The sequence below is a fragment of the Oncorhynchus mykiss genome, chromosome 2 (assembly GCF_057628025.1).
Source record: "Oncorhynchus mykiss isolate SJ-2025 chromosome 2, ASM5762802v1, whole genome shotgun sequence".
Lineage (NCBI taxonomy): Eukaryota > Metazoa > Chordata > Actinopteri > Salmoniformes > Salmonidae > Oncorhynchus > Oncorhynchus mykiss.
Window position 1 is genome coordinate 54,043,443 of NC_143023.1, and position 125,950 is coordinate 54,169,392.

Genomic DNA, 125,950 nt, shown 5'->3' on the forward strand with positions numbered 1-125,950 from the left:
TATTCAGACCCTTTGACCTTTTCACCATTTTGTTAAGTTACAGCCATATTCTAAAATGGATAAATTCATTTTTTTCTTCATCAATCTGCACACAATACTCCATAATGACAAAACAGATTTTTAGAAATGATTAAAACACAATAACAGAAATACCTTAGGTCGAAAGGAATTGTCTGTAGAGCCCAGAGACATGATTGTGTTGAGGCACAGATCTGGGGAAGGGTAACCAAAACATTTCTGCACAATTGAAGATCCCCAAGAACACAGTGGCCTCCATCATTCTTAAATGGAAGAAGTTTGGAACCACTCTTCATAGAGCTGGCTGCCCTGCCAAACTGAGCAATCCGGGGGAGAAGGGCCTTGGTCAGGGGAGTGAACAAGAACCCGATGGTCAGTCTAACAGAACTCCAGAGTTCCTCTGTGGAGATGGGAGAACCATCCAGAATGAAAACCATCTCTGCAGCACTCCACCAATCAGGCGTTTATGGTGGTGAGACGGAAGCCACTCATCAGTAAAAGGCACGACAGCCCGCTTGGAGTTTGCCAAAAGGCACCTAAGAGTCTCAGACCATGAGAAACAAGATTCTCTGGTCTGATGAAACCAAGATTGAACTCTTTGGCCGGAATGCCAAGCGTCACGTCTGAAGGAAACCTGGCACCATCCCTATGGTGAAGCATGGTGGTGGCAGCATCATGCTCTGGGGATGTTTTTCAGCGGCAGGGACTGGGAGACCAGTCAGGATCAAAGGAAAGATTAATGGAGCAAAGTACAGAGAGACCCTTGATGAAAACTTGCTCCAGGGTGCTCATGACCTCAGACTGGGGCGAAGGTTCACCTTCCAACAGGACAACGACCCTTAGCACACAGCCAAGACAACGCAGGAGTGGCTTCGGGACAAGTCTCTGAATGTCCTTGAGTGGCCCAGCCAGAGCCCGGACTTGAACCTGATCAAACATCTCTGGAGAGACCTGAAAATAGATGTGCAGCAACGCTCCTCATCCAACCTGACAGAGCTTGAGAGGATCTGCAGAGAAGAATGGGAGAAACTCCCCAAATACAGGTGTGCCAAGCTTGTAGTGTCATACCCAAGAACACTCAATGCTGTAATTACTGCCAAAGTACTCTAAGCGCCCAAGTGGACTTATCTATGCAGCAGAATACCACACTTAGGCACCACCTGGAGGAACTCCAGAACAGTCACGCGGTACAGCATGACTACTCAGCAAAGCAATCAAGCTCACAACCAGAGCTTGGTACACAAAGAAGTGAAGACGACAGAAGGTTTCAGACTTTACCTCTCTCAGGTGCCCCTTCAGTCTTTTCCTTTTGGCCATTAGGCACCAAATACTATGGCGTCTCCTCGCCAACAAAGCCAAAGCTTGGCTTCGACTCTTGGCCTTTCGGCCCAAAATTCAAAACAGGATGAAGACAACTCTCTCCGCGCACTTGACGAGGAACACCTTGAGGGGGGTTGAGGCTACGTGCAACACTGTACGAGGCTGCCCGATCAGGAGACAAATCAAGTTGTAAACTTCCCCACAAGAAAAGAGAGGTGCGTGCGGACAAGCCCCTCGAAGGGTATAACCTTAGAATACACCTTGAGATATCACTGAGGTGTCACTGAGATTTCAACACATGGAAGGGAATCTCCAAAACACTCTTCTGATGGTTAACACACATGCTGCTAATAAATAGAATCCTCCATTCAGGAGGAAAGTTATTAGAAGTCATGAACCATGATCACACCGCATACGACTGGTTCAGTGCTTATAGAGTACTTCCGTCGTGAGGTTAGCTCCTCCGTGGATAGCATAGCTATGAAATAGACTCCTATTGCCACTACAGTGGTGTAAGACACATTGACTAGTAGTAAAACCACTACAGGTCCCCTTGGCATAAGGCTTGAGGTCGGCACCGATTCTTACTGACACACAGTCATTGACATGGAAATGATCTGATGACGTCAGACTCATTCTGCCCAGGTTGCAGCCTTCCAGGATACTTGGTTTTCTTGCCCTTGACATGTGCGCTTGTGCAAGCATAAACACACATGCCCAATGTAACATTTAATGAGGATTTATACTAGGATCACTTAAAGGTCTGAGCAAAATAACGGTTTTGGTAGTTGATAATAGACCCTGAAGCCCTTTGACTACAGCTATATTAATCGCCAGTTTCTCCCCAGAGGTCCATAGGTCATCCTTGTAGACTGTACGAAGCTAGTGCATTACAGCTGTAGACTTATCATGTAGTTATCAACTTAGGATAGTGCCCTAAGCAACACACCGCTAATTAGGATCGCCCTAGATATACAAAATGCCATGATAGAGTCATTCAGCCAAGACTGTGGACGTATATAGAAGAGATGATTAAGGTGTAGTAACTATATTTTGTATACATTTTTTTTGTTCTTTTTTTTTTTTACACTTAGGAAGTGATAAGACCACCAGTTAGTGCCACAATGCTGCTCATTTGAGGGGGAATGTAGTGATGTATTGCATGAGTGTTGTGCATTATTAACGTCTGTCTAAGTTACTGCCTAGATCCACCAACCTGGACAACCGGATGACGGATCCAGAACGATGATCCACAACCAGGACATCCCATGGCCATTCTTGTGGGGGTCTACAGCTTGCAGAAATCCTACCAGGTTAAACCATCAGAGGGGGACTCTCATGATGATCCACAAACCAGGACACCCTGTGGTCATTCTTGTGGTGGGTTGCAACTTGCAGAATCCTTCCAAGATTGAATCCACCAGAGGGGGACTGTCGTGACTGTCCTGTGAGGCTCCAAATAGGTCAGATCAGCGTTGCAATAAATAACTTAAACCAGACCCCCCCGCCTCACCCCACAGAGGGTGGAGGAGGGAACTGGTGGGGGTTAACACCTCACACCCTGTTGTAAATCAAGGACAGAATACTCAGACATCCCTCTTCAAATTCTCCCAAGGAATGTGCTTAGTTTTAAAGACAGAATAACACAATACAAAATGTACAAGGGCTACTTATATGCAGGCAAAGGTGTTTGGGTGTAATCATGTTGGCCATATTGGATTCAGAATAAAATGTGTTTACACTAACAGTCTCTATAGTGTGTTTTACACACTACTGAAAATATTTCTCATTTACACAATTAATATTTACAGGTGATTTAACCTTCACAAATGTTATTATGGCAGCCATATTGGATTTTGGATGCCAGCAAACTTGATTTGAAAGTTTTGGAAAGTCTATTGAACACTCATCATGAATATTCATAGTTGATATTTGCACCTATTGTATCTGTTTACAGGTCTATATTTCAAATAGACATGAAGATTTCCTAATGCTGTCTGTGTATCTAGATCTGACAACTGACTACTTGCATTCCAAATTTGAGCAATATCAGATGTTGCATGTAGAGTGACCACGTCCCGGATTGTCCGGGACAGTCCCAGATTTTGGCCCTTTATGCCTGCAACCAAATAATCATGTCCCGCATTTTATCAACAAATTCAAACACCACCAATTTAGAAAAAAAGGTTTGTCCCTTGTTTCAGTCAGACATTCCAACCTGTCTCTTGCATTCATGTTGCACTTATGAAAACACATATATCATAAAGATGCGGTACTGGTGATGTTAAACACTTCTCAAATCGTTGTTGAGATCTGATATTAAGTGCAACGCAAGATGAGAAGTAAGCCAATGTCATAGGCCTGTTACCAACCAATTTTTTTCTTATACTTTCAGGCTAAATTCCAAGCTACACTTGGGGAGGACAGTTAGGCCTCCTGACAACGTACAAAAAGCATGGTTCTGATCAAGAGCTACACTGAAAGATATGTTAATTTCGTCAAACTTGTGAGGCTCTCCATGCTCATTAGTTGTTCATTAAACATATTTGCTGCTACGAATTCTCTCAATCCCATTTTAAAAGGCTCCCATCCTAACTGTTTGACATTCCCTGAGACCAAATAGAAATGTTGATCAAATATTCCCATATTTTGCCAAATATTCCCATGTTTTCATAAAACAGGCACACATGTGGTCTCTTGTTTCTGCATCACCAAAACATGTGCAAGGAAGGCATGAGAGCCAATTTGGGGCGGCAGGGTAGCCTAGTGGTTAGAGCGTTGGACTAGTAACCGGAAGGTTGCAAGTTCAAACCCCCGAGCTGACAAGGTACACATCTGTCATTCTGCCCCTGAACAGGCAGTTAACCCACTAGGCCGTCATTGAAAATAAGAATTTGTTCTTAACTGACTTGCCTAGTTAAATAAAGGTAAAAAAAAAAATATTATGCTTGATGCAAAAAATGTGGTCATTGACGCCGTATTTATACTTTCTTTTGATACTTAAGTATATTTAAAACGAAATACTTTTCGATTTTTACTCAAGCAATACTTTACTGGGTGACTTTCACTTTTACTTGAGTCATTTTCCATTAAGGTATCTTTACTTTTACTTTTATGACAATTGGGTCATTTTTCCACCATTACTAATTTCTTATGAGATTTTATGTTGGTTAGCTGAATAGTCCCAAAAAAATGATCATGCTGCCAAAACTCAACAGCGTGGCACTAGGCAGAATGCGCTTGAATTTAAACAAAATACAGGAATTCTATATTGCTTTGTTAACACCATCTGCTCTAATTTGCTCACAAAACAGTAATGCAAGAAAATCTAAATGCATATGCAAATGCTGCCAAATATTTGTATTAATGTAGACTACACTGTCCTGCGAATGTCCTGCAAAATCATCCCGTTGTCCCGCATTTGGATATTTTGAATGTGGTCACCCTAGTTACATGAACTTATGTGGTCCACCCCCCCTCCAGCCTGGTCCACCCCCCCCCCCCCCTCCAGCCAGATGCGTACAAAGCTCTCCCTCGCCCTCCATTTGGTAAATCCGACCACAACTCTATTCTCCTGATTCCTGCTTACATTCAAAAATTAAAGCAGGAAGCACCCGTGACTCGATGTATAAAAAAGTGGTCAGATGAAGCAGATGCTAAACTACAGGACTGTTTTGCTATCACAGACTGGAACATGTTCCGGGATTCTTCCGATGACATTGAGGAATACACCACATCAGTCACTGGCTTTATCAATAAGTGCATCGAGGACGTCGTCCCCACAGTGACTGTATGTACATACCCCAACCAGAAGCCATGGATTACAGGCAACATTCGCACTGAGCTAAAGGGTAGAGCTTCTTCTTTCAAGGTGCGGGACTCTAACCTGGAAGCTTACAAGAAATCCCGCTATGCCCTGTGACGAACCATCAAACAGGCAAAGCGTCAATACAGGGCTAAGATTGAATCATACTTCACCGGCTCTGACGCTTGTTGGATGTGGCAGGGCTTGCAAACTATTACAGACTACAAAGGGAATCACAGCCGCGAGCTGCCCAGTGACACAAGCCTACCAGATGAGCTAAATCACTTTTATGTGACTGTGTGATCACGCTCTCCGTAGCCGACGTGAGTAAGACCTTTAAACAGGTCAACATACACAAGGCGGCAGGGCCAGATGGATTACCAGGACGTGTGCTCCGGGCATTAGCTGACCAACTGGCAGGTGTCTTCACTGGCATTTTCAACATGTCCCTGATTGAGTCTGTAATACCAACATGTTTCAAGCAGACCACCATAGTCTCTGTGCCCAAGAACACAAAGGCAACCTGCCTAAATGACTACAGACCCGTAGCACTCACGTCCGTAGCCATGAAGTGCTTTGAAAGGCTGGTAATGGCTCACATCAACACCATTATCCCAGAAACCCTAGACCCACTCCAATTTGCATACCGCCCACAGTTGATGCAATCTCTATTGCACTCCACACTGCTCTTTCCCACCTGGATAAAAGGAACACCTATGTGAGAATGCTTTCATTAACTACAGCTCAGCGTTCAACACCATTGTACCCTCAAAGCTCATCACTAAGCTAAGGAACCTGGGAATAAACACCTCCCTCTGCAAGGAGCACCGAGCACACCCCCATTCTCATCGACGGGGCTGTAGTGGAGCAGGTTGAGAGCTTCAAGTTCCTTGGTGTCCACATCACCAACAAACTAGAATGGTCCAAACACACCAAGATAGTCACGAAGAGGGCACGACAAAGCCTATTCCCCCTCAGGCACTTCAGAGGGTAGTGCGTACGGCCCAGTACACCACTGGGGCAAAGCTGCATGCCATCCAGGACCTCTACACCAGGTGGTGTCAGAGGAAGGCCCTAAAAATTGTCAAAGACCCCAGCCACTCCGGTCATAGACCGTTCTCTCTACTACCATGGCAAGCGGTACCAGAGTGCCAAGTCTAGGACAAAAAGGCTTCTCAACAGTTTTTACCCCCAAGCCATAAGACTCCTGAACAGGTAACCCGGACTATTTGCATTGTGTGCCTCCGCCACAACCCCTCTTTTACACTGCTGCTACTCTCTGTTTATCTTATATGCATAGTCACTTTAACTATACAGTCATGAACATACTACCTCAATTGGCCCGACCAACCAGTGCTCCCGCACATTGGTTCACCGTGCTATATGCATTGTGTCCCACCACCCGCCAACCCCTCTTTTTACACTACTGCTACTCTCTATTCATCATATATGCATAGTCACTTTAACCATACCTACATGTAGTGTCCATTATTAAGTCTTTGAATGAAGAGATGGAGATAAAACTGTCCAGTTTGAGTGTTTGTTGCAGCTCGTTCCAGTCACTAGCTGCAGCGAACTGAAAAGAGGAGCGACCCAGTGGTGTGTGTGCTGGCAGAACGGGTGTTGTATGTGGAGGATGATGGCTGCAGTAGATATCTCAGATAGGGGGGAGTGAGGCCTAAGAGGGTTTTATAAATAAGCATCAACCAGTGGGTCTTGCAATGGGTATACAGAGATGACCAGTTTACAGAGGTGTATAGAGTGCAGTGATGTGTCCTATAAGGAGCATTGGTGGCAAATCTGATGGCCGAATGGTAAAGAACGTCTAGCCACTCGAGAGCACCCTTACCTGCCGATCTATAAATGATGTCTCCGTAATCTAGCATGGGTAGGATGGTCATCTGAGTCAGGGTTAGTTTGGCAGCTGGGGTGAAAGAGGAGCGATTTAGATAGAGGAAACTAAGTCTTGATTTAATTTTAGCCTGCAGCTTTGATATGTGCTGAGAGAAGGACAGTGCACAGTCTAGCCATACTCCCAAGTACTTGTATGAGGTGACTACCTCAAGCTCTAAACCCTCAGAGGTAGTAATAACACCTATGGGAAGAGGGGCATTCTTCTTACCAAACCACATCACCTTTGTTGTGGAGGTGTTCAGAACAATGTTAAGGGTGGAGAAAGCATGTTGGACACTAAGAAAGCTTTGTTGTAGAGCATTTAGCACAAAATCTGGGGAGGGGCCAGCTGAGTCTAAGACTGCATAATTTGCATATAAATGAATGAGAGTTTCCTACTGCCTGAGCTATGTTGTTGATGTAAATTGATAAGAGCGTGGGGCCTAGGATTGAGCCTTGGGGTACTCCCTTGATGACAGGCAGTGGTTGAGAAAGCAGATTTTCTGACTTTATACACTGCACACTTTGAGAGAGGTAGTTAACAAAACAGACCAAAGATCCCTCAGAGACACCAATACTCCTTATTGTAAGAGACCATATTTGTTGCACCCGTGAGTAAGAATGCCCACAGAATACGGTAATGTACTGTATTTTAGGAATTCTACAAAACTTGTCCTGAAACTCTACAGCAACCTACTGGCAACTAGCTGCCAGTAATTTACTGTAATTCAGAATACAGTACCATACCGCATTTTGGAGTGCCAAAAACCTCTTGAACACTAGTGTGTGCATGGTATTGTTGTTTCTCACTCATTAACATATTTTGAGGCATGTCTTGTAAGAGGCTATATTTGTTGCATCCGTTAGTGAGATTGCTTTATGAACTTAAGTGAACTTAACTTTAGTGGTTCCCTAACATTTACATTTGCAGTTGAAGTTGGAAGTTTACATACACCTCAGCCAAATACATTTAAACTCAGTTTTTCACAATTCCTGACATTTAATCCTAGTAAAAATTCCCTGTCTTAGGTCAGTTAGGATCACCACTTTATTTTAACAATGTGAAATTTCAGAATAATAGAAGAGAGTGATTTATTTCAGCTTTTATTACTTTCATCACATTCCCAGTGGGTCAGAAGTTTACATACACTCAATTAGTATTTGGTAGCATTGCATAACTTGTGTCAAACGTTTTGGGTAGCCTTCCACAAGCTTCCCACAATACGTTGGGTAAATTTTGGCCCATTCCTCTTGAGAGAGAGCTGGTGTAAGTCTGCTGGAGTCAGGTTTGTAGGCCTCCTTGCTCGCACACGCTTTTTCAGTTCTACCCACACATTTTCTATAAGATTGAGGTCAGGGCTTTGTGATGGCCACTCCAATACATTGACTTTGTTGTCCTTAAGCCATTTTGCCACAATTTCGGAAGTATGGTTGGAGTCATTGTCCATTTGGAAGACCCATTTGCGACCAAGTTTTAACTTCCTGACGGATGTCATGAGATGTTGCTTCAATATATTCACATAATTGTCCTTCCTCATCATGCCATCTATTTAGTGAAGTGCACCAGTCCCTCCTGCAGCAAAGCACCCCCCACAACATGATGCTGCCACACCCGTGCTTCACGGTTGGGATGGTATTCTTCGGCTTACAAGCCTCCCCCTTTTTCCTCCAAACATAATGATGGTCATTATGGTCAAACAGTTCTATTTTTGTTTCATCAGACCAGAGGACATTTCTCCAAGAAATATGATATTTTTTCCCCATGTGCAGTTGCAAACCGTAGTCTGGCTTTTTTATGGCGGTTGTGGAGCAGTGGCTACTTTCTTGCTGAGCGGCCTATCAGGTTATGTCGATATAGGACTCGTTTTACTGTGGATATAGATACTTTTGTACCTGTTTCCTCCAGCATCTTCACAAGGTCCTTTGCTGTTGTTCTGGGATTGATTTGCAGTTTTCGCACCAAAGTACATTAATCTCTAGGAGACAGAATGCGTCTCCTTCCTGAGCTGTATGACGGCTGCGTGGTCCCATGGTGTTTATACTTGCGTACTATTGTTTGTACAGATGAACGTGGTACCTTCAGGCGTTTGGATATTGCTCCCAAGGATGAACCAGACTTGTGGAGGTCTACAATTTATTTTCTGAAGTCTTGACCGATTTCTGTTGATTTTCCCATGATGTCAAGCAAAGAGGCACTGCGTTTGAAGGTAGGCCTTGAAATACATCCACAGGTACACCTCCAATTGTCTCAAATTATGTTAATTAGCCTATCAGAAGCTTCTAAAGCCATGACATAATTTTCTGGAATTTGCCAAGCTGTTTAAAGGCACTGTCAACTTAGTGTATGCACACTTCTGACCCACTAGACTTGTGATAGAGTAAATTATAAGTGAAATAGTCTGTCTGCAAACAATTGTTGGCAAAATGACTTGTGTCATGCAAAAAGTAGATGTCCTAAACGACTTGCAAAAACTATAGTTTGTTAACAAGAAATTTGTGGAGTGGTTGAAAAACGAGTTTTAATGACTCCAACGTAAGTGTATGTAATCTTCTGACTTCAACTTTAAATAGAGAACAGATCAAACATTTAATGGTTGAGTGGCTAGCCATGTCCTTTTTTTTATCTGTTTTGCAGTGTAGTGAAGTAAATTTAGAAGTCTTTGTTAGGTGATATGTGGTAGTAGTTTCCTATTAGATCAGAGTGGTAAGCGGGTCTTAAACCTTTTCATGTCCATTTGATCTGTTTTGCCCTGTAATCACCAGAGGTGCAAGTGATATAAAACACCTAGTATTCCTTAATATGATATAATATGCAAATGTCTACAGCCAGCCTGCTTGCTCTAATCCCTTGTAACTACAGTAAAATACTGTAGAAATAATTTTCTTACAGTTTAATAGTAACTTTTACTCTTTTGTACTGTTTCATTGCTCTGGTATCAAGTTACAATGAATATCTCAGTATTGTATTGACAATATCCAGTGATAGTCAGAGGTATATCATAAGGATATATTGTTGTAATTACAATTATTTTGTAATACACTGGACATTTGATCACAGTAAAATATGTGGTACTGTAAAATTGATTACCGTAAAATTTATTAGTAGCTGTACTGTAAAATAAAAAGCTAAAGAAATCGCTAATTGTTTACAAAAATGTACTTGTAAATAATTGTTCATAAAATGTTGCTTTCAATTTCCTTGAATCACAATATCCAATCAATTAATTTAACCTCAACCTGCAAACTGCATTAAATGCATTGGGGTCAGTCGTCCACTCAGGTTACATTTGACATTCTGCAACAGCGCCAGTACAATGGACTGGGGACATACGTAGCTCTAAAATCATCTGGGTTATTTTGTTCAATTTATTTTCCAAAAGACTCACTGCCACTTATATCGAGGTAAGATATGTGCTTATCATATTGTGAAACCATAGGTGTGAAACTCAGTGAATGTAATAATTACAAATGCTACATTCTCATCATCGTCACCACCCTGACTACAGATGTTTACGTCGTCCGCACGAGCCAGTCACTTTCCTAAATCTTGTGCACCTGCTTCTTGTACAGTGCACGCGGCTAGATGACATGTGTTGTTAATATTATACACTCGCTTGGCGACCAAATTGTTCAAATTCTAGCTTTTTATATAAGCTTGCTAGTAAGCAAGTCTTTCAAAAATAGATGCTTCGTTGTTCGTTCCATTTGCATTCATGGCTGAAGTGGCTAAACTAGCTAGCTGGCTAGACTAGCTAGCTAGCATAGCCTGATAAATAATATTATGGCGAATGTCGTTTAATTGTTCAGCTACCTTCAAAGGTACATCTGCATTTGCATATCCAATGACTGCGATAAACCTATGCTAGTGTAGACTATTTTTGAAACGTTATAAGCTTAAAAATGAATGACTCATGATATTATGTCATGACTACTGTATGTAATGATTTGGCATCAGGATGCTGTCTTTGCATTAATTGGCCCTAATAGATATCCATCTGGAAAAATGTTTCATATGATGTATTCAATTGACATATTTTGTTTTCACAGATTTTAATCAAATAAAATGTGCTCTTTCCAGTGAAATACATAATTTTTCCTCACCAGCAATATGCTGGCCCGGAAGGGCCCACTACTACCGGATGGGTTCTTTCTGACCCGACTGGCAGAGAATGCCAAGCAGCCCAACCAGTTCAAAACCAATTCCCAACGGGCCAGGTTTATAACCAAGAATGGATCCTGTAATGTGGCCCACAAGAACATTCGCGAGCAGGTCAGAAACATTTTGAAAATGTCTACTTTTCTTGGCCAAAAATCAAGTGTCTCAGAGTAGGAGTAGCTAATCTAGGATCAGGCCCCCCCGTCCATGTAATCTTATTCGTTGTGATCTAAAAGGCAAAACTGATCCTTAATGAGCACAACTATTCTGAGACGCTTGACACATATGGATCCCAGATCTCCATTCCACTACAATACTAACCATCTCTAGAATGCAGGCGGAGGAAGCTGGCAGTTGAACATCATCTAACAAACCCTGTTTGATTTACATTTGATTAACAGTGGAGTTGTACTTGTAATATGGATACTTATTTTCATCTCTTGGCCACCATAGGGCAGATTCCTTCAGGATGTCTTCACGACTATGGTGGACCTAAAATGGCATTACTCCCTCCTCATCTTCACCTCGGCCTTCCTCTGCTCATGGATGCTCTTTGCCATGATGTGGTGGCTCATGGCCTTTGCCCACGGTGACTTGGAACCCCGTGACCCAAACGGGGAGCCCGGGCCCGTGCCCTGTGTCACTGCCATTAACTCCTTTACCTCTGCCTTCCTCTTCTCCATCGAAGTGCAGGTAAGCATCCACTTACCAAACCTTTTGACATTGGTTTTGTAAAACAATGTTGCAGATAGTTTTGTACAAACATATCAAACTACACTTAATGGGACCGTTAGAAAAATGTGATAATTTGCTTTTGTCTCACATTAATTAAATTGTCTTTGCTGGTGCACTGTACAATACAGTATAGTGTACACAGTATGTAGTCATTATCTGATTTTACATGTCCATCTGTCCTCCAGGTGACGATAGGTTTCGGGGGGCGAATGGTGACAGAGGAGTGTCCGCTGGCCATCATGGTGCTGATCGTCCAGAACATTCTCGGGCTGATTGTCAATGCTGTGATGCTTGGCTGTGTCTTCATGAAGACTGCTCAGGCTAACAGGCGAGCAGAGACCCTCATCTTCTCCCGGAACGCAGTGATCGCACCACGCCAAGGCCGGCCCACGTTCATGTTCCGCTTGGGTGACCTGCGGAAGAGCATGATCATCTCGGCCACTATTCAACTACAGGTTATGCTCAGGGCCCAGTTTTTCAAAAGTTATCTGGATTTTGCCTATCGGATAGGATTAAATGCATAGAAACAGAATGAATAGAACAAAGTCCCCATTCAAGTCATCCATTCTATTCATATGCATTTAATCCTATCTGATACTGGGCCCAGGATATACAGTAATTGGTAGGACTGGGAATGGCCAGGGACCTCAAGATATTATCACGACACTTAGGTGCTGATATGATGTGTATTGTGATTCTCACAATTGTGCCTTCAGAAAGTATTCACACATCTTGACTTTTTCAACATTTTGATGTGTTACAGCCTGAATTTAAAATGGATTACATTTAGATTTCTTGTCTCTGGCATACACACAATACCCCATAATGTCAAAGTGGAATTATCTTTTGAGAAATGTTTACAAATTAAGACAAAATGTAAAGCTGAAATGTCTTGAGTCAATAAGTATTCAACCCCTTTGTTATGGCAAGCCTAGATAAGTTCAGGAGTAAAAACAAGCCACATAATAAGTTGCATGATCTCTCTGTGTGCAATAATAGTGTTTAACATGAGTTTTGAAAGACTACCTCATCTCTGTACCCCACATTTAAAATTATCTGTAAGGTCCCTCAGTTGAGCAGTGAATTTCAAACACAGATTCAACCACAAAGACCAGGGAGGTTTTCCAATGCCTCGCAAAGAAGGGCACCTATTTGTAGATGGGTAAAACATTAAATATCCCTTTGAGCATGGTGATGCTATTAATTACACTTTGGATGGGATACAAAGCTTTATGTTTGGGGCACATCCAACACATCACTGAGTACCAATCTTAATATTTTCAAGCATGGTGCTGGCTGCATCATGTTATAGGTATGCTTGTTATCGGCAAGGACTACAGAGTTTTTTGGGGATTGAAAGAAATAGAATAGAGCTAAGCACAGGCAAAATCCTAGGGGCAAACCTGGTTCAGTCTTCTTTCCAAAAGACGCTGGGAAACAAATTCACCTTTCAGCAGGACAATAACCTAAAACACAAGGCCAAATATACACTGGAGTTGCTTACCAAGATGGCATTGAATGTTCCTAAATGGCCTCGTTACAGTTTTGACTTAAATTGGCATGAAAATCTATGGTAAGACTTGAAAATGGCTGTCTAGCAATGATCAACAACCAACTTGACAGAGCTTGAAGAATTTAATAAATAATAATGTGCAAATATTGTACACTCCAGGTGTGTAAAGCTCTTGAGAGACTTAACCAGATATACTCACTGCTGTAATCACTGTCAAACAGGGGGTTGAATACTTATCTAATGAAGATATATTAGTGTTATATTTTTCATGCATTTTTGACATATGTTAGAACTTTTCTTACACTTTGACAATAGAGTATTTTGTGTAGATCATTGACAAAAAAAATATAATTAAATTAGTTTTAATCCCACTGTACCACAAATAAACGTTGCGTTTCAATACTGATATGATGTGATTCGATGTTCCAAACATTGCTCACCATATGTCTGCCGCAGAGGGACAAGAGAGCCATGAGAAAACGAGTTTTCATCAGTCATGGAAATAAGTACTGAAAACAAATTGGCTTCCCATTTAAAAAGAAGATGGAGAACAATCTTTGAAGGGACATTTTTTTTTTGGTGTAGGTATAGCCAACTAGCGCAAAAATAATACTGCGATATTGTCAAACCGATACGATATATTGTCAAAAATAATATTTGACCCTGCTGGTCATCTATGAACGTTTAAACATCTTGAAGAACAATCTGGCCTTAAATGGCCATGTACTCTTATAATCTCCACCCGGCACAGCCAGAAGAGGACTGGCCACCCCTCAGAGCATGGTTCCTTTCTCGGTTTCATCCTAGGTTCTGGCCTTTCTATGGAGTTTTTCTAGTCACTGTGCTTTTACATCTGCATTGCTTGCTGTTTGGGGTTTTAGGCTGGGTTTCTGTACAGCACTTTGTGACATATTCTGATGTAAGAAGGGCTTTATAAATACATTTGATTGATTGATTGATTCCGATATGTAACTATTATTTTTTTCCCCCGATCGCTAGTAATTGGGACCATCAGCGTAAATGTGAGGTGCTAGTTTTGGGTTCAAATGCAGTATATTCACACTGTTATTACTGTGCAATAACCTCTTTAATCACAAAATGTACATTTATGGGTTATGTATGGTTATGAAAGTATTTACAATAAGTGCTCAGTTAGGTAGCTGATTATGGTTTTAACAGATGACCGATATGTGAAACCATTGACGGTTCTTGAGCTGTAGTGAGTGATGAGGAGCTCTCTAATATGTCCCCTCTCTCTGTCTGCCGGTGGCAGGTGATCCGCCGGACGGTCACCACTGAGGGTGAGGTGATCCCTGTCTGCCAGCTGGATATCCAGGTGGAGAATCCCCTTAGGAGCAACGGCATCTTCCTGGTGTCCCCTCTCATCATTAGTCACACCATAGAACGTGGCAGCCCACTCTATGAGGTCTCCGCCCACTCCCTGGCCACAGAGGACATGGAGATCATTGTGATTCTTGAAGGTAGGATGGGAGATGATGATGTGTTGTTCATAGGGATGGAACGATTCACCGATACGCATCGGTCCCCGGTTCAAATATTTAAGAGCTAGTGCATCGGGAGCCCAAACCGATTCAACTGCAGCATGATTCGGACAGAAAATCGTTTCAAACGTTGCGAACTGCCGGTTCACTAATGTTTATTACTCAGAAAATAACCCTAATCTTTAGTGACTGAATTGATGCGTCCTCTCCTTCAGTAGCCTGTCAAACTATTCAGAACACAGAGCGCAGCTGCTCGGGCCAAGGAAAGCCTATCCTTGATCTAAAATGTGTATATCTGTGCAGCACCTTCAGCATTCAATTGCATGTGAAATGGCTTTTGTAATGTCAAATCATTGTTGGGTGATGCTACCAAATGCGCTGTAGAAAAATGTTTTTTCCTGGCAGAGTTGTGTAGACTGGAGTGGACACAACTCACATCTTGCTTATTGCACATCTTACCGCTGATTTGGGCTTTTCGATTGCCATGTTCACTATAACTAATTGTTTTGGTAGTTTTGTGTTAACCCATTACATTCGTGGGAATTGGCCTACAGTGCATTCAGAAGCAATTCAGACCCCTTCCATTTTTCCACATTTTGTTACATTACAGAATAATTATAAAATGGATTAAATTAATTATATACACACAATAATGACAAAGCGAAAACAGGTTTTGACAAACATTTGCTAATTTATTACAAATAAAAACAGAAATACCTTATTTACATAAGTATTCAGACCCTTTGCTATGAGACTTGAAATTGAGCTCAGGTGCATCCTGTTTCCATTGATCATCCTTGATGTTTCTACAACTTGATTGTCCGTAGATCTCCGAGACAGGAATGTGTCGAGGCACAGATCTGGGGAAGGGTACCCCAAAAAATGTCTGCAGCGTTGAAGGTCCCCAAGAACACAGTGGCCTCCATCATACTTAAAAGGAAGAAGTTTGGAACCACCAAGACTCTTCCCAGAGCTGGCCACCCAGCCAAACTGAGCAATCGGGGGAGAAGGGACATAGTCAGGGAGGTGACCAAGAACCCAATGGTCACTCTGACAGAGCTCCAGAGTTCCTCTGTGGAGATGGGAGAAACTTCCAGAAGGACAACCATCTCTACAGCACTCTATCAACCAGGCCTTTATGGTAGAGTGGCCAGACGGAAGCCACTCCTCGGTAAAAGGCACATGACAGCCCACTTAGAGTTTGTCAAAGGGCACCTAAAGGATTCTTAGACCATGAGAACCAAGATTGAACTCATTGGCCTGAAAATGCCAAGTGTCACGTCTGGAGGAAACCAGGCACCGCTCATCACCTGGCCAATACCATCCCTACGGTGAAGCATGGTGGTAGCAGCATCATGCTGTGGGGATGTTTTTCAGCGGCAGGGACTGGGATCGAGGGAAAGATGGGCATAGCAAAGTACAGAGAGATCCTTGATGAAAACCTGCTCCAGAGCGCTCAGGACCTCAGACTGGGGCGAAGGTTCACCTTCCAACAGGACAACAACCCTAATCACATAGCCAAGACAACGCAGAAGTGGCTTCGGGAGAAGTCTCTGAATGTCCTTGAGTGGCCCAGCTTGAACCCGATCAAACATCTCTGGAGAGGCCTGAAAATAGCTATGCAGTGATGCTCCCCATCCAACCTGACAGAGCTTGAGAGGATCTGCAGAGAAGAATGCGAGAAACTCCCCAAGTACAGGTGTGCCAAGCTTGTAGTGTCATACCCAAAAAGACACGAGGCTGTAATCGCTGCCAAAAGGGTCTTCAATAAAGTACTGAGTAAAGGGTCTGAATAATTATGTAAATAAAAAAAATAAAAAACTGTTTTTGTTTTGTCATGATGAGTTATTGTGTGTAGATTTAATTTAATCAATTTTAGAATGAGACTGAAGTCACAAAATGTGGAAAAAGTCAAGGGGTCTGAATACTTTCCGAATGCACTGTATATGGACAGAGCTAAATTGAAATGTTTCTTACAGAATAAATATGAAAAGCATATTGCAAAACCACGGTAGCAATTGAAAGGGAACAGTTTGGAGATGATGGGGAAATTATTAGATCAAAATTGAGGACACAACCTGACACGACTGAATCCAAACATTACACTGTTGATTTTATGTGGATTTTACATTTACTGTACTTTGCTGCATTCATTGATAACGAAATCAGAAAATACTCTGGATACATTCAGTAACACGATAAGAATATTCCTGGGAAATGTGGGGTAGGTGCAACATAAGACAAACAAATGACAAGGGTTTGCGTGCGAGGACTCACTGGTGTGTCCAAGTGACCACACACTTCTCCAAAGTGTGCACGGCTCCTTAGTAATTTTAATGCACTTTTATGACTCAAATAAGAGTCTTCAACTATAACCACGATTCCATCCACAGTTGTTATGCGTGTAAAGTCATACCCTATAAATAAAAAAATATGAAAGCTGTGATGGAAACATGTAGTTTCGGTACAATTTTATAAATGCCGACAGATCATTTGTTCATTCGCCATGGTGGGGATCTTTTTGTGTCGGTAAAATTCATTATGCGAGAAATGATGGTGGAAATGCCATTATGTGCAAATATTGATGTAATAACCATCATGACTTGGAGTCACTCGATGACATGGTGTGAGGTCCTCCCACTACGACTCTGGAAACCATGCAGTCTATTAGGCTACAGATTAAGTAAGTAGTGATTGCAAGAGGCGTCACTACAGTCCCTGGTTCGAATCCAGACTGTATCACATCCAGCCGTGATTGGGAGTCCCATAGGGCAGAGCACAATTGGCCCAGTGTCGTCCAGGCCATCATTGTAAATAAGAATTTGTTCTTAACTGACCCGCCTAGTTAAATAAAGGTTACACACACACACCACTGACCAAAAATGTATTTTGTTGGCATTTACATAAGAGCCCATTACCAGTAAACCATAATCAAATCCTATTTCTTTCACTTACTTGCTGTGCTGTTTCGTTGTTAATTTGTAAAGTCGTTTCATTCTCAACCAAGATTTCTATGGAACGTCATTTGGGTCTTTGCGTGTCAAAAAAGATACACGTCAAATAATACAACATAATCTGTTTCAGTAGCTATAGTTAGCTAGCTAACTATATAGCTAGGTGTCATTATCTAAAATTACCCTAATTTATAAGACAGTTCTGATTTGATTAATGGTGGTCGCTAGCCACAATAAGGATTAGCTACAATAGTGGACTTTGCTGTTAGCCTTCAAAATAAAAGTATGGCATAATTCTACTATTTGTATTAATTTGCATCACAGTCAATGACATACTTTTATTTTGAAGGCTAACCGCAAAGTCCACTATTGTGCCTAATCCTCATTGTGGACCTCAGAGTGAAGGAAAATCAGCCAACAAGTGCTCAGCATATGTGGGAATTCCTTCAAGACTGTTGAAAAAGCATTCCAGGTGAAGCTGGTTTAGAGACTTCCAAGAGTGTGCAAAGCTGTCATCAAGGCAAAGGGTGGCTACTTTAAAGAATCTCAAATCTAAAATATATTTGGATTTAACACTTTTTTTAGTTACTACATGATTCCATAAGTGTTATTACATAGTTTTGATGTCTTCTTTAATTAGAATAATTTGAATTATAAACTGTCTTTTTAGGCCTTATCAATAGCCCAGTGAATTTAATTTTGCTTATTGATTATGTTTGGCATGTCCATGTCCAGACTGCAATTTACAGTAGGTTTTGCTCCTATATCAGTGTGAATGCTTTAGCCTATGTTTAACAATGTATTTCCATATTGAAGCAATGCAATGAGAACAATTGGGGACTACAAACATGTTCAACATATTTAGAAAATATGGGGCAAACTAGGCTATAACGGACTAACATAATTAGAGTTTATGACTACGTAATACATAAGACTGTAAATACACAACTTGAAGCAACCACATATTTAGCCATGGAGCACGTTCTGAGTGAGGGGCCAAGCCTCGACACACACACAACTTGTTTATTCATCAAAACCCAGCCCTTTTGCGCCTATAATTCCGGTTGTGAAAATAACTAAAATATTCCTGATGCCAGCACTAACATTTACCATTGTGTTAGGTTTGTTAAAATAGAGCCTACAGCCTTGAAGTGATAGTTCACTCCAAAATCAAAGTTTGTCAGATGTTTTCAGACCTCAAGTGGTCTACTGTAGCCCTTCAAATTATAGTTTTTTTTCTATACTCTTTAATGTCTACAATATCACAAACAAATAAATTAATTTTGAATTTCATTCTAAGTAATCAACCATTTGTGGTATTCTGATTCGTCAAAAACAAATTACTGATTTATTGTCTTTGTGGATTGACAGGTGTGGTGGAGACCACAGGTATCACCATGCAGGCGCGTACTTCCTACACCCCCGAGGAGATTCTGTGGGGCCGGCGTTTCGTTTCCATCATGACAGAGGAGGATGGCCGCTACTCAGTGGACTACTCGAAGTTCGGGAACACGGTCCCTGTGCGCATGCCCGCCCTCAGCGCCAAGGAGCTGGACCAGATACGAGGAGTGCAGGAGGGGGACGTGCCTGAAGGCCAGCTACAGGGCTGGGGATTGGTCAGGGCTGGCAGGGGAGGGTTCCGAAGAGGGGGACGGACTTGTGATAGCAGCTCAGCCTCCCGGCCCTGGTATGCAGCACAGCCAGAGAAAGAGGAGCATGTGAAAGCAAAGGAGAAGAATGGGCAGAAGAAAACAGTTCAGCTGGAAGAGATTGGTCGAAAGATTGAGGTGGAAGGTCTGGGAGACTTTAGTGACAGAGAATAGTAAAATTGATGCCAGAAAATAAGGTTCATGTATTGATATAATGCTCTAGTGAAATGATTACCTTTGTTTTCATTTTTATTTGTGTAAATAGTTGTTGACTTAGGACTTTATTCAGTCCACACCACGGAAGTTTAGTTTTACAGCTGATTGAAATTTAAAGATAATGTTCCTGCATAAGCGGAGACTGCATTCATGGTAAACGATGAATATGTTGGCTCAATCAGAAATTACCTTTACATTTATATTGTGGGATCTGTAACGCCTCAGCTTTACAGATTGAATAGAGCCCTTAGTCAACAGTATTGTCATCGTTATTTTACCTTAACATAAATGAAGTTAAATTGTAAGAAAGCAAAGTGTAGACTCAAGTAGCTTATTATAATGGAGAGGGTTCCCAGAATCCTTTTTAGATCCCACTGCATCCCACATAATGCCACGGGATGTTTTTAATATATGTATTTATTTGTATTTATTGATAACCAATTTTTTGATGTGAACATTAAATTATATTCCAAATGTTATGCAAACAACTAGTGTAATTTAATTTCGGGCACATTATTGGCTGGTCAACCATTCGCAGTGCTCCGGTGCATAGCAACTTTCCCTACCCACATCCGTCCCGGCAAACTCATAAAATAACAAATTGAAACAATTCCAGAAAAAATACTGTTTAAATAGTTAAATAATTAAAAGCTGCACTTGGCCGTACTTTCAAAAGTGTGTCTTAAATTGCAGTGTGTTGATGGAGAATCCAATACTATTGTTGTTTTTTGTTGTTGTTGCTAGCTGCTAGTTGAACATTGTTTTAAGGAAGCTTAACAGTCCATTTATGGCAGCTACAGGCTACTGTGGATAACCTCCTTGCTATTATAAACAGGGTTAAAAAGAAATGGGAAACAGTCTCTTTCAAATACCGGTAGGTCATTTTATTGGTTTGGGTGAGTCTTCTAAAAGTGAGAATAAAACTGATTGACAATTTTCACAACCTTTAACATGGTTTTAAATGTTATTGAAACATATTTCTTATCACAACTTAAAACACTGGGGAAATATATGTTCAGCTTACATTTTTTCCCGTCTTGACTTGGGTGAGTAGGTGCCTAGGTGGGTGAATAGACTACTAGCATATCCCATCCCATCTGTGCAACCTATCTTCACGACTAGTCTGCGTTCCTAGTGAAATGGATTAATCATCATGGTATAATGAGGCTGTAGTAAGTGTACATAAAGTGGGAGGAAACCCTCCTGCAGACAACAGTATGGATAGCATGTACAATGTTCCCGGTTATTCATTATTGGATGAACGAGGTTGTCTTAGCCTGATGCTTCTAAAGCGAATGGCCTAACCCAAATATGCACATAACTGTCAAGTATCAATTTACAACAACCAAAATCAATAAACATGTAGATTTCTATTTCGAGTGTTCCTCTAGGTTAGTTCACTGGGGGGAAAAAAAGCATTTGAGAAAACAGAAAAGACTGCAGCTAAGTCGGACATTGTTCATCCACAATTTAAACAACACATGTAACTATCAACAACAACATAAAATCATATTACTGACTGCAATCTCCAGCTCCATTGAGGGCTCTGCGTCAGCTGTGCATGGCAGTTGGAGCTCACAGTGAGGACCACCAGAAGACCAATAGTGACCCCATCAAAGCGAAAACTGGCCCTCTCGTGGCAATAGTGGTACTACTATTACACTGGTTGCTGCTGCAACACCGGTACGTGAACCCGGAGACGGCAGGGAACATCTGGGAAAGTCGAGAATTGTCACAGTCTGTGTATCTGATACACTGTCGAATTGTCTTCCCACCTATAAAGAATAAAACTGTTACTCAATTACAATCAAATGCCTTAGACCTCAAATAGGAATATACAAAATGTTTCAGCCAACGTCCTAGATATGGTGTAATCAGATTTAAATGTACATTTTACCCAGCTAAAAGCCTATAGCAAACTTATATTTACATGACATTTTAGTCATATAAGACAATCTTATCCAAAGTTACTTAATAACGCACCTCTTTCACTCAGAGATAAACAGGAATCTTCATAAGTGCAGTCTTGAACATTTTCGCAGCGCCCTGTGTAATCGGAGCACTTGAAGCAACGAAGTGCACAGCCTAAAAATATATATTTTTTAATGAGTAGGTTATTTGAAGTCAGAGATATTTTTCAAACATCAACTTATAAATGTAGTTTGCATCACTCTGAGAGTACAATTGGCTCCGAGGCAACAAAACGTTTTCGGTGATCTTAAGAATTAACATACAAACTGCAATTGTTTTCATGCAACATATTAAACATATCACAAACATATCATATATAACATGCCAGAAAATGAAGCTATTCTTACAATGAATGAGTTGTGTTTAGTATTCCTCATCTTTCACCAAAAGGCGTGATATAGCACTCGTCAAACCTCAAACAGCAATTTAAAAGCGCACTACAGCCAAAGTGCACTTACCCAAATCGAGTATCCCAAAACAGACCACCAAGCAAAGTCCAAGGGAGCGCTTCATTTTTGCTGCCTTGTAATGTCCCCTAAATATAAGACCGTATTCTTTAGGAAAATGTCAAATCTGCAGACAAACTAGATCAAACACATGAATCATCAAGCTGTATCCTTCTTGTAGCAGTCAGTATGTAAAGTTTTAACCATTCCCAGATACCCTTCAAGAATACAAAGGGACCTACTCTATTGATTAGCGTTATGCCTCCTCCAAGTTCAGCATGAAATGACCGGCAGCAGTCAGGCTGATCTATCTAATATGAAGACTTCTTTGTCCAGTACAAAGGCTCTCTGTCAATCACAGCTCCTCCCCAGTCCCCAGAGGAACTGTTCAATTGTGTCTTACTGGTTTTGGCAATCTTTCTATGGATAACATTACAACAAAACGTGCACCCAGAATACAAATATAATTGTATGTGCATTTTATTAAATGTCATATTAAGATGTATTTTACTTTCCTTACTCTAGTTTTCAGGCCAACCTATGAAAGGGTACCCATGGTCACTGTGCTGTACCTCAGCTGGAAAACAAACCGACCTGTCAAAATTTAAAAAATGTACTCCATTAGTTCAAGTACCTTGTGTTATTACAAATGTGTGTTGCTCCCTATGAACATTATCCCTCCAACAGCAATGTAGCAAAGTCTAGGGCAACAGAGTACCCTGTACTATTAAGTAACTGGTCTGGAAGGTAGCCTACAAGCGACTGTCAACATTTCATACACATTTGCTGGAATATGGAGTGTTTCATATGATCAGCAACATCCTTATATACCTACAATCTTTTTAGAAATGGCAATGGTTTGTGTATTGGCGTGGCCTGCCTAAAGTTGGATAGGGAACTACCAGTCACCGGGGATGACACACTGATTATTCAGACATCTTTTCAGTACGCCCAGCTGGTGTTTACAAAAGGCATACTGTATGTCAGTGTCCATCTGTGTTCTGTATACAGATATCTATAAGTCCAATTCATGACCTCTCTATGGGTCTCGTGTGTAAGCATTTGAATGTGATTGATATCAGTTTGTGCTTTTGACAATATTGCATTGAGAACACTTTCTTCCAAGGGAACTGAAGTAATTGTATTCAATTTATGCAATTAATGTAACAAATGGTTAGTCTTGCAGAATAGAATAACTCATGCAAGAAAGCCATGCCATCTGCACTCTTTCGAGACAAAGTGGACGTTATGACGACAAAATAATTGGCCCAGCCACTTATCACTATTGATGGGCCTCAACAAAGACTACTTGATTGGCCTCTTGCTTGAAGGCATGTATACTATTCTACACGATGCTGGGTTTATGTAGGACAAGAGCATTATTTTGTACAATGAAATCGCTATAAAAAAATAAGTTATAAAATGACTTAAGAAATAAATCATTACTTCAGCTTAGTTACCGCTTGATTTGTGAACCTCACAATTTAAATTAAACTATCCAGACAAAAGCTTTGCTTTGAGTGCAATAGTTTCTTCATGATGAACAAATAGTTAAAATACCATGGAAAATATTTTATTAAACAATTATTTGCGCCATATAGATATTCTTACAATGTCAATTACAGGGGGTCTATACATTTTCATATTTTCATGTATACATGTCATATGAAAATATATGGATATATGTACACGTTATATTCATGTTCACAGACAGGTTTATATGTTTCCAGTGTAAAATGCATCCAAACAGGTACCACTGAACCTTTTAGATGAATTAGTAACATTTTACATTTAAGTACCCTTTAATGGGAGTTGCGCACTGTAATCAACTACTATGGTTATTAATAATGGTATAGCGGCAACATGCACCTCAAACATCTAAGAGGGCACAAAGTATGTGAGGATGGCTGGGGGAGTGGTCCATAGGGGGGCTAGGCCCCCCCCGTCTGTAAATTGAAGAACTTTGACTTTTTCAAACACCGGAAACACTCTTTCTCCTGCAATCTAGAGCCATAATCATTATGTTTAAGTCTACGTAATTAAAAAAAAATAAGCATATATCTTGAACAGTCTGTATGCATCTGACTGATGTCTTTAAAAAAAATATATATATATGCTTCTCTGCAAAGATGGAAAGGAATGCAAGTCTTATTCAGTACATTTAGTAAATATTTGCTTTTCCAAAGTCTACCGACCTTGCCAGCAGGCATGCAAGCTAAGATAGTTAGACAAGCTAGCTACTCGAACTTCACTGATAGCCTGAAATGTCTTCTTGGTAGCTAGTTATGAGGTTGGGAATCTATCTTGGCTAACTAAAGCCAATTTCATAATATTGCTAGGTGGCTAGAAGTTTTACAGAGAAACAACAAAAAAAAAGTATCTTTTTGTATTTATTTTTCAAAAGGACAAATCTGAGAGGGCACGTGCCCCTGTGCTCACTATGGAAATGGCGGCATAATCACACTATTTAACAAAATTACTATTCCAATCTGGATGTCTTATACACTATGTTTCTGATTTAAAATGTTAATCAATGATTTATGAACTACATGTTAATTAATAATGAATTGTTTTTAAACTATACTAAACAAAAATATAAAACGCAACATGCGACAATTAATGATTTTACTGAGTTACAGTTCAGAAAAGGAAATCAGTCCATTTAAATAAATTCATTAGGCCCTAATCTATGGATTTCACATGACTGGGAAGGGGTGCAGCCATGGGTGGGACTGGGAGGTCATAGGCCCACCCACTGGGGAGCCATGGGTCCACTCACTGGGGAGCCAGTCCCTGGGCTGGCGTGGAGTTCCTGGGCTGGCGTGGTTACACGTGGTCTGCGGTTGTGATGCAGATTGGACGTACTGCCAAATTCTTTAAAACAACATAGGAGGCGGCTTACGGTAGAGAAATTAACATTAAATTCTCTGGCAGCAGCTCTGGTGGACATTCCTGCAGTCAGCATGCCAATTGCACGTTCCCTCAAAACTTGAGACATCTGTGGCATTGTGTTGTGTGACAAAACTTCACATTTCAGAGTGGCCTTTTAAGGTGTCCAGCACAAGGTACACCTGTGTAATGATCACACTGTTTCATCAGCTTCTTGATATGCCACACCTGTCAGGTGGATGGATTACCTTGGCAAAAGAGAAATGCTCACTAACAGCGATGGAAACAAATGTGTGCACAACATTTGAGAGAAATCACATTTTGGGTGTATGGAAAATTTCTGGGATCTTTTATTTCAGCTCATAAAACATGGGACCAACACTTCACATGTTGTGTTTATATTTTTGTTCATTATACGTATAAACACTTTATAACTCCCTTAAAGGGTACCTAAATGTGAAGTGTTACCGATTAAAGGTAAATGTTTGTATTGTTAATTTATCCCTTTTCAAAAACAGAGTGATATAAGAGTGCAGACATTTCAACCATTCAAAGGAATCGTTGCAATTTCCCCCCTCAAAAATATATAATACACTAATACCACAGTATAACTGATTGACTTTCATTTGGCTGCATACAATATTGTGCATACATACATTTGTTAAAGTTACATGGTGTATATTACAATATATCAAATGGTAGGCTAAATGTAGATCTAGAATTTGAATTTTGGTACAAGCTCAGTTTGGAAAATCTGAAATAGATGACAGTATAAATCTAGAAGCACTAGGATCAAGAACTCATTTTTCTTGGTCTTGGCTCATGAATTAACATGCACATTTGCTGTGGACATACTCACAATCATTAACAAAGTACACAGAAATATAAACATATAAGGTGCAAAACAATCATTTATAGAATAAGCAAAGAAAACTACATACCTCGACCTAAGCTAAGTAAAAAGATGATTGGCCAAGATAACACAAAAAAAAGCATTCCTCTGAATATTTGCATTGGGGTGGGAAATATTTTTGGTGCTGTGATTCCAGTTGTGAAGAAGTGATTGTTGACAAAATGTCTCTCTCAACGCCCTGTCTCATGAATTACACAGCTGCCTATCGTTAAGAGTCCATACATGAAGTAAACAGCAATGAAAGCAAAATTGTTAGCATACCTCATTGAGGTAATAAGTCTATACATCCACCTAAAACACATACCATATATGAAGAATGCATGTTATTTAAATTGGCATGTAATAATTTGAAGATTACAATCATGGTGCATATACAGTACAACAACCATGCAAACAAGCAAGTGTGCGTACCTCTTAAAATTACTACAGTAATTAATTTAAAGGTGAAATCACGGCTTAAAGCAGTCTGGCTCAGACTGGTATGCTAGGCCGTCATTGTAAATAAGAATTTGTTCTTAATTATTTCGCCTGGATAAAGGTTAAATAGAATTTTGAATTTTTTAAATATGCCTTTCAGTAATTTAATTGTTGACAATTTAAAACAATATTTTGAAACCAACCAAAAGGTTCAATATAATATCCAAAATTAAGTTCAAATAACTCACTTTCAATATACAAGCAAAAAGATTCTTTGCCTATTAATGCATGGCCACTTATTAATTTTATATAGTGAATATAAAAGTATTACATTTCGAACAGTAAAGTCAAAAAGTCTTAGTCATGAACCAACATGAGAAATGATCCCATCAACCTTAGTTAACAGTTACTCATACAGTTCATACAACACAAGTGCAAATGTAGTGGTTTCTAGGATTTTCAATGCATTTCACTCCACCTAAATGATCTGAGTTTCAGATAACTGATGAAGTATACTATCTCAAAAGTGTTTTCAAAAAGCAAAGCAAAGAAAGTTGTCATGTCAACACATTCCAGTTTACAAACCCTTCTGAAATCTAAACTTTGGCATGTATGACAACTGTAGCAGCCACAAATAATATGCCAAATGCATTTTAGCAAAAATTTCTGTCCACTACTTAATTTGGCAATGTCATTAAGTAAATTATATAATAAGATGGGGATAACTTTTTCCCCTCTAAATGGTTGTTGAGTTTGGCCATAAGTCATAATACATATTGCACTCGTTGTGAATAAATTCAAGTGACATACATTGCATTCAGAAAGTATTCAGATCCGTACCCTTTTCCACATCTTGCTTTTTTGCAAATGTATTAAAAATTAAAACAGAATTACCTTATATACATAAGTATTCAGACCCTTTACTATGAGACTCGAAATTGAGCTCAGGTGCATCCTGTTTCCATTGATCATCCTTGAGATGTTTCTACAACTTGATTGGCCCTGACCTGTGGTAAATTTGATTGGACATGATTTGGAAAGGCACACACACCTGTCTATATGAGGTCCCACAGTTGACAGTGCATGTCAGAGCAAAACACCAAGCCATGAGGTCGAAGGAATTGTCTGTAGAGCTACGAGACAGGATTGTGTCGAGGCACAAGGGTACTAAAACATTTCTGCAGCATTGAAGAACCGAGTAGCCTCCATCATTCTTAACTGGAAGAAGTTTTGAATCACCAAGACTTCCTAGAGCTGGCTGCCCGGCCAAACTGAGCAATTGGAGGAGAAGGGCCTTGGTCAGGGAGGTGACCAAGAACCCGATGGTCACTCTGACAGAGCTCCAGAGTTCCGCTGTGGAGATGGGAGAACCTTCCAAAAGGACAACCATCTCTGCAGAACTCCACCAATCAAGCCTTTATGGTAGAGTGGCCAGAGGGAAGGCACTCCTCAGTAAAAGGCACATGACAGCCCGCTTGGAGATCGCCAAAAGGCACCTAGAGGACTCAGACCATGAGAAACAAGATTCTCTAGTCTGATGAAACCAAGATTTAACTCTTTGGCCTGAATGCCAAGCGTTAAGTCTGGAGAAAACGTGGCACCATCCCTACGGTGAAGCATATGGTGGCAGCATCATGCTGTGGGGATGTTTTTCAACAGCAGGGACTGGGAGACTAGTCAGGATCGAGGGAAAGAATAACGGAGCGAAGTACAGAAAGATCCTTGACAAAAACCAGCTCCTGAGCATTCAGGACCTCAGACTAGGGTGAAGGTTCACTTTCCAACAGGACAACGACCCTAAGCATACAGCCAAGACAATGCAGGAGTGGCTTCAGGACAAGTCTCTGAATGTCCTTGAGTGTCCCAGCCAGAGCCTGGACTTGAAACTGACCGAACATCTCTGGAGAGACTGAAAATAGCTACGCAGCGACGCTCCCCATCCAACCGGATAAAGCTTGAAATGATCTGCAGAGAAGATCCCCAAATACAGGTGTGCCAAGCTTATAGCGTCATACCCATAATAATCAAGGCTGTAATCGCTGGCAAAGGTGCAACAAAGTACTAAGTAAAGGGTCTGAATACTTATGTAAATGTGGTATTTCAGTTTCTTATATTTAATACATTTGCAAAAAAAACTAACAAAAGAACAACAGTTTTTGCTTTGTCATTATGGGGTATTGTGTGTAGATTGATGAGAAAAAACAACACTGAATACTTTTCGAATGCACTCTGTCTTGCATACATGATTTGGCAGAAGTATTACTAAACAAATACTTAAGAATAAATGCAAGAATAAACGCTGCAAGAAATGTAAAGTATAAACAATATATTGAAAACTTTTGGCTAATTTATGGCTATATAAGCTTCACCTTGCAGAACGAATATTATACTTTAATATTAAGCAATAAGGTCAGAGGTGTGTTGTATGGTCAATATACCACATACCCAAGGTGCCTTAATACTATTATAAACTTGTTACCAATATAATTAGAACAGTAAACAAGTAATTTTGCATCATACCCGTGGTATAGTTAAGCAATAAGGCCAGAGGGGGTGTGGTATATGACCAATATACCACGGCTAAGGTCTGTTCTTATGCACGACACAACGAGGAGTGCCTGGACACAGACCTTAGCCGTGGTATATTTTGGCGAGATACCACAAACCCCAGAGGTGCCTTATTGCTATTATAAACTGGCTACCAACGTAATTAGAGCAGTAAAAATAAATGATTTGTCATACCCGTGGTCTACGGTCTGATATACCACAGCTGTCAGCCAATCAGCATTCAGGGCTCGAACCTCCCAGTTTAAATGTCTGATATACCACGCCTTTCATCCAATCAGCATCCAAACTACCTGCTTCATAATGAATAATTGACCTACATTTGTTTAGGCAATTAAAAAAAAAATACATTCCCCCCGATGGAATCTTTTAAGACCTATAAAAGCCACAAAAGAAATATCAATCACCACAGCAGTATATACCTGTACAAAAAAAAAACACTTAAACAAACCATATAATCTCTTGTGACGATGTGTGGCATAGCACCTTGGTTATTTGTGAACTTTCACTTTATCAAGACTTTATCACCTTGCAATATGCTGTTATGGCACGATCTCATACAAATGTCATTTGAACCAAACATTTACTACTTTTAAAATAAACCGTAAATGTATAGAAATCAAAGACTTGTCTGAAAGAAAAATAATTTGCATTGTTACAAAAAACGTATACTTGAGCTATTAACCTATGGCATTTTCCAAATAATGGTGTTGACTGCAGATTTTAAAAGCCCCACTAAATGATAATGGCCATTTCTAACAGAGTTGATACCAGTGATCATCAGCACATGCTCTACATAAGTGCTATATGTTACACATACTTAAATTCAACACTCATACAAACTGATTGTTTTCACTAAGTCAGGTTTCCTGTCTTGCCTTTTAAGACCAACTTTGCCTCCTGAGCTTGACATAAATGTGTGCTCAACAGATTCTACTAGCTAGGTTTCCATTTTCTAAAGTGATGCTGATCAGGCCATTTTAGCAGCAGGGCCATTGCACACTTGTATGGCCAATCACATTATAGCCCAGATCACCCCTCCCCCGGGATGGCTTTTGGAATAAAGTGAAGTAAAGCCATGGCTCTCATCAGTCAAATATCAGGGTAGAACTCTGTGTTCACATCCATGCTGTGCAGAACATACTTTTGTTCATTAGCCGACATTCTATTCAGCATTTCGGCTGAGAGTGAATAGCTGTTGCCAGACTTCTCCTCAAACCAGCTGTCCAATGGTCGCTTGCCATCGAAGTTTGCTATTGGCGGCCCGTTGACTGCAAGGGTCAGTAAGTCATTCATCTGGTCCAGCGTCAGCCTTGAGCGGTTGTTCTTGCGCACTTTCTGCAGGGACCCACGGCCCTTGTCACAGCAGGTGGTGGAAGTGGGCAAGACCCTGACAACTTGGAGTATGCGGTTAAGCAGAGGGAAGCGTTGCTTGTGCCTGGAGATTTGACTGACCACCTCCTTGAAGCCATTCATGCTGTAGTAGTCGGCTTTGAGGTCCCTCCACTCCACCAGCAGGCTGCCCCGAGCGTCAGTTCTGTCCCGCGACGTCTCCCGGACAGCCGAGGGGATCGCTTCAAGGTGGTCAAAAATGAGCAGGATCTCTTCCTCCCCAAAGGCTCGTAGGTCATCCCTGTTGCGTGGCCAGGTGGTGAGGTCAAGCACACGGCACGCCTTGACCACCGTGCGGCTGTGCATGTCAAGTCGCTGGGACAAGATTCCCTGGCTCTTCTGGCAGATCTTTTCGCGGATGGATTGGAACTTGGACTCGGCGACGCGCAAGTTATTCAGGTCTACGCCATTGAAGCTTTCGCGGAAGTTCTCCTCAAACTCCTGCAGATACTCCCCGGGGCAGTCCACCAGCTGACCGATCTCATGGATGGCCTCTTCGATCTTGGCATCTACCTGAGACACCAGCAGGTATTCCCCCTGAAAGATGAAGGCCAGACGCGAAAGAACAGCGATGACATCCAGGAGAAAATATATTAGCTTGACAGACTGGTAATCCATGAGGAATTGAAGCAGGGTCAAGGCGATGGCAGCTGCATCTGCCCTCTGCGTTTGGCCGCTGATGTCCTTGAGGTGCGCCACCACCTCCAGGTAATCTTTGATAAGGGCATTCAGGACGTTTGGCTCTCCTATAATCCAGCTGACGGCTCGTATATCTCCCAGGAACTCTGTCTCCTCAGACAGCGTGGGGGCGGTAGACCTGAGCTCGGCCATCATGCGAGGGGAGTACCGATAGAAGCTCAGCAGCTGCTTCAGGTTGTTTTCAAGGTCCTCCAGGCAGGACAGCTCCTTCCCACTGATGGCATCCAGCACCTCCAGGTGAGGACGATGGATCATGACCGGCAAGCAGAGGATCCAGGGGAGCTTCTTCCGTACCGCAATGTACAGATTTGCTCTCAAACTGGAGGAGATGTTGGAGCCATCGACCCCCAGACCGGCCACCAGCATGTCCTGAAGCTTCAGACCAAGCACAGCAAAGGCCCGATCAATGGCCTGGAGGTAGCCATCCACACTGCCAACACTTAGCCTCTGTAGGGAGAGGAACTCTGTGGCAGGGGGTCCTTCGCTGGTGGTGAACTGCACATAGACGGCAACGGTGTCTGACAGCAAGTCATCGTTTTGCCCGTCCATGATGACACTGAGGAAGGGCGACAGGCGTATCCTCTCCGCCAGGTCTTCCTTAAGCGCCCTGGCGATATGGTGGATGAGGATCTGGCAGTCACCTTCGTTCATGTACTGGTCGACCACCTTGAGCTCGCACTTCTTGAGCAACTCAGCCAGCGCTCGCAGGTCTGAGAAGGGTCGGCCCTCCAGTGCCAGGTGGTAAGCAGCATTGAACAGCAGCATCATGTTACGACACATCTCCTCTGTCTTCTCCGGGTGCATCCGAAGCTTGTATAGCTGCAGGCACTTTTTGTGCAGGTTGCTTTGGCTGTGCAGCTTGATAGTGTGGATCTTGAACTGCTTGGAGCCGATGATGAAGGCGGAGGTGCGTGAGGACTGGACGGTATACTGGCGGCAGACATGACACCACATCTCGTTGAGTGTTGGCGAGTAGCGCAGGAACCAGAACTTCTTGAGCCATTCCTGCTTGAAGCGGCGTATACGTCGGCCAGGCCCAGCCAACAGCTTGGAGGAGTCTTCAGCAGCCACCATGAGGTCAGCAGTGATGGACTCATCTGCAGAGTCCACATCCTGATCATCCTCATCCAGCACCACGGGAATAGGGGTCATGGCCTCAGCTGCTGAAAAGAATAGGATATAACATTTATATCATAAAAGACAACCTCAGCAATGCCATCTATACTGTATCTGAGTAGACCAATGTCTTTTCATTCAACACCTAAGGAAAATAATGAAGCTTTTCATCCTATTAAGGGAATTTGATCAAATTAATATTACACCAAATCCACAGTATATCAAAACATTTCCAAAATGTGTCTAGAAATGAATCATTTGTTTTAAAACTATAAAATACCAATGACGCATGGTAATGCTAACCACGGAAATGAACACATCAGTTTTTAATTCATTTCATGTGATTTTAATTTGAGACAAAGTAAAAAGACAAAACGTGCAAACAGATTTTTATTTGAAATCCAATGGAATATACAGAAACATTCAACCACTGCAAAATCAAAAGCAGGAAATCACTGACATATTTCACACACTTAGTTTCTCATAAACGCTGTTGTGTGGTAATTCAATGTTAATTGAACTATTTGGGGGGTTTTAAATCCCATTTTAGTCTAACCAAAATAATAAAACATGCTTTTCTACTGATAATGATGAAGATTGTGATATGGGGAACTCAAATCTTAACTGAAGGTGAATATTAAATGTGAAGAAAATGTCACATCTGAAATTCTGTGCTACAAAGCAGAGGAATAATCTCACCAAATAACCCTCGCCACACTGCTCGGTTTCTCTCTGTGACCTACCTTGGAGCTCATCTATTGGTGCCAGCTCAGGGTGGGGTGGTACCTCCACCTGGTTTCCTCCCCTCAGACGAATCACCTCTGCCTCCAGCTCCCGAATCCTCCTCTTCAGCTTCACACAGTTGGGGCAGAACGAGGTAGAAGGCTCCTCATGAATCTGACCAGGGTCGTCTTCGGAATCCTCCATCTTCAGACACCGAACATTAAAGCCCCCCTCTAGGTGCTCTGATGGGTGGAGACCCAGACCAGTCACTTTGCATTCCTCCTGGGCCAGATAGGACTCCCCTCTCTGGGAAGTGAGCGTGACGCGCTGAGCTCTGGTCCGCCTCATGGAGAAGGTGCTGTTCAGGGGGTTTTCCTGGCTCTTGGAGGCCTCCAGAGAGGCTTCCAGGACATCTTTAAAGATGAGGTCGATCTTTTTCTTCTTGGCCTGTGGTTGGCCGTCCCCCTCCTCGCTGGTGTGCTTGCTGAGGCTGCACCTGCCATGCAGAGCCGACCTGAGCACAGGTCCTTTGGTCTCCTCCCGGGCCTCGGATTTCCCAACAGTCAACAGGCCTGGAACACAACAGTGCAGAGTTAGCTGTGTAGAAGTACACCGGTGTATAATATTGCCAACTACTAGTACTATGACAATGGATGTGATAACATACAAAATACCAAGCAGAATGAAAAGAAAAGTAACCTCAGATAAAGACAATGACTAATTCTCTATCCTATAAATAAACGTAACAGCATAAGAAAACGAGAACCTACTTTGCTTACCTGCAGAACCTATGCAGGTAAACGATCCGGAACGTTTTTCCTCTTGGAGAGTATTGTTGCTGGTTAAAAATGGCAACGGTTTAAACAACAGAATGGAAGTTTCAGCCCTATAGAGATTGTTTTGAAATGCCGAAGGTCAAAGGAGATATGAATAAAACGTCAACTGAAATGATCCCGATGACGTCGCTTTTCATTTCATCAGACATACACTACATTATTTTGCCACGTTTTTGCTATCCCAGGCAAATTTTCATAATCAGATTAAAATACTAAGACCATAGGCTTGGATCTGGATATAGGACGTAGCTACTCATATAGCATAAGTGGGTCAACGGTGCACCAACTGGCTAGAGTAGACCTAATCCCCAATGCCAGATTATCAGAGACCGGTTTTGTCAAATAGCAGACGCTTTCCCAATGGAGATAGTGTTTACTCATTGGTGATTTTTTTGTTGTTGCTCTAATCCATTCTTTTTAAAATACAGGTTGTTGGAGTACAGAAGGAAACCAGTGGTGATTGTTCACATATTGTCATGGATGTAGGGCACACCCCCTCAATTTGAGCTCTGGATGTAAAAGTCTAGCATGCTGACCAAACCGGCCACATAGCATGCACGAGCGTTGCAAAATAAAAGAACACATATACGTTATTCAATAATTTCACCCAAACTGCTCGCGCGCGTCAACCGGTGTCTGTGTAGCCAGGCACTAAACTAGAACTTGGTTCTATTTTAGACGCTTGATGCGTTGCAAGTCCTGTCTCTCCCATCTATTCTTTGGTTGTCTACGAGCATATAGGTCTTTCTATAAACTCGGGTACCAGTGCGCATTTCTTGTAGTGGACAACTGTTTGGAGCTGTTACAGAGTCATGTTTAAACCCTTTCTCATGCTTAGAGTCTTCACAGATTTGGTAGAAATTGTGTGACATAAAACACTACCTTTCTTTCCTTACATTTATGATATTGCTGTTTGTCATTATATCATATGCTAAGCATTTGACAATTGAATTACACGTTGAACTTGATCCTGTAAAAGGTCCTGGATATTGCTGTCGCTCTCTTTTGTATGGCGATCTCAAAAGTGCATGTTACGGTGTGAAAACAGTTTTCGTGGGCACACATCTCCAAAATAATGTATGGATTGCAAAATCAAATGCTTCTAAACAGAAAGAGTAACTTTAACAAGATGAATCAAACCAAAATGTATACGGTCATTAATGGGGTTCTTCAATAATTAAGCATAATAGTTGTTGGGTGTGCATTTGATGTTGTGTGGTGAGTTGTATAGTTATGTGGGGAAATTGTCGCACAACAGCCCATTCAGGAAAGGATTTTCTGAATGACAGTCAAGTGAAAGAACTGGTGTGAAACTGCACGCAATTTAACAGCCAAAGTACAAATATGATTTAATTTCTAAATTTCTGATTATGATTTAGTGTGTAATGACTTAATGAACTGTGGTTGCTGTAAATGGTTAGCTGACTGATACACTACATGACCAAAAGGTATGTGGACACCTGCTCGGCACACATTCCAAAATCATGGCCATTAATATGGAGTTGGTCCCCCCTTTGCTACTATAACAGCCTCCACTCTTCTGGGAAGGCTTTCCACTAGATGTTGGAACATTGCTGTGGGGACAAGAGGTTTAGTGAGGTCGGCAGTGATGTTGGGCGATTAGGCCTGGCTCGCAGTCGGCGTTCCAATTCATTCCAAATGTGTTTGATGGGGTTGAGGTCAGGGCTCCGTGCAGGCAAGTCAAGTTCATCCACACCGCTCTCGACAAACCATTTCTGTATTGGCCTCGCTTTGTGCACGGGGGCATTGTCATGCTAAAACAGGAAAGAGCCTTCCCCAAACTGTTGCCACAAAGTTGGAAGCATAGAATCGTCTAGTGTCATTGTATGCTATAGCGTTAAGATTTCCCTTCACTGGAACTAAGGGGCCTAGCCCGAACTATGAAAAACAGCCCCAGACAATTATTCCTCCTCCACCGAACTTTACAGTTGGCACTATGCATTCGGGCAGGTAGCGTTCTCCTGGCATCCGCCAAACCCAGATTGTCCGTCGGCCAGATGGTGAAGCGTGATTTGTCACCCCAGAGAACGCATTTCTACTGCTCCAGAGTCTAATGGCGGCGAGCTTTACACCACTCCAGCTGACGCTTGGCATTCGCGAGGTGATCTAAGGCTTGTGTTCGGCTGCTTGATCATGGAAACCCATTTTATGAAGCTCCCGACGTACAGTTATTGTGCAGACATTGCTTCCAGAGGCAGTTTGGAACTCGGTAATGAGTGTTGCAAAAGAGGACAGATGCTTTTTACGAGCTTCAGCACTCGGCGGTCCCGTTCTGTGAGCTTCTGTGGCCTACCACTTCGCAGCTGAGCCTAGATGTTTCCACTTCACAGTAACAGCACTGAAGAAATTTGGCTTTGCACCTAAAACCCGCAAAATCTTTTACAGATGCATAATTGAGAAAATCCTGTCGGGCTGTATCATCGCCTGGTACGGAAACTGCACCGCCTGCAACCGCAGGGCTCTCTAGAGGTGCGGTCTGCCCAATGCATCACTGGGGGCAAACTACCTGCCCTCCAGGACATCTACAGCACCCGATGTCACAGGAAGGCCAAAAAAATCATCAAGAACAACAACCACCCGAGCCACAGCCAGTTCACCCGGCTATCTTCCAGAAGTCGAGGTCAGTACAGGTGCATCAAAGATGGGACCGAAAGACTGAAAAACAACTTCTATCTCAAGGCCATCAGACTGTTATATAGCCATCACTAGCACATTAGAGGCTGCTGCCTATATACATATACTTTAAATCACTGGCCACTTTAATAAATGGAATACTAGTCACTTTAATAATGTTTACATATTTTGCATTACTCATCTCATATAGAGTTGAAGTTGGAAGTTAACGGATTTTAAATGTATTTGGCTACGGTGTATGTTTTTCACAATTCCTGACATTTAATCAGAGTAAAAATTCCCTGTTTTAGGTCAGTTAGGATCACCACTTTATTTTAAGAATGTGAAATGTCAAACTAATAGTAGAGAGAAGGATTTATTTCAGCTTGTATTTATTTCATCACATTTCCAGTGGGTCAGAAGTTTACATACACTCAATTAGTATTTGGTAGCATTGCCTTTAAATTGTTTTAACTTGGGTCAAACGTGTCGGGTAGCCTTCCACAAGCTTCCCACAATAAGTTGGGTGAATTTTGTCCCATTCCTCCTGACAGAGCTGGTGTAACTGAGTCAGGTGTGTAGGCATCCTTGCTCGCACACGCCTTTTCAGTTCTGCCCACAAATTTTCTATAGGGTTGAGGTCAGGGCTTTGTGATGGCCACTCCAATACCTTGACTTTGTTGTCCTTGAGCCATTTTGTCACAACTTTGGAAGTATGCATTGTCCATTTGGAAGACCCATTTGCGACCAAGTTTTAACTTCCTGACTGATGTCTTGACATGTTGCTTCAATATATCCACATAATTGTCCTTCCTCATGATGCCATCTATTTTGTTTAGTACAACAGTCCCTCCTGTAGCAAAGCACCCCCACAATATGATGTTGCCACCCCTGTGCTTCACAGTTGGGATGGTGTTCTTCGGCTTGAAAGCCTCCCCCTTTTTCCTCCAACCATAACAATGGTCATTATGGCCAAACAGTTCTATTTTTGTTTCATCAGACCAGAGGACATTTCTCCAAAAAGTACAATATTTGCCCCCATGTGCAGTTGCAAACCGTAGTCTGGCTTTTTTTATGGCGGTTTTGGAGCAGTGGCTTCTTCCTTGCTGAGCGGCCGTTCAGATTATGTCAAAATCCATGTGTGTATAGCAATGGAATGAAACATCCAACCAATGCAGTAGATCCACTGGAGGGTTGTGGGGTCCTGCCAGAAGCAACCCCCTACCCCTAGACACTTGTGGAGATCTGAGGATTGGACAGGTGTAAGGTGGAGCTCTCACCATGTTACCCCCCATCAATCCCTCTCAGATCTCCACAAGTGTCTAGACTACAGCCAGTAGGGGCCTACCACTTCCAGACAGGGTATGGGTATTATGGCAGCGCAGTCAGTCAGCCTGGCACTGTCTAAAATGTTGAAGGGACAACACAATTCAAAAACTTGATGTAGCTTTTTTTACATTTTAATTATATTTCCACACACACACGCTATGCGATAGGGCAGGATGATATCAGTATCACAATATTTTTTTCCATAGCAAAAATGAAAACACAAAGCAGACTAAACACTTTGGTCCTTTAAAAACCTGCTGTATGTAAAATAGCGTGCTATAGCTTGGAAAATAAATGTGACTGAATGACAACATGTTTCCAACATTAAGGCTGTTTTCCTAAAGAAGTTAAATCCACGAAGTGTTTTGTTTCGTTGCCACGATGCTAACGAGTATCGCGAAACTGGTATTGTCCCGGCCCTACTATGAGGTCGAAATAACCCTCCGATTGTAAAAATTATGATAATGCACTTTTTGTGTAAGCGCTGTTTGAAAAAAATGCCAGAAATTTGGAACTTTTGGCCCACATCATGACATCACAATGTGAACTGATTATAATAGACCAATGACTGTTCATCTGGGTAAGGGGGTGGGCTCTAGACAATCCTATCAGCCAATCATGGCTGTGTATGTAAATATATTCACATTTGTTTCCTAACGCCTATACGATCAGACTGGGCATTTCAAGAGCAGGAGGTGGCTCACGAAAATAAATGATTAAAAAAAATATTTAAGTTATTTTCATTAAATAAACAGTGATTTATTAGACATACAGTGATGATTAAATAAATTGACATAGACTTCATGGGGGCTTTAATAGCAGTCAAATACTTGCTTCCTCTGTCCTTTGGTGAATCTCAATTGAAATTCTCCCCTTTGTTTCCCCATTCTTCACCTTCCTCTCAAAATAACATTGTGGGAGAGGAGTGAAGGTTCCTCCACTCAGGCTACCATTCACTTTCAAGGAAAGGCAAGGAGTGGAAGAAACAAGGACAGAGGGAAGCAAGAATTTTATGGCTAGTTTTCAGACACAGACTCACACATGCAATGCCTGAAGAGTTTACTGATTATAATGATTATTTTTATTGTCTATATTGGGTTTTTACAACAAAATAATTTGTATTATATTATTATAACATTGAAAAAGATAAACAGCAGCATTTCTTTCTTCAGGAATGTTTAGCATGGTTATAAAGTGATAGAGACGTTGACTAAAGCACAAAAATAACTGGCAACAAGGCATGACAAAGAAACATGCGGTGTCCATGTTTCTTGTGACATTTTGAATGACATATAGATGTTTTGTTGTTGCTACGTAGTTATGGTCTCATTCTGCCTACCTAGAAATATATTCCTGTAACTACACGTGAAGCTGATAGAAAATCATAATTAAAATGTTTATCTAATCATTTTGAAATGTTTACCCTGATGTCACACATTGGCCCCTTCGTTAATAGAAATATCATAATACACACGTTGGTGATTGAAAGTTGGTGGCGGTAATGCACCTTGGTTGCCAACCACAATATAAAATCCACAGAAGAAGCAAGATGAATGAGAGATTAATCAAAGAAAAAAAGGGGAAACGTAGTTAGTTATCCGTGGATTAACTGTCAGAGTAGAGAACACACAATTGTGTGACTCAAAATGGGTCAAAATTCAACAAAATATATATATATATTTGTTTTTAAAAGGACCATATATATTTGTTTTTAAAAGGACCATTTGAATTTCAGGTAAAATAACAGCCGATCTTCATCTCCCAGGACAAATGAGCAAGCAACAGCAAGCTAGCTACATTTCCATGAATGTTTCATGTGTGTTTTGACCTGTCCCCAAATGTACAGTTGGTTCAGGTATTTCAACCTGCGTGTCATGAAAGAGTCAAAGTAGACAAAGTCAACATGCATACGATGGCAGATGCACGTGTGGAGCCGGTTTGGTCGGCATGAAGGAGTCAATCGCACCATCACGTGGTGAAGTTATTTCATCCCAGGATGCTCAAGGAGTATGGATAATAACTGTCCTTCATTTGAGCTTTGAATTAAATTGAGAGTTTATTCAAGGAAATTTGTGACAAACATTTCATGTTTTGTAGTTTAAGAAAAACTTATTAAATGGCTCGATGAACTTAGCATCGGATAAAATCATTGTACTGACCGAGACAGGTTTTGCGTCCATCCAAGATTCAAAAAGAAATAAAAAAAGTAAAAAAATATTGTGCAGTGTTGTTTGAATTTGAAATCTACCTCGATCCACACTGGCCGCCATAATCGCTCCAAAAGTAGTCAATGGAACACGAATAACACTAGTTTTACTACTGATGGATATTTCTTTCACAAAGTCAGTCATTTTGAGCAGCAATATGAGAAGCAAATTGAAATAAATTTCAGGGGGACGTCTCACCTGTGTCCAGGTTGTGGCCAATACTGTCCTGCGAGACACTGTGTAGCCGCCTCATGTAGTCATCGCTGTACCACACGCGGAGCTTCTCTCCTGCTGACAACTGCCGACACACACGGAAATATATATGCTCTCCATGCTGGAAGGCAGTCATGTTCCTCTCATTCTCATCCGACGAATTACGTATATACCTGGTGGCAACAAAACCCCAGAAATATCATTTAGTTGCATAAGGCATTGATTCAACATAGGTTGCAGCATACAACATGTTTTAAGCAATGTACATACAGTCAAACAGTTCAATTATACCGGATTCTCACAATCCTCAAATACGCTGTCCTCTCACATTCCTTCAATACTCATCACTGATGTCAAAGTATCACAGCTGATTAAGTTCCTCTGTTTCCGTTCAACTCTAATCTCAAAAACTGAGAGGTTTATGTATGATCAACATGTAAATCATACCTCATCCAGTTGGCTTTAGTTTCATCACTGCCATCAATGGATTTGTATGTGTTGTTCTCATCAACGATCTAAGAGAGTAAGGATGAAATGGTGTGGTTGATGCTTTAGAATAGATGAGAGCTCAAGGATGAGATACATTCTCTGGAGAAAGATAAGATCCCTGACATGTTTCAGCCTTTATCACACTGAAAGATGTGGCTACAAAATGTCTAACATGCAAAGTTGGGTTAGGACCACTGGTAACATTTTTATAATAACTTTCATGAATAAACATGAATGAAATGAATAAGCTATTATAAATGCTTAAAAACATTGACAAATAATGAAATACATATTTATTAATAGTTAATTCAAATGCTTATTTTGTGAAAGTTACTGGATGACTTCCAGGAAAAGTCCCTGCACCACATGGAGTGGGGATGTTGCTCGACTCACCATCCAAGAGAAAAACCCTGAGGAATAGTCTTTAGATACCAACTCCCCCTGATACGGGCCAAAGAGCGCCCCCTTGGGGATGCCCGCATCTATGCAGCACACATCCACCTCCTCCTCCTCCCGGACGAGCTCTATTCCCGAGGGCACTGTGAGGGAAGCCCGGTTGGGTACCCCCAGTGCCACTGGTGTGTCTGGCACAAAGACCGGAGGACCATGGTTTGGGCATTCCTCCAAGAAATACTCTTTGCACTCCTCACAGACTGAAAAAAAAGTGGACATTGGGTAAATCCATTTGAATTCAATCACTTTTTGACAGCATTCCTTTTATTTGAAAGACCACATAGAATCAAAACTGGGAACGAAAAGGATCTACCCTGTTCCGGAACAGAACCGTTATTGTAAAAGCATGGGATGCGTTTAATAACGCTCTTTTACATTCCGGTTTCCCAGTCCCACAAAAAAAAACACAAAGCGCCTATGCAAAAGCCCCCTCTGTCAATCAGAAACTTTTTCCAGTGTTTAACTGCCAGCTGAAAATCTTTGTCAGTGTGTGTGTGCAGGCCACCTGCCCCTCCCCCACCAAAGCATACCTGTAGCCTACTGACGTTACAAGCGTAATTCAGAAGATAGGGAGATATTTTTAATTAGAGAAGAATGGACTCACTTGTTCAATGCTAGTTAGGGAAACTATAGTTTTCACATTTCACATTGGATTTATTAACTACAAAAAAGGTAAGATGTGTATTTAAATTTAGTGCTGCTCTGTACAGACAAGCTTGTTAGCTAGTTTCTTTGGCCCAAAGTTAAGCAAACTCTGAAGTTCAAAGACATTCAAAGTTCCATAGAAGCTGCTCCTCCGAAAGGTATAATTCTGTGGACCTAATTCAGATAATGCATGTCATCACAAGATGCGCAGCGTAAGGATATTGCCAGGTTTCCTCCAGACGTGATTCAGGCCAAAGAGGTCAATATTGGTTTCATCAGACTAGAGAATCTTGTTTCTCATGGTCTGAGAGTGTTTAGGTGCCTTTTGGCAAACTCCAAGTGGGCTGTCATGTGCCTTCTACTGAGGAGTGCCTTCCCTCTGGCCACTCTACCATAAAGGCCTGATTGGTGGAGTGCTGCAGAGATGGTTGTCCTTCTGGAAGGATCTCCCATCTCCACACAGGAACTCTGGAGCTCTGTCAGAGTGACCATCGGGTTCTTGGTCACCTCCCTGACCAAGGCGCTTCTCCTCCAATTGCTCAGTTTGGCCGGGCGGCCAGCTCTAGGAAGAGTCTTGGTGGTTCCAAACTTTTTCCATTTAACAATGATGGAGGCCACTGTGTGTGTGTGCCTTTCCAAATAATGTCCAATCAATTGAATTTACCACAGGTGGACTCTAATCAAGTTGTAGAAACATCTCAAGGATGATCAATGGAAACAGGATACACCTGAGCCCAATTTCGAGTCTCATAGCAAAGGGTCTGAATACTTATGTAAATAAGTATATATTTTTTATTATTAATACATTTGCAAAAATTTCTAAAAACCTGTTTTCTCTTTGTCATTATGGGGTATTGTGTGTAAATTGATGAGGAAAAAATGTCACTTAATCCATTTTAGAATAAGGCTGTAATGTAACAAAATGTGAAAAAAGTCAAGGGTTATGAACACTTTCCAAATGCAATGTATATATACATATAAACACTACCGTTCAAAACTTAGAAATGTCCTTGTTTTATAAAGAAAAGCAAAGGTTTTGTCCATTAAATTTGGGGTCACTAAGACATTTTTTTGTCCATTAAAATAACATCAAATTGATCAGAAATACAGTGTTAACGTTGTAAATGATTATTGTAGCTGGAAACGGCAGATTTTTTTATGGAATATCTACATAGGCGTACAGAGGCCCATTATCAGCAACCATCACTCCGGCATTCCAATGGCACGTTGTGTTAGCTAATACAAGTTTATAATTTTAAACGGCTAATTGATCATTAGAAAACCATTTTTAAATTATGTTATCACAGCTGAAAACTGTGTGCTGATTAAAGAAGCAATAAAACTGGCCTTCTTTAGACTATTTGAGTATCTGGAGCATCAGCATTTGGGGGTTTGATTACAAGCTCAAAATGTGAGGAGATTCCTTTTAATTTCAGTGTTACTTTTTATCTCCTGCACTTTCGGGTGTGCGACAGATTCTCTCAATTTTAGCATTTGAAAGTTGACATTTCGATTGTACATTTTTTAATTTATCAATCTCAAGCGTTTATCTTTTCCAGTGATGAAGACATGGATGTCTCATGATATGGTGGGGTATGCAAAACGGGTCAAATTTGAGCGTCTTTATCTCTTGGGTTTTGGCATTCAGGTCCAAAAAGTCACTTTCTGTGAACTTCTGCAATGGGCAAAATATGTATGGAAGGTTTCATTCAAATCAAAAGGGGTGCTGTCAAAAAGTGATTGAATTCAAATGGCTTTATCTCATTACAATTATTACCCTTTGGATCCGTTTTTTATGGGAGTATATACATCAATGTTCAACGTGAGAATTGTTGGAAAAATATGACGACACTTACACCAGAAGTCTACTTTTTGGTGGCTCTCATTGGCACCGTGCTCGTGATCAACCTTGAGTTTCTTGCTTGGTTCTTCGGACTCACACTCGTCTTTGATTAGGCTGTGGTAAGTCACATACAGAACATGATTATTTATGATACACTACAAGGGTTTGAAAAACTTCTCTTCAACATTGCATGCAAAGAACAATGCAACAATGCATAACTGTATACTAGTCAACTTGGTTGCTGCCTAATCCCAAAACCTTTATGAGCAACATGACAAGAAATGGCTGTCAATGTCTGCATGTCAATGGTGCATATTGGGTCATGATTGAAATGTGTCCCAATATCTTTTCCAACTGTCCCGTTATCTGGTTTTAATGACCATTCTAGAATGCCCTTCTAGCCAATCAGAAAGTAGTAGTCAACAATGCTGTGGTATAAGGGCAGTATAATGTAGTTACTCCGTTGATGCTGATGTGAATGTACACTGGAAACAAATAAACAACATGTAAAGTGCTGGTCCCATGTTTCATCAGCTGAAATAAAAGATCCCAGAAATTTTCCAAACGCACAAAAAGCTTATTTCTCTCAAATTGTGCACAGGTTTGTTTACATCCCTCTTAGTGAGCGTTTCTCCTTTACCAAGACAATCCATCCACCTGACAGGTGTTGCATATCAAGAAGCTGATTAAACAGCATGATCATTACGCTTTGTGCTGGGGACAATAAAGGGCCACTCTAAAATGTGCAGTTGTGTCACACAAAACATTGCCCTCAAGTTGAGGGAGTGTGCAATTGGCGTGTTGACTGCAGTAATGTCCACCAGAGCGGTTGCCAGAGAATGTATTCTTAATTTCTCTACCATAAGCCACCTCCCAACATCATTTTAAATAATTTGTCACTACGTCCAACCAGCCTTACAAACGCAGACCACATGTATGGTGTCGTGCTGGCGAGCGGATTGCTGATGTCAACGTTGTGAACAGAGTGCCCCATTGTGGCAGTGGTGTTATGGTATGGGCAGGCATAAGCTACGGACAACGAACCCAATTGCATTTTATCGATGGCAATTTGAATGCACAAAAATACCATGACAAGATCCTGAGGCCCATTTTTTTTGTTTTATGTGTTCAACAGATGCATATCTGCTTTCCCAGTCATGTGAAATGCATAGATTAAGGTATAATGCATTTATTTCAATTGACTGATTTCCTTATACTGTATGAACTGTAACTCAGTAAAATAAATGAAATTGTTGTATTTATATTTTTGTTCAGTATATATAAACAGCTTGTTTGTCTGTGAGGAGCATCACCCTACCTGGTGCTGCTGTTGGGCCCGGCTTCTGAGGACGGCTCGGTTTGATAGGCAGACGACGCTGCCATTGTGGAGGGAAGTGGGCCCACTGAGTGCAAATTCAGTCCCACATAATTCATCTGCAAATAACACAAGGAAAAACAGTGACCTACATACAACCTCATACACGTATACTGTCAGAGCTTACCAGCTTAGTCCAAAAAAACAGAAATGATTTACCTCCACTTCCTTCAGCCATTCTTATGGGCAAAATTAATAGGGTTTTGGAATAAACTCAGAAAATAAGGTGTTAACACAGGTTTATGAGATCTTACCCGTCTTGATCGGAGATAATATCAGTCAGTTCCCAAGTTGCGGACACTCTGTCAATATCACTCGGGCTCCCGAGTGGTGCAGAGGTCTAAGGCACTGCATGTCTGTGCAAGAGGTGTCAGTCCCTGGTTCAAATCCAGGCTGTATCACAACCGGTCGTGATTGGGAGTCCCATAGGGCGGCGCACAATTGGCCCACCGTCGTCCGGGGTAAGCCGTTATTGTAAATAAGAATTTGCTCTTAACTGACTTGCCTAGTTAAGTAACATGACCTTTATGAAGCTGTGCTTTGTAGTTGTTTTACATAAATGCTTCAAAATCTACAAAAAGTGACGTTAGCTGACGAAGATGATCTCATAGAACAAGCCTCACATAGCAAATTAGCAATAACAAACAAAAACATGTGTTGACCAAATTAGATACTCATTACCTCCATACAAAAATTAGCCACTTGGTGGTGTCATTTTCGTGGACCGATTTTTTATTATTTAACTAGGTAAGTCAGTTAAGAACAAATTCTTATTTACAATGACGGCCTGGGAACAGTGGGTTTAACTGCCTACATATCTGATTTAAGACTTCAGAGCGTTTAAGACACTATGAACTCAGGGAAAAAATGAGGTCCGACAAGGTAAAATCGTTTTGAATGGTCATTCAACTCGGAATTCAACTCAGGCCTCTTTCCAGAATTCCGACCACGGGAACTCGGAAATTTCCGAGTTCCCAGTTAGTTGTTTTGAACGTGACATATACCCTCTCGCTTCACCTCTTCCGCTCTGACTCAATGCAATAGGGGAAACTGCAATTTAACACCCAGTCTTTGAAAATATATATATTTTTAAATTAGTAAACAGTTTTTCATAATGCATTCTAAGGCAAAAAAACATTACAGACCAAGCAAATATGGTTACATTGTAAACATCCCATAATGCAAAGTTTGTATTCTGTGAACAACGCAACCGGGGAAATCTGGACATCAAACGTTCGAAGTGTCCGCAAGAAATCCAAGTCCGACCCACACGGTTGTTGATTGTGCACCTTCCGGCACAAATCCCCACAAAATAAATTCGGCAGCGAAATCTAATTGGTCGGAAAGACTGCCGCTCTCAGTAGGCTAGAGTTTAGTGAGTAGAGACACGGAACAAACGGGCAACAATGATACTAAAAATAAAAAAACTTACACCTATCGCCAAAGTTTGCTGTTCCTACACAAATACAAGGAAAAGCACAGCAACATGTATGCTATGTGATAGACTCCAGCTGTGTCTTGCACTGCGCTATTCCCAGATATTTCCTTGGTTCCCGTCTGCAGGCAGTTGGCAATTTGCCTAACGCTTTCGGAAGCCATTTTTCATTGGCCACATTGGCTAGTAAGACACTCACCTTAACACGAAACTGCAGTGCTTCGGACGGTCTGCGATGAACACGTTATCCCCCGACCCCAACTCAAGCCTCTGTAATCCTCGCCGTTGACGGACCGCCACTCTTTGATTTCACTAGTCCAGGGCAATGCAGTGTTTATTAGAAATAATTGCTACGAGTCAACCGCTTCTCTCGGCTTTGACCACCATTTTTTTATTACAGGAAATGACATAGAAAACGGAAGAAACCTACTTGAATTCAGAGATGAAAGGCGCAGCACAAAAATATTTATCTCTGGTGAAAAATTACTCACCTTTTGTGTAGCGCGCATTGCTGGAGCTGCTGTCGGGGCGTGAGAGAAACAACCTTCAGACGGAATGCTCAGCAACTAAACTGGAGAATTGTTCCACGCTAAAAGTTCAAAGTTTTTTTTACAGGGTACATGAAGAAACTGACAATTATTATGTCCTCAAATAGACTGATTTCGGCACTATGGTTGAAATAATTGGAAAATGTACACAATCAAACCAGACCTGAACAGTTAATGGACAATCACACGACGAGATTGAAATGTAAATGTATGTAAAGGAAAGTTGAGTCAAACTAAACTTCTTAGTTAAACGAAATAGTTCAATTGTTGAACAAAACGTTTCATTTTCCAGAAACTATATCGAATATTCCCTCTCCCACAAGCTGCTAGATCTAGCCCCCACAAATCCTAACACACACACACACACACACGGCAGGTTGCTTTTGACAATTTATTAACAAAATGATAAAATAAATAAATACAAATTGATCAAATGCTCCTAATATCAACTTCTTCCCATGTTCCCTACAGTATTTTCTAAACACTGCATACAAATTATTCATCACAGAATTGGCTCAATACAGGAGAGGTAAGAAACCCAACGGACCACTCGATGTCAGGCGAACAAACGAAAAATATCTGTAACAGAAGAGAAGTCAAATACACACTTTTAAAATTATGAAAAAATACAAACAATTTTTTACAAATATTCAGTTGTGTAATTAACAATTTACACATAATTCAGCACACCAGGTGAACCTTTGTTTATTTGTATCGCTACAATGCATCATCTTTCACCAAATGGAAGCTTCTTTTTTTGACACTTTTTTGCACTCTTAAAAAAGAAACTCCTCCAATTGAATTTACAGTGGATGAGGTAAGAAGCTCAAGGTGTTACAACAGGGAAGTCACAACATATGAATGATGAGTATTATGGATGATGAAATGTACCAACAATACTAGAAGGCCACGATCATGACTTGGTATATCATAAGAACAAAAAAATCCAGACTATATTAAAAAAGCCATTGACAGAATATAATGCACTTGTGAGAATGTACAAGTGAGCTACTCTACAGGATCGTTCTGTGAAGTTTCACTCTGGAATGAACGGTAAATGTAATTTTTATGCATAAAAGAAACCCTTTCACTTTTCAACCCTCTAGCCCAACAACGTACATTTCATTTTGTGTGTCTCCGCTGCTAACTACCTTTTCCTTCACATCCGTGAACTTGCACGCTATACTGAAGCAGAAATTAACATAGCCTCACTATGAACTGATATGTATCAAATGCATAATGGCTTCCAAATATAAATGCACATTTGCAATATTCTTTGGGTATATTGGTTTAAGAGTTCAAGTACTTTAACTGAATGTATTTTTTTCGGCTTTTTTTTTTTTTTTTTTTTACACGACAATGCACTCAACAATTTTAGACAATACCATTTTAGACCACTTCAAACTATCCCCACCCCATGTCCCGAACAATAACATTCAGCATGGTGCATTAGCGAAGGCAAACATTTTATAGAAAATGGTCCTTGAGAAGAATGAGCCAAAAGACACTGCACTTTCATTACATCTTATATGATGTTTTTTCCTCAATTACAGACTTCACAGTTCATGGCATTCAAATCCTCTGCCATTGGAGAATTCCAAATATAACACACTATTGCCAGAGATGCCACATCAAATGGTGTTTAAAAAAAACTTCAATTTTCTTATTTTGAGATGCCTACTGTTTACTATAGTTATGGCATGTTGCCAGAATGTAAAATGAAAAGTGACTAATTTCACAACCTTTAGAAAATAAAACAGACGGTTAAATGCATATTAAAAAAGTTTGACAAACATTTGAATAAAAAAAAAAAAAAACTTGCATAAGAAGGCATGCTTTCTGTTGGACTGATTGGAAAGATGGTGCTAAGGGGGTTTAAGAAGTTTATCCAATCAGGGTGCTGTTTTGTTTGAACGCACACAGGCCAAGGCTCAATTCATAATGACCTAATTTGATGAAACTTACTGCACGACAAATACAAAAGAATGGGTGAGAAAAGAAAAAGCTGCACAAGGAGGGAACAAAAAGAGGACAAGTAATGATCACTGGCACTGTACTTACGGAGTTTTAATGCTGACAAGACTAGAATCTCAACAATAGGGAGGTAAATTCAGGGTAAGAAGATATCTGGGTTATTTCTATTTCATATTATATACACATCACATCTTTTGGGGTGGACGGGACCGTAAAAAAATAATACTGGGTGGGAATTCAACCAAAAAGTGCATCACAACAAAACATACCATTCTAACAGTCACACATATTCCATTTCTTATACAAGAGCTTGTAAAGAATCCTCCATAAATATTGTACCAGTGCCTGTGACACTTGAACAAACTACTGAGTGGTGTACATTATGAACAAACCACAGATTTGCCCATGTTTTACCCATTACATATATTTCAAAATGAATTGAATTCACCTGAAGAGATAACAAAAAATAAAATACATTTAAGGCAGCTGCTATACAGACTACTTGTGAGAAAAAAAAACTTAAAGTCCAAAGTTTTATAAAAAATAATAATTCATTATGCAGATTCAAATTGTGCTCTATAATTCAGATGCATATGTTTGCTGAAGATTCAGAGTTTTGTGGGCGGATATGAAATCACATGGGGAGAACATAGGACAAGAGTTGTGTGTTTGTGTGTAGTAAGGTAAAAATACAAGCCACAGTGCAAGTCAAGAGACAAAATATGCTGTTGGAAGAAAGGCACTCGAGGTACCGAAAAAGGGGAAAGGTCAAGTGTCTCTGTAAAATAAGTTCAGGCTTAACAAAGACAAAAACATATGAATGTGAAATGGATGTCTGAATACTTTGTTCTATTCAAGGGACACCGTATGAAAAATGTTTGACACCCAGCCAATTTATGCAGTGTTTCCGTGGTGAAGATATATCCTTACGAGTACTGTGAGACTCAGAAGGCAAAGAACCCTTTTTTATTCATCTATGAGAAAGCACAAGACAAGAAAGTATAGCCATTGCACTTGATTGCATCTCTTGGTCAAACTCTTCCATTCTGATGTGTTTAAAAAACTGCAAAAAAATAGACTTGTATTTGAATTGACTCAGCATTTATACATCTTTTTTTTTTAACATAGCTAAGAAAGAAAAATTGCAATGTTGAGAATTCGGTCCCTTGAAATGTAGAATTTCTGGAATTTAAAGTCCCTGTATTCAACACAGAAAACATTCTCCAAAGACATGTCGATTGGTCATGGATTGACGTCAACATGATATGTATGTTGCCGACTGTGCACTCTGCAATGCGCAACAGTATAGCATAAAAAATAATAAAAAAATTGAGACCTGACACATGCTCTAACAATAAATATCACCAGTCTCCTGAATGGTCCCAACTCCAAAAGTTGCTGAACAATTCAGGAACAACTTGGTCGAAAACAATTGGGGGAAAAAAAACAAACAGGGTACTGGCCCCACAAATTATAAAACATTGGACAGATATGTTGATGGCGCATTAAAAAGCAAATACCAGTGGAAGCACAAATCTATTGAGTATTTAGGGATAGGTTCGTTGGTCAGTTCTGTTATCCAAGCATGTTTCATGGGTAGGAAAGCAAGACAATTTCTGCTGCACAAGGCCTCAGTCTCACCCTCAAAGATAAATTGGGTAATACAAAAATATTGGCAAATTGGGGATAAATTACATGACAACAAACAAAATGCATACTGTTATGTTCTATATGTAACATACAAAAAAAGTTTTTCAGCACACATTTGTTATGCAGAAGCTTGTGCTTTAATCTCAGGATTTGTGTTTTTTTTCCTTACCACCACCAAAGTGGGCTGATGCAACACTCCATTTTCCAGGAAATAAATATATTTGGATGAGATTGTTGAATAAGCACTCATGCTTATTTACCAGGTATTGCCAATTGCTGAGATGGTATTGAATATTCATTTTTTTCCATACAGTTAGTGGACATGTCCCTGCTATATTTGGATACAATAGCATTTTGGCAGTTCAGAATTAAAACAAAAAAACATACATTTCATAATATGCAAAGGTCACCTCTTTTAAAAGATAATTACTTGCATAAACTATGCCAGTTAAACACATTTAATAACAAACAACTGTTTAATGAAACAGAAATGCACTTATTTTTTAAGACTAGGAAGACCTGAATATCTTTTCCTATAAAAAGAAGAAACACACCCCAGATAGATATTTTTGTGTGTTTGTTTTTGACATTGCAACATTATTGCAATTTAACATTTAGTGCTCACAGTTGACACTGACTCACGAAAGAAACTCAAATCACTGCACTGGACCTACACCATTTGAAAACTTTAAGCTACCATGTGTGATCTGACTCCACTGTCTCTTGAGATGACCGTCTTTGTTACCTGGGTCTTCCTCAGCAAGGCCCTGGTCAGCAAGCTCTATAAGCAGTCTGCCTCATACTTCAAAAGCAGGTGGACGTTGCTTTTGTTTTGCCTGAGGTGTTGTGTAAATGGGTCAATAGTTATTGGTCATGTACGGTTGAGAATGGGGAAAAGGGAGGAAGGTATTGGGAAAACTGAAGGCTCTCTTCTTTTACATGTTTGATTTTCAATGACACTCAACTGGCGGCCTCAATGTTTCCCACTTAAATACTGATGCTTTAGAATTTTTCAAAGCCCTGTCCTCAGCTGTTTTGCCAATCTTTTGGTTTGATGTTTCTCTCAGTTAATGCCAGAGAAACACGTTCTCGGTGCAGCAGTCTTTGGACATCTCTAACCTGCCTCCCCAGGAACAAAAGACAACCTAAAAAAAACAACCCCCACGAGAGTTCTGAGGGCAGCTGTTGCAGGCACACAATGGTGTGATGTTATAAATTATCTTACTTTTAGCATTACTACTATTCTTTCTATCCTTAATTGGCATGACACTGGTACACAAACCACCCTTTCACCCATGCTTGGGGTATAATAGCCTACAGCATCCAAGAGCAATCTCAGACTCGGGCTGTAGATTTACTATTGACACAGTCTGACAATACATTGAAAACAAGTAACATTTATATAGATTGGCAACGTCGGGCACCTTTCAAAGCTGAAAGCAAAAGTCATTTTTTAATGTGGGGGTGGGGCCGATCTAAGAGAGCGTTACTCTTTATTGTCCAAACTGTCGAGAAGAGCTGGCAAAGATTTCTGGGAAGGTTCTGAGGTTTTGCTGTTGTTGGTGCTGCTGCCATCATCGTTTGTGTTCTCTTCCTGTTCCTCTTCTACCACCTGCTCTGTGTTGTTAGTGGTGGTGACCTTGTTCTCATGGTTGGTGTTTGTGTTGCTAGTACAGCTCTCGACCTTGTTAGTACAGCTTTCGTCAGTACACACAAGGTCAGTGGTGCCATTGGTCGTGACCCCAGTAGAGTCCTCTGCACTGACCACTGCTGTGGTTTTCGTCTCGGCCTCAGTCACTTCCTCAGCGGTGTTGACCTCAGCTACGGGTTCAACACGGCTGTCCACTGTAGCAACGGTGCTGACCCCGGCAACAGGCTCAGCGCTAACTCCTGCTACTGTCTTGATGGTAACATCAGCTACAACCTCCTCCTTTCTGGCTTCAACATCACTGCTGTCCTGTGCTGTGACCTTGGCCTTCACCCCATACACAGACTGGATATTGACTTCTGCTACAGCCTCTGTGTTGACTGTGTCCACAGCATTTTCAATTGGGACAATTGCATCCCTGGCCCTCGTGATGTTCTTTGTAGCATCTTCTGTGATGTCACCTGTACCCTCGGTCTCCATGGTTTGACTGAAACTGAAAGCCTGAATGAGGCGGACCAGGTGTTTGACCTTCTCCAACGAAACTTGCATTTCTTTCTGTCGAGACAGGATGATGTTTTTGGTCTCCATGCATTTCTATTTAGAGGGGAGGAAACAGGGTTAAATAATAATAAATGAACACACTTAAATGAATCCAATAGTCACTTAGACCATTATTTTACATCACTGCACCTTATCTGGTGTCAAATGGATTCTTCATTTGCTTACAGAAATATTTTGCTGTCAGATTAAGATTCCCCAAAACTAGTCACAGCTGTATCTTTTATCATGTTTGTTCCTGACAGATCCACATTCGCTTGCTAACAAGCTAGCTTAGTCTCCATTGTGGCCAATTACTGAACTGTAACTATATTACTACTAGTGCAGTTATTATAAATGCTACATTTTTTAGAAATCAGCTACAGTATTAGTATAGTTAATTAACTGCAAACTGTAGGACTTTAGTCAATTAGCTAGCATTTCGCTATGTAGCTAGAAAGCTTTGCTAACTGTGTCCAATTTTTTTTTTAATGCAGTTCTATTTAAATGTAATTTAACGTCAGCCATCAGTATCTCTGGGCATTCTTTCTTTTTTTAAGCCAAGAGAGCGTCAGACAGGGATGCAAAACTGGTGAGGGCCAAAAAAAGGTGAAATGTTTTTTCGCATGGAAACAAGTGAAAAATCGGGGTTAACTGCAAGAAAATGTGCCTATTTTTAAAAGTGGGGTTGTCACAATACCAACATTTTACTATCGATTTCATGACAGGTCAAGTATCACGATACCAAGTAGCGATACCAGGACGCATGTTCCCATATTCTATATGTTCTGCACAAAAACCTGTCCCTTTTATTCACATCTCTACTCATTACAACGCATTGAATTTAACTTCACACTTTTTACTCTATAATAGTAAAGGTTACTGCAGAAAATAGATGATTTGCTAATATCTAAAGGCCTACCTGTGATGGACAAAAGGAATGTAGTAAGGAATATAAATTGTGGCACACCTGAAAATGTCCCTATTAATTTATATAGTGGTAATAACCTCTGATATATAGTGCAAATAATCTATTTTCTGTTACAAATCATTTTTATAGATTTTATTTATTTGAACTATTTTCATTGTTCCTTAATCATGAGGATTCATTTGTGTATACCCCTTAAAGAGCATCCTGCGAATCCTCACTTATTCCGGTAAAATAGGTCTTTAGTTTAAAATGGTTTGGGCTAGAGACAACCGGTTTTCTGCATTGTAACCATAGGCACAAAACCATGCTCCGTTAGTTTCTATGGCAGAGGCTGTGGTACAGTTAAAAATAAAATCTGACTCGCCTGTACTAATGGTTCTTACAGGCCAAGTAACATTTTACAAATTACTTCGCTCGTGATGCACGCCCCTAAAATGATACATATAAAACAGTCTGAGCATTCAATGTATTATCTGAGCGCACTGGTGCTCCCAAGTCAAAATTCCATGTGCAGTCCACAGGACACATTTATAGAAGTGTTCCAAAAAAAGTTTTGCGGCACAGTATCTGTTAGCGCCTCGCTTTTATAGCTCAACGGGTGATACACTGCATCTGCGCACTTTTCGTCAGCCCTCTACACGATTCACGTGGAATACCTATTTTGGAGATCAAAACGGCAAATTTTGCCGAAAAGTGACGAGTTTGCATCTCTGATCAGAGCAATAGGGGTAGTTACGTGAAATACCTAGCTGACACTATTATTCAAGATCTGAGCCACTTCCATCTATTCCAGTATGGCCATCTGGAAACAACTCGCTTACAAAGGCGATCTGCTGTTACTATGGAGCTTACCGTTATAGAGTTGCTGAGTTGTTTGACCCCTTGTTCCAACTGCTCCCGCTCCAGTTTCAGCTCAGCACTCCACTTAATTAGCCTTTGTTTCTCCTCTTCTTTAGCTGTTAGGAAACAGAAACAACACACAGACAACAGTGAGATTTAAAAGGCAATTTGGTTGTTTGAGATGCCAGTGACAGAACTGTTCCGTCTACCACCGCTTCAGCTGAATGTAGCCCAAGCACACATTTCATGTTTGTCGAGGCACAAGGTCTTTGGTGTGCTATTCCTACCTTCTTTATAGGCGATGTAGGAATGAACAATAGCCAATGTTCCCGGCCATTGAATTGCATCTTCTTTTTTCAGTATCTGGAGAGAAGAGCACAGCTTTGTTGTATTGTGATTGTGAAGTCACGACATTACCTAGACATGGAAGAGAACATTTCTCTGGCCACCCTCTGGTGATGTCACAATGGACAAACAAACAAAATCAGATGGGAGTGTAAGATGCCATCATCCACTAACAAAATGAATGGGAAAGAATAACATAAAACAATATTGAATCATGTTGAAGCTTGCCGTTCCTTCTTGAACAGCCATATCTTAATGTTGTCGTTTAGGAAAAAGGCCTAGCTGATGACAGCCTAAGGGGAAGATTACATTTCTGGATAACCTGTGGACAATTCTGTGGCAATTGCCCACTTTGAAAAGGCAACCAATTTTTCAGATCTAGACCACTGAACCACTGGACTGCTGGGCAATGCCCCCCCCCTGATCAGTAGGTCGGGTGCTGCGTTTACCTGGTCTTGACATTTGGGACAGATCCACATGCCTTTAGGAATGGTTTTCAGGGGTGGGTCCAGGCAGTCCAGGTGATAGACACGTGAGCATGTGTCACACATGAGCAACTGGCCACTGCGTCTGCACACAGTGCAGAAATCCTCATGGATGTCTCCCTGTCAGGAAGAATTGCACCAATCAGTTTCACTGCCCGTCTAGGCCTGACCAATCAGGTGTGCAGAGGCAGGGCAGAGGGGAGGGGCCATGTTTGTTGATTTGAGGATTATCGAATTATATTAGGGTCTTTGTGGCGTTTAAAGAAGACACTTAAAAAGTGGCTGAAGACGGCTTATGTGGCATGGAGACACGTCAGAATTATTCTAGTATCAAAATGGACTACAAAGTGTTAGATCATTCGTGTCATAAATTTAGTCTCAGAGATTTGCGAGATAATGAGGAAAAAAAGGGTATGTCAAGGAATGAATGGTATGTAACAGTTTTCGTTGGGTTGCGTTTATTTAAATCCTGCCAACATGCCCACAGCATCCAAGTACTCATACATTTGGAGCACAACTGCAAGAGACCAGATCGTAATGCCCAACACGCACTGACCATGCTAAATTTTGGTTTGGATATCCCTATGGTGCTAGTCAGTCAAATTGGACAATCCGAAACATTTCATTAGCTCCAAATTTAAATTAATAAAGAAACCAACTATGAATTGGAGAGCCCAACCGATATATCAGTTGACCGATATTTACCTTTCATGGATTTGTGTCGGCATTTAATCTACAGAAAAGGTCCGATATAAGATGAAGAAAAAAAGCGTCCTTCATAGGAGACTTTTTTGGTGCCTGAACAGGGTGCTCTTTACATGGCTATAAGTCAATCTTGCTTTGGCTGGACACTATCACCCAATGCAACTACACCAGTCGGAGGAGAGAGTGAACCACAGTGAACTAACTAACTGTTACTGCTTCTACGGTGAGTGCCGAGTAGATAGAAGCTTGCCAGCTCAATAAAGTGTCAAATGCGCACTGGTCAAACTGTTACGTGAAGTGTTGGGTGTTGTGACAAACAATGGATGCTATGCCCAAACATAAATACAGTGCCGTGCTAGGAACATTCAACTGTGGTAACGTTAACATTACAGTCCTTTAGTGAAGCCTGCGAAATCTGGTGGGTTATATTTGCTTTTTGCGAAGGGTATTCCTCAAGCTCTGTCAGTAATTATTTTTCAGAGACACAAAAACAAACATAGCAGGTTACAAAGTAATGCTTCGTAGCTAGGTTTTTATGCATGGGTTGTCACATGTCAGGGACCGGTTCATATTCACGTTTCGCCACCCCCAGCTAACTACCTGTGAGAACACTTGACACAATTCACTGAGGGTTAGTGCTATCAGGAAACCTTGGGATGTCCCCACGCTAAATCCCTACCCTAACCCTGAAAGCCAATTTATGCTTTGACACAATTGCGGAGCCTCCGGAGGCCAAACCGAGCTTGGTACGCCGATGCAACGCACCTCCCAAAATGTTTAACAATGTCCAGGGCTCCGCATAGCTCCGCATAGACATGGTTGGTTGACGTAAGTGGGTGTGGTACATCCTGTATAACACACAAACTCACTTCCTTGACAACAAACATGGAGAAGGTTGACGAAAGGCTATTAGAACAAGTTCACAACTAAAAAATATCTTCATGAAACTTTGTGTAGGGATTTCAACACATGAAAATTAGTTTGAACTCCTAGAGAGAGACCGAGAGAGAGCGGTAAACAGGGATAGATGCGGTAAAGAGGTCAATGAAATAGACAGTGGGGGGGAATAGGAGGAAGCTAGATTGGCGCATATTGAACAAATCTGATCTAACAAAGTGGATATTTGTCAAATACGTATGGTAACAGGCTCACAATGTGATTATTAAAATCCAATTTGGATATACAGGAAGTCGGAACTTTACATACACATTAGCCAAATACGTTTAAAATGAGTTTCACAATTCCTGACTTTTAATCCTAGTAAAAATTCCCTGTTTTAGGTCAATTAGGATCACCACTTTATTTTAAGAATATGAAATGTCAGCATAATAGAGAGAATGATTAATTTCAGCTTTTATTTCTTTCATCACATTCCCTGTGGGTCAGAAGTTTACATACACTCAACTAGTATGTGGTAGCATTGCTTTTAAATTGTTTAACTTGGGTCAAACGTTTCGGGTAGCCTTCCACAAGCTTCCCACAATAAGTTGGGTGAATTTTGGCTCATTCCTCCTGGCAGAGCTGGTGTAACTGAGTCAGGTTCGTAGGCCTCCTTGCTCGCACACGCTTTTTCAGTTCTGCCCACAAATTTTCCATGGGATTGAGGTCAGGGCTTTGAGGCTTTGATGGCCACTCCAATACATTGACTTTTTTGTCCTTAAGCCATTTTGCTACAACTTTGGAAGTATGCTTGTGGTCATTGTCCAATTGGAAACCCATTTACGACCAAGCTTTAACTTCTTGACTGATGTCTGGAAATGCTGCTTCAATATATCCACATAATATTACTTCCTCCATGATGCCATCTATTTTGTGAAGTGCACCAGTCCCTCCTGCAGCAAAACACCCCCACAACATGATGCCAAACAGTTCTATTTTGGGTTCATTAGACCAGAGGACATTTCTCCAAAAAGTACAATCTTCATCCCCATGTGCAGTTGCAAACCGTAGTCTGGCTTTTTATTGGCAGTGGCTTCTTCCTTGCTGAGCGGCCTTTCAGGTTATGACGATATACGACTCGTTTTACTGTAGATATAGATACTTTTGTATCGGTTTCCTCCAGCATCTTCACAAGGTCCTTTGCTGTGGTTCTGGGATTGATTTGCACTTTTCGCACCAAAGTATGTTCATCTCTAGGAGACAGAACACTTCTCCTTCCTGAGTGGTATGACGGCTACGTGGTCCCATGGTGTTTATACTTGCTTACTATTGTTTGTACATATATGAACGTGGTAACTTCAGGCGTTTGGAAATTGCTCCCAAGGATAAACCAGACTTGTGGAGGTGTACAATTTTTTTTTCCTGAGGTCTTGGCTGATTTCTTTAGATTTTCTCATAACGTCAAGCAAAGAGGCACTGCGTTTGAAGGTAGGCCTTGAAATGCAGACACAGGTACACCTCAAAATGACTCAAATTATGGCAATTAGCCTATGAGAAGCTTCTAAAGCCATGACATAATTTTCTGGAATTTGCCAAGCTGTTTAAAGGCACTGTCAACTTCGTGTATGTAAACTTCTGACCCACTGGAATTGTGATACAGTGAATTATAATTGAAATAATCTGTCTGTAAACAATTGTTGGAAAAATTACTTGTGTCATGCACAGACTTGCCAAAACTATAGTTTGTTAACAAGAAATTTGTGGCGTGATTGAAAAACGAGTTAATGACTCCAACCTAAGTGTATGTAAACTTCCGACTTCAACTGTATTTGGCTGTTTTTGCTGCATAACATTTAGAAGTCGTCCCTTTTCAGGTTTAGAAAAAGGAACCGCTAAATGCTAACTCCCATTCGTATAAGCTGGTAGCATAGCTAGCATACATAAATTGGTGGTAGTTTAACTGTAATGCAGATGATTGATGACATGAACATGTATTGGGGTTGACATCCATACAAGCATTATTGCTCAGATTTTTTTTTACCTCAACATAGTGTGAAATAGACATTAAACAATAGCCTAAATGTAAGCTAGTTTTGCTGGGGGGCAATGAGGCAGCTCAGTCTTCAGAGCCTAGGCAATATTTTTGCCGGAATCATTGTAGTTTATACTCCTTTCAATAGAGTAACAGTCTTTCCATAAAAAAAACAACTAATCTTTCAGGTGCACATACATTTCATGTGGTGCTTCCAATAATGTTCTTTCATCAAACTTAAGAAATCAGCTTTCTGAGTATCGTTGTAGGGCTGTTTTACATACACATACAGTACAAGTCAAAAGTTTGCACACACCTACTCATTCAAGGGTTTTCTATATTTGTACTATTTTCTACAATGCAGAATAATAGTGAAGACATCAAAACTATGAAATAACACATGGAACAATGCAGGAAACAAAAAAGTGTTAAACAAATAAAAAAAAATTTAAAAAAATTATATATATATATATATATATATATATATATATATATATATATATATATATATATATATATATATATATATATATTTTATATCCTTCAAAGTAGCTACCCTTTGCCTTGATGACGACTTTCCACCCTTCGCATTCACTCAGCCAGCTTCATGAGGTATGCTTTTCCAACAGTCTTGAAGGAGTTCCCACATAGGCTGAGCACTTGTTGGCTGCTTTTTCTTCACTCCGCAGTCCAAATCATCTAAATTTGGTTGAGGTCAGGTGTTTGTGGAGGCCAGGTCATCTGATGCGGCACTCCATCACTCTCCTTGGTCAGATATCCCTTACACAGCCTGGAGGTGTGTTTTGGGTCATTATCCTGTTGAAAAACAAATGATAGCCCCACTAAGCGCAAACCAGATGGTATGGCATATCGCTGCAGAACGCAGTGGTAGCCATGCTGGTTAAGTCTGCTATGAATTCTAATTAAAATCACTGACAGTGTCAAAGCACCCCCACACCACCTCCTCCATGCTCCATGGTGGGACCCACACATGCGGAGGTCATCCATTAACCTACTCTGCGTCTCAAAGACACGGCGGTTGGAACCAAAGGACATTTCCACCGGTCTATTGTCCATTGCTCGTGTTTCTTGGACCAAGCGAGTCTCTTCTTCTTGGTGTCTTTTAGTAGTGTTTTCCTTTGCAGCAATTCAACCATGAAGGCCTGATGATTCACACAGTCTACTCTAAACAGTTGACGTTGAGATGCGTCTGTTACACGAACTCTGAAGCATTTATTTGAGCTGCAATCTGAGGTGCAGTGAACTTATTCTCTGCAGCAGAGGTAACTCTGGGTCTTCCTTTCCTGTGGCGGTCCTCATGAGTCAGTTTCGTCATAACGCTTGATGGTCTTTGTCGAATCTCAAATATAAAATATATTTTGATTTGTTTAACACTTTTTTGGTTACTACATGATATGTGTTATTTAATAGTTGATGTCTTCACTATTATTCTACAAATGTAGAAAATAGTAAAAATTAAGAAAATCCCTTGAATGAGTAGGTGTGTCAACTTTTGACTGGTACTGTGTGTATGTGTGTATATACAGTGCCTTGCGAAAGTATTCGGCCCCCTTGAACTTTGCGACCTTTTGCCACATTTCAGGCTTCAAACAAAGATATAAAACTGTATTTTTTTGTGAAGAATCAACAAGTGGGACACAATCATGAAGTGGAACGACATTTATTGGATATTTCAAACTTTTTTAACAAATCAAAAACTGAAAAATTGGGCATGCAAAATTATTCAGCCCCCTTAAGTTAATACTTTGTAGCGCCACCTTTTGCTGCGATTACAGCTGTAAGTCGCTTGGGGTATGTTTCTATCAGTTATGCACATCGAGAGACTGACATTTTTTCCCATTCCTCCTTGCAAAACAGCTCGAGTTCAGTGAGGTTGGATGGAGAGCATTTGTGAACAGCAGTTTTCAGTTCTTTCCACAGATTCTCGATTGGATTCAGGTCTGGACTTTGACTTGGCCATTCTAACACCTGGATATGTTTATTTTTGAACCATTCCATTGTAGATTTTGCTTTATGTTTTGGATCATTGTCTTGTTGGAAGACAAATCTCCATCCCAGTCTCAGGTCTTTTGCAGACTCCATCAGGTTTTCTTCCAGAATGGTCCTGTATTTGGCTCCATCCATCTTCCCATCAATTTTAACCATCTTCCCTGTCCCTGCTGAAGAAAAGCAGGCCCAAACCATGATGCTGCCACCACCATGTTTGACAGTGGGGATGGTGTGTTCAGCTGTGTTGCTTTTACGCCAAACATAACGTTTTGCATTGTTGCCAAAAAGTTCAATTTTGGTTTCATCTGACCAGAGCACCTTCTTCCACATGTTTGGTGTGTCTCCCAGGTGGCTTGTGGCAAACTTTAAACAACACTTTTTATGGATATCTTTAAGAAATGGCTTTCTTCTTGCCACTCTTCCATAAAGGCCAGATTTGTGCAATATACGACTGATTGTTGTCCTATGGACAGAGTCTCCCACCTCAGCTGTAGATCTCTGCAGTTCATCCAGAGTGATCATGGGCCTCTTGGCTGCATCTCTGATCAGCCTTCTCCTTGTATGAGCTGAAAGTTTAGAGGGACGGCCAGGTCTTGGTAGATTTGCAGTGGTCTGATACTCCTTCCATTTCAATATTATCGCTTGCACAGTGCTCCTTGGGATGTTTAAAGCTTGGGAAATCTTTTTGTATCCAAATCCGGCTTTAAACTTCTTCACAACAGTATGTCGGACCTGCCTGGTGTGTTCCTTGTTCTTCATGATGCTCTCTGCGCTTTTAACGAACCTCTGAGACTATCACAGTGCAGGTGAATTTATACGGAGACTTGATTACACACAGGTGGATTGTATTTATCATCATTAGTCATTTAGGTCAACATTGGATCATTCAGAGATCCTCACCGAACTTCTGGAGAGAGTTTGCTGCACTGAAAGTAAAGGGGCTGAATAATTTTGCACGCCCAATATTTCAGTTTTTGATTTGTTAAAAAAGTTTGAAAGCGTGCAAAAGTGTCCCACTTGTTGTTGATTCTTCACAAAAAAATACAGTTTTATATCTTTATGTTTGAAGCCTGAAATGTGGCAAAAGGCGCAAAGTTCAAGGGGGCCGAATACTTTCGCAAGGCACTGTATATACAAAAAAAACAGGGAACACTAAAATAACACATCCTAGATCTGAATGAATGAAATATTCTTATTAAATACTTTTTTTCTTTACATAGTTGAATGTGCTGACAACAAAATCACAAAAATTATCAATGGAAATCAAATTTATCAACCCATGGAGGTCTGGATTTGGAGTCACACTCAAAACTAAAGTGGAAAACCACACTACAGGCTGATCCAACTGATCCAACAACTGATGTAATGTCCTTAAAACAAGTCAAAATGAGGCTCAGTAGTGTGTGTGGCCTCCACGTGCCTGTATGACCTCCCTACAACGCCTGGGCATGCTCCTGATGAGGTGGTGGATGGTCTCCTGAGGGATCTCCTCCCAGAACTGGACTAAAGCATCCGCCAACTCCTGGACAGTCTGTGATGGAGCGATGGATGGTGGATGGAGCGAGACATGATGTCCCAGATGTGCTCAATTGGATTCAGGTCTGGGGAACGGGCGGGCCAGTCCATAGCATCAATGCCTTCCTCTTGCAGGAACTGCTGACACACTCCAGCCACATGAGGTCTAGCATTGTCTTGCATTAGGAGGAACCCAGGGCCAACCGCACCAGCATATGGTCTCACAAGGGGTCTGAGGATCTCATCTCGGTACCTAATGGCAGTCAGGCTACCTCTGGCGAGCACATGAGGCCCCTAAAGAAATGCCACCCCACACCATGACTGACCCACCGCCAAACCGGTCATGCTGCAGGATGTTGCAGGCAGCAGAACGTTCTCCACGGCGTCTCCAGACTGTCACGTCTGTCACATGTGCTCAGTGTGAACCTGCTTTCATCTGTGAAGAGCACAGGGCGCCAGTGGCGAGTTTGCCAATCTTGGTGTTCTCTGGCAAATGCCAAATGTCCTGCACGGTGTTGGGCTGTAAGCACAACCCCCACATGTGGACGTCGGGCCCTCATATCACCCTCATGGAGTCTGTTTCTGACCGTTTGAGCAGACACATGCACACTTGTGGCCTGCTGGAGGTCATTTTGCAGGGCTCTGGCAGTGCTCCTCCTTGCACAAAGGCGGAGGTAGCGGTCCTGCTGCTGGGTTGTTGCCCTCCTACGGCCTCCTCCACATCTCCTGATGTACTGGCCTGTCTCCTGGGAGCGCCTTCATGCTCTGGACACTACGCTGACAGACACAGCAAACCTTCTTGCCACAGCTCGCATTGATGTGCCATCCTGGATGAGCTGCACTACCTGAGCCACTTGTGTGGGTTGTAGAGTCCGTCTCATGCTACCACTAGAGTGAAAGCACAGCCAGCATTCAAAAGTGACCAAAACATCAGTCATCAGGAAGCATAGGAACTGAGAAGTGGTCTGTGGTCACAAACCGCAGAACCACTCCTCTATTGGGGGTGTCTTGCTAATTGCCTATAATTTCCACCTGTTGTCTATTCCATTTGCACAACAGCATGTGAAATTTATTGTCAATCAGTGTTGCTTCCTAAGTGGACAGTTTCCTTTCACAGAAGTGTGATTGACTTGGAGTTACATTGTGTTGTTTAAGTGTTCCCTTTAATTTTTTGAGCAGTGTATATATATATTTTTAATTTTAATTTTATTGATTTAAATTTCAGTTTTTAATATCATTATTATAATAATCGGCAGATACACTCCATGGCCGAAAGTGTGTGGACACCTACTTGTCAAACGTCTCATTCAAAAATTATGGGCATTATTAATATGGAGTTGGTCCTCCCTTTGCTGCTATAAACAGCCTTCATTCTTCTGGGAAGGCTTTCCACTAGATGTTGGAACATTGCTGCAGGGACTTCTCTTCAGCCATAAGATCATTAGTGAGGTCGGCAGTGATGTATTTGTTTTTTTTATTAGGATCCCCACTAGCTGTTGCAAAAGCAGCAGCTACTCTTCCTAGGGTGATTAGGCCTGGGTCGCAGTCGGCGTTCCAATTCATCCCACAGGTGTTGGATGGGGTTGAGGTCAAGGCTCTGTGCAGGCAAGTCAAGTTCCTCCACACCCATCTCGACAAACCATTTCTGTATGGACCTCGCTTTGTGCACGGGGGATTGTCAATGTCATGCTGAAACAGGAAAACCTTCCCCAAACTGTTGCCACAAAGTAGGAAGCACAGAAACGACTAATATGTCATTGTATGCTGTAGCGTTAAGATTTCCCGTCACTGGAACTAAGGGGGCTAGCCCGAACCATGAAACACAGCCCAAGACCAGTATTCCTCCACCAAAACTTTACAGATGGCACTACGCAGTCGGGCGGGTAGCGTTCTTCTAGCATCCGCCAAACCCAGGTTTGTCCGTCGGACTACCAGATGGTGAAGCGTGCTTCATCACTCCAGAGAATGCCTTTCCACTGCTCCAGAATACAATGGCGACGAGCTTTACACCACTCCAGCTGACGCTTGGCATGGCGCATGGTGATCTTAGGCCTGGCTGCTTGGCCACGGAAACCCATTTCATGAAGCAGTTTGGAACTCGGTAGTGAATGTAGCAACCGGGGACAGACGAGTTTTACACGCTATGCGCTTCTGCACTCGACAGTCCCGTTCTGTGAGCTTCTGTGGCCTAACACTGTGACTGAGCCATAGTTGCTCCCAGATATTTCCACTTCCCAATAACAGCACAGTGGACCGGGGCAGCTGTAGCAGGACAGAAATTTTACGAACTGATTTGTTGAAAAGGTGCCAAAAAAGGTGTCCATGTACTTTTGTATAAATAGTGTATATCAGTTATCTGTGAATATTTCCACTCTAAAATTGGATCCAAAAATCCCTAACAAATTGTAGAACTTCATATACAAATATTCAAAGCATTTCATTAAAAAAATGTACAACATGAATTACAATATAATGTAATATATACTGGCAGTCCCCAACTAACCCCACAGACCGGCTATCCATAGTCAAACCAATTTTGCCACAGTTGCACACAGGCTGGCTGAAGCTAATTGGCTAAAGAAGTTGGCTAGCTTGCTAGCCAGCCTAGGCTAGTTCCAGACAAGACCAGGTTAGATTGTTATAAATTATCTAGAACAGTGAGTGACTAACTGCGTACTGTTTTGGCAGAGTGAATGTACAAATGCTTCCCACACAAGAGACACCCACATCAAAGCACACCGCCAAGACCCAAATCTCATTCTCAGTCGCATTTCCTAATGAGAAAAATTGAAACTGAGGCTAAATAAGTTAGTTAGACACCCTATAAAAAGAGAACACTTAAGTCATGTGTGTAATTCCAACACTGAAATGGGTGAAGGCCATTATAAAAGCCACTGTGCATACCATTCTGCATTTCTTATTTAAAATTATAGTTTAACCTATGTAATAAACTGCAGTATATTTTAATGGCATTTAAAAGAGGATCTAAACAAACTGATCCTACTTAAAACATAAAATTAGTAAATTATAAATTTGACAGGCTATCAATTATTCCTCAGAGTAGGGGGAAAGAGGTACTGGGGCGGTACTAAATTTAAGGAGAGGGGTACTGTTCTCTTTGTAATGCATAAATACAATTAAATAACTAGATCAGGATCAGACAGTAGGGAGTAAATCAATAAACAAGTGTCTGTACTTGTCTAGGTCTTTAGACGTGAAGGAACTGGGAGATTTGAACTCCACTTAAGTATTTGCGTGTGATGGGGAGGTTACAGCCTGTGGATAATACCACCGGTATAAAAAAGGGAGGGGCGACAGTAGGTAAGTAAGTGGGGATAGAGCCCCAGAAAGTCCAGGCTGCTGTTCTGGTCTCTCCAACTGCTACTTACATCCCCAGAGCTGGGGCTGGGCAGGGGGAGAGAGTGGTGGGGGTGGACATGGAAGGGGAAGCTCCCCCCCGTGTTGGGCCGCTCGGGGACCAGGGAAGCAGTGAGACAGCTGGAGGGGGAGGTCGGGGTGTGGCTGCCCAGTTCCGGAACACTGCTGTATTTGGGTGGGCGACCTGGGTGAAATGAGACAGACGGGAAAAAAAAAAAAAAAAAAAAAATGGAGGTGGGAGGGAAACAAACAAACAAACAAACCGTCTGTCCAACATACCTTTGACAGGCGGTCCTCGTTGGCTAGCGTGAAAAAGGGGATGGTGTTGAGTTGAGGGTGGAGGAGGAGAAGCACAGAGCGGAGTTAGTGCACTAAGAGACAGAAGCTACATGCAAGTGGGGTTCAAAAGAAAAAGCAGAGCAAATACGTTGGCAGGGTGGAGGGAAGCTGACAGCTGAAGGGAGTGAGACATCTCTCCCTATTCACTAGGACGTCTACAAATCAACCTCAAAAAGGGACAGTTCAATGTGAATCACAGTTTGTCAGATGCTTTCATACAGCAAAACATGGTGTGTAAGTGTATTTGGATGGTGCCTATCTTTCGCATTCATTTGGGGTTGAGGCCTACCGATTTCCTAGTGCTCGGATCAACAAATTGACTCCGCTCTAGTTGATGCATGGAAACATCTGACACTGTTACACTTTGAGATGAACTATTATCCCTCTAACCAAAACCTTCCGTTTTTCACAAATGACAATTGGAAAAACTCAAGAAATTTCTACAGTTAGGGATAAAGAAAAGGCAGTCAAAACGAAGTCTTCAAGGTCAGAATAGCAGTCTCTTAGTAAGTGTCCCTGCATGGGATTAGGACCAGCAAGCAAAGAGGTGTCAGCAGAAAAGTTGTGTGTGAGACATTCAGAGCATTTCATACCATTTACATTTAAGTAGATTAAAACATACATGCATCAAATATAGGCCAGCTCAGTAATGTATACATCTATATGTCCCCTGGGCATTGGAACAGGTGTATGTGCAGGTGTTTACAGACTCCAGTGTTGACAGCTTGTTGAGTGGATACTGACCTCGCTTTCTGGTTCCCTGGTGGAGCGGAGTGTTTAGGTAGGTCACTGCACTCTTCTTCCTCTGCACGGCGTCGAAAGGAATACATATGTGGGAGAACAAATCCAGCTTTGATTTGACTGCAAAGTCCATGTTGCTCACTCAAAAAGGACACCCGTTTTCTTTTCATATGCTACACAGGGCTAGATTCTAACTCGGAGTCCATGCATTCAGATATTCACATGAATTCAGATATCCACATGCAAGGAAAACGGTGCGTATTATGGTCGCATTTTAAAAAGTATGTGCACTGGCATTCAACCTAATAAGAAACACATTTTGTACAGGGTCGGGTAGTAATGGATTACATGTAATAGAGATTACGTTATCCGATTACAGATATGAAGTATGGAGTTTCTGTATCCCAATTTGCCTATGCTAAAAATACAGATATTTCTGCACATGTGCAGGATATTGTTTTTTACGTAGCCAAGTGCCTACTCCGTTGCCTACGTAGCTGCTGTGCCGAGTGCTCCGCTGCCTCTCTCCCCTCCTTGGTTTCCTTTGTCTGGTCACTAGTGTAGCCTGCAAACTTCATGCTGTATACAAAACTGTTTGAACTACTGCAGTCCATTCCTCAGTTAGAAAAAACATCGTTCTTATGCTATTTACATGTTTTACACGAAAAACATTCATTCAATCGACATGTTCGTACAAAATGTGTTGTCAGTGTTGCAAATACTGCACCCCCCCCCGAATGGTGCAGCAGTCTAAGGCACTGCATCACAGAGCTAAAGGTGTCACTACAGACCCTGGTTCGATCCCGGGATGTATCACAACCGGCCGTGATTGGGAGTCCTATAGGGCTGCGCACAATTGGCCCAGCGTCGTCCGGGTTAGGGGAGGGTTTGGTCGGGGTAGGCGGTCATTGTAAAATAAGAATTTGTTCTTAACTGACTTGCCTAGTTAAATGAAGGTTAAATGAATACAAATAAAATCATAAGCACAACACAAACAGGCAGTCTAGTGACTTAATGTTCTTCTTAGCTGCCGACTTACATGCAGGTATTTCCTCTCGCCACAATATCAACATATGGCATAACTATGGCACTGGGCCATTCAAAAACAAACTTGCCCATTCAGACTCTTTACCGGTCTGGACAAATGCTCGGCTGCCTAGAACATTCGGCTGCCCAGAGGTGGAACGCAGCAAGACACAGACACGCAGTCTAATTAGCGATTCAATGTTATTTTTTTAGTCATCATTGCCAATATTGCCTAAATTGCGCAGGAGACAGACAGGCAGTCAAGTGGCGTTCTTTTCTCAGGAACTACGATATGGCAGCAACTATAAAGATTAGCCTACATCACACAAAACGCTGACTGTTTTGCTCGAAAGTGTAGGGACTGTGTCCTGCTGTGCAACTGCAATATCAGTTACAACAGACAGACAGGTTATAGCCTTGATAATATATACGTTCTACAATGTTCGTTCAAATCGCCGCGGGGTTTTTATTTCAGCTGTTCAGAAATATGAGGCAGAGACATAGGCTACATCATCATGGTTCAGAAGGTGAGTAAATAAGCGAAACTCGAAGGGAGGCGGAGTGTGAGCAGCAGCTTCAAATGTGTGTGTAAAATACCTGTAAAATAACAATGTGATCCTGATATTTAGCATTAAGAAAGAGGTCTCTGGAGGGGCTGGCGGGGGCATGGGCAAAATCTCTGTACCCGTAGCCACGGCTTATGAAGAAACTAATCAGCTTGGATTACTTAAAAAAATAAAAAAATCGATTTTTTTAAAACATCATTGGATTACAGTTACATTCTTAAAAAGAGCTGATTTGTCAGCATTGCTGTCATTTAGCACATATTCAAAACTTCTCACATGCTCTCAAAGATTCTATTGTTGTTCTGCTGATCGCCCATCAAGGGTGGATGGCTTCTTTTGTATTCTTTTAAGGTGAGCGAATAGGCCTTTTCATTCAATTTATTACTGATATCAAATTACATGGCGTCGCCTCCTATCAGTAACCTAAATATTGGGATATATCATTGAGAGTTAGCAATCTAGCTACTACTACCCTGGTGGTGAATTAGCCCGGGCTATTTGACATTAGTGCCCCATGTAGACAAATTAATCTCTATTGAACAAAAAAATTGAAATTCTGGAACCCCATCTTGACAGTCAAATAAACAACAAAAATCCCAACAATCACACCAAAAACATCTGGAATCATGCCTTTCTGGACATTTTAGATTAAACAATTAATTTCTTAAATCATACCATCTTATTCTAGTACACTTCTTAATGAAGCATGTTGAATGACTTTAAAAGATGATTTGGCTATACATTTAGTCTATTGCGTGACCCTGCCACAAATTTTTGGTGCAACCCAATCATGTGCTGAAAACTTTAGTATGGAGCCCTGTGACAATGCCCTCACACATAAAGAACATGTGAATGATAGGAAGCTTCATAATCTCACACATCGCAATTTGGAAATACTAATTTTAGGCTACTAAATAAAATAATGCTATAGTAGGTGCCTGTTTTTAAAACATCTGGGTGTTATAAGTGAAAGTAATCAGCCCAACATTGATTGTGTATCAGTTGTTGTAGTAATGTGTGGTTACACACTCTCTATCTATCTATCTATCTATCTATCTATCTATCTATCTATCTATATATATATATAGAGAGAGAGAGTGTGTAACCACACATTACTACAACAACTGATATATATATATATATATATATTTTTTAAATGTGATAAGTAGAAGAACAGCCATACCTCGGGCTCAAACACAGCTCCACTGTACACCGGGTTCGCCGTTGTTCTTCGCTTACGCTCCTGCCTTCTGCTTTGAATTTCTATAAACAAAGAGCAGCATCTTAATACAAGCATTTCAGTATAAACTTCTAGGGAATGTAGGTGAATGTAGCAACTGGAATTTAATTTAGGCCTAACCGGCCGCACTTACCTTCCATATGGTCATGGGTGACAAGTCCGAGGGCAACCATGAAGGCAAGTTTCTGGGGGAAACAATGAAAGGGTATTAGGACAACCCCCCACAAAAATGGGGCCCTGTGTGAGGAGAATTCCCAAAAAATATATTTAAAACACACACCCTTGACTTTTTCACGTTACATCCTTAGTAAAATTGATTATTATTTCCTCTCTCAATCTACACACAATACCCCAAAATGTCAAAGTGAAAACATTTTTTTTTAAATTTCTTGCCAATTTATAAACATAAACTGAAATACCTTATTTACATAAGTATTTAGACCCTTTGCTATGAGATTCGAAATTGAGCTCAGGTGCATCCTGTTTCCATTGAGCATCCTTGAGATGTTTATACAACTTGATAGGAGTTCACCTGTGGTAAATTCACCTGTGGTAAGTCCACCTTCCTATGAGGTCCCACAGCTGACAGTGCATGTCAGAGCAAAAACTAAGTCATGAGGTCGAAGGAATTGTCCGTAGAGCTCTGAGACAGGATTGTGCCGAGCATAGATCTGGAAAAGGGTACCAAAAAAATCTGCAGCATTGAAAGTCACCAAGAACACAGTGGCCTCCATCATTCTGAGATTGAAGAAGTTTGGAACCACCAAGAATCTTCCTAGAGCTGGCCAACCGGACAAACTGAGAAATCAGGGGAGAAGGGCATTGGTCAGGGAGGTGTTAAAAAAAAAAAAAAGATTCTCTGGTCTGATGAAACCAAGATTGAACGTCTGAAGGAAACCTTAAACCATCCCTACAATGAAGCATGGTAGTGGCAGCATCAGTGGGGATGTTTTGCAGGGACAGAGAGATTCTTGATGAGAACCTGATCCAGGGCGCTCAGTACCTCAGACTGTTCAACAGGACAATAACCCTAAGCACACAGCTAAGACAAGGCAGGAGTGGCTTCAGGACAAGTCTCTGAATGTCCTTGAGTGGCCCAGCCAGAGCCCGGACTTGAACATCTCTGGAGAAACCTGGAAATGCCTGTGCAGCAACACTCCCCAACCAACCTGACAGAGCTTGAGAGGATATGCAGAGAATAAATGGGAGAAACTCCCCAAATACAGGTGTGCCAAGCTTGAAGCATCATACCCAAGAAGACTTGAGGTTGTAATTGCTTTTTTCTTCATATCCAAGACTCAAGGTTGTAATCGCTGCTTCAACAAAGTACTGAGTAAAGGGTCTGAATACTTATTTAAATGTGATATTTCATTTTTAAAGATTATAATAATTTGCAAAAATGTTTTTAAAAAAACGGGTTTTGCCTTGTCATTATGGGTTATTGTGTGTAGATTGACGAGGGGGGGACGATTTAATCAATTTTAGAATAAGGTTGTAAACTCAAAATGTGGAAAAAGTCAAGTGGTCTGAATACTTTCCGAAGGCATTGTATAGCGTGCAATTATCTGGTCCCTCAGTTGAGTAGTGAACTTCAAACACAGCTCCAACCACAAAGACCAATGCCTCGCAAAGGGCACCTATTGGTAGATTGTTAAAAATGGAATAGGCCTATCCCTTTGAGCATGGTGAAGTAATTAATTACATGTGGATAGTGACTTGATGTATCAATACACCCAGTCACTACAAAGATACAGGCGTTCTTCCCAACTCCGTTGCCGGAGAGGAAGGAAACCGCTCAGGGATTTCACAATGAGGCCAATGGTGATTTTAAAACCGTTAAAACAGTTAAAGTTGAATGGCTGTGATAGAACAGTGAGGATGGATCAACAACATTGTAGTTACACCACAATACTAACTTAACTGACAGAGTGAAAAGGAGGAAGCCTGTACAGAATACAAATATTACAAAGCATGCATCCTGTTTGCAATAAGGTACTAAAGTAAAACTGATAAAAATGTGGCAAAGAAATTAACTTAATGTCCTGTATACAAAGTATTATGTTTGGGGCAAATTGAACACAACATCACATAATACTACTCTTCATATTTTCAAGCATGGAAGTGGCTGCATCATGTTATGGGTATGCTTGTCATCGGAAATTAATAGGGAGTTATTTTTATATTAAAAGGAAACGGAATCGAGCTAGGCAAAGGGAAAAAAATCGTGGAGGAAAACCTGGTTCAGTCTGCTTTCCAACAGACACAGAGAAATATTCACCTTCGACCAGGACAATAACCAAAAACACAAGGCCAAATATACACTGGAGTTGCTTACCAAGACATTGTATGTTCCTAAGTGGCCTAGTTTCAGTTGACTTGAAAATGGCTGTATAGCAATGATCAACAACCAAATTGACAGAGCTTGAAGAATTTGTAAATAATAATATTGTACAATCCAGGTGTGCAAAGCTCTTAGAATTACCCCAAAATACTCACAACTGTAATCCCTGCCAAAGATGATTCTAACATGTATTACCTCAAGGAATACTTTTCTAATCAAGATGTGTTTCATTTTTCATATATTTTTACCTCCTGTGTTTTACCTTCTGTGTATTTTGACAGATTTTTTTTTTTTACAAATCCATTTTAATCCCAGTTTGTAACAACAACATGTGGAAAAAGTCAAGGGGTGTGAATACTTTCTGAAGGCACTATCTATAATTTACTTGATATGTTTATACTGTATCTTTGGCAGAGCCTGCCTCATTACAGAATGTTATCTGTGAAGGATTGTCTAATACTGAGGTTCTATCAGTAGGCTGATACTCCCCAAAATGTAAAAGTATGCATTTGATTTGCTGGTTTGATCCCAAGTTTACAATGAAGCATTAGTGCCAACTCCAGTGTACCTGAGGATTGTCCTCTCTCTTCGGTCTGGGTGCTGGAGACAGAGGAGGGGTGCTGCTTGCCAACATTTTCTGCTCCAATCCCCTGTGAGCTTTAACAGCCTGGAAACATGTGAGAGGAAAACAAAGCTCTCAAATCACAAACCAACAAAGTAAGAGTTATAAGTGTAGAATGACTTCAATTCTGAAAAGGAGACAAGTCGCTTTCCCCATCCCCTAACCATGGTACTGACCTTGGTGTCTGAGGAGAGGCTGCTGATCTGCAGTGTCTGCTTGGGGGTGGCGAGGCGTGCCGGGGCCGTGATAACGATGCCTGTCACAGTGCCTGTGTGCTGGCCACTTTTGGCGCCAGAGGAAGCACATGGCTGGCCGTTGACAATGCGAACCTGGTGGATGGGCCCGGCGCTGGAGGTCAGCGAGGAGGAGCTCAACTTGGTGGTCAGCATCACCGGGCCCCGCTGGAGCAACTGGGGCGCCGCCATCATGGCCGGAGGGGGTGCCGGGGCGATTGGCACGTTGTTATTGGGCGTGACGGGCTTCGGACGGACCTGAGTCGGGAGGATAGGGGTCAAAGTTTAGCCAATTAGTCGATAAGGCATTACGTGTCATTTTGGAGCTTAGGGGTCTTCATAAACGTGTGTAAAAGGGACTGACCAGGGACAGGTAATGCCAACGTGGTGCTGAGATATCACTGACTGTAGATGGAGGCATACTACAGTCGCCACTTGACTATGAACACTTAGGTAAGTCAGTTGTAAGTAAAAGTGACACCACAGATGTGAGCAGTCATTCATTTTTAAAAGGAACACAATCAAAACCAGCAAAAATACTGGTAACCTTTGTGGTTTTGCCAATGTTCCTCTTGCCTTTGCTGGTGTTCCTTATCCATATAAGCAGAAATATTTTTGCAGGAGTCGACATGGCCTGTTAGAGTCGCGTTGTTATTTCCTAGGAGTTCAATACACCATAGCCCACCACAATTTAGTTTAACCCCCTGGTTGGATGGACTTACTGTGAGTCGCGCTGGACTGGAATGCCTAAAGCTTGACTAAGAATGAGCCCACTGTTGAGAGATGCTGAGCTCCCAGTGGCATTACACACCTTAATAACAGGGCATTAAATCAAACGTTCACACCCAGGGTTAAAAACAGGTTATGGGCAATTCCACGGTAAATGAGTGATACAGAGACTCAGATTTTTCACTTCAAGATGTGAAACAAAAATCAATAATTGCAAATGTAATCCTTTAGACCTCAATAATAATCTACAGCAACATTCTAGAATTAAGAGATTAAGATAAAACAAATCACATATATTTCAAAACAAGACATAGCACAAAAACAAAGAACAAATTACAATTACAAGATAACTTACACACGAACAAAAGTAAACGTAACAATTTCAAAGATTTTACTGAGTTACAGTTCATATAAGGAAATCAGTCAATTTAAATGAATTCATTAGGCCCTAATCTATGGATTTCCCATGACTGGGCTGTTGATTGTGGCCTGTGGAATGTTGTCCCTCTTCAATGGACGTGCAAAGTTGCTGAATATTGGCAGGAACTAGAATACACTGTTGTACGTGTCGATCCAGAGCATCCCAAACATGCTCTATGGGTGACATGTCTGGTGAGTATGCAGACCATAGAAGTACTGGGACATTTTCAGCATCCAGAAATTGTGTACAGATCCTTGAGACATGGGGCAGTGCATTATCATGCTGAAACATGAGGTGATGGCGACGGATGAATAGCACGACAATGAGCCTCAGGATCTCAACACGTTATCTGTGGCATTGTGTTGTGTGACAAAACCGCACATTTTAGAGTGACCTTTTTATTGTCCCCAGCACAAGCTGCACCTGTCTAATGATTATACTGTTCAATCAGCTTCTTGATATGCCACGTCAGGTGGATGGATTATCTTGGCAAAGGAGAAATGCTCACCAACAGGGATGTAAACAAATGTATGCACAACATTTGAGAGAAATACACTTTTTGTGCGTATAGAACATTTATGGAATCTTTTATTTCAGCTCACGAAATATGAGACCAACACTTAACATGTTGCATTTCTGTTTTTTGTTCAGTGTAGTTTTAAAGAGCACAACCTCCTCTTTAATATGATACCACATTCATGCCTATAGGTATAACATTAATTTTGTCTTCCATTGTGTAAAGACTCTCACTATCAAAAAACGATAAACACACAACATAAAACTTGAGTATTCAAATTGTAGTAAATTTGACTAAGTTACTGACTCAAAATGTACCAAGTATAAAATATTATACGTAGAAATAGTATTTACACATAAATATTTAAAATTATCAAAAAATGTGACGAGGACAATTCGGAATGCATTTCAAAATCCAAACAAAGTAGGCTATTTGACTGCCAATGACTTACTTCTGTAACAATGTAAATAACTATATCAAAATGTAGATAACCTCTCTCAATAAGATTTAGTACCGATCAGGCCTGACACCAAATGCAGAAATAGTAGCTTACTTTGACAACAATTCAGTTAATCTTCATCTAATACTTGTTGCATTGAGAGGAAAAAATCTAAAACGCACCCACACAAAGTAGGCCATCGTATTGACAAAGATTCTTACTACTGTAACAATGTAAAAATGCAAACAACTATTCAGAGTATTTCAAAATGTAGATTACCTCTCTCAGTAAGATTTAGTACAGACTAGGTCTGACAAAAAGTTTAAATAGTAGCCTACTTTGACAACTCCTCAGTAAATTATATGTGGCGACGGACAGGTTGATGTTTAAACACCAGATGTGGGAGAGAAAAAAAAGAAAAGAAAAAAAAGAGGAAAAAAAAGACTCATACCACTTTTAAAAACAACTCCAAAACCCCTTTCACTGTCACTTTAGGACCAAGCTGTGTAGCTCAAGGGTGAACAATGGTGGGACTTGGGGCAGGCGCACTCCATGGAAACATAGGCTCCCTTCTTGGGTATGCTCTCAGTCTGCTTGCTTCCTCCTCTGCACCCTTCTCTCCATGTTCCTCTCCCGCCACTCATCAACTATTGTTTATATAGGATGTTGAAAGAAAAAGATTACAAAGATGACTCTGTGCAATTTAGCCAAACACGTTTAGAATATTACCTCATCTACTTCGATGGGCAGAGTTAGATGTTTGTCTTTGTAGGGAGGGAGTGAGACGATCAAGTGACAGCATTATGAGCGAAGCACAATGTCGCCTTCAACTCGTTTTCTTGCCTGACAGACTAACTACAGAGTTTGCCAGTGTTGACTGATTAGTTACGAAGCTGGGACAGTTTCCAAATGAATTGAATCGGTAGTAACATGACAAAACAAGCAAGTTTTTCGCTGGCAATGTAAACAAATATCAACGCAACGCAATATCATATGAGCTCAAATGCACGGGCATCTACCCTAAGGCGACAGCTAGGCTGTCAAATAATAGGAAAACGAGGCAATGTATATCCTATGAACATCTGTACCTAGCAAACTTGACAAACCCGGACCTAAGTCCAACAGATGAACACAAATGACTTTCATCTCCATTTTGGTGGCTAGTTAGTTGGTTGTCTATATAACTAGCTAGTGAAAGTGACAGCTGAGTTTGGCGCTTCGCAAACGCAGACCAAATTTACCACCACATACAACTTTTCTTGTCTGACAAACTAGCTAGCTATAGGAAGAAGCTTGGGCCATTTCCATATGAATTAAATTGGTAGAAATAAGACAAAACAGCCAACTAGTTACCTGACTATATTAGAGGTCAACCGATTATGATTTTTCAACACCGATACCGATTACTGGAGGACCAAAAAAAGCCGATACCGAGTAATTGGCCGATTTATATATTTATATTTGTAATAATGACAATTACAACAATACTGAATGAACACTTATTTTAACTTAATATAATACATAAATAAAATCAATTTAGTCTCAAATAAATAATGAAACATGTTCAATTTGGTTTAAATAATGCAAAGACAGTGTTCGAGAAGAAAGTAAAAGTGCAATATGTGCCATGTAAAAAAGCTAATGTTTAAGTTTCTTGCTCAGAACATGACAACATATGAAAGCTGGTAGTTCCTTCTAACATGACTCTTCAATATTCCCAGTTAAGAAGTTTTTGCTTGTAGTTATTATAAGACTATTTCTCTCTATACCATTTGCATTTCATATACTGACTATTGGATGTTCTTATAGGCACTATAGTATTGCCAGCCTAATCTCGGAAGTTGATAGGCTTGAAGTCAAACAGCGCTGTGCTTCAAGCATCGCAAAGAGCTGCTGGCAAACGCAGGAAAGTGCTGTTTGAATGAATGCTTACGAGCCTGCTGCTGCCTACCACCGCTCAGTCAGACTGCTCTATTAAATATGAAATCATAGACTTAATTATAATATAATAAACACACAGAAATACGAGTCTTAGGTCATTAATATGGTCAAACCCGGAAACTATGATTTATTCTTTCAATGAAATACGGAACCATTCGCAATTTTATCGAACGGGTGGCAACCCTAAGTCTAAATATTGCTGTTACATTGCACAACCTTCAATGTTATGTCATAATTATGTCAAATTCTGGCACATTAATTACGGTCTTTGTTAGGACGAAATGGTCTCCACACAGTTTGCAACAAGCCAGGCGGCCCAAACTGCTGCATATACCCTGACGCTAATGCGCTTTTGTTAAATCATCACCCGTTTGGCAAAGTAGGTTGTGATTCGATGACAGATTAACAGGCACCACATGGATTCTATGCAACGCAGGACAAGCTAGTTAAACTAGTAATATCATCAACCATGTGTAGTTAACTACTGATTATGTTAAGAGTGATTGTTTTTTTACAAGATAAGTTTAATGCTAGCTAGCAACTTACCTTGGCTCCTTGCTGCACTCGCGTAACAGGTCAGCCTGCCACGCAGTGGATTGCAATGTAATCGGCCATAATCGGTGTCCAAACTTGAAATCTGCCACAATTAATCTGCCTTGCCAATTAAATCAGTCAACCTCTAGACTATATCCAGCAAAACACTGCAATTATTTCCATGAGAGACCGCAATCATTCAAGCTCCTGCTCCACTGTTGATGTGCTCATCATGACAGGATTTGCTAAGCTGAGAGCTGTTTCACAGCATCTAACATCAACACCAAACATATCTGCTGTTTACTTATTTCACTCACCTCGACATCATCGCTTTCAAAGTGCAAGGACGTATCCACAGTGAAAAATCGTAGCCGCTCGGCGCAACTTTTAAAAGTCCAAATGAAAACATACCCCAGTTTCCGGTTGATGACAACAGCCACGCGAATACGACAACAGGTTGTTAGCAACTACATTTTGCGATATTTGACACCAATATTATTGTTAGAAAAACAAGACTGTTCCCAGCGGCTAAAGTCATTTAAAGAAAGGCAGTTGACGGCCGCTATGGGTTTTAAAGGGTTAAACAAAACATGCAACTATGCACGACTACTTTTAATAATTTTTTTTAATCGAAGAACAGTGCAGACGCAAAGTCTGGTAACAGAATGATGGCACAAACAGAACAAATTGTCATTATGTTAAACTTTGCATCTGCACCAGGGTTTCTGTAAACTGGCAATTGCCAAAAATAAATCGAAGCTGATATATTATAATTCGGAACGGATGTTAAAAAAAAACTATAAAAAAAAAAAAACTCTCCTACATTTCCACACAGCAGGCCAGGTACTTCTATGCGTGCTCAGGCGCGCTCGCTACCTCAACATTATCATGACAGAGAAACCTGACACACTCATTGCTCACATGGAGCACTCCAAACTAAAGACAGATTATGGAATAAGCCAAAACTTGTTTCTATAGGTGTAGCAGGTTGTGAACTGTGCAAACATTTCCACTCCGTAAATGATAAGACTGTAAATAATACATGCATTAACAGAAATGTATGTAACCAACTGACAGGGATTAACGGTACATTTACTACTGGTGACCTATGTAATGGAGAATTGATCCCCCCCCCCCCCCCCCCGAAAAATTTGAAGGGCAAACAATTCACTCAATGAAACAATGACTGCGCATGAATTTGCGGGAGACAGCGGAGCCATTCTGGAGAGACTCGCCTATATCTAAAAAAAATTTTATTGTACTGAAGACATTTTAGATGCTTTTCACTGACAGCAGCAAGTCAATAATAAGCAAGGCCTATTGCCATGCGCAATGCCCAAATTGCAGGCTTCCCCAATAGGCATAGGCCGACGAGCTCGTGATTTGAAACAATCCACAGCAACGTAAATAAATTACTGATCCTCGATTCCTCTGTGGCTTAGTCAGGCTTTCTGGTGAAATATTTGGAATCATTTTATTTATTTCTGTACAGACAGGGATAATTACATAATTTCGGCCAATGTATTTCCATTTTCCACCGCTATGACATTTCTCTCCAGTTCTATTGGTTTTCATATAAACTTTCTTTCGTTGTCCAGAAGCACAATCCTAGTCATATTAGCAAACCATCATAGTTGTTGCATCTTTAGATTGCCCTCTTTCTAAGTTTCTAACAGATCTCTGTGACATATGGAACCGCTATCAGGTGCGCTGTTTAGAATGGTCTTTTCTCGTGAATTGCACTTTGGCAAACGTTTGAAAATGACATTTTATTGGCTTCTTCGTTACATGAGTTGCATTTTCTGTTAAGACCCATTACCATAATCTAAATGTGATTTCCATCATTCTGAGCACCGTGGGTAGATGCCCTAATGGGTTTAGAACCCAACGTATATGGGTCCCGTATATGGGTCCCTCAAAATGACCGTTTTTTTTTTTTTTATCCCCAAAATGTTGTCCGACACCACATTTTCCTAACGGAAACCCTGATCTGCACTGGTCTTCGGGTAAATGTGTTTGTCAAATGTTCTGTGGAAATTGTTAAAAGTAGTCCTTGTACATCCAGCTATCGAGTTGTATGGTTTGTTTAACTTAGCAATCATTGGTTTTTGTTTAACATACATTTTAAAAGTGAAACATTTGAGTCTCAGCATCACTCTGTTACCGTGGAATTACCCTTATACCAACAGCCAAAACGCAAAACATTCAGAAGCTGCTGGACAACAAGAGATTTTACCATAAAGACAAAGACACACAACAGCAGCAAAGGAATGTATTAACACAGACAAATACAACACAAGCACACATTCTGAAAGCAATAGAAGACAAGAGGAAAGGTTATGAAAAAAGCAACAAACAATAACTTGGAGCCAAGACTGACTGCACTGTCCTTGTGTACACTGTCGCCCTCTAGTGACTGCTGAGTTAAAAGCTTAAATTTCATGTGGCCACTCTCACATTGGATTGTATTGATGGCAGAGTGGAAGCGGCAAAGTGAGAGGTTTTTATCTGCCCAAAATCTGTCCACGGTAATGTACATGTCATTTATTTAGCAGACGCTCTTATCCAGAGCGACTTACAGTAGTGAGTGCATATATTTTCATAGTAAAATAACCCCACAAATTCTTGTATAGAGGTCAATGAGTGTCAAATTTGGTCAATCAAAAAATGTAATAGCTAATTTGCTAAAAAGCTTATTTGATCTAATATAAGTTCCGTAATGGTTGTTACCAATGCACTGATATAGGTGGACACACATGGCATTCTCCCGCCTGCCACATGGCCTCCTCCCACCTGTCTTCCACATTTGAGGACATGCATTTCCATTGTTAGAGCGGTCACTTCACTATCATGTCAATATAATAGAAAATCTTTGTTGGTGGGGATTAAGGTTAGGGGGCGGGTCTTACTGGGACGCACCTGTGGTTGAAAGGTGGGTCGAGGCGTCAGTCTAGGAGGAGGGACAAACTGAGGAACTTTGATTGGCTGTGCTGAGGTGGGGGTGGTGGTGGCCTGCACCTGAGACAAAACCACAGCAAATACTGTATTCTCTCTACCTGAGCTGCAGACAATTTATTATCTATACTCATCGACTTCTGCAAGTAGTTTTACAGAGAGAAAGATGACTTTGTACCAAGCGCCACCACACACCACTGCCCCAAAGCACCTCCTCATTAAGAGACATGGTTTTCAATAAAATAAATCTCAATTTTGACCATGCATATTTCCATACACATCTACACAGGATAGTTCTAGCCACTTCTCTCTAATAAACTTTGTAAGAGACCAAAAAAAAAACAGATTGAATCTTTACTGCTTAATTTGAAAACACTTTGGGGTCCCCAAACTGCTACCAGTTATAATATAAGTGTTTGAAAGAGTTGAACTAGAAAAGATGACAATGATAGGAAATGAATGACCCTTACCACAAGTGCATTCTTCGACACCAGTCGGACGGGCTCAAAACACTGATTGGTCAATTTGCTAGCCACCTGAAGGTTCACTGGTGTGTTCTGGGAGTTGACGACACTAGGCTTGGAGGCATGGCTGATGGCAGCAACCATGGCGACGGTGGCAGGGCGCTGCGCCACAACAGAGGAAGGCATGGTGGGAGTGGCAGCTTTCAGCACTACAGGTAGAGTCTTAGTGGAGATGACTGGGGTGACTGTCAGCGTCTTCTGACAGAGAGAGGAGAGAAAGGAAAGAAAGAAGGAAATAGTTGATTCATCGGAGCACAGAGAAAAATAGAAGAGAGTAATGAGATTGTGTTGAAAAGGGGAGTGTGGAAAAGTGAGATTGCTTAAGCTAGATACAACAAATGTTGTAATGTGAAGCCTGGGGACTCAATACTAGGGCTAACTTCAAACCATTCCCTGTAGGGAGTCCCCTCCCTTTCCTCAATCCCCTACCTCCCCCTCAACAGGACCCAGAGGAACAGGGCCTAGTCAGCAAGTCTATCGGCCAAGTCGTTTCCCATTGCCATGAAGGCAGGCTTGAGCCAGAGGAGCGCCGCAGACATACGCAGCTCTGATTACATCAAACGCCACAGGAAACCTGCCAGCTGAGCACTTCCCATTGCGCTAAGAGCTAGAGATAAATCTACAGAGCCATGAATGACGTAGGTTTGAGGTTTTACAGCTGTGTCCGTCTAGTGGGGATCGAGGTTTGCAAGGTCTGAGAACGAAGTAGTACTGCCGAAAAGAACTGGCATCGCTGAAGGACATCTCATAACGTAACTAATGTCAGTACAAGGAACAACCCAGAAAGTCAGACACTTTTGACCAGGGGCCTCTGATGGTGTTTCTTAGGGTGATTTAATTGTTTTAAGAAGCTCATACCAAGGACCATTTTTCTGTTCGATTTAAAAAAAATGTAAAAAGACCCCTTGTAGTATCCAAAACAATTCCGAAAAATAATTGATGAACATTTTTTTTTTTGGCCTTGCTGCTATTAGCCAATATTAGTAATGAATAACAGATTTGCTACATAGAACAGATAGTCCCCCTCAAAAAATCTAAAGGAGGTGTGTTCTGAAGAGTCTGTCAAGATAAGATATATATAGCCTGAGACCCTCTAAACTGGGCCGGGGGGGGGGCGGGGGTGTTTACTAAGCTATATGGGATTGTTTTAAAAAAAGTCATACCAAGGATAATTTTGCCATTTGATTTAGAATTTTAAGACCACTTGAAATTTCAAAACAAATATAAAATGTATTTAAACCCCTATTCTTATTTATTTACACTAAACACTCCCATACATTTTTTTCAACTGGTACCCGGGGGACTTTCAGATGAGTCTTGAGGCCTGTGGGCGCCCTAGAGCAACATGTACGTGCTCGTTAGTGTCTCATCTTTCCATAGAGGGGTCATACTTAGGCCAAACCGTTCGGACGCTACAAACGATTATGTGTGAAGACCGATTTTCGGGATGTCTCATGGTCTGACAAACACCGCTCAAGCTCGGTCACCTTTCACCACAAACGGGGAAGTGTTACATAGGTGGATGCGGTGGATTGAGATACATCCAATGTAAAATAACAGATCTCTAGCTTAAGATGACAGACTTTTATTGGGATTATTTTATTATGCCAATTAGATTTCCATGTGGACATCGACCTTAGTCGATTAACCAGCTAAACAATAAAATGTGTTTGGAGTTACCTTTCTAGAAAACAGGCTGTTAAGAGTTTACACTTCCTCTTCCAATTATATTGTGGGAGGTCAAAATCTATTCATTTACAAATGTTAATTACTTTTCCTTGCCATTATCATTGACCTGATGATAAGACCATTTTTTGCTAACGTATGATGGGGCTCCCTGGGTCACCATTTTTCCTGGGAGGGGGTCCCTGGGTAAGAAGTGGTTGATGTCCCCTGCTCTATAGTAGTACAAGTTTGTGAACACTGACAAGTTTGAGGCTAGGGTAGGCTAGGTTTGCAAAATTCCACAAATTCCACAAACATGACCAAAAATCTCTCCATTGCAACGTTCCACTAACGGGGATTTCTGAAAACCTAGTGAATTTTGCAAACCTTGTGTAGGCTACTGCAAAGTTACGAGCCTCTGTGCAACATAACAAGCAATTGAGTAGAGGTCGACAGTGTCTGTGGACTTGTGTGGCTACCTGCTGCAGGGCCTGGGTGTGTGTGGTCTGCTGTAGGGCCTGCAGAGTAGTGGAGGAGGGGATCTGGAGTACGTGTTTGTCTGTAGCCAGCACCTGAACCTTCACCTCCGGCTCCTGTTTCACCAGCAGGTCCTTCCTCAGCTGCTCCACCACCTTTTTCTGGAGAACAGAAGGGAGAGGGGGAGAGAGAGTAGAGGGGGAGAGAAAGAGGGGTGTATAGGATGGGGAAAGCAGAGGGGAGGGGTGTAGCGGATAGGCAGAGAAGTGTGTCAAGAAGTCGCAGCACAAGGTGCTCGGGTAACCTCCTTTTTAGCCCCACCACTCACTCAAAACGTATGAGTAACTAAACAAGACTCATTAACATTTGCAAAAAATTGGATGTCAAATCAAAATCCCTGCACATTTAGAACTTTCTTTAGTTTTACATTGACCATGTTGGTTATTTCACGTTGAGAATACCAAAATGTGATGATGGTTCCTCGGCTTCAAGATCAAACAGGCTTCCATGACTTAAATTCGAGAAGACTCTGACCTTTCACCTTGGCATCAACTGCAGCTCTCACAAGAGTAAAAAAAGCAAATTAGCATCCACGACACTGCCAAGTCACTTCAACGGCTAATTCCGCTATTATGAAGACACAAAATGCTCTTCCGGACAGGGAATTAGATCTGCTCTGAGGAAGGGTAGAGACTGGGGAACAAGCAAGTATGAAATAAGTACTGTTGCAGTGCACATTCATAATTTTTGGTAAATATTTACCCATGGAACCTGACTTAGGCCATTGGATATACATTTACAGAGGAAAACCACAACGTGCGCTGGTCTGAAGCAAGCAAATGCACCGTCTCCTGTTCTTGGGGGGAAAATTGTACTTCCAACTGCTTCTCTTTGCTCATTATATTATCTGCAGTCTGCATAGAGCTTTTGCTCTTTTTTTCTGCATTGGAGGGTTTCGCTTGAAGAAAGAAAAGTGGGATGCGCCTAAAGTGGTTTTGCAGAGCCAATCTAACAAAACGTGCTACAAACAAGAGATTCAGCAAATCGCTTTGCTGCCTTTCATGCTTCAGGCTGTTGGCAGTTTTTTCCCGGAGAGACATGGCTTGGTGTTCTTGCCAAGAAGCCAATTTCCATGTTAATCAAGAGTCCTTTAAACAGCAGCCTGGAGGGGGGGGGGGGGGGGGAGGACGATTTACTGTGTGTTTGTCCTTTTTATGGGACCTGGCAGGGGGTAGCCTTAAATACTGTTAATCAAATAGGGTTATAAATCAAGTCTGACATCCATAGTTGGCCCTATTACCTCAACAGCAAACAAGACAGCCGTTGTAGAAGAATCTGGGGGAAAAGCATCTTTATGGTCGGTATAAATAGCCTACTAGCCCATCAAAGGGCAACCCTCAAAGATGTGATTGAAACGGTCTCGTCCTGTGGACACTTGAGAGCTACACTTGAGCTCTTAGTAACCTTTGTTAGAGCCCTCCACATTGGAGGGAGACAGCCAGGAGGGCTCAGCTGGAGGCAGAGGGAGGGAAGTTCTTATATGCCCCTGAGAAGCAGGAAGGGGGAGAAGAAAAAAAGAGAAAGAAAGAAGAAAGAAAATAGAAAAAAAACACACCACATGGTCCATACAGCACATAGACCTACTATAGTGTGGCTTCTTCAGACATTGCCAATTCAGAGGCTGCCTTTCTGTTTGCCGGCGATTTAAAATTTGGCATCACTAAGACAAGTTCCAACAACACGTCTCCAACACCACTAGGGGCGATAAAGTCCTAAACCACTGCGATTCTACCCACAACCAAGCATACAAGGCCTTCCCTCGTTCGCCATTCGGCAAATCAGATCATGGCTCTGTACTCTTGCTTCCTGTTTACAAGCAGATGCTGAAACAGGAAGTATCCACGATTCACTCCGTTGAGAAATGGTCACCAGAATCCAAGGTTATGCTACAGGACTGCTTTGCTAGTGCTAATTGAAATATGTTTAGAGACTACGCCGATAACATTGACAAGCTAACAACACAGAGCTATCGTAGACAACCCTGAGGCTACGGCCGAGGACAGGAATAAGTACAAGAAGTCCTGGTATGACCTCCGCAGAGTCATCAAAAGAGCAAAAGGACAATATAGGAATAATGTTGGAATCATATTACACAGGCCCCCGACGCCCGCCCCACCCGTACTCTGGACGGTTCTGACCTAGAATATGTGGACAACTATAAATACCTAGGTGTCTGGCTAGACTGTAAACTCTCCTTCCAGACTCAAAATCAAATCCAAAAATCGGCTTTCTATTTTGCAACAAAGCCTCCTTCACTCACGCCGCCAAACTTAACCTAGTAATACGGACTATCCTACCAATCCTCGACTTCGGCGATGTCATCTACAAAATAGCTTCAAACACTCTACTCAGCAAACTGGATGCAGTCTATCACAATGCCATCCATGTTGTTACCAAAGACCCTTACACCACCCACTACTGCGACCTGTATGCTCTGGTCGGCTGGCCCTCGCTACATATTTGTTGCCAGACCCACTGGCTCCAGGTCATCTATAAGTCTATGCTAGGTAAATCGCTGCCTTATCTCAGCTCACTGATCAACGATAACACCCACCCGTAGCACGCGCTCCAGCAGGTATATCTCACTGGTCACCCCCAAAGCCAATTCTTCCTTTGGCCGCCTTTCCTTCCAGTTCTCTGCTGCCAGTGACTGGAACGAATTGTAAAAATCGCTGAAGCTGGAGACTTATATTTCCCTCACTAACTTTAAACATCAGCTCTCCGAGCAGCTAAGCGATCGCTGCAGCTGTACACAGTCCATCTATAAATAGCCCATCCAATCTACCTACCTCATCCCCATATTGTTTCTATTTACTTCTCTGCTCTTTTGCACACCAGTACCTCTACTTGCACATCATCATCTGCTCATTTATCACTCCAGTGTTAATCTGCTAAATTGTAATTACTTCACTACTAAGGCCTATTTATTGCCTACCTCCTCAAGCCATTTGCACACACTGTATATAGACTTTCTTTTTTTCTATTGTGTTATTGACTGTACGCGTGTTTATTCCATGTGTAACTCTGTTGCTGTTTGTGTCGCACAGCTTTGCTTTATCTTGGCCAGGTCGCAGTTGTAAATGAGAACTTGTTCTCAACTAGCTTACCTGGTTAAATAATGGTGAAATAAAATGTAAAAAATATTCCCAGTTACGAAGTTTTAGGTTGTAGTTATCATAGGAATTATGACGCGTTGACTATTTCTCTCTATACCATTTGTATTTCATATACCTTTGACTATTGGATGTTCTAATAGGCACTATAGTATTGCCAGCCTAATCTCAGGAATTGATTGGCTTGAAGTCATAAACAACAGTGGTTCAAGCATTGCTAAGACCTGCTGGCAAACGCAGTAAAGTTTGAATGAATGCTTGTGAGCAAAACGTTTATTCTTTCAGTGAAATATGGAACCGTTCCATATTTTATCGAACGGGTGGCAACCCTAAGTCTAAATATTGCTGTTACATTGCACAACCTTCAATGTTATGTCACAATTATGTACAATTCTGGCAAAATAGTTCACAACGAGCCAGGTAGCCCAAACTGTTGCATATACCCTGACTCTGCATGCAATGAATGCAAGAGAAGTGACACAATTTCCCTAGTTAATATTGCCTGCTAACATTAATTTATTTTAACTAAATATGCAGGTTTAAAAAATATATACTTCTGTGCATTGATTTTATGAAAGGCATTGACGTTTATGGTTAGGTACATTCATGCAACGATTGTGCTTTTCTCGCGAATGTGCTTTTGTTAAATCATCCCCCGTTTGGCGAAGTAGGCTGTGATTCGATGATAAATGAGCAAGAGCTCAGATAAACATGAAATGACCCTAGGAATTGATAGAACATTGCTCAGAGATGCCTACAAATTATATAACATTCAAAATGGGTGCATATTTCCTTTAAGACAAACTGTTAAAATTTAAACATGTATAATTAATTTGTGGGTATCTTCGAATATGATGTTAAAGGTCTAATACAGCCGTTTTTACCTCAATATCAAATCATTTCTGGGTAGCAATTATATACCTTACTGTGATGATTTTCAATTAAAATGTTTAAAAATAGCTTCTTAGAAATGAGCAACTTCTCAAGCAAGAATTGTGTTGTGGATTGTTCTGAGTGGAGAGGAAAACTGAAAACTAGCTATGTTATTGGTCTATTAACTAATTTACTGCCTGGTGATGTCACCAAGTAGGCCAAAACACCATCCCAAAAAAACAGGTCTTCTAAAAACAGCTCTAACACTAAAAAGAGCATTATCCTAATTTTCACATTACTATTCCAAGTTCAGTGTGGAAATACAATACTAGTCAAAAGTTTGGACACACCTACTCATTCCAGGGTTTTTCTTTATTTTGACTTTTTTCTACATTGTAGAATAATAGTGAATACATCAAAAATGTGAAATAACACACATGGAATCATGTAGTAACAAAAAAAAATGATTGAACAAAGCAAAATATATTTTATATTTGAGATTCTTCAAAGTAGCCACCCTTTGCCTTGATGACAGCTTTGCACACTCTTGGCATTCTCTCAACCAGCTTCATGAGGTAGTCACATGGAATTGATTTCAATTCCATGTGGTGTGCCAGGTGTGCCTTGTTAAAAGTTAAATTTGTATAATTAATTTCCTTCTTGGTGAGAATTCGAGCCAGTCAGTTGTGTTGTGACAAGGTAGGGGTGGTATACATAAGACAGCCCTATTTGGCCAAAGACCAAGTCCATATTATGGCAAGAACAGCTCAAATAAGCAAAGAGAAACGACAGTTCATCATTACTTGAAGACATGAAGGTTAGTCAATCCGGAACATTTCAAGAACTTTGAAAGTTTCTTCAAGTGCAGTCGTAAAAACCATCAAGCACTATGATGAAACTGGTTCTCATGAGGACCGCCACAGGAAAGGAAGACCCAGAGTTATATCTGCTGCAGCGGATAAGTTCATTAGAGTTACCAGCCTCAGAAATTGCAGCCCAAACAAATGCTTTACAGAGTTCAAGTAACAGACACATCTCAACATCAACTGTTTAGAGGAGAAAGCATGCATCTGGCCTTCATTGTCAAATTGCTGCAAAGAAACCACTACTAAAGGATGCCAATAAGAAGAAGAGACTTTCTTGGGCCAAGAAACACCAGCAATGGACACGAGACCGGTGGAAATCTTTGTGAGACACAGAGTAGATGAATCTCTGCATGTGTAGTTCCCACGTGAAGCATGGAGGTGGTGGTGTGATGGTGCTTTGCTGGTGACACTGTCAGTGATTTATTTAGAATTCAAGGCACACTTAACCAGCATGGCTACCACAGCATTCTGCAGCAATACACCATCACATCTGGTTTACGCTTAGTGGGATTATCGTTTGATTTTTAACAGGACATTGACCCAACACACATCTAGGCTCTGTAAGGGCTATTTGACCAAGAAGGAGAGTGATGGAGTGCTGCATTAGACGACCTGGCCTCCACCATCACCCGACCTCAACCCAATTGAGATGGTTTTGGATGAGTTGGACCGCAGAGTGAAGGAAAAGCAGCCAACAAGTACTCAGAATATGTGGGAACTCCTTCAAGACTGTTGGAAAAGCATTCCAGGTTAAGCTGGTTGAGAGAATGCCAAGAGTGAGCAAAGCTGTCATCAAGGCAAAGGGTGTCTACTTTGAAGAATCTCAAATATAAAATACATTTTGATTTGTTTAATACTTTTTTTGGTTACTACATGATTCCATATGCGTTATTTCATAGTTTTGATGTGTACACTATTATTTTACAATGTAGAAAATAGTAAAAAAAATGAAGAAAAACCCTGGCATGAGTAACTTTTGACTGGTACTGTATATATAAAACACAGGAAATCTCATTTTTGACAGCATTGGGCCTTTAAAATAAACAAATGAGTAAAATAACCAACTGGTTAAGCATTTGAATCTTCATTTTTAAATCTCCTGTTTATCAAACACATGGTGTGAGTCTGCGCTCATATAGGGCAACCTGGGATATCCTTGTGTTGTGTCAGCAGGGTGTCCTGAAATACCTGCTTCTCGCTAAGCGCTGTGATCTTAGCCTGAAGTTCGTGGAGCTGCTTCTTCAGATCAGCATTCTGCAAAGGAAGGCAAAGCTCTTTTTAGGGCACTTTCATTCCAAACTCAAGCAATTCACATCCAGGTTAACATGAAAAGGCAGTTTGATTCATTTAAACCTGACCAACAATTTCAAACTGAATTTGAACACTTTTGTCACATTCACCACACTAATGCTTCACATCCACTTACATCTCCAAATAAATTGTATCTTATCAGTAAGAAATGTATGGGGCATCAGGTAGCCTAGCGGTTAAGAGCGTTGGGCCAGTAACCAAAAGGTCGCCGAATCAAATCCTCGACTAGGTTAAAAATCTGTCCATGTCCCCTTGAGCAAGGCATAGCCTTAATTGCCCCTGTATGTCGCTCTGAATAAGAGTAAATGTATTGTATCAAACTATCCAGGAGTCAATATGTATTTTGTTGGCAACATTTCCATGTCTACTAATAGCAAAAACAATTATTAATGATAAATGTCTTTACCTGTGGGTCCTGTTTCATTTGGGCGACCAGTTTCTGTAGAAGAAAAGATACAAAATGTCAGTAGAATAACAAATGCATTCAGGGACATTCCACAAGACTATACTACACCCTGTGGACAGTGACACCTACAGGCACTGCATTGAACCCAGTGCACCTTCATCATGAAGTGCTTCGAGAGACTAGTCAAAGACCACATTACCTCCTCCCTTCCCGACACACTCAACCCTCTCCAATTCACCTACATTCCCCGACAGATCCACAATCGCCATTGCACTGCACACTGCCCTCACCCACCTGGACAAAAGGAATGCATATGTGAGGATGCTGTTCATTGACTACAGCTCGGCCTTCAACACGATAGTGCCCTCTAAGCTCAACACAAAGCTCAAAGGCCCTGGGAATGACTCCTCCATATGGACTTCCTGACGGGCTGTCCCCAGGTGGTGAAGGTAGGCAACATTAACTCCTCCACACTGATCTTCAACCTGGGGTCCCCACAAGGGTGCGTCCTCAGTCCCCTCCTATACCGCCTGTATACTCAGACTGTGTGGCCTCACAGTTCCAACTCCATCATCAAGTTCGCTAATGACACGACAGTAGTAGGTCTGATTACCAAAAACTTTGAGAGGGCCTACAGAGAGGAAGTATGTACTCTGACTCCGTGGTGCCAGGTAAACAATCTCGCCCTCAACATCACTAAAACAAAGGAGTGGCTCGTGGACTTCAGGAGGAACCAGGCTGGGCACACCCCCATCTTCATCAACAGGGCCGCTCTGGAGACGGTCAAAAATGTCCAAGTTTCTCTCAGAGGAGCTGAAATGGTCAAACCACACAGACACCGTGGTGAAGGCACGACAGTGACTCTTCAACCTCAGGAAGCTGAAGAAATTCAGCCTGTCCCGAGGGCACTCAGAGTTCTACAGGAGCACCATCGAGAGAACACTGTTACGGCAACTGCACCCATCCCCCTATGGACCTTCTTACACACCAACACCCCCCTCCAACAGACATCTACCCTGTCCCCATCCCCCTATGGACATGTATCATTGTTACAGTCGTAAATGTGTATATTATTATTATTACTTTTATTATTGTTTCATTCATTTCTCTTTTTGACCTGAACTGTTGGTTGGAGCTCAGAGTTTAAAGAACTTCACTGTACCCTGCAATTACATCTGCGACTGTGAGCATGTGACTAATACATCTAATCCTGTCCCATACCTAATTGTGAGTGGCCATCATTCAGTTTAAACAGGCATAACACTGAATAGCATATAGTATAAATATGATTATTTGAATATCAGATTAGGATATTACTTTATAAATAGTGAAATGTGTGACTTCTTACATAGGAATTACTCACCCATACACTTTACATCCAATTTTATAAAGAAACTGCAGAGATATTAAATTTGCCTACTCATCCTGCAGAGAACAGTTAACACAAACAAAAAATACATACAAAAAAAACAGCGTGGATAAGGGTTGTAATGAAAAATTACCTTTAAAACTAATCCCACATGCCAAGGTCACCCCAGACCTTCATAAACTAGGTGCTAAACTCTGGTTCCTATCGCTATGAGGTGATTGGGGACATTACTAAGCAGAGGACCTTACTTAGCTGGCCTATCAATGCGCTGATGCCAGGTCTACTCTACGTGGCTGACCACTCCTCTGGGAGATGCCTGTTCAATGTGCTGAGTGTGGTTATGGGACTTTAGGGACTGAGCTCACTATAAGATGCTGGCCTGACCTGCTAGTTGCTCAACAGCAAGGAGACTGAAGACCTGGCCTTTGTCCCAAATGGCACACTATCCCGTATATATGGGCCCTGGTTAAAAGCAGTGAATAGGGTGTCATTTAGGACACATCCCTTATCATAGCACATAGAGGAGAGAACCTCCATTACACTCATGCTTACTCACTAACAAACATGGAATACAAATGGATGCCTGAAGTTGAAACATAGGGGCAAATCCTAACTTCCACTTGAGTCAAATTTGAACCTAGTCATGCATTGATATCAAATGGGAGACAAAGTGAAAATTCAGTTTAAGTGGACGTTTGGAATTGCCCCATAATGCAATGGTCTTCAGTGGATCTTATCAATAGCACTCTTCATAATAGGGATGACCACATAATAGTGGTAACCCTCAATATTTGAGTTAGCCCAGATGATTAAAAGTATTTTAATAATTTGCAGGCCTAACAAAGAGCCTGAACAGAGAGCAGCTGAACAACAAATAAATTAAAAAACTACGGAACACCTAGGGATGTTTTCCTCCTACCTGATGGACTTGAATTTCCACTTTCAGGGCCTCCTGTAATGTTTGTAGTTCCATCATTGAGCCAGTCAGTGTGCCTATCAGTCCGGGGAAACGTTCAGCCTGTGTACAGAGACAGAGGGGGAATGGGGAACACATTAAAATAAATCCCCTTTAATTCTCACAAATATTACATTTTGTTATATGGTAAATATCTGTAAGAGCCGAATCAGTGGTTTCAAGCTTGCAGTAATAGCAACCAGAAATGATTAAATATTTCCAAACAGAGTCCATCGGTAACTTATTTTCTCTCACTGGCCCGGTCACGGCCAGTTGTCCAAAAATATACTGGTCCGGACATGGTGTAGTTTTTTAAAAGGCTTTGGGCCTAGTAATTTTAATTTTATTTTTACCTCCCGCTTTGGGCTGGATGTGTCAATGTGTACTTTATACATGTATAATCTATGAGAAGAATTGCTGTCCTACTTCAATTAGCCACGAAACCCCTAGTTTGCTTCCAGTAAACAGTCGCTTTCCATTTCCGCCATGTGGGCCAGGCCCCTGGCGATTAGAGTTCCTGCCATTTGAATGACAGCTAGCAAGATGCCCACACAGCGGAGCAAGAGAGAGCAATGACGTAATGCACATAACTGCACCTACAGATACGCAATTTTCGCTACTTTCCCCACTACTGGCTAAGAAGTATACAAAAAAGGTACCAGAGAATCTCTAATAGGCTACATTAGGTTACGATGTATAAAAACAAAAATAATATAATTTCAACATTTAAGTAATTACTCTATTCTTTAGAATAGTAAGCCATTTTTAGATGTAAAAGAATATCTCAAAAAAGGACACAACCCCTTTAAGAGAAATGTGTTGAAAAGAGATATCGACCTGGCTAGAATAAGCTAGCCAAGACAAATGATATGTATTTTTGTAGTTCTCTCTTTGCAGACTATCAACAGTAGCCAACATATTGCAAGCATGTTCACTATTGAAGTTTTACTTTTGGAAATCCCTTTCCATAGCTAAAATAAATCAGCTCAGAGAGTAGATTGATGGGCACTTCTTTTTGCTCTGGACAGCTCACGTGTGCTGTGTAAGGGCATCAACTTATATACTGCTCGAGAAGTGTTTTTACTGGCCACGGCCCAGCATTAATGTCGGACCCTGTTTCCAATGCGATCACACAATCCATGATGGCAACCATTTTGTTGGCAATATGTGGAGAGTTCAAACAATTACACTGTCCCCATCAGACTCTGAACATAATACTCAGTAGGTGGTAATAACGACTTGGTTTTATACTAAACCTCACTAGGGTAGGGGGCACTATTTTCACCACTGGGTGAAAAGCGTGCCCAAAGTTAACTGCCTGTTACTCAGGCCCAGAAGGCAGGATATGCATGTAATTGGTAGATTTGGATAGAAAACACTCTAAAACTGTTAAAATAATGTCTGTGAGTATAACAGAACTGGTATGGCAGGCGAAAAACCTGAGTAAAATCCATCCAGGAAGTGGGATATTTTTGATGTGGGTGCTTTTCTCTTGCCTGCCTATACAGTATGTCAATGGTTAGGACCTATATTGCAGAGCCTATGGCTTCCACTAGATATCAACAGTCTTTAGTAATTGTTTCAGGCTTGTATTCTGAAAAATGAGGGAGTAAGACCACTCTGAGTCAGTGGATAGTGGGAAGTCCCCAGAGCTGTTTGCTGCGCGCGACCGAGAGCGCGCCTTTCTGGTTTATCTTTTATACCGATGAAGCTATTGTCCGGTTGAAATATTATCGATTATTAAGACTAAAAACAACCTGAGAATTGATTATAAACATCGCTTGACATGTTTCTACGAACTTTACTGATAGTATTTGGATTTTTCATCTGCCTGTTGTGACTGCCTTTGAGCCATTGGATTACTGAACAAAAAAAACGCGCCAACAAAACAGAGGTTTTTGGATATAAAGAGGGACTTTATCGAACAAAACATACATTTATTGTGTAACTGGGTGTCTTGAGTGCAACCATACGAAGATCAAAGGTAAGTGATTCATTTTATTGCTATTTCTGACATTTGTGACTAATCTACTTGGTTGGTAACTGTATGTAATGTTGTGGTGCTGGGCGCTGTCCTCAGCTAATCACATGGTATACTTTCGCCGTAAAGCCTTTTTGAAATCTGACACAACGGTTGGATTAACAATAAGTTCATCTTTAAACTTTAAGTGTACAACACTTGTATGTTTTATACATTTTTATTATGAGTATTTCTGTTTTTGAAATTGGCATTCCGCAATTTCGCCGGATGTTGGCCAGGTGGAACGGTAGCGTCCCACACCCCCTAGAGAGGTTAACCATCTACATCATAGAGAATCATGTCCATTGAGTACAGTGCATTACATAAGTCTAGAAGGGAATACATCCTGGTAACAAAACAAGGTTATGAGTCAAACGACCTCAAAACAACAGCTATTCACTTTTTGTTTGAGTCTTTTAGGATATTCATCACCATAGCCTAGGACGTACAAAAAATAACAGAATGATGTAACCTTGTGAATGTTAAAAATGGTGAGGGAATGAGCTAATTAACTCCATCTCTTACCTTCACACCGTCTCCAGGTTGAATACCATCCAATTGAAGCATTAAAGAGCCGCTGTACGCAAAACAGAAAACGACAAAGTTACTGACTTTTTACAATTCACGTTTCAGTAACAAAACAAAATGGGTTGTCGATTAGGGTGCACGGTTTCCAACAGAAAACAAGCCTGTGTTTTTGGATAAGTACAAGAAATCCTTCCCCTGTTGTTATCCATTCTTAAAAGAGGGTAGTCTATGATGTAACATTATTATAACCAGGGGTTGCATTAGCTTTCAAAAACCTGTTTTAAACCATTTAACCTGCATTTATATTGAAAGTCAAGTGTTGTTTCTTTTGCTTCAATGGAGTGATAAGGGTTGTAAGTGCATTTGCGAGGTACAACAACTATGGGGAGTCACACTCTCGAGGCCAAGGAAATCCACACACGTCGCTGGAAGCCCCGCCTTTCACGGGTGATAACCCTGAGGCTCAGATTCATTCTTTCAGTACCGCTCTTCACCGAGCCCAAAACTGGGCGGCGCGGGGCGGGGCCAAACAGGTGTTGTATCTCGTTTCCCTTCAGGGAACAGTAGTTAGGCATAACGTTACGTTCCCTTTCAGTCGGTACTCTTTGTACCACACAACTATGGGGAAATGGAATCCCGCCTCAAGCCGGCCACAACAAATAACAAATGAAATGGCCCATGGCAGACTATCCAGACAAGATCCGGGTATTTTGCACACTGCGTGATGCCTAATGACCCTCTCCTGTCCCAGCTGTAAGCACCCTGTAGGCTACACCGGGAGCAGTGACATCCAAGCTATAAAACCTAAAAAAAAATGTGATGATTCCAAACACACCGCAGCCCAAATATCCCCTACAGTCAACCCTTCAAATAGCACCCAAGACGCCGCTAGACCCCTGGTGCAGAGGGCGCATTTCTATAGCCATAGGCAGTGCGTGAGTTTCAAGTTTGGAGAGGCAAATTTTTATCCTAAAAATGCACCTTTATAACAAAGGCATTCCATGCATCATCGCATTCGCAAACTTATGTAAGACAGACTACCATTCCTAACGTGATGAACAGATTGGATAGACATAATTTAGGCTAACAATACAACTCAATCACAAAAAAAAGAAACTGCGTAGTGGCATAATGTGGGCCTAGGCTATATCAGATACATTTCTTGGCATTTTATAAACACATTTCATGCAATTCTACTACACTTTATAGGACTGACAGAAATCCCATTTAGATCACAGTAATTCATATTAACCAAACATGCAAATTGAGGGTGCAATGCGCACAAGGCGTTAGGTTACACGCAATTGTTTGTTCCATAATGCAATTAGCAGGAAAACAAGACAAAAGCACCTTGTACATGCGAGCGGTTTCATGAGACAAGAGATAAATATATTTTAGGAACAGGGGAGATCTAATATGCAACAACTAGCATGGATTGCTAATATGACTAGGATTGTGCCTTTGGCTACCAGACAATGAAAGAAAGTTGAAATAAAATAAATTACCTCAACGGAAATGGTCTGGTTCTGGCTAGGGTACTTTGAAGAAAGGCAAGACATGGCAAGACAATTAAGTATACAGTATGTTTTCAAAATACTGTGTGTGACGCGCTGAAGAAGCCTGCTTTCCATTCCCTATGCATTTGCTGTTTGAGAAGGTGTTTTCCACTCAAAAGCTCTATCTGTATGTGTGTGAAAAATAAGGTACATAACGAAACCATAAACACGCCAATTTAATTCCACTAAACCTATCAAATTAACCTATATAGACAGATAAGCATCTCGAGGTGCATTCAAGACAACCTGGAACTCTGAAAAATATAAGGTCAAATCATGACGTCAGTGATCTTCAGGTCAGAAAGTCAGAGCTCTAGAAAGAGGCTCAAGTTCCAGAGTTGGATGTTTGTATGCGGGGATACAAAGATAATCGCATGGTGGTGTGCTTTCGCCGGAAAGCCTTTTTGAAATCTGACACAGCAGCTGGATTAACAAGAAGTTAAGCTTTATTTTGATGTATAACATATATTTTCAAGAATGTTAAATATTTGAATTTTGTATTTTTGAATTTCGCGGTCTGCAATGTCACCGGATGTTGGCCAGGTGGGAGGCTACCGTCCCACCTGCCCATAAGAAGTTAAATTAACAGGTGAGCCTTGTTAAAGATAAATTCCACAAATTACTTTCCTTCTTAATGCGTTTGAGCCAATCAGTTGTGTTGTGACAAGATAGGGGTGGTATACAGAAGATAGCCCTATTTGGTCAAAGACCAAGTCCATATTATGGCAAGAACAGCTCAAATAAGCAAAGAGAAAAGACAGTCCATTATTAATACATAGTCAGTCAATGTGGAAAATTTCAAGAACTTTGAATGATTCTTCAAGTGCAGTCGTAAAAAACCACCAAGCGCTATGGTGAAACTGGCTCTCATGAGGACCGCCACAGGAAAGGAAGACCCAGAGTTACCTCTGCTACAGAGGATAAGTTCATTAGAGTTACCAGCCTCAGAAATTGCAGGCTAAATAAATGCTTCACAGAATTCAAGTGACAGACCCATCTCAACATCAACTGTTCAGAGGAAACTGCGTGAATCAGGCCTTCATTGTCAAATTGCTGCAAAGAAACCTCTACTTAAGGACACCAATAAGAAGAGACTTGCTTGGGCCAAGAAACACGAGCAATGGACATTAGACCGGTGGAAATCTGTCCTTTGGTCTGATGAGTCCAAATTTGAGAGTTTTGGTTCCAACCGCCGTGTCTTTCTGAGACGCAGAGTAGGTGAACGGATGATCGCTGCATGTGTGGTTCCTACCGTGAAGCATGGAAGAGGTGGTGCGATGGTGCTTTGCTGGTGACACTGTCTGTGATTTATTTAGAATACTTAACCAGCAAGGCTACCAAAGCATTCTGTAACAATATACCATCCAATCTGGTTTGGGCTTAGTGGGACTATCATTTGTTTTTCAACGGGACAATGACCCAACACAGCTCCAGGCTCTGTAAGGGCTATTTGACCAAGAAGGAGAGTGATGGAGTGCTGCACCAGATGACCTGACCTCCACAATCAACTGACCTCAAGCCAATTGAGATGGTTTGGGATGAATTGGACCAAACAGTGAAGGAAAAGCATATGTGGGAACTCCTTCAAGACTGTTTGGAAAAGCATTCCATTTGAAGCTAGATGAGAGAATGCCAAGAGTGTGCAAAGCTGTCAAGGCAAATATATTTAGATTTCTTTAACACTTTTTTGGTTACTACATGATTCCATTTGTGTTATTTCATAGTTCTGATGTCTTCACTATTAGTTTTACAATGTAGAAAATACAACAAAAAAACACAAAAAAACCTTGAATGAGTAGGTGTGTCCATACTTTGACTGGTACTTTAGGTCTAGAATGGGACGCAAAGTCCTGTCCCTTTTCGGAACCAGGAAATACCAGCCGTCCTGGATCTCCGACATAGGAACCACTTGGATTGCCTGCTCCTGGAGAAGGGAGGATATTTCCTCCCTAGAAACAGGCGCTGAGGCCTCGGGAACAGTTGACGTGATAACGCAGCAGAAGGGCGTGTGTCTGGATGTGGAGAAGGGACACTTAATTGAACAACTAACACAGGAGACAACACTTGACACCCATGAACACTGTGGAACTTGTAGCTGAAACTGTTCATGAACAAAGGTTTTCCTAAAGCCTGGCCTACTCTGGGTACAAGGGCTCTGGCGATCAGTGACGTACCCCGATTGGCAGTGCCACTTGTGGGTACTGTTGTCACAACAAACCTCACTCAATTTAGGTGATAAGATGTGTTCTGGTAACTGTCTGGAACCCAGGGCTGGACTGCACAAAAATAGACTTCATCATCGAAGTTACCCTACCGACCAGTCATAGGTTCAGGCAACAAAGCGCCTTGTAACCTAGCTAGGAAAGGGGCAGACAGCTCTTAAAAACAGACCCCTTCTGTGGTAACAGACAGGGGGTGATTTGTTATTGAATGAAATTACCAGGAATGAAAAGCATTTCGGGGTGAGCTGTGGGATAATAGCATGGTCAGGTCAAGATTCTAGTAAGGACGACAAACACGCAAATGAACTTTCTTGAGATGGTTTCTGACAGTTTGTGCAGAAGTTCTTTGTTTGTGCAAACCCACAGTTTCATCAGCCGTCCGGGTGGCTGGTCTCATACAAACCCATGGGTGAAGAAGCCGGATGTGGAGGTCCTGGGCTGGAGTGGTTACACGTGGTCTGCGTTTGTGAGGGCAGTTGGAAGTACTACCAAATTCTATAAAAAGGAGGCAGCTTATGGTAAAGAAATTAACATTCCATTTTTTGGCAACAGCTCTGGTGGGCATTCTTGCAGTCAGCATGCCAATTGCACGCTCCCTCAAAACTTGATACATCTGTGGCATTGTGTTGTGACACAAAACTGCACATTTTAGAGTGGCCTTTATTGTCCCGAGCACAAGGTGCACATATGTAATGATCGTGCCATTTAATCAGCTTCTTGATATGCCACACCTGCCAGGTGGATGGATTATCTTGGCAAAAGAGAAATGCTCACTAACAAGGATGTAAACAAATGTGTGCAAAACATTTGAGAGAAATCATCTTTGTGTGCCTATGGAAAATTTTGGGGATCTTGTATTTCAGCTTATAAAATGGCGCCGGAATAAATGGCAGCAGTTTTATGGGCGCCCAACCAATTGTGCTATTATGTGTTTTTTCCCGCGTTATTTGTAACTTATTGTACATAATGTTTCTGCAACCGTATCTTACGCCAAAAAAGAGCTTCTGGATATCAGAACAGGGATCACTCACCTCGGATTAGACAAAGATTTTTTCTACAACAAGGAGGACGCACAAGACATTCTCCGAACACCTCATAGGGCTGACATCCCGTTATTTGCAAGAGGAAGCGACACAGATGACAAAGAGTCGGTGCCTGGTCAGGACCCGGAGAAGGCGAGTGGGAAAGCTGCTGTTACCGTCAATACTACTCGCCAACGTGCAATCATTGGACAATAAATTAGACGAGGTATGATCACGAATATCCTACCAAACTGTATCATCTTATGTTTAATGGAATCGCGGCTGAACGACGACATGGATATTCAGCTAGCGGGATATACGCTGCACAGGCAAGATAGAACAGCACACTCCGGTAAAACGAGGGGGGCGGTTTGAGCATATTTGTAAACAACAGCTGGTGCACGAAATCTAAGGAAGTCTCTAGATTTTGCTCGCCTGAAGTAGAGTATATTGTGATAAATTGCAGGCCACACTACTTGCCTAGAGAGTTTTCAGCTATACTTCTCGTGGCTGTTTATTTATGTCTATCAACATGTTAAATGTGCAACCAGAGGGGGAAAAAAATTCTACATCACCTTTACTCCACACACAGAGATGGGTACAAAGCTCTCGCTCGCCCTCCATTTGGTAAATCTGACCACAACTCTATCCCCCTGATTCCTGCTTACAAGCAAAAATTAAAGCTGGAAGCACCAGTGACTCGGTCTATAAAAAAAGTGGTCAGATGAAGCAGATGCTAAACTACAGGACTGTTTTGCTATCACAGACTGGAACATGTTCCGGGATTCTTCCGATGGCATTAAGGAGTACACCACATCAGTCACTGGCTTTATCAATAAGTGCATCGAGGACGTCGTCCCCACAGTGACTGTACGTACATAGCCCAACCAGAAGCCATGGGTTACAGGCTAAATCCACACTGAGCTAAAGGGTAGAGCTGTCGCTTTCAAGCTTACAAGAAATCCTGCTATGCCCTGCGATGAACCATCAAACAGGCAAAGAGTCAATGCAGGGCTAAGATTGAATCATACTACACTGGCTCCGACGCTCGTCTTATGTGGCAGGGTTTGCAAACTATTAGACGACAAAGGGAAACACAGTCGCGAGCTGCCCAGTGACACGAGCCTACCAGATGAGCTAAATCACTTCTATGCTCGCTTCGAGGCAAGTAGCACTGAGGCATGCATGAGAGCATCAGCTGTTTCCCGACGACTGTGTGACCATGCTCCGTGGCCAATGTGAGTAAGACCTTTAACTTCTTGGTGACAGGGGGCAGTATTTTCACGTACGGATGAAATGCAAGCCCAAATTCAACTGCCTGCTACTCATCCCCAGAAGATAATATATGCATATTATTAGTAGATGTGGATAGAAAACACTCTGAAGTTTCTAAAACTGTTTGAATCATGTATGTGAGAATAACATAACTTATACACGCGAAACCCAGAGGAAAAACCATTCAGAATTTTTTTTTTTTAGGTCACTCTCTTTTCAATGGTTTTTCATTGGGAATCCAGATTTCTAAGGGACCTTCTTGTAGTTCCTACCGCTTCCAATGGATGTCACCAGTCTTTAGAAATTGGTTGAGGTTTTTCCTTTGTGTAATGAAGTAGCCATGTTCAAAACAAGGGTCACTTCAAGTGTACTGTACAGAAAGGTAGCATCAGTTTTTTTCTTCCTGTATTGAACACTTTAAAAAATACCTAAAGTTGTATAACAAAAGTAGTTTGAAATGTTTTGGCAAACTTGGGTCAGGTAACTTTTGAGATATTTTGTAGTCACGTTGCGCAAGTTGGAACCAGTGTTTTTCTGGATCAAACACGCCAAATAAATGGACATTTTGGATATATTTGGACGGAATTAATCTAACAAAAGGACCATTTGTCATGTTTATGGGACATATTGGAGTGCCAACAGAAGAAGCTTGTCAAAGGTAAGGCATGATTTATATTTTTATTTCTGCATTTTGTGTTGCGCCTGCAGGGTTGAATGCATGTTATCTCGCTTTGTTTACTCCTCAGCTAATAGCATCGTTTGCTTTCGCCAAAAAGCCTTTTTGGAATCTGACATGTTGGCTGGATTCACAACATGTGTAGCTTTAAGTTGGTATCTTACATGTGTGATTTCATGAAAGTAATTTAATTGAATTTGGCACTCTGCATTTTCTAGTGTCCCACATATCCCAGATAGGTTAAACAGGTCAACATACACAGGGCTGCGGGGCCAGACGGATTACCAGGACGTGTGCGCCGGGCATGTGCTGACCAACTGGCAGGTGTCTTCACTGACATTTTCAACATGTCCCTGATTGAGTCTGTAATACCAACATGTTTCAAGCAGACCACCATAGTCCCTGTGCCCAAGAACACAAAGGCAACCTGCCTAAAAGACGTCCATAGCCAAGAAGTGCTTTGAAAGGTTGGTAATTAGAGGTTGACCGATTATGATTTTTCAACGCCGATACCGATAATTGGAGGACCAAAAAAGCCGATACCGATTAATCAGCCATTTTGTTTTTTTTATTTTTTTTGTAATAATGACAATCACAACAATACTGAAATAACACTTATTTTAACTTAATATAAAACAGCAATAAAATCAATTTAGCCTCAAATAAATAATGAAACATGTTCAATATGGGATGCTCTCAATGTTGTAAGAAAGCTAACGTTTAAGTTCCTTGCTCAGAACAAGGGAACATATGAAAGCTGGTGGTTCCTTTTAACATGAGTCTTCAATATTCCCAGGTAAGAAGATTTAGGTTGTAGTTATTATAGCAATTATAGGACTATTTCTGTCTATACCATTTGTATTTCATTAACCTTTGACTATTGGATGTTCTTATAGGCACTTTAGTATTGCCAGTATAGCTTCCGTCCCTCTCCTCGATCCTACCTGGGCTCGAACCAGGAAAACATCGACAACAGCCACCCTCGAAGCAGCGTTACCCATGCAGAGCAGGGGGAACAACCACTCCAAGTCTCAGAGCGAGTGACGTTTGAAATGCTATTAGCGCGCACCCCGCTAACTAGCTAGCCATTTCACATTGGTTACACCAGCCTAATCTCAGGAGTTGATAGGCTTTAAGTCATAAATAGCGCAATGCTTGAAGCACAGAGAAGAGCTGTTGGCAAAATGCACAAAAGTGCTGTTTGAATGAATGCTTACGAGCCTGCTGGTGCCTACCACCTCTCAGTCAGACTGCTCTATTAAAGCATAGACTTAATTATAACATAATATCACACAGAAATACAAGCCTTTGGTCATTAATCTGGTCGATTCCAGAAACTATCATATCGAAAACAAGACGTTTATTCTTTCAGTGAAATACGGAACCGTTCCGTATTTTATCTAACGGGTGGCATTCATACGTCTAAATATTCCTGTTAAATTGCACAACCTTCAATGTTATGCCATAATTACGTAAAATTCTGGCAAATTAGGCAGCCCAAACTGTTGCATATAAACTGACTCTGCGTGCAATGAACACAAGAGAAGTTACACAATATCACCTGGTTAATATTGCCTGCTAACCTGGATTTATTTTAGCTAAATATGCAGGTTTAAAAATATATACTTCTGTGTATTGATTTTAAGAAAGGCATGGATGTTTATGGTTAGGTACACATTGCAGCAACGACAGTCCTTTTTCATGAATACGCACCACATCGATTATATGCAACGCAGGACACGCTAGATAAACTAGTAATATCATCAACCATGTGTAGTTAACGAGTGATTATGACTGATTGATTTCTTTTGTAAGATAAGTTTAATGCTAGCTAGCAACTTACCGTGGCTTACTACATTCGCGTAACAGGCAGGCTCCTGGTGGACTGCAATGTAATCAGGTTGTTAGAGAGTTGGACTAGTTAACTGTAAGGTTGCAAGATTGAATCCCCGAGCTGACAAGGTAAAAATCTGTCTTTCTGCCTCTGAACAAGGCAGTTACCCTGTTGAGTGTAGGGGGCAGTATTTTGATGTTTGCATGAAAAACGTACCCAAATTAAACTGCCTATTTCTCAGGCCCAGAAGCTAGAATATGCATATCAGATTAGGATAGAAAACACTAAAGTTTCCAAAACTGTCAAAATTATTGTCTGTGAACATAACAGAACTGATATTGCAGGCTAAAGCCTGAGGAAAATCCAAAAAGGAAGTGCCTTCTATTTTGAAAGCTCCCTATTCCATTGCATGCCTTCCCTCCATTTAAAGGGATATCAACCAGATTCCTTTTCCTATGGCTTCCACGTGGTCTGAACAGTTTTAGACATAGTTTCAGGCTTTTATTCTGAAAAATGAGCGAGAAAGATCACATCGCGTCAGTGGATGGCTGGGTGCCAGCAGCGTTCTGCATGCGCCAACAGAGTGGAGCAGACATTTTCTCTCTCACTCCTATTGAAAAAGCCAAGGTCCGGTTGAAATATTATCGATTATATATTGTAAAAACAACCTGAGGAGTGTTTATAAAAAACGTTTGACATGTTTCTACGAGCTTTACGGATACTACTTGGAATTTTCGTCTGCGATGTCGTGACCGCTCGAGCCTGTGGATTTCTGAACATAACGCGCCAACCAAATGGAGGTATTTTGGATATAAAAATTATCTTTATGGAACAAAAGGAACATTTATTGTGTAACTGGGAGACTCGTGAGTGCAAACATCCGAAGATCATCAAAGGTAAGCGATTCATTTTATTGCTTTTCTGACTTTCGTGACCAATCTACTTTGCTGCTAGCTGTTTGTAATGTTTTGTCTGCTGAGAGAGATGTCTTTACATAAACGCTTGGTATGCTTTCGCCGAAAAGCTTTTTTGAAAGCTGATACGCGAGGTGGATTAATAACAAGCTAAGCTGTGTTTTGCTATATTGCATTTGTGATTTCATGAAAATTAAATATTTTTTTGTAATTTAATTGGAATTTGGCGCTCTGCAACTCAGCGGATGTTGACGAAAATTAAGTTTTTTCTGTTTATGCGACTTGTTCTTCTGGGCTAAATTTTTTTTTAAATGATATTCATTTGTGATATACAGCAGAGATGAAAATCCAACGGGAAATGTTTTGCTTTTCATAAACCCTGTTGCGTTGGTGTAAGAACATCATTATAGTTTATTACAACTTAACAGGCTAATTTATATTCTGTTATGGTGAATTACAATAATAGAAATGTGATTGAGCACCGTGGGTGGCCAAACGTATGCGTTACACACCCAATGCATTTGGATGTCCGGTCAATTTCTCAAATGTCCTGTAAATCAAAATCTTGCCAGTCACGTTGTCCGGAACCACATGTTCCTAACCGAAAACCTGACCGAGAGTACCGACTGAAAGGGAACTTGTGTTTACGCCAACTGCCCGCCTGACAGATCTAAAGGGACTGTAATTATGATATGCATCTGTGTAAAGCTCATTGATTCAAAGGCCCAGTGTATTACTATGCCAAAGAGACAGCACTTTAAATCCTGCACGACCGCCTTGGCTTATGGATCTGCATGCAATGTAAAAAATAAAATAAAAGACAAATCCGTTGTCTTCTGAATTGGGATTTTTGTTCTCCGCATGCACGAGAGTAAATAAAACAACTCGGAAATGACATTCGCAGAGCAATGACTAAAAGCCAAGTTCACAAAAGCATCCATTTGGCTGGTTCCGCGGCTCAACAATTAATAGACAGCGAGAACCAGAAAACCAGCGAGTCTGTCCGAGGAGGCCTTGTTACAGCCGTCCAGTCCGATTGATTTCCGGGCCAAGAGAACAATTACAACGGGAGCTGTTGCAGTACTCACCACCTGGCAGTGTGACTGGTCTCCAATCTCTCCGACTCCCTGCAAGACAGGACAAGCAGAGCCCATTAGGCGTACATGAGATTCCCCACCACCACAAATGGGACTTTCAGCATGTTTAAGTTATCCCAATGTTGGAAATCCACCAAAGCAACCGAGCCAAAGTCACTTGTAAAGGTGACAGTAATACAGCGATGCCATACTGAAGTATGTCATGTTAAACATGAGTGGACAACCTGCAGGACAAATCACAACCAAATGTGGGTTAACCAAAAATTAATTCTCATGTATGGTTGTGGTCATAACAGACAATAATATCACGTATAACAGTCCATCGGTAGCAGTGGGTCACAATACTAGCCCTTGGCTCCCTTCGGTTTCCCTACTTCTTATCTATACCACCTGTACAATCCAGTACCCATGCTTCCTAATGACAAAGATTGGTTTGAAACCTACTAGTGTGAAACGTAATCAGGAAATCTCACATAGTTCATTAGGTGGGCTACAGTTACTTTCCATGAAAGTATTTTCTTTATATAGGTTGATTTTATGAAGCTAGAAAATCTGAGTAAGTAAGTGTAATTTAAAGCTTGAGTCACTTCATAACAATTCCAGTGGCCATTCTACAGTATGGAGCCGTCATACAGACCAGCAGTAGAACAGTCTAAAAAACCCATTACTTAGCTTACAATTGGGGGTATAATTTCTATCAAATTTCGCTTTCACACGATCTAAGTAATCTGTACGTCATCTAATGTTCAGAAAATAATAGATTACAAGACCATTTAAGCAGGTAGCCTTTATCAGAGTAACGGCATGCGGTTCAGTCTAGTAATTAACCTGCCGAGCTGAGACGCACAGAACGACAGCCACCTCATCTCCTACCCTGTCAGTGCCAACAGAGCAACCTCGCTCTCTTCCATTCAACACGATTTCACTTCATTTATGCTAGAGATAGAAGATTACAACCTCACAGTATTGTTTTATGGTTTGGGGTTATTTTTAAAGCCAGCATTGGGGATTGATCTAAATACACATGCACACTCACAGGCCTAGGCCTACATACACCCACACAAAAGGGACAATCCACTTTTGTTCAGTTCTGTGAAGCGTAAGGATTTGGAACCTTTATGATGCCTTGATGAGGACCTCATCGTACTTTTCCTAGTTAAATAAGGTTACCTTATAAATAAACTGTACTGCATAGACACATGACCTTACACAAACATCCTAAATGGCCCTCACTTTGGCCATTTTAAAGCATTTTGGGGGGCAAACAGTAAGCTACATTTTTCATAATGATTAATATAGCGTGCAGTCTATAAAATTACTCCGTGAGCATGTTGATTCGTTTTCATAACATAAGGGCCCAAACTCCTCTATAGCACTATTTGGCCCGGCTTTGCACAATGCCATGCTACCAGTTGCATTGTCTTTTTCTGTCTGAAATAGATAACAGCGACTTCTCTTATTGGCTTGTTTTAATACCACTATCTAGTTAGACTGCTTTCAAGGCGCAGTCTCTTTGGATCTGAATAAGTTAGGTAGGTAGGTAGGTAGCTAGCTAGCCGGTTAGGTAAACTTCAGGCACCATCACATACCATTGAGCGCTAGGCCTAGGTAAGATGTGTATCAAAATATAAATTTACCTAAGACATTTGAAATGATGGGTTTCGAATTGTAATGTTTTCATACTGAGCTAACATGTTATTATATAATATTTTATGCTAACAGTATTTCAACGTCAACAAAACAAGTGTTTTATAACTTTAATTTATAAGAGTACAAATAGCTAGCCATCTTGCGCACGTTTAATTCGACTTCGTTAGCCAGGTAACGTTAGCTAGAAATGGCTTGTTACATAGCTAGTTGGTGCAAACTAGAGAGAACAACATCACGTTGTTAGCCAATGGGATGGAGTCAGACTTTATTAGTTAACTTTCACGATTTAAAACTCGTTTCAAAAATAAGCTATCACCAACTAAAAAAAGGTATACATAGACATCAACGTTAGCTAGCCTCTTCGCAAGCTAAAATAACCGGCTAGTACAGGTCGAGCTTTCACAGCAGCCAATCACTACAAGAGCAAGCTAGCTAGCTCGCTACATAAAACTGTCAACCCTAAATGTACGTTAGAAAACAAGCTAGCTGTCAATCCAGGTACCTAAGTAATTATAAAATAAAATAAAAACACCGGTTGCATAAAATTAAGAAAAATATTTGGGGGATAGTTTCAAATATAAAATTTGACTAAATTATCACAAATAGGCACGCGCTGGTGGTTACAAGTTAGAATCAACCCCTTTCTAGCTAGCCATGTCCGCTGCCCTCCAATAGCAGGGCACTTCGCTAGCTAGAGTATCATCCAACTCCTATCATAAGAAATAGCTATGAACAAAAAACAGTATCCTTCAAGCCATCTTGCCTATAATAAACACACGACGATTTACGGATATAGGGATCAAATGCATGTGAAAACAATGAAAGTTTCTAAACAATGAAAATGAAACTTCAAATGATAATAAAAGATCCCAACGTGCACTTACCCTCCACTCTACTCAGCAGCAGTCCTTCTCTCCTCAGAAATTTATTAAATAAATATTTACAAAACAGCCCAATACCTCTCTACCGAATATCCGATACAATTATGATGTAAATATTAAAATACCCTCCATTGATTAGAGTCTGAGATCTCCGTAGTATATTTTTATTTGTTTAAATAAAATTTGTCCAAAAAGAGAGAAACTGAGATACAAAACAAGAACTCTTCTTCAATCTCATTCACCACAGCCTGAGCACAACCGTTATCAATGCGCTCAAGAGAAGGGAGAAGAAGGGGGTAGGAAAACTATTTTTAAATGTGACAATTGTAGCCGTTGTACCCCAAATCGATTGATTCATTAATAGTATATCGTTGACGTTATTAATTTTGAGTCGATTTTCGTCACAAGGTGAAACGAAAATGTGTTTGAAAAGCGAACTATTTTTTTGTCACGGTGCTGCGAATTTATTTCACTTTGCCTAAGGAACATGGGTACTACGCCTTCCATTGCCTAGGGAAAAAACCCGGATGTAAACTCAGTGAAACTCATCTGGAGAGAAGTAGCACTCGGTTCATAGAAATACGCGGAGCAATTTGTTGCTGTTTTGACTTGCCACGGTCCCAATCCTGCGCATTTACCCTATTTTGTCATTATTGTCGATTGATGAAAAAGCACCAATTACTTTCGTCTCTTTTTCATAGCTAGTCAATCTGCATTCATTTTCAGTGTTGAATGGGCGTTCGACATAATAAAACGGTTATGCCAAGTATCAAAAATGCATGAAGAACCGCTGCATATGATTTCTGGTGACGGCTGCTGTGAATATGAGGCGTGGGCAAGCGCCCTTTACAAGTGCGCCATGTTTTTATTATAATTTGAGAATAGTTGTTTATGATACAGTGCCTTCCGAAAGTATTCACACCTCTTTACTTTTTCTACATATTGTTGTGTTACAGCCTGGATTTAAAATTGATTACATTTAGTTTTTTTTCAAGCTGGCCTACGCACAATACCCCATAATACAAATTAATACAAAATGAAAAGCTGACATGTCTTGAGTCAATAAGAATTCAAGCCCTTTGTTATGCAAGCCTAAATACGTTCAAGAGTAAACATCTGTTTAATAAGTTGCATGGACTCACTCTGTGTGCAATAATAGTGTTAAACATGATTTTTGAATGACTACCCCATCACTGTACCCCATACATACAGATAATTGTAAGGGCCCTCATTTGAGCAGTACATTTCAAACACAGATTTAATCACAAAGACCAGGGAGGTTTTCCAATGCCTCAAAAAGAAGGGCACCTATTGGTAGATGGGTATAAAAAAAAAAGCACACATTGAATACCCCTTTGATCATGGTCAAGTTATTAATTACGCTTTTGATGGTGTATCAATACACCCTGTCACTACAAAGATAAAGGCATCCTTATGAACTCAGTTGCCGGATAGGAAGGAAACCCTGATTTCACCATCTGTGACCAGGAGACCGATGAAGCTGAGCACAATTGGCCCAGTGTTGTCCGGGTTATGGGAGGGTTTGGCCTGCCGGGATGTCCTTGTTCCATTGTGCTCTAGCGACTCCTTGTGGCAGGCCGGGCGCATACACGCTGAGTTCGGTCACAAGTTGTAAGGTGTTTCCTCCAACAGCATTTATTTTTTAACCTTTACCTAGGCAAGTCAGTTAAGAACAAATTCTTATTTACAATGACGGCCAACCCCAGCCAAACCATAACCCGGACAGCATTGGACCAATTGTACGCCGCCCTATGGGACTCCCAATCACGGCCGGTTGTGATACGTCCTGGAATTGAACCAGGGTCTGTAGTGACGCCTCTAGCACTGAGATGCAGTGCCTTAGACCGCTGGTTCAGTGCTTTCCACCAGACACCGGGAGATTAATTCACCTTTCAGCAGGATAATAAACAAAAATACAAGGCCAAATCTACACTGCAAGTGCTTGCCAAGAAGACAATGAATGTTCCTGTGGCCCGAGTTACAGTTTTGACTTAAATCTACTTGAAAATCTATGGCAAGACCTGAAAATTGGTGGTCTAGAAATGACCAATAGGCAAGAATTTTGGGCAAATGTTGCACAATCCAGGTGTGGAAAGCTCTTAGAAACCTATCCAGAAAGACTCAGCTGTAATCGCTGCCAAAGGTGCTTCAACAAAGTATTGACTCAGGGGTGTGAATAATTATGCAAATGAGATATTTCTGTATTTCATTTTCAATAAATATGGTCAAATTTCTAAAAACATGTTTTCACTTTGTCATTATGAGATATTGTGCATAGATGGGTGAGGGAAAACAATATTTAATTCAGGCTGTAACACAACAACATGTGGATTAAGTCAAGGGGTATGAATACTTTCTGAAGGCACTGTATGTCAAGCTATATATATGTGAAGCATAATGAAATATTCTTATAGATCACTATAATGGTATAACTAAAGTGGATTGTAACAGAATGTATCAAAAACTGATAGATTCCATACTAGGCTTATACAATATACACGTTTATGATACAGGATGAGTTACAGTAGAAACAAACTCATAATGTAGATTTCCACACTGATATAACACTGTTATATCCTCTCATGCATGTAATAAGATTTGTTTGTTCCTTCATGAGTTGAAAAGATCTATGCAATGGTAATATTGCAAAAGGTTTGAGCTTGTTGGTAATGAAGGAAGTGTTGAGGTTGAGAGGCGATTCAGCAATACTTGGAGGACAAATGGAATTAAATAAAAAGCTTCTTTATTGCAAAGAGAAGAACGATAGTTACTAGGAATTGTAACTCCAGTCATATGAGTAGATAGGGAGGCTTCGTTCCTATTGGTTTACCCTGCTGCAGTAGCAGCAGCAGCATTGCCTGAGATAATTAATTATGCACACACCTTGAGGGTATGAGAGTACAGGTGCCCCAATATATTGAGGCTATTTCCCCTCAATCTCCCTCCCCAAAAAATATTTTCAACGAGACTCCTGAGATCGGGCAGGGCTCGAAGCCCTATGGGCCTCCACTTTTCTCATATAACTGGAGTTACAATTCCCAGTAAGTATCGTTATGCAGTACCAGTCAAAAGTTTGGACACACCTACTCATTCAAGTGTTTTTCTTTATTTTTACTATTTTCTACATGGTAGAGTAATAGTGAAGACATCAAAACTATGAACTAACACATATGGAATCATGTAGTAACCAAAACAAGTGTTAAACAAATCCAAATATATTTTATATTTGAGGTTCTTCAAAGTAGACACCCTTTGCCTTGATGACAGCTTTGGCGTTCTCTCAACCAACTTCACCTGGAATGCTTTTCCAACAGTATTGAAGGAGTTCCCACATATGCTGAGCATCTACGGTCCAACTCATCTCGCATCATCTCAATTGGGTTGATGTTGGGTGATTGTAGAGGCCAGGTCATCTGATGCAGCACTCCATCACTCTCCTTCTTGGTCAAATAGCCCTTACACAGACCGGAGGTGTGTTGGGTCATTGTCCTGTTGAAAAACAAATGATAGTGGGACTAAGTGCATACCAGATGGGATGGCGTATTGCTGCAGAATGCTATGGTACCATGCTGGTTAAGTGTGCCTTGAATTCTAAATAAATCAGACAGTGTCACCAGCAAAGCACCCTCACACATCCTCCTCCATGCTTCACAGTGGGAACTACACATGCAGAGATCATCCATTCACCTATTCTGCGTCTCACAAAGACACGACAGTTGGAACTAAAAATCGCAAATTTGGACTCATCCGACCAAAGGATTGGTCTAATGTCCATTGCTTGTGTTTCTTGGCCCAAGCAAGTCTCTTCTTATTCGTGTCCTTTAGTAGTGGTTTCTTTGCAGCAATTTGACCACGAAGGCCTGATTCGCGCAGTCTCCTCTGAACAGTTGATGTTGAGATGTGTCTGTTACTTGAACTCTGCATGGCATTTATTTGGGCTGCAATCTGAGGTTCAGTTAACTCTAATGAACTTATCCTCTGCAGCAGAGGTAACTCTGGGTCTTCCTTTCCTGTGGCGGTCCTCATGAGCCAGTTTCATCATAGTTTCTTCAAACCATCAAGCGCTTTCTTGAAATGTTCCGGATTGACTGACCTTCATGTCTTCAAGTAATGATGGACTGTTGTTTCTCTTTGCTTATTTGAGATGATCTTGCCATGATATGGTATTTTACCTATAAGGAAAAACATTCCACAAATGTAACTTAAGGCACACCTGTTAATTGAAATGCATTCCAGGTGACTACCTCATGAAGCTGGTTGGGAAAATGCCAAGAGTGTGTCATCAAAGCAAAGGGCGGCTACTTTGAAGGATCTCAATTATAAAATATACTTTGATTTGTTTAACACTTTTTTGGTTACTACATGATTTCACATGTCTTATTTCATATTTTTGATGTCTTCAATATTTATTCTACAATGTAGAAAATAGTAAAAATAAAGAAAAACCCTTGAATGAGTAGGTGTGTTCAAACTTTTGACTGGTACTGTATGTCGTAAAACTCCACCCCATAAGGGGCTTCGTTCCTATTGGTTTAGGGCAAACGCCTATGTTGCCCAGAATGTACTCCATGCCGGACTCAACACTTCCCATCTAATGAGAAGGTCAAATCCAGCCAAGGCTGAGACCAAGGTTTCAGAAATCAGCTAAAGAGGGGTCGGAACCAAGGTTCCGGTCTAGAAGCACAGTTTCGACTGCTCCTACAGAGTTGTTTTATTACTGTAGTTTAACTGATACCCGGCCCAGAAAGATAATTTTCATAGATGGCCACATAGAGAAGTCAGATTAAAAAATTCCTAATAAGATCACGTTCATCGAATTATTCAAATAATTGTAGCGGAGGTGTGGGCAAGCGCAGCCGAAGATACAGTATTAACATTTTATATTCATCCAATGTCTGACATGTTTTTGGATAGCATGATGACATTGTCGCTGCTCGCACTGTGTCCTCAGTGCTAGTATGTATGTGATGTTAGGGTGTTTAAACCGGAAGAAACCCAGATAGACTGTCCATGAATCAGCGTATGAGAAACGTGAGTAGATTACCTTGAAAACAGTCTGACATCTTGGATGCACACTCCAGTTCATATTATACCTCAGTGGCCGGAACCCAGTGTAAATCAGTGATGCCGAGCAACACGTCCAGCCAATCAAATTCCTTGCTTGGGCGGAGCTCCGAAGGTGCTCACCAGATTAGTGCCCAAGGCGCAACAGTCCGTGAGGACAAAACAATCAACAAAACAAGCACGGGTGACAAAACATTTTGGAATGTTTGCAGCGCGCGGGCTTTCACAGCATTTCTCTGTTATTTCAAGATAAGCTAAAGCTGCAGCAAGAGGGGAGAAATGGTCTGCAATGCTGGCTATATCACAATCTTTTATTTTTATGTTTCTGAAGTGATATTTGGCAGTAAAGGCTAGCATCAGGGACAAGAAGTAGCTAGGCACACTGAAGTTTGTTTTGAGAAAAGTCAGCTAACCTTGTAAACTACCTATGTATAACTAACTAGCTAGCTAAATTAGAAATTTAATTTTAAAGATTATAAATCCAACAAAATGTTCATGAATATTATTATTTCTTATGAGCCTAAGACGTTTGGGGGGGTCATACCATGGATCATTTAGCTACAAAACTACCTCCATACTACCATACATTTTTTAAACGGTTACCTTCAGACGAGTCATGTGATACTTGTGGGGTTCGTAGAGCAAAACGGAGAACACCATCATTCAGACGCTATAGACGTTTTCGCAAGAAGACCGATTTTCGGGATGTCTCATGGTCTGACAAACTCCGCTGTAGCTTGGCCACCTTCCCCCGAGATGCGGAAGGCTGCCATATGTGGTTACGGTGGATTGAGACGCAGCCCATGGAAGAAAACATCTCTAGTTTAAATTGACGGATTTTGATGGGGATTTATTCATTATGTTACTTAGATTGACGCGTCAGTGCGTCAATAGATTCTAGAGGATATTATTGACCTTAAAGGTTAGCCGTGTTAGCCCAGTCACTAGCTTATCCAGGATCAGTGATACATAGAGAAACCATGTACTGTCTATGGGAATAACTGCAATCATTTTCCAGGCAACATTGCTGAAATTAATAAAATAAAATGCTCATAAAATGCTACCTGTAATGCTTATCTCCTGTAGCCTGATTGTCATCTTATTTTCATACTGTACCTAACTTACAAGGGTTGGATTTGCACTAAACCATTTTATATGTCAGCACTTATAAAGCCATGTACAAAAATCATACATTGTCTACTGGTATCATATTAAATTTAGAACATATATCTCAACATGTAAACAATGTGTGAGTTTAGCTATTCTCTGCTTCAGATGACAGAAGGCCAGTAATGCCATCATGCTGTAGGCCTATGGCTGCATTGGTGATGCATGCCATATGATAAGCTGCTAAATTGATTCACATAGCTGATATACTGAGAGAGAGAGCGTGACAATCAAATAAATCAGATTGAAGATCTTACAACTAGACAAAAAGGAAATGAATGAACAGAGACATATAGGTTGGTGGAAGTTATCCAACTATGTAGGTGTTAGGTTGAATATAATAAACTACATTTATCAATCTGACTCCAATATTATGTGGAAAAAATACAAAAGGCCCTGTGCATCTCTGGAAGAATCTAGTCAATGAAGTGAGCCTTCTCTCCCCTCTCAGTATGACTACAATGAACATGTGTCCAACATTGATCGTTACGCGATTATTAAGAGGCTGGACACAAATAGATAATCCTGGCGACCAATGTTCTAGCATTAATTTATTGAGGCATATGTAGTGTATATAACAACTACCAATAGACCTACTAAGTGTATAATCAAATAATTACTCTAATATGAGGAATGCATTTACTCAATTCAACTAATATAATTTATTGGTCATGAAAGAATTAACTAAAAAAATTAAAGTGTACATGATATATTTCATCCTACTTATAGTAAATTACTATCACCAATAGGCTAAGACGTTACGTGGTTACACTTACACGTGTCTTCAGTTCAGAATAATCTCTAAGAACTACAATACCGTTCAAAAGTTTGGGGTCACTTAGACTTCAAATCAAATCCAATCCAATCAAATCAAATAAAACATTTTTTGTCACATACACATGGTTAGCAGATGTTAATGCGAGTGTAGCGAAATGCTTGTGCTTCTAAATCAAATCAAATCAAATCAAATCAAATTCTAGTTCCGACAATGCAGTAATAACCAACAAGTAATCTAGCTAACAATTCCAAAACTACTACCTTATAGACACAAGTGTAAGGGGATAAAGAATATGTACATAAAGATATATGAATGAGTGATGGTACAGAGCGGCATAGGCAAGATACAGTAGATGGTATTGAGTGCAGTATATGCATATGAGATGAGTATGTAAACAAAGTGGCATAGTTAAAGTGGCTAGTGATACATGTATTACATAAAGATGCAGTAGATGATACAGAGTACAGTATATACATATACATATGAGATGAATAATGTAGGGTATGTAGACATTATATTAGGTAGCATTGTTTAAAGTGGCTAGTGATATATTTTACATCATTCCCCATCAATTCCCATTATTAAAGTGGCTGGAGTTGAGTCAGTGTGTTGGCAGCAGCCACTCAATGTTAGTGGTGGCTGTTTAACAGTCTGATGGCCTTGAGATAGAAGCTGTTTTTCAGTCTCTCGATCCCAGCTTTGATGCACCTGTACTGACCTCGCCTTCTGGATGATAGCGGGGTGAACAGGCAGTGGCTCGGGTGGTTGTTGTCCTTGATGATCTTTATGGCCTTCCTGTGACATCGGGTGGTGTAGGTGTCCTGGAGGGCAGGTAGATTGCCCCCGGTGATGCGTTGTGCAGACCTCACTACCCTCTGGAGAGCCTTACGGTTGTGGGCGGAGCAGTTGCTGTACCAGGCGGTGATACAGCCCGACAGGATGCTCTCGATTGTGCATCTGTAGAAGTTTGTGAGTGCTTTTGGTGACAAGCCGAATTTCGTCAGCCTCCTGAGGTTGAAGAGGCGCTGCTGCGCCTTCTTCACGATGCTGTCTGTGTGGGTGGACCAATTCAGTTTGTCTGTGATGTGTACGCCGAGGAACTTAAAACTTACTACCCTCTCCACTACTGTTCCATCGATGTGGATAGGGGGGTGTTCCCTCTGCTGTTTCCTGAAGTCCACACAGAAAACCCAGACATATGGCAGCAGATCCACAAGGTCTGCCATGAGAGGTGACTGTATAGTTCCCCTAAGGAAAAGCACCTTTAGTAAATCTGCATTCTCTGTGAGAGCTTCCCATGTCTGGAATACACTGCCATCAGACACACATAACTGCACCACATATCACACTTTCACAAAATGCTTGAAGACATGGCTAAAGGTAAATCAGATTTGTGAACATGGTCCCTAGCTGTGTGTTGCCGCTTTCCATGTTGTCTGTTGTCTGTAGCTTGTGAGGTGTGGAAACACTTTGTTACTTTTATGAATTTTGTCTTGCTGCTTTTTGTTTTATGTTGCTCTGTCTGTATGCTACGTCTTGCTTGTCCTATGTTGCTCTGTCTGTATGCTATGTCTTGCTTGTCCTATGTTGCTATGTCTTGCTTGTTCTATGTTGCTATTGTCTATATTGTAATTGTTTTTAATAACCTGCCCAGGGACTGCGGTTGAAAATTAGCCGGCTGGCTAAAACCGGCACTTTTACTGAAACTTTGATTAATGTGCACTGTCCCTGTAAAAATAAAAATAAACTCAAACTCAAACAATCATCTCCTTAGTTTTGTTGACGTTGAGTGTGAGGTTATTTTCCTGACACCACACTCCGAGGGCCCTCACCTCCTCCCTGTAGGCCGTCTCGTCGTTGTTGGTAATCAAGCCTACCACTGTTGTGTCGTCCGCAAACTTGATGATTGAGTTGGAGGCGTGCGTGGCCATGCAGTCGTGGGTGAACAGGGAGTACAGGAGAGGGCTCAGAACGCACCCTTGTGGGGCCCCAGTGTTGAGGATCAGCGGGGTGGAAATGTTGTTGCCTATCCTCACCACCTGGGGGCGGCCCGTCAGGAAGTCCAGTACCCAGTTGCACAGGGCGGGGTCGAGACCCAGGGTATCGAGCTTGATGACGAGCTTGGAGGGCACTATGGTGTTAAATGCCGAGCTGTAGTTGATGAACAGCATTCTCACATAGGTATTCCTCTTGTCCAGATTGGTTAGGGCAGTGTGCAGTGTGGTTGAGATTGTATCGTCTGTGGACTTATTTGGGCGGTAAGCAAATTGGAGTGGGTCTAGGGTGTCAGGTAGGGTGGAGGTGATATGGTCCTTGACTAGTCTCTCAAAGCACTTCATGATGACGGAAGTGAGTACTACGGGGCAGTAGTCGTTTAGCTCAGTTACCTTAGCTTTCTTGGGAACAGGAACAATGGTGGCCCTCTTGAAGCATGTGGGAACTACAGACTGGGATTGATTGAATATGTCCGTAAACACATCAGCCAGCTGGTCTGCGCATGCTCTGTGGGCGCGGCTGGGGATGCCGTCTGGGCCTGCAGCCTTGCGAGGGTTGACACGTTTAAATGTTTTCCTCACGTCGGCTGCAGTGAAGGAGAGTCCGCATGTTTTAGTTGCGCGCCGTGTCAGTGGCACTGTATTGTCCTCAAAGCGGGCAAAAAAGTTATTTAGTCTGCCTGGGAGCAAGACATCCTGGTCCGTGACGGGGCTGGTTTTCTTTTTGTAATCCGTGATTGACTGTAGACCCTGCCACATACCTCTTGTGTCTGAGCCGTTGAATTGAGATTCTACTTTGTCTCTATACTGACGCTTAGCTTGTTTGATTGCCTTGCGGAGGGAATAGTTACACTGTTTGTATTCGGTCATGTTTCCGGTCACCTTGCCCTGATTAAAAGCAGTGGTTTGGGCTTTCAGTTTCACGCAAATGCTGCCATCAATCCACGGTTTCTGGTTTGGGAATGTTTTAATCGTTGCTATGGGAACAACATCTTCAAAGCACGTTCTAATGAACTCGCTCACCGAATCAGCGTATTCGTCAATGTTGTTGTCTGACGCAATACGAAACATATGGAAGCAGTCTTGGAGTGTGGAATCAGATTGGTCGGACCAGCGTTGGAGCTTCTTGTTTTAGTTTCTGTCTGTAGGCAGGGATCAACAAAATGGAGTCGTGGTCAGCTTTTCCGAAAGGAGAGCGGGGCAGGGCCTTATATGCGTCGCGGAAGTTAGAATAGCAATGATCCAAGGTTTTTCCAGCCCTGGTTGCGCAATCGATATGCTGATAAAATTTAGGGAGTCTTGTTTTCAAATTAGCCTTGTTAAAATCCCCAGCTACAATGAATGCAGCCTCCGGATAAATGGATTCCAGTCTGCAAAGAGTCAAATAAAGTTCGTTCAGAGCCATCGATGTGTCTGCTTGGGGGGGAATATATACGGCTGTGATTATAATCGAAGAGAATTCCCTTGGTAGATAATGCAGTCGACATTTGATTGTGAGGAATTCTAAATCAGGTGAACAGAAGGACTTGAGTTCCTGTATGTTGTTATGATCACACCACGTCACGTTAACCATGAAGCATACGCCCCCGCCCCTCTTCTTACCAGAAAGATGTTTGTTTCTGTCGGCGCGATGAGTGGAGAAACCAGCTGGCTGCACCGACTCCGATAGCGTCTCTCCAGTGAGCCATGTTTCCGTGAAGCAAAGAACGTTACAGTCTCTGATGTCCTTCTGGAATGCCACCCTTGCTCGGATTTCATCAACCTTGTTGTCAAGAGACTGGACATTGGCGAGAAGAATGCTAGGGAGTGGTGCACGATGTGCCCGTCTCCGTAGTCTGACCAGAAGACCGCTCCGTTTCCCCCTTTTACGAAGTCGTTTTTTTGGGTTGCCGGCTGGGATCCATTCCATTGTCCTGGGTGAAAGGCAGAACATAGGATCCACCTCACGAAAGTCATATTCTTGGTCGTACTGATGGTGAGTTGACGCTGCTCTTATGTTCAGTAGTACTTCTCGACTGTATGTAATTAAACCTAAGATGACCTGGGGTACCAATGTAAGAAATAACACGTAAAAAAACTAAAAGCTGCATAGTTTCCTAGGAATGCGAAGCGAGGCGGCCATCTCTGTCGGCGCCGGAAGTTACCCACATATCTTTGGGTACGTGGGTTACGTGGGTTTTGTTGTGCATTAAAATAACATCAAATTGATCAGAAATACAGTGTAGATATTGTTAATGTTGTAAATGACTATTGTAGCTGGAAACGGCAGATTTTTTATGGAATATCTACATAGGCGTACAGAGGCCCATTATCAGTAATCATCACCCCGGCACGTTATGTTAGCTAATCCAAGTTATTCATTTTACAAGGCTAATTGATCATTAGAAAACCATTTTGCAATCATGTTAGCACAGCTGAAAACTGTGTTCTGATCAAAGAAGCAATAAAACTGTCCATCTTCAGACTATTTGAGTATCTGGAGCATCAACATTTGTGGGTTCGATTACTGGCTCAAAATGGCCAGAAACAAAGACTTTCTTCTGAAACTCAGTCTATTGTTGTTCTGAGAAATTAAGGCTATTCCATGCAAGAAATTGCCACCAAACTGAAGATCTTGTACAATGCTGTGTACTACTCCTTTCACAGAACAGCACAGACTGGCCCTAACCAGAATAGAAAGAGTGGGAGGCCCCGGTGCACAACTGAGCAAGAGGACAAGTACATTAGTGTGTCTAGTTTGAGAAACCGACGCCTCACAAGTCCTCAACTGGCAACTTCTTTTAATAGTACCCGCAAAACAACAGTCTCAACGTCAGCAGTAAAGAGGCGACTCTGGAATGCTGGCCTTCTAGGCAGAGTTCCTCTGTCCAGTGCCTGTGTTCTTTTGCCCATCTTAATTTTTTTTGCGGGGCCAGTCTGAGATATGTCTGTTTCTTTGCAACTCTGCCTAGAAGGCCAGCATCCCGGAGTCGCCTCTTCACTGTTGACGTCGAGACTGGTGTTTTGCGGGTACTATTTAATGAAGCTACCAGTTGAGGACTTGTGAGGCATCTGCATTGATTTGTTTTTGCAGAGATATTTTTTTGGAGCATCTGATGGCCTAACGTGGTGAGTGATGAACATGAATTTCTCCTATCCCCTCTGCCACTGATATTTTTGAATTTGGTTGTCATATTGGAAGGTTTGCTAGTGACAAACTATTTAGCTAGCTTCTAGCCTGGTGGTTTATATGCAATTTAATCTCTTCGTAATTAACAGTCAGTGTTGATGAGTGTCTTGACGAGAAGGCAAACTTTTGCCAGGCAAAATCGGGCATTATCATCTAATTATTATGGATGTATCCAAATATTCTAGGGCTCTTGAGTGGTGCAGCAGTCTAAGGCAGTGCTAGAGGTATCACAACAGACCCTGGTTCGATTCCAGGCTGTATCCAACTGGCTGTGATTTGGAGTCCCATAGGGCGGCACACAATTGGCCCAGCGTCATCTGGGTTAGGGTTTGGCCGGGGTAGGCCATCATTGTAAGTAAGAATTTGTTCTTAACTGATTTGCCTAGTTAAATAAAATACAAAATAAATGTCAATAGATAAGATGTTATTGTGGCTGCAGAGATTGTGACTGTGTTAGCGCTACCTAACTTGCTAGCTAGCAAGCAAGGGATAAGAACATTGCCAACAAGCATGGCAACGGAACAAAAATGAACGACTTGGTCGCATCTCTAGCAACCTAAATATGACAAAGCATGAATTTGCTTATATAAATGAAAATATCAACAAAATATGTATATATTTCTACCAGTAAATGTGTGCTTAGTATTGTTTACTTTGGCAACAGTGGTAAAAGCGGGATAAACAGCTTAAACTTTGCTGTTATTCTGGATGTGAGGTAGTGACTTTGTAGCCATAGCTAGTTGGCTAGCTAGCAGCATGCAAGGGACAAGAACCTTGCCAGCGAGCATGGCAACGGAAAATATAGAACAAACTACTAGGTCGTGACTGTGTTAGTGGTACCTAGCTGGCTAGCTAGCAAGCAATGGATAAGAAAGTTGCCAACGAGCATGGCAATGGAACATAAAGAACGAACAACTGGGTCAGGTCCATAACTATTTAACTAATTCTCTAGCAACCAAAAGATGAGAAAGTATGAATTCTCTTAAAAATATCAGTGATTATTTTAAATTTTCACTTGTAAATGTGTGCTTTAATATTGTTTTCTTTGGCAACTATAAGCAGGATAATCGCCTCTGCTCTGTAAATTACCTTGGAAAAATTAACTCCGCTGCGTCTTTCATTATTTCCAAGGTAAAGTAAAGAACATCGTTGTTTATCCCTTACTTTTTTTCTCTGTCCTCAAAGTTTTCCCCCTCTAGGGACTGGAAGTGGAGAATCTTTTCATAAATGTCCTCCCACATAATTACCTGCCCTATCCAGTACAGTAGCCTACACTCTCCCTTTACTGACAGCTGGAGCTGCAATTTCACCCCCTGGCGGTTCTCTACAAATGCATTTTAATTTACAGTAATTACATCAAGATAGCTAATAGGAAGTTAGCTAGCTGATTATGTTTAATTCACTTAGCTAAAACAGTGTGTAAACTTAGCTAGATAGCTAGTAGCTCAGTTGAGTTGGTCTACAACGTGGCCTACTGTAACCAGCTAGCTAATAATAAATAATTTATCATTTTAAAATGTATTTATTTACTTGTATAGGTTCTCACACTGCCTCTTTTTTGGGGGGGCCTTACAAAAACAAAATAATGGGCAATCTTCACTATTTTTGGTGGTGGCAAAGCGCAGCCAGCAGCCATGTGGACAAATGGAAACAATTTTAAAAATGTGTTTGTCACTAGAGCGGTTTAGAACGTGTTGTGACATTTGAATTGACCTGCGTAATCCTGTTTCAATTTTATAATTTTTTACCCGTTTTTCTCCCCAATTTCATGGTATCCAATCTCATCGCTGCAACTCCCGTGTGGACTCGGGAGATGCGAAGGTCGAAAGCCGTGTGTCCTCCAAAACACAACAAATCTGCACTGCTTCTTGACACAATGCCAGCCACATAAATGTGTCGGCGGAACCACTGTCACAACACGTTCTAAACCTGGCAACCGTGTCAGCGTGCACTGCACCCAGCCCGCCACAGGAGTCGCTTGTGCGTGATTGGACAAGAACATCCCTGCAGGCCAAGCCCTCCCCTAGCCCAGATGATGCTGGGCCGATTGTGCGCCGCCCCATGGGTCTCCCGGTCGCGGTCGGCTGTGACAGAGCCTGGACTCGAACCCAGAGACTCTAGTGGCACAGCTAGCATTGCGATGCAGTGCCTTAGACCACTGCGCCACTCAGGAGGCCCTACCTATCCTGTTTCAATTTCAATAAATGTAAAATCGCAGACTGTCGGCCACACTTGAAAACTAGCACTTGAAACTTGCATTGGCAACAACTACCCGGACGGGAAACCGTGACGCACATAACATACTTCTACGGGTGTGTGTGTGAGTGTGTGGGGGGGTTTCTTGAAATATAACAAACAAAATATTGCCTAGGCATGACATGACAAAGACGTAATTTTGGAGGTATGGCAACCCCAATCAAATCGCCACACCCAGTCGAAGACTGGTGGGTGAAAAAATATCCATGGATCAAAAAACACTGCATCAGCAAGTTAGAATCCCATAACAGCTTCTCTGTAAATCTCTCAAGGAAGGGCTGTACAAAAACACTGTCCTGACAGCACATAACCCATACTCCCCACCTCTGTCCTCTCAGTGGCGCCGAGTACAGACTGCGCAAGAGAGCTCGAGGACACATTCAAGAGATAACGGATAAAATGGGAAGGCGTCGACCACGACTCTGCCACACAAATATCCTCCACTCCCACACCTCTAAAGACAGCCACAGAGGCTGCAACTCTGCGTGTGGATTGAGCCCTAACGCCAGAAGGCAAGGGGTGCCCTGCAGTTCCGTGCAATACCATCAAAGCTAGTGAGGTAAACACTGCTTAGAAAGTTGCTTTCCAAGTGCTGCAGCACTGTGGCATACAGGAACTGTAAGAATGAGAGAATCGTTTCCACCTGGCAACAAGCCGGTGGACCCCTCAAGACATGAGGTCTGCTACTTCATTGAGGCAGCCTTGGATATGACAGTCTGTCAATGAGCGGAGGTGCCCGTGCGCCCACAACCATAGTCTCTCTGCCAGCAGGTGGAGCTCAGAAGACCTGACCCCTCCTTGTTGATTGATGTATGACACTGTTGTACGGTTGTCTGACCAGACTAACACATCGCGGCCCTGAAGCCTGTGAGAAAAATGTATCAGAACTAACAGCACAGTCTCTAGCTGTAGGAGATGTGGCGTGCCAACGGACACCACATTCTCCACTGCTCGAGTCTGGCATACCCCCCCCCCCCCCAGTCAGTCAGATAAGCATCTGTAGAGACTGGAATGTGAGAAGAGACTCTTCCCATCGGGACACCGGGTGTGAGAGTATACACTGGTCTCTTCAAATGGTTAATGTCCGCTCTAAGCACTCTTGATGATGTCCCTGTTGTGAATTATGTCTTCAGCCCACACTGTAGTCTCGTTGTGGCTGCTACACATGCGCAGGCTACAACGATGGTTTGCCCAGCTGCGCCTAGACTCTGCCTAGTTACCATGCACAATGTATGGAACCGCATGAGAGCAGAGAGAAGGGGCCTCTCTGCTGGAGTCCAAAAGTCGTGCCAACATTGCCGAAGTGTCTAGCTGAAGCCCCAAGTAGACAATCCGCTGAGTTGGGAAATGGCATGCTCTTTTCCCAAATCACTGTGATACCTAGTGAGATGCATGACCAGTCTCATCTTGTGTGTGATTGCCAGGTCTACTGACTGGGCGAGAACCAACAGTTCGTCTAAATATGCCAGGACTCTGACTCCTTAGCAACCCAATAGCTCTATAGCTGCCTCCACACATTTGGCAAAGGTTAGAGGGGCCTGATAGTAACCAAATGGCACTCTTGTTTGTGCTATTGCCTGGAAGGCATAGAAGAGAAACTTCCTGTGGCGTGGTGTCACCGGCACATTAAAGTATGCATCCTTCAGGTCTACGCTCATGCAAAAGTTGTTTAGGTGGATACATTCCAGCAGACATTTTTTTTCATGAGCATGTGAAAGGGTGGTTTGGTCATGCTCTCATTCAGGTTGCCTCAAGCCCCTTGTCTTTTTTGGAATCAGGAAGTAGGGCGAGTTAAACCCCTTGTTTCTCTGTTCTGGGTGCTATGACCACCTCCTTTGCCAGTAATTCCGCAATCTGACTTCAGAGCTGCTACTTTCTCTGGTGATGATATCAAAATGTACACCACTTTGTAAGGAGGGGGAGACCAGAGAAATTGGATAGCGTAACCCAGTCTCAACATCTGGTTTAGTCAAATTGAGAGGGTGCAGACTTGATGTCACTCCCTATAACACTGAGAGCATTATGTCACAGCCTTATAAAATTGATTCAATTAAATGTTTTCCTGAATCTACACACAATACCCCATAATTACAAAGCCAAAACAGTTTTTTAGAAATGTGTGCAAATTTATAAAAAAACACTTTATTTAGATAAGTATTCAGACCCTTTGCCATGAGAAATTGAGCTGAGGTGCATCCTGTTTCCATTGACCATCATTGAGATGTTTCTACAACTTGATTGGAGTCCACCTGTGGTATATTCAATTGATTGGACATTATTTGGAAAGGCACACACCTGTCTATGTTAAAGGTCCCACAGTTGACAGTGTATGTCAGAGCAAAAACCAAGCCATAAGGTCGAAGGAATTGTCGGTAGAGCTTCTAGACAGGATTGTGTCAAGGCATAGATCTGGGGAAGGATAGCAAAAAATGTCTGCAGTATTGAAGGTCCCCAAGAACACAGTGGCCTCCATCATTCTTAAATGGAAGAGGGTTGGAACCACCAAGACTCTTCCTAGTAGAAGAACCCGATGGTCACTGAAAGAGCTCCAGAGTTCCTCTGTGGAGTTGGACAACTATCTCTGCAGCACTCCAACAATCAGGCCTTCATGGTAGAGTGGCCAGACGGAAGCCACTCCTCAGTAAAAGGCACTTGACAGCCCACTTGGAGTTTGACAAAATGCACCTAAAGGACACTCAGACCATGAGAAACAAGATTGTCTGGTCTGATGAAACCAAGATTGAACTCTTTGGCCTGAATGCCAAGCTTCACACCTGGAGGAAACCTGGCACCATCCCTATGGTGAAGCATGGTTGTGGCTGCATCATGCTGTGGGGATGTTTTTCAGGGGGCAGGGACTGGGAGACTAGTCAAGATTGAGGCAAAGATGAACAGAGCAAAGTACAGAGAGATCCAAACAATGAAACCAGCGGCCAAATGATTGAAGACTGATATGCTGACGTTTGACAGAGCAATGTGAGTTATTATTAGAGTCAGTATAGCAATGTAACGTAATTGATATGTCCGTTTCCCTAGAGAAACAGCTCTACAGGCTACCTTGGCAAGGTTCCCAGTCAGTACACAACACTATGCTTGCTCATCATGTCTTAGCAGGATCAGATGGTGACAGGTGTCCCAGCAGGATCAGACAGCCAGGGAAGACCAGTCTACAGAGCTCAGGTGAATTTTGCAGTATATTATAACAATCAGTGAATGGATACAAAGTTCTATCTTGAGTTCATGGGTAAGCTATGGTCTGGAATCTGGGAACAATGGTCACTTTAACTATTGAACCATTGATTCTATTCTTGGATAATATCATGCAGAAGTGTACACCAAGGTAATTACTTGTCATGCCTCATCTGAGCAGGATCAGATGGTGACAGGGGTCCCTGCAGGGTCAGAAAAACAGGAGACAAAGGGCTGTGAGACATATGTTTAATCCTAGACACATGAAGTGTGATGTATACGGAGGGTACGGGGCAACAGAAGACAAACAGCAGAGGGGCTAAGACTCTTGGAGATTGGGAAAGGACTGATATAATTTGGGGACAGTTTGTGGGACTCTACCAGGAGGAGCAGATCCCGTTTGGCCAGCCATACCCTCTTACCGAAACGATAACGGATGAGCTGGGGTCCGGTGGTTGTCGATACTTGGTGGTGGTCTTAAGAGCCAAGGTGTCGGACGAATATCTGACAGCGCATCAGGCTTCACATTCTTGTACCCCGGGCGGT

At 41.4% G+C, this 125,950-nt stretch overlaps 4 protein-coding genes across 30 annotated transcripts; 1 reads left to right on the plus strand and 3 right to left on the minus strand.

Annotated features, from left to right (window-relative positions):
* The first annotated feature begins 10,293 nt into the window (after positions 1–10,293).
* kcnj11l (potassium inwardly rectifying channel subfamily J member 11, like) lies at positions 10,294–20,436 on the plus strand. Of its 2 annotated transcripts, none has more exons than XM_021565260.3 (6): positions 10,294–10,438; positions 11,115–11,306; positions 11,646–11,885; positions 12,113–12,382; positions 14,714–14,921; positions 19,268–20,436. In XM_021565260.3, exons 2-6 carry the CDS (start codon positions 11,145–11,147, stop codon positions 19,717–19,719), a joined length of 1,332 nt encoding a protein of 443 aa, XP_021420935.1. In that variant the 5' UTR covers positions 10,294–10,438; positions 11,115–11,144; the 3' UTR covers positions 19,720–20,436. The 2 variants fall into 2 exon arrangements, with proteins under 2 accessions (XP_021420935.1, XP_021420944.1); XM_021565269.3 differs by lacking the exon at positions 10,294–10,438 and adding an exon at positions 10,545–10,855.
* A 187-nt stretch (positions 20,437–20,623) lies between these two features.
* cd59b (CD59 molecule (CD59 blood group) b) lies at positions 20,624–22,978 on the minus strand. Of its 3 annotated transcripts, none has more exons than XM_090185127.1 (4): positions 22,813–22,978; positions 22,191–22,267; positions 21,745–21,846; positions 20,624–21,536 (listed from the first exon to the last, which is right to left on the minus strand). In XM_090185127.1, exons 2-4 carry the CDS (start codon positions 22,243–22,245, stop codon positions 21,337–21,339), a joined length of 357 nt encoding a protein of 118 aa, XP_090041253.1. In that variant the 5' UTR covers positions 22,246–22,267; positions 22,813–22,978; the 3' UTR covers positions 20,624–21,336.
* Positions 22,979–25,386: 2,408 nt separating this feature from the next.
* Positions 25,387–46,762, minus strand: prdm11 (PR domain containing 11). 4 transcript variants are annotated; one of them, XM_021565290.3, is made up of 8 exons: positions 46,551–46,761; positions 44,860–44,975; positions 43,555–43,655; positions 40,994–41,253; positions 40,559–40,626; positions 40,097–40,284; positions 32,913–33,464; positions 25,387–32,213 (listed from the first exon to the last, which is right to left on the minus strand). In XM_021565290.3, exons 2-8 carry the CDS (start codon positions 44,973–44,975, stop codon positions 30,055–30,057), a joined length of 3,444 nt encoding a protein of 1,147 aa, XP_021420965.3. In that variant the 5' UTR covers positions 46,551–46,761; the 3' UTR covers positions 25,387–30,054. The 4 variants fall into 4 exon arrangements, with proteins under 4 accessions (XP_021420965.3, XP_021420957.3, XP_021420981.2 ...); XM_021565282.3 differs by having other exon boundaries at positions 25,387–32,216; XM_021565306.3 differs by lacking the exon at positions 32,913–33,464 and having other exon boundaries at positions 46,551–46,762.
* Positions 46,763–47,276: 514 nt separating this feature from the next.
* Positions 47,277–108,049, minus strand: phf21ab (PHD finger protein 21Ab). Of its 21 annotated transcripts, none has more exons than XM_090202210.1 (20): positions 107,770–108,035; positions 105,227–105,265; positions 103,234–103,275; positions 94,637–94,688; positions 92,056–92,154; positions 89,768–89,800; positions 89,239–89,304; positions 83,141–83,299; positions 80,943–81,191; positions 80,437–80,535; positions 72,880–73,194; positions 72,650–72,748; positions 69,874–69,925; positions 69,684–69,763; positions 66,912–66,972; positions 65,840–66,012; positions 55,274–55,429; positions 54,767–54,842; positions 54,492–54,595; positions 47,277–52,765 (listed from the first exon to the last, which is right to left on the minus strand). In XM_090202210.1, the coding sequence occupies exons 4-20, from the start codon at positions 94,676–94,678 to the stop codon at positions 52,010–52,012; spliced, it is 2,619 nt and encodes an 872-aa protein (XP_090058336.1). In that variant the 5' UTR covers positions 94,679–94,688; positions 103,234–103,275; positions 105,227–105,265; positions 107,770–108,035; the 3' UTR covers positions 47,277–52,009. The 21 variants fall into 21 exon arrangements, with proteins under 21 accessions (XP_090058336.1, XP_090058329.1, XP_036806551.2 ...); XM_090202203.1 differs by having other exon boundaries at positions 80,943–81,194; XM_036950656.2 differs by lacking the exon at positions 103,234–103,275 and having other exon boundaries at positions 80,943–81,194; positions 107,770–108,049.
* Positions 108,050–125,950: the final 17,901 nt, after the last annotated feature.

Coding starts and splice junctions, on each gene's coding strand:
- phf21ab (XM_036950656.2), bottom strand. CDS start 94,678: ATGCTTCAATTGGATGGTATTCAACCTGGAGACGGTGTGAAG. Junction 92,155..94,636: donor AACCTGGAGACGGTGTGAAG/GTAAGAGATGGA, acceptor CTCTGTACACAG/GCTGAACGTTTCCCCGGACT. Junction 83,300..89,238: donor CAGCGCTTAGCGAGAAGCAG/GTATTTCAGGAC, acceptor TCTGTTCTCCAG/AAAAAGGTGGTGGAGCAGCT.
- cd59b (XM_090185127.1), bottom strand. CDS start 22,245: ATGAAGCGCTCCCTTGGACTTTGCTTGGTGGTCTGTTTTGGGATACTC. Junction 21,847..22,190: donor TTTTGGGATACTCGATTTGG/GTAAGTGCACTT, acceptor ATATATTTTTAG/GCTGTGCACTTCGTTGCTTC. Junction 21,537..21,744: donor TTTATCTCTGAGTGAAAGAG/GTGCGTTATTAA, acceptor TATTCTTTATAG/GTGGGAAGACAATTCGACAG.
- kcnj11l (XM_021565260.3), top strand. CDS start 11,145: ATGCTGGCCCGGAAGGGCCCACTACTACCGGATGGGTTCTTTCTGACC. Junction 12,383..14,713: donor CGGCCACTATTCAACTACAG/GTTATGCTCAGG, acceptor TGCCGGTGGCAG/GTGATCCGCCGGACGGTCAC. Junction 14,922..19,267: donor GATCATTGTGATTCTTGAAG/GTAGGATGGGAG, acceptor GTGGATTGACAG/GTGTGGTGGAGACCACAGGT.
- prdm11 (XM_021565282.3), bottom strand. CDS start 44,975: ATGAATTATGTGGGACTGAATTTGCACTCAGTGGGCCCACTTCCCTCC. Junction 43,656..44,859: donor GGGCCCAACAGCAGCACCAG/GTAGGGTGATGC, acceptor GACTTACCACAG/CCTAATCAAAGACGAGTGTG. Junction 32,217..32,912: donor ACCAATAGATGAGCTCCAAG/GTAGGTCACAGA, acceptor TATTCTTTTCAG/CAGCTGAGGCCATGACCCCT.